Here is a 130,792-nt window from a genome sequence, read left to right as displayed (position 1 = left end):
ACCCTAACACAAATATAAGGGCACAGAGATCTCACCTCTTCCTATTATTAAGATTTCAGGACATAGACCTCTCGCCTTCCTCAAAGACAGATGCTGTACGTTAAGACATAGGGGAGAATTTATCATGATGGCAATATTTAAAGTCAGTTTTGTAGTAGCATACATTGGCGTACTTTGCACCAAATTTATCAAATGTTGCACGTTCTTTGTTAAATTTGGTTCATCTTTAAATCTAACACTTTTGTATAGAAATGTTTCTCCAGATTTCCTACGTGAGCCTTGTACTACAGTGAGGTTGCGACTTTGTTTTGCGCCTTTTTTAAAAAGTCGCAATGATAAATCTGAAGTGAAATTCATTAACATGGCTAACCACAGCTACTTTACCACCCACATTTCAAAACTAGAGTGAATGGTGTAAAAATGTAAAGTAGCTAAATTTTTGTGCAAGTGACATCACACAGTCGCAAAGCCCCTATTTCGAAGCCGGGTGTGATAAATTTCTCCCATGGAGTTCTCACTTCCTAATTCACAGACTTTAGCACATAAAAATCATCTGATAATACACAGACATTAGGATACAGAGCTCTCGCCTCCTCCTAATATCTGTTGCCCCATCTAATACACAGACATCGGAGCATAGAGCTATCATCTACTTTTCATACAGAGATTTCAGGGCATAGAGCCATCAAATACGCCTAATATACAGATTTCAGGGCATAGAGCTATCATATACGCCTAATATACAGACATCAGGGCATAGAGCCATCATATACGCCTAATATACAGACATCAGGGCATAGAGCCATCATATACACCTAATATACAGACATCAGGGCATAGAGCTATCATATACACCTAATATACAGATTTCAGGGCATAGAGCTATCATATACACCTAATATACAGACATCAGGGCATAGAGCTATCATATACACCTAATATACAGACATCAGGGCATAGAGCTATCATATACACCTAATATACAGACATCAGGGCATAGAGCTATCATATACGCCTAATATACAGACATCAGGGCATAGAGCTATCATATACACCTAATATACAGACATCAGGGCATAGAGCTATCATATACACCTAATATACAGACATCAGGGCATAGAGCTATCATATACACCTAATATACAGACATCAGGGCATAGAGCTATCATATACACCTAATATACAGACATCAGGGCATAGAGCTATCATATACACCTAATATACAGACATCAGGGCATAGAGCTATCATATACACCTAATATACAGACATCAGGGCATAGAGCTTTTAATTTGCTATTCTAGAGACCTCAAGGCACAGTGCTATAGCTATGCCATAATATGCAACACTCACGCCCTCATTCACAGAGCTCTCACCACCTCCCAATAAAACATTTTATAAAGTGGAGCCATCACTTTCTGGACCTTCCAGTCCTCTAAGAAATGTGCCTCCAGTACATACATCTCATTACTATAGTGCAGCATTCTCCAGCACCTGCTTACGCCAGTCCCTATGTAAAATCCATAAATCAGGCAGCTGTATCACTACTGGGACTATGTATATAGCAGAAAGAGTGTGGTACCTTGTTGTGCAGAAAAAGCAATGTGATTTAAAATAATCTTAGAATGTATTTGTAAGCTTTTCGGAGCACAGAGGCTCCTTTATCAGACATTCACTGGTAAACCAGCCCGAGGAAGGGACCTGAGTGCTCTGAAGGCTTACAAGTGTCATTTTTCTGGTTAGCCAATAAATATCTTCCCATAAGGCCATGTCCACATACGTGTTACATGTGCATTTGGTCACAGATTTCAACTTCTGCATTGCAAAGGGTGAAAGTTGCAGCAGTTCTGCAACAGAATGAGCCTGCAGTGGACCTAAACAGTTACAGCATGCTCTGATTTTCATGCAGACTTTCTTTTACGTGGAGATGAGGTTTTAAAAACCATAAAATGCAGGTGCGCTAGTCATAATAGTAGCAGCCATGCAGACTGCTTGTCACACCCACAAGCAGTCTAGAAGATGGCCTGTGCGACCGTCCTTGTATACTGAGTGTCTTGTCAACAATTCTGGATACACTAGATACATATGGGGGTGTAGTGATAGGAATCTTGTAATGGCCGACATCAATATAACTGGAGTAATTCACACGTAATTTTGGGTTTCCCATATTACATTATTTCGAGTTTGGTCGAGTGCAGTTCATATTGAAGGGCCTCGTTCCCCATCAGAAGAGGAAATAGTATATATTTTGGGAAATTGTCCAAATGAGAAAGCAATGAGGCATGGGACCCTATAAGATTATGTTCACACACTGGAGAATAGTCTTAAAGGGAACCTGTCATCAACTTTGCGCTGCCCATACTATCGGCAGTATAAACTAGAGACGGGTGAGTTGATTTCAGCTCTCTGCCATTTAAAAGTTAAAAGTAAGTGGTTGCCAAGAACCAACATCACAATCATTGCAGACTGGGCCTGGAAAAGAGTCCCGGCCACCTGAGAAGAGTCCTGGTTATTCATGAATTCCTGCTCTCCTGCCCACCTGCTGATGACTGACAGTCTTCTACCTAGTTTTCTCGCTTTCTCTCTAGGAAAGAACTGCCAATCATCAGCAGGTGGGGGAGAGAGCAGGAGATTATAATAACTAGGACTCTTCTCAGGTAGATGTGACTCTCTTCAAGGCCTCGGCTGCAATGATTATGATGCTGGTTCTCGGCAACCACTTACTTTTAGCTCATGATTGACACACCGCTGACATCAGCATTTCTGTCACTACTTTATACTGCCCTTAATGAGGTCAGCATAAAGTTGATGACAGGTTCCCTTTAAATCCACACTAAATGTACAGAATAATGGAAGTGATTGGGGTGTTTCTAAGCCCCATTCACATCCCGCAGAATGCCTCGTCAGTGATCCGTGTACATTGCAGCAGATTTTACCCACTGTATTATAATGGGTCAGGTCTGAGGAAACCCTACATGTGGATCTGTTAATTTTTCAGGGTTCTGCTAATAGATTCTTCGCACAGCATATTCCAATACAGATCCTCTGGGTTTATTGATAAGCAGGTTTTGCTGTGATTTTTCTGAAACCATGCACTTTTGCTGAAAATTGGCAAAAGCTCAGCATGACTTCTGAGTAAGGGTACTTTCACGCTAGGGTTTTTCTTTCCCGACATAGAGTTCCGTCCTAGGAGCTCTATACCGGAAAAGAACTGATCAGGCATACACTCACCTAAAGAATTATTAGGAACACCTGTTCTATTTCTCATTAATGCAATTATCTAGTCAACCAATCACATGGCAGTTGCTTCAATGGATTTAGGGGGGTGGTCCTGGTCAAGACAATCTCCTGAACTCCAAACTGAATGTCAGAATGGGAAAGAAAGGTGATTCAAGCAATTTTGAGCGTGGAATGGTTGCTGGTGCCAGACAGGCCGGTCTGAGTATTTCACAATCTGCTCAGTTACTGGGATTTTCACGCACAACCATTTCTAGGGTTTACAAAGAATGGTGTGAAAAGGGAAAAACATCCAGTATGCGGCAGTCCTGTGGGCAAAAATGCCTTGTGGATGCTAGAGGTCAGAGGAGAATGGGCCGACTGATTCAAGCTGATAGAAGAGCAACGTTGACTGAAATAACCACTCGTTACAACCGAGGTAGGCAGCAAAGCATTTGTGAAGCCACAACACGCACAACCTTGAGGCGGATGGGCTACAACAGCAGAAGACCCCACCGGGTACCACTCATGTCCACTACAAATAGGAAAAAGAGGCTACAATTTGCACAAGCTCACCAAAATTGGACTGTTGAAGACTGGAAAAATGTTGCCTGGTCTGATGAGTCTCGATTTCTGTTGAGACATTCAAATGGTAAAGTCCGAATTTGGCGTAAACAGAATGAGAACATGTACCCATCCTCTGATGGCTACTTCCAGCAGGATAATGCACCATGTCACAAAGCTCAAATCATTTCAAATTGGTTTCTTGAACATGACAATGAGTTCACTGTACTAAAATGGCCCCCACAGTCACCAGATCTCAACCCAATAGAGCATCTTTGGGATGTGGTGGAACGGGAGCTTCGTGCCCTGGATGTGCATCCCTCAAATCTCCATCAACTGCAAGATGCTATCCTATCAATATGGGCCAACATTTCTAAAGAATGCTAGTAGCACCTTGTGGAATCAATGCCACGTAGAATTAAGGCAGTTCTGAAGGCAAAAGGGGGTCCAACACCATATTAGTATGGTTTTCCTAATAATTCTTTAGGTCACTGTATATCCCCATGCATTCTGAATGGAGAGTAATCCGTTCAGGATGCATCAGGATGTCTTCAGTTCAGTCATTTTGACTGATCAGGCAAAAGATAAAACCGTAGCATGCTACGGTTTTATCTCTGGCGAAAAAAACTGAAGAGCTGCCTGAATGAATTTTTCCCCATAGCAATGTATTAATACCAGAATGCCAGATCCGTCCTTCTGGCCTGCGCATGCGCAGACCAGTAAAAATGTGAAAAAAAATACAAGACGGATCCGTCTGTCCGCATGACAAGCGGAGAGACGGATCCGTTCTTGCAATGCATTTGTGAGACAGATCCGCATCCAGATACGTCTCACAAAGGCCTCATGCACACGACCGTTGTGTGCATCCGCGGCCGTTGTTCCGCTTTCCGTTTTTTTTCGCGGACCCATTGACTTTCAATGGGTCAGTGGAAAAATCGGAAAATGCACCGTTTGGCTTCCGCGTCCGTGATCCGTTTTTCCAGTTCGTGAAAAAAATATGACCTGTCCTATTTTTTTGACGGACAACGGTTCACGGACCCATTCAAGTCAATGGGTCCGTGAAAAATCACGGATGCACACAAGATAGTCATCCGCGTCCGTGATCCGTGTCCGTTTTTCCTTTCATTTTCAATGCAAACTTGACTTAGTTTTTTTTTTTCACTTTTCATGTCCGTGGATCCTCCAAAAATCAAGGAAGACCCACGGAAGAAAAAACGGTCACGGAACAACGGAAATCCGTTTTGCGGACCGCAAAAAAAAACGGTCGTGTGCATGAGGCCTAATGCTTTCAGTCACATCCAAATCAGCGGATCCAGTGGGCAGTTCCGACAATGGAACTGCCCGCCGGATCACACCGCCGCAAGTGTGAAAGTAGCCTAGGGCCTCTTGCACACAACTGTATGGCTTTTTCTGTATTTTTTTCACGGATTTGTTGTTTATTTTTTTGTTTCAGTAGTGTTTCCGTTTCTCCGTTCAGTTTTTCCGTTTGGTTTCCGTTTGTGATCCGTTTTTTGCGGATCGCAAAAACGTAAACGGAAGCGTACAATAATGTTTAAACAATAAGTACATAAAAAAATTGGGCTGGGCATCAAATTTTCAATAGATGGTTCCGCAAAAACGGAACAGATACGGAAGACATACAGATGCATTAAGTATGCATTCCGATTTTTTTTGCGGAACCATTGACTTGAATGGAGCACAGAACATGATTTGCGGGCAATAATAGGACCTGTTCTATCTTTGAACACAACGGAAATACGGAAACCTTCCGTTGTTTTTGCAGACCCACTGAAGTAAATGGTTCTGCATATGGACCGCAAACGGAACCCGCAAAAACGGAATGGAAAAAACAACATTTGTGTGCAAGAGGCTTAAGCCTTTAGAGTAATCCTCCAGCCACCAGACACATATAAACAGGTATGTGACCAGATGGATGGCAGCCGACAGTCTAAAGTTTATGGGGCACTCTAGACCTTACCTCGACAGAGGATGCTGGGGCAAAGAAGGATGGGGTACTTTGAATTTTAATGCCTGATCCTTTTGTTCTACAAGCTTTTACCTCCCTCCCCACTGAAAGCACAGACACGTGGGGTCGGGAGAGATAGCTGTTGGTCAAACAAGTGTTCGGCGTCAACTGTTGAAGGTATATGGGCTCCATGTGTTTTGGGTGCAGTACCAACATTTAGCCTCCAGATGTCACTAGTAATACAAATATTAAAAGCATGATCACCAGCAAGAATGTTCCACATGCGGCAGTGGAAACAGTAACAGCTGCATGCTATTAAATAACAATTTTTTGGACCTTTGATGTAAATAATGTTGACCAAGTCTAGGACCTGGGCAAACTACGGCCCGCGGGCCGTATACGGCCCGGCGGACCTTTTAATCCGGCCCCCGGCATTTTTGTTGCCGCCGCCGCCGCCGGCCCTGTAACAGCACGGAGTCACTGTCCGGAGTGAGGAGGGGGCGGGGCCCGCGGCCGCTCTGCACTCCGCTCTGCTGCCTGGCCTGCCTGTCTCTTTAACAGAGCAGACCAGTGGCTGCTGGAGCGTGATGCAGCTGCCGCACAGGCAGAAAGAGGAAGGAGGCGGAGCCCCAGCCAGCAGCCACAGCCAAAGCCAAGCAACTAACAGAACTTACAGGTATTTGGTGGGGGTGGGGGGGGGCTCATATAGGACAGGGGGACAGTGTGTGCTTTCCTGCCTGCTACTACATCACCCCCCCCCCCCCAGGGATTGTGGGGGTCATTAAGGGTTGGACTTGCTGCTGATGTTGAGTGTGCCAGTGTGTGTGTGTCCGTCCCTGTGTGTGTGTGTCTGTCCCTTTGTGTGTGTGTGTGTGTGTGTGTCCGTCCCTGTGTGTGTGTCTGTCCCTTTGTGTGTGTGTGTCTATCCCTGTGTGTGTGTGTTTGTCCCTTTGTGTGTGTGTGTGTGTGTCCATCCCTGTGTGTGTGTGTGTGTGTGTCCCTTTGTGTGTGTGTCCCCGTCCCTGTGTGTGTCCGTCCGTGTGTGTCTGTCCCTTTGTGTGTGTCCGTCCCTTTGTGTGTGTGTGAGTGTGTCTGTCCCTTTGTGTGTGTCCCCGTCCCTGTGTGTATGTCTCTCCCTGTGTGTATCACCTTGCCCACAGTGTTCCTATGTCTTGACGCAGCTGCTTCAGAACGTTCTGTGCGGGGAAGAAGATGGAAGAGGAGGCAGCGCCAGCATGGAGTCTGTGCGATAGACACAGGGAGGCACACTAAGGACGAAGGTAACACTTCCACATGATCTACACTAGTGTTATCTGTGGTTTTACATAGGACTGCAGGTAACACTACTACATTATTTAGCACTAGTGTTATCTGTGGTTTTACATAGGACTGCAGGTAACACTACCACAAGGTTAGCTCACACAGGGCGCCTGAACACCTAAGGCCGGCCCTGGCTGCGCACCCCAGCGCCAAGGGATGACGTCACTGATGTAATATGCCTCTTATATGTGGAGAGCGGTGATGTCACAGATGTAATATATTACTTATAAGTGATATATTACATCAGTGACATCACCACTCTCCACACATAAGTAATATATTACATCAGTGACATCACTGCTGTCCACATATACCGGTAAGTAATACATTACATCAGTGACATCACCGCTCATCACATATATGTGGAGAGCGGTGATGTCACTGATGTAATATATCGCCTATATGTGGACAGCGGTGATGTCACTGATGTAATATAACATTATATGTGGAGAGCGGTGATGTCACTGATGTAAAATATCACTTATATGTGGAGAGCGGTGATGTCACTGATGTAATATAACATTCTATGTGGAGAGTGTTCATGTCACTGATGCAATACAGCGCTCCAGATGGCGACCAAAATGGTCGCCAATGCGCCTTAAAATTTGCAGATGGCGACAAGACTTGTCATAGGCTACAGGCCTGAGGTCTATTTGGTAGTGAAATCCCAGCGCAGGCAGGCATGATGATGTCATCACGCCCGCCTGTGCCAGGACGCGGTGATTTTATGCAGTATTGAGTTTAGCCTTTTGGCCCGGCCCTCCAAAATATTTTCAGTTTCTCATGTGGCCCCATCGAAAAAATAATTGCCCACCCCTGCTCTAGAGCATATGAACATGTAAGGTATGAAGAGGTCACAAAACATACTGTGAGCCAATTACTAGCAACCAGGTAGCAGCTTTTACTGACTGTAGATAGTTCCCCACATCAGGGGATTACATCAGTTCTTTGCTATTATTAATTTTACCTGGGTACGCACAATGGAAGCTGATACTCTGAGCAGATGCCAAAGCCAAAGGAATAGAAGCCACAGAAAACTGTAGCAAACCAGTGATTAACTGGTACAGATATTGTGGGCTACTTTGCATTAGCCAAACTGACGCTACTTAGGCTGGGTTCACACGGGCGTCACGTTTTGGCTCCGGATGCGTTCCGGGTGCATTGCGGCAAACCCGCGCGAGTAGGTACCCAATTGCAGTCAGTTTTGACTGCGATTGCGTTCTGTTGTTCAGTTTTTATCGCGAGGGTGCAATGCGTTTTGGGTTCGGTGTTGTTTAGATGTAATTATTTTCCCTTATAACATGGTTATAAGGGAAAATAATAGCATTCTTAATACAGAGTGCTTAGTAGAAGGTTAAATTGAGGGTTTAAAAAAAATATTATTTTACTCACCTCCTCCAATTGATCGCATAGCTGCCGGTCTCCTGCTCTTTCTTCAGGACCTGTCAAAGGACCTGTGGTGAAGTCATTGAGCTCATCACATGGTCCAATCACATGGTCCATCACCACGGTGATGGACCATGTGATGTGACGTCACCACAGGTCCTTTAGCCGGCAGCTTATGATTAAAGAAGTAAGAAGAGATCGGCAACTATGCGATCAAGAGGAGAAGGTGAGTTAATTTTTTATTTATTTTTTAACCCTCAATTGACCTTCTACTAAGCATTCTGTATTAAGAATGCTATTATTTTCCCTTATAACCATGTTATGAGGGAAAATACAGTGAATAGACTTTCATCTTAGCAACCATGCGTGAAAATCGCACCGCATCTGCACTTGCTTGCGATTTTCACGCAGCCCCATTCACTTCTATGTGGCCTGCGTTGCGTGAAAAACACACAATATAGAGCATGCTGCGATTTTCACGCAACGCACAAGTGATGCGTGAAAATCACCGCTCATCTGCACAGCCCCATAGAAGTGAATGGGTCCGGATTCAGTGCGGGTGCAATGCGTTCACCTCACGCATTGCACCCGCGCGGAAATCTCGCCCGTGTGAACCCAGCCTTACTGTTACTGCAAGCCATAAAACTATTACATCTCATGGCTCCTATCTCCCAGCAACAAATGTAGAGAGGATACAACTAGACAAAATAGAAAGTGTGCCAAATTTATGATAGTGGCAAGAGCTGCTAAACATGTTGCTTTTCTCTTCCTTATGGCTGTTGCACTGTGTGTGAGCGTGATCCTCCGTTCTGGACTTGCAGGAGTGCACAGCATTATCATGATTTTTAATGCTGTGTTCCTCTGCTTGACCTTACCTCTACAGGATCATAGTGAAATAAAGCTATGATCCTGTAGAAGTAAGGTAATGCAGGGGCACACAGCATTAATAATCATTATAATGCCATGCACCCCTGCAAGTCCAGAACTGAGGATCTCACACACACACGAAGTATGATTCTGGCAATGGACTTGCTCGTGTGCAACAGCCCTTAGGCCACCTGTCAGCTGACATACATTAACATTTTGTGCCAAAATAATCGAGCACGCCATTAATAAATCTGGCACATTTTTACAACTCCTCTTAGCTTCTTTCCTAAACCGATTAGTGAGGCATAAAATGTGTCTAAAAGACATAAGTTTAGTGCACTGCATATACGCCACTATAGTGTAATTTAAGCCAGAATTTGGCCATACCTTGCTTAGTAAATGTTCTTATTGCAGACCATAGACCATTGTATCTATAGAGAAGCGGCTTAGGTCATGTTGGAAATTGGAATTAAACAATAAGTAAGGGTAGTATACCTGCCATAAAGCATCCATTCTTGGCCTGTGTGTAGAGTCAGGGGGCTTGAGTGTGGAAAAGAAATCCTAGCTTGCTTTCCGGAATTGAAGAAACATGATTCTGCTAGACCCATGTATAGGATACATGGGTGTGACATTACAGAGCTTAAAGTGGCTACAGAACCCCCATGCAATGTTTTGGGGTACCCTCCACCTCTCTTATTTTCATCCACCCATTCACACTGGACAACCCTAACCAAAGGTTTACTGCACAACCTTTGTGCAATGAAGGGTTTGTGACACAAAACGGGGTGAGAAAGGGAGGACACTGGAAGACATCACTCCTCACAGTCAAGGAGGGTCACTGCACATCAAGAGTCAATGAGGCGAATGAGAGGATGTAGTTTGCATGATACCCATCGGCGCAGAGGGCAGAAGTATTGATAATGAAACTGCTGGAATTCAGGGGTCAACCTGATGTCCCTCAAAAATGCCAACTCCAGGTCAGACTCTGCCAATATAACCAGCAACAACAGTAATGCAAAGAGCAGGCACAGAGTGACTGCAAGCAACCGCAGAACACTTTGTAGAAACTTATTTGCCTGCTCAGGTTCAGGTTCCCTCTGACATGCTCTCTCTGGCCCAGGCAAAGCTGGTGGAGGTATTTCCAGGTCAGGAATGCTGGGAACATCCATGTCACTCTCCTCATCTTGGGTTGTACAGGTTGTCCCATTCACCTGCTGCCCAATGAATAAATCAAGGTTAGATTCACACACAGGAGTGGGGAGGATGCTGGAACAAGGAGTGTAAGCCTCATCACTGATCACGGTCTCCCGGGAGGTGCACGGAGATAAAGCATCAAGGCTGTCAGAGGAACACATGGGAGTAGAGTGGGTGCTGTCTCGTAGAGACTCCAGACCTGTGGGAACAGCAACAGTTAAAGGGATTCTGTCACCTGGATTTTGCCTATAGAGCTGCCGACATGTGCTGCTAGATCGCCGCTAGCACATCCGCAATATACATTCCCCATAGCTCTGAGTGCTTTTATTTAGGCAAAAAAAACACGATTTTATATATGTAAATGAGGCAAGTAAGGAGTCCAAGGGGCTGTTACTAACGTTTCTGGAGCCCAGCCACGCCCACTGTGAAGAAGCCCAGCACCGCCCTGCATCTTCCGAATCTCCTCCTTGCTCCCCAAGGTCACCAAGTTAGAGCGCCGTAATCTCGCACATGCGCGAGTACGTGGCATGTGAGTGCCGGCATAGTGTTCCTTCCCTGTGCTGGCATCAGCCTCAGGGAACGAACTGCGCGTGTGCTAGCTGTGAGATTACGGCGCTCTAACTTTGTGACGCCCGGGAGCAAGGAGGAGATTCGGAGGATGCGGGCGGTGCTGGGCACCAGAAGCATTAGTAACAGCTCCTTGGGCGCATTACTTGCCTCATTTACATATATCTAAAAAAAGAAATTTGCCTAAATAAAAGCACTCACAGCTATGGGGAATGTATATTGCGGACGTGCTAGCGGCGATCTAGCAGCACATGTCCGCAGCTCTATAGGCATAATCCAGGTGACAGAATCCCTCTAAGAAACCAGATAGAAAACAGTAAATAACATAATGCAGACGTACAAGAGACTGCACATGAGCATGCGGAGAAAGACTCGGGATCAATACGATATTTACCTGTAATGCCTATTTCTCTCCCAGTCGCAGCAGGTATACTTGGTGCAGGGGCCCCTCTTGTTTTTCCAATTTCTGCATATGTTGTAAGTGGTGTAATAGACACAGGCATTGCCCCAGTAAGAGCTGGGAAGAGGGGCAATGCCCCCAATGCTCTGCCCAAAAGCCGAGGCCCCAGATTAAGCACCCGAATCTTCACATCGCGGTAACAGTGATTGATCATGCGCAGGTGAACGCTCACTTTGGTTTTGATACGGATAAGACACTTCACCATGATGAATGGAGGATAGTTCTGATATCTGGTTTCACTTCCTTCCTTCCACTTCTATCTGTAGCTACACTTCTCGCCCTAAATCCCTACACTGACTGTTCCCTACTTGCCTGCCCCCTCTGTCTACAGACACTTTCTATAGCCTTCTACTTCTCTCCTGGCTGCTAACTCTCCTCATCTCCAGTCCGTGTCTCTCCACCTCCTCTCCCTCTATGCTCTGACATACAAGGTGAAGCATCTAGCTCCCAGACGCTATTTTGGGAATCGGTATATTTACTACTGAGCAGAATCAGGAGAACCCTTCCCCAGCTGTCATTTCCCACTCCCACATGGAAAATGACAGCTCCTTACAGACACTGCCCCACTTCCCAGACAAATGTCCTCATCCACACACTTGGGGGAGATTTATCATGAGGAACATTTTTAAGTCCTGAGTCTGCATCACCATAATCTGCACCACATTTATCACAAGTCGTGCCTCATTAGGTGTAAAATAACTCCAATTTTTGTATGCCACCCCACACTGAACTTTGTGGCTTTTTTTTTTTTTTTTTTTTTTATTTAAGACACAGTTAGTAAATGTGGCATGCAACTAAAAAACATACCCACACCCATTTGATCAAAACTGTCAAGAGCAGCATAAAAACTCCAAAAACTAACAAATTTGTATGCAAAAAATGTTCAGTTTTCATGTGGCTACTCTGCACTTTTCAAACTCTTGTTTGAACTTTGTGAACCTAAAACTCCTATATTAAATCTATAATACCTACCTCCAAATTCACATGGCATAATACTGTCATGAACGATGTAAGCACAATGCCCTTAGAAACTGATGCCCAGTTAGGCCTTATGCACTCGGCCATTTCGTGCATTGGGAGCGCAATGGAAGTGAATAAGGCCTCTTTCACACGAGCGTGACGGATTAGGTCCGGATGCGTTCAGTGAAACTCGCACCATTTTGCAAGCAAGTTCAGTCAGTTTTGTCTGCGGTTGCGTTCAGTTGTTCAGCTTTTTCCGCGCGGGTGCAATGCGTTTTGATGAGTTTTTCATGCGCGTGATAAAAAACTGAAGGTTTACAAACAACATCTCTTAGCAACCATCAGTGAAAAACGCATCGCACCTGCACTCACATCTATGGGGCCAGGGCTGCGTGAAAAACGCAGAATACAGAACATGCTGCGATTTTAACGCAACGCAGAACTGATGCGTGAAAAACCCCTCAACCCCTTTAATGATTAACCTTAAAGTGAAATAAATCGAACATTATGGGTAGATTTGTACATGATACACATACAAAGCAATACCTACCCTCCATGATGGATATGTGAACAGCGCGCCTTCGTGTCCGAGGAACACTGCTTAACCTCAGTCCATGGCTAATTGAGGGACAACTACGACTGGGCACCATCCCCGATCTGTACACAAGATGAAATATATCAAAAGGGTTTGTATATTTTTTAACCAGCAAGACTCATGTAACAGCCCGAGGCTATACTTGAGGCAATATGCATCAAAGTCTCCTGTTACAAAAAGTTATAACATTATCAGTTCCACAAAATCACTAAAAGAGTTCAAGAGGGGCCTGGATGTACACTGCTCAAAAAAATAAAGGGAACACAAAAATAACACATCCTAGATCTGAGTTAATTAAATATTCTTCTGAAATACTTTGTTCTTTACATAGTTGAATGTGCTGACAACAAAATCACACAAAAATAAAAAAATGGAAATCAAATTTTTCAACCCATGGCGGTCTGGATTTGGAGTCACACTCAAAATTAAAGTGGAAAAACACACTACAGGCTGATCCAACTTTGATGTAATGTCCTTAAAACAAGTCAAAATGAGGCTTAGTAGTGTGTGTGGCCTCCACGTGCCTGTATGACCTCCCTACAACACCTGTGCATGCTCCTGATGAGGTGGCGGACAATCTCCTGAGGGATCTCCTCCCAGACCTGGACTAAAGCATCTGCCAACTCCTGGACAGTCTGTGGTGCAACGTGACGTTGGTGGATAGAGCGAGACATGATGTCCCACATGTGCTCAATAGGATTCAGGTCTGGGGAACGGGCGGGCCAGTCCATAGCATCAATGCCTTCGTCTTGCAGGAACTGCTGACACACTCCAGCCACATGAGGTCTAGCATTGTCTTGCATTAGGAGGAACCCAGGGCCAACCGCACCAGCATATGGTCTCACAAGGGGTCTGAGGATCTCATCTCGGTACCTAATGGCAGTCAGGCTACCTCTGGAGAGCACATGGAGGGCTGTGCGGCCCTCCAAAGAAATGCCACCCCACACCATTACTGACCCAATGCCAAACCGGTTATGCTGGAGGATGTTGCAGGCAGCAGAACGTTCTGCACGGCATCTCCAGACTGTCACGTCTGTCACATGTGCTCAGTGTGAACCTGCTTTCATCTGTGAAGAGCACAGGGCGCCAGTGGCGAATTTGCCAATCTTGGTGTTCTCTGGCAAATGCCAAACATCCTGCACGGTGTTGGGCTGTAAGCACAACCCCCTCCTGTGGACATCGGGCCCTCATATCACCCTCATGGAGTCTGTTTCTGACCGTTTGAGCAGACACATGCACATTTGTGGCCTGCTGGAGGTCATTTTGCAGGGCTCTGGCAGTGCTCCTCCTGTTCCTCTTTGCACAAAGGTGGAGGTAGCGGTCCTGCTGTTGGGTTGTTGCCCTCCTACGGCCTCCTCCACGTCTCCTTATGTACTGGCCTGTCTCCTGGTAGCGCCTCCAAGCTCTGGACACTACACTGACAACCACAGCAAACCTTCTTGCCACAGCTCGCATTGATGTGCCATCCTGGATAAGCTGCACTACCTGAGCCACTTGTGTGGGTTGTAGACTCCGTCTCATGCTACTACTAGAGTGAAAGCACCGCCAGCATTCAAAAGTGACCAAAACATCAGCCAGGAAGCATAGGAACTGAGAAGTGGTCTGTGCTCACCACCTTCAGAACCACTCCTTTATTGGGGGTGTCTTGCTAATTGCCTATAATTTCCACCTGTTGTCTATCCCATTTGCACAACAGCATGTGAAATTGATTGTCACTCAGTGTTGCTTCCTAAGTGGACAGTTTGATTTCACAGAAGTGTGATTGACTTGGAGTTACATTGTGTTGTTTAAGTGTTCCCTTTATTTTTTTGAGCAGTGTATTTCTGTATTACAGGCTATAGCTACTAGAGATGGGTCATTGATCCAGGGAGTTAGGCTACATGCACACGACCGTGCTGTTTTTTGCGGTCCGCAAAAAACGGAAGCAGCCTGTGTTGCCTTCCGCAATTTGCGCAGAGAAGAATAGGACATGTTATTTTTTTAGCGGGGCCGCGGAACGGAGCCATGAATGCGAACAGCACACGGACTGCTGTCCGCATCTTTTGCGGCCCCATTGAAGTGAATCGGTCCGCATCCGAGCCACCAAAACGGCAGCTCGGATGTGGATCCAAACAACGGCCGTGTGCATGAGGCCTTATTCTGATTGGAGTCGGGAAGGAATTTTTTCCCCTTTAGTGGGGAAAATAGGCATCTACCACAGAGGGTTTTTTTTTTGCCTTTCTCTGGATCAATTTGCAGGATAACAGTCCGAACTGGATGGACAGATGTCTTTTTTCAGCCTTATAAACTATGTTACTATGTAAATGTCCCTGGGTCTCTAGTGCAAAAAATGTTAAAGTTAAGGTCAGACAAATCCACTTTTCTCAATGTGGTAAGGCTACAGTAAGTAGTGTATGGTATGTACATGCTAGGACACAGATCTGCCCTTCGCATGCTGTTGTCTAGGATGTCAATCAAGAAGGGGAGGGGAAGTTTTACAGTAGTTAGAAAGAAGTCCTAGGGGTTTAGTAAATAGTACCTGTGAATTTCAGGAGGCTCCCTCTTGATTTTGGCACTTGATTCCATTACTTCTTTAGCAACTCGACCACTAGGGTGACATTTTCAGAAAAGTATGACCAGGATGGGGTAATCAGGAGTCGAGAATAAAGAACACCATGAAGGAAAGATAAAGTGTGATGAAGTTAGCAGCGGAGAACATGCTATGAATATGAAGCTAACCTGTCGGAAGGATTCCATTAGAGCTTATGTGACCTCATACCACCGATATGTTCAATGTCACCCTTCCATTTTCAGAAGGATCCACAAACTATAATATTGCTATGGGGAATGCCAGAAAGCACTGGGCATCTTCACAGAGAAGAAACATACGTAGGGCATGCTGGGTTTAGGCTCTCCCCAACTATAAATTGCATCAGTAATGCTTGTTACTAGGAGAATAAGGAGTGATGATTTCCCACCAAAATAGCCAGGGGCAGATTGGTAACTTAAAGTGGCCCTGGAAGAAAAAAAAAACTAAAAGTGGCCCCATGTTGTAGGCAGGTCCAAATAGACAGAAGGAGGAGAGACCTGCAATACTGGAGTGCAGCACAGAATACTCCACGCACAGAACCAAATACCACGGTGCAGCATAAAATACTGCCGCCCGAACCACAGTATACAACTGTATCAACATCATGAAGACGGTAATGCAGTTGAGTTCAGGAGGACACTCGTGGCCACTGACCATCAGATCATTATGTACCTGGCCTGTGGTCATTAAGAGTGCTTTAGTGGCCCCCTGGGCATCGGCCCACAGGGAAATTTTCCTGTAGGTTCTATGGCCAATCCGCCCCTGAGAATAGCCCTTATGGGTATGGACAGCTTTCGAAAAATCACAAAGTACTTTCCACTTTCTAATCACCTGTATCGAAAGCGGCTCCCCTTAAAGAACAAGTTACTGCTAGAAACCGTGCGGACCTGGTTGGAGTTTTCAAGTCTGCAGAAAGAAGAAAAGAAATGGTTAGAAAGAATATATGAAAAGAAGGGGATCTATAGGATGGTTAGCAGAATGCATGGATTACAGGATACTGACTTGTAGAAAGATTGGTTCTCCACTCCACATTTCCACAGGTGTTTGCAGGCCTCTGGAGTGGGTGCCAAGAACGTCAACACCAAGCGCTTTTCCTATAGGGACAGACATTACAATGTACATTTTAAGCTAAATTTCATAGATCCGAAGAGAACAAATGAAGTGCTGTCAAATCGTCACTCCTGACAAGGGAAGGGCCTAAAATTTGACAGCCTTGCTATCTAATGGTTGCCCATGTACATTATATATATCCTGACTGACTGGTATATATAGGGCTTATATGACTGATGAATACACACACTCAGAAGTTGGTGCCTTGCAGCGCTGGGGTCCTAGCTTCAAATCTGACCAAATACAACATCTGCATGGAGTTTGTATGTTCTCCCCATGTTTGTGTGGGTTTCCTTTGCTTTCTCCGGTTTCCTCCCACACTCCAAAGACATACTGGTAGGGAGTCTAGACTGTGAGCCCCATTGGGGACAATGAGATGCGAATGTCTGTAAAGTGCTGCGGAATATGTCAGCGCTATATTACTGTGTAAAATAAATAGAAACAGGCAGGATAACGCCATCACAGGGAGATTTGGCTGTGCAATCAGAAATGCTGAAAAGACAAGGTGCAGTTCTTCGCATAATCATTATATTAGGTTAGAACATGTCCATATAGATATGTATTATGGTTCTACGCAATACCAGTGTGAAATGGTGTGTATACCTTTCATTCTGTATGTATACACATCAGTCATTCAGTAAAGGTATATATAGCGTCAGCTCACAGCCCCTAAGTTGTGTCAACCAGGCATAATAAAGATTCCAGTCAGTTAGTGTATATATGTATATGTACATGTAGATTTTGACATCATTAGTCACCCATTATATATACCAGTCCATATGTATATACCAGTCTGTCAGGGTATATATTGGCATTTTACCTCCTTCTCTCTCACATATAAATGAAAAGTTTTTCCTTCAAATTTCATTTTTGTGGCATCACTCCTGAAACAAAACAAACAAAAAGAAATAAAAATCACAAAGACTTCCACAAGGAAAAACACAACGAGACATATGGCAAAAACAAGTGCAAAGAAGCTAGCATGACAATATGGACACAAGGCATGGGGGACTTCATAGAGGAGGATGGTTGGTTTATGATGTGAGATCCCATGGAAGCTGCACAAGCAGGTCACTTGTGATTGTGGTGGTAGGAAGTGTTGTCTTATATCTGAACCACATTAAAAAACACCTGCAAGACCACTCATGTAGCTCAATGCATTGTACTATTCAACCATCCTTTTCTTATAACGCTATGTTGTGCCGCACCTCTGCCACTCCTAGTAAAAGTTTATGAATAATTTGACAACTGGGTGTTACTAGTTGGGGGTGTGCCCCTACACAGCCTCACACTGTCCATCAGTACTGACAGTAACACCCAGGAGACAAGAGGAATGGTAACACCCAATTGTCAATTTATTCATACATTTCCAGGAGGAACAAAAGGAGAACTGCATAAGGGCTTGTTCACATGACCGTTGCCCCTCCGTGCCTGTGCTGTGTACCACAAATTGAGGTCCGTAATGCACGGACAAGGTCCATGGGGCTGCCGCATGCGGATCGCGACCCTGTTCACTTGAATGGGGTCTGCGATCCGCCAGTTCCGCAAAAAGATAGAGCAAGTTCTATCTTTTTGAGGTGCGGAGACACAGAACGGAATCCATGGAAGCACTCCGTAGTGCTTCCGTAGTGTTCCATTCCGTACCATATCTCCGCGGACCCATTCAAGTGGGTACACATCCTTGATGTGGAATGCACACCGCCGGTGCCCAGTATATTGCGGACCCGCCGTATGCAGTCAGCAACGGTGATGTGAACAAGCCCTAACACAGAGGGCTCTGCCATTTGCGCAAACAGTTTTTATGACAGCATAAGGGATATTTTTATACTGAGGGAGAAATTCCATAGCTTCTATAGTTTCTATAGTGTTTTTTCTCATTTTACATAGTGTAAAAGTTAAAAATTTTATGCTAAAGCAACATAATATTGCAAAAAAAATTAAAGATTTTTTATTTTATTTATTTTCCCTATCCCATGTTAATAAATTCTATAAGACACCTGTGGGGCTCAAACCATCAGTACACCTCTAGCTGAATTCCTTGGGGGGTTGTGGTTTCCAAAATGGGGTCATTTCTTGGTGGTTTCAAATGTACTGGTATCTCAGCAGTGTTGCAAATGTGACATGGAGGTCAATCCATTCCAGCAAAATCAGCCTTTCAAAAGCCAAATGGCACTCCTTCCCTTCTGAGACCTGCAATTTGCCCATATAGCAATTAGCAATTTATGTAACGTTTCCTATAAATACTATGAAACATCTGTGGGGTCAAAATGTTCCAGATAACCTTAGATTAATTTCTTGAGGGGTGGGGTTTTCAAAACCAGAGATGCTTCTTATGTTTTGGCACCTCAAGGCTCCTGCAAACCGTAAATGGTGTGTGTAAAAAAATGGAGACCCCCAAAAGCCACAAGGTGCTTCTTCATTTCTGAAGCTGTTATTTGAATAAAAGTAGCACTCTCTGGCCACAAATCACTTATCTCCAAAATAAAATGCAGGCTAAAAATATGGAGGGAATTTATATTGAGGGTAATATTTGAAGTCAGGTTTGCTACCTTGAATATTATTTATTAGGCTATAATTGGGCTACAACCCAAATTTTGGTCTTGTTTTAAATCTGATAATCTAAGCTTTGAAACAAGATCAAGAGGCACTAGCCCTGATACACCACAAGTTATAGCCCTTAGAAATAGGTCCCAGTGACAACTGCATATACCAGCAGACTCACATCTGTTGCTGCTACCCAGTCTGAAATATTAAGGGTTAAAGTATCCCCCCCTTTCAGTCAGCTATGAGATCAGCCAACATAGAGGAGAAGAGGGGCAGTGGAGGATATGCTGACAGGCTACACAGATCCTTCTCTCTCCCTTTGTAACTGTATATGTCCCCATGGGGAGGGTAATAAAAACTTCTGTGCATGTTACCCCACCAATCAGACAGTATACTTGCTCTCTGATTGTCAAATATGGGTGTCTTTTTTCCAGAAAAAGAGTGTTAAGATGAGCGCTTTCTCATCCTCTGTGCCTAATTAGGCTGCCCAGACGTTTATCAGTGTCCGGATCATAGTGTCAAATAAGTCACCCCAAACACAAACAAACATCAATAACATTCCCATTTCACACTGTCCCTATCCTGTCAATATCTGTTGTGTAAAATATGCTTCTCTAGTGATGCCTGTTACATACTGCAGTATCTAATTTGTTGTTTTCAATTAGTTTTACACAAAAACCAGTATGAAAACCAGGACGAACTGGGCTCCTGCACAGCGTTGCACGGTTCAGGGGTAGCACTGAAATAGTTGTAGGATATTTTTTATCTCCCTCCCCCCAACTACAACTTGTTCTGCAAAATTAAAAATTATCCCATGACTAATGTAAAATTAAATTAAAATCAGACATCATATAGTACATGACAACCTCTTTCTAACAAAGCTAGAACCAGCCCTGTACCTCACATGGATCCAGAGATCTCCCCATTCATTGCTCTGCTAGATTTATATCAAGCTGACAGCTCAGGGGGAGTGTCTTCTCTGCTGCCACTCAGGGGGCGTGTCCATGCTCTCCCTATAAACAGCTCAGGAGGCAGTTGAAGGATGAAACTGAGCATGTGCGGCCTTCTCAGTGAGCAGGTCAAAGAAATAAGAAAAAAAAAAACAGCCGGGGGCGCGATATACAGATACATGAAAAGCATTCAGATCCAGGTGCTGGCTTGAAAAATGAAGAATATTTTTTGTGGGACAAGCTCTTTAAGGCTAAATTTAGTTACGCCACTAAGGGTTTATATTTACTTCAGACATAAATTCAAAATGTACAATAAAAAGTAAAATTTTGTGAGGGGAGGGGTGTTCTAGTATTGATGTGACTATTGGGGGGTTAAAGAGGTTAAACTGCAATCATGCCTGTCATGGCTAAGTGTTTAAGATACTGAGCACTGCAGTTTCCATAGAGGTACTGCAGGCTAAGGCAGGCCATGCATAAGAAAACTCAGCCAAGCTCTCTTATACAGGCAGCAGGAGGAGCTGAGCAGGCTGATCAGACTAACTCCCTGGATCAACAACCCCTCTCTAGTAGCTATATCCTGTAATATTATTACACTCCAGAAATACATCCAGGCAGGGGCGGACTGGGAACTTAAAGTGGCCCTGGAAAAATACTAAAAGTGGCCCCGTTTTGTAGTCGGGTCCAAAATGATGGAATGCAGGGCCAGCAATACCATATTGCGGCACATTATACCACCCCAACAGAGCCAAATACCACAAAATACATCCCAAAAAACTTCCACTGGCCCGCTGTGAGGAAGTGAGAAAACTTCAACTGGGCTTCGGGCCACCGGGAAATTTCCCTATAAGGTCTATGACCAATCCGCCCCTGCATCCAGGCCCCTCTTGAATTCCTTTATTGTACTCACCATCACCACCTCCTCAGGCAGAGAGTTCCATAGTCTCACTGCTCTTACCGGAAAGAATCCTCTTCTATGTTTGTCTACAAACCTTTTTTTCTTTAGATCAGTGGTGGCGAACCTATGGCATGGGTGCCAGAGGCGGCACTCAGAGCTATCTCTGTGGGTACCTGCACCCTGGAAAAAGTCTATGACGTGCCAATATGCCTTAGACTTTACATTCATCAGTGCAGGGCGCACTATGAACAGCACAGGCGGCGCACTGAATGTAGGCAGACTATTAAAGCTAAATGATAAAGTACATGGAAGATATAATGTATTGGTATTCAAGTTAAATTGCTGTGTTGGCACTTTGCGATAAATATGTGGGTTTTGGGTTGCAGTTTGGGCACTCGGCCTGTAAAAGGTTCATCATCACTGCTCTAGACATAGAGGATGTCCCCCCGTCACAGTCCTGGGGATAAATAGATGATGGGAGAGATCTCTGTACTGACCCCTGATATATTTATACATAGTTATTAGATCTCCCCTCAGTCGTCTTTTTTCTAAACTAAATAACCCTAATTTTGATAATTTTTCTGGGTACTTTAATCCACACAGCACCCATGCGCAATCTGAATAGTGATTTGAAAAGTGGTAGAACTATCATTATATCAACTATCTCTCATCACGGGCATCTATGCTCCTTTTCATGCAACCCATAATCTTATTGGCCTTGGCAGCAGCTGCCTGACACTGGTTTCTACAGTTAAGTTCACTAAAATTTCTATGTCCTTTGTCATGTCAGTGTTACCCAGTGTTTTACACTTTAAAGGGAGTCTGTCAGCACATTTACCCCTTTTTAACAGTTCCATAGCGCTGTAGCCGCAACACAGATGATTAAAACGGTACCTTTATATGCTTTTGTGGACTTGTAAAACTGCCAAAAACGAACTTTGATGCATATGTAAATGAGGGCTCGCAAGTGCCCAGGGGGCGGCGTCCACCGCGTTGGTGCCCAGGCAGCTCTGCCTCTTCGGCTCTTATCCCCGCCCAGCCTCTTCCTCTGCCTGCCCAACTGTTTTCTCTCCCCCTCAGCGAGATCCCGTGCCTGCGCGCTGACTTCCTTGGCCGGGGCATGCGCACTGCGGTCCGTGGTGAATGGTCCGTGGTATCTCGGCCTGGCATCCTGCTGAGAGCAGGAGCGCACGGCGTCATTGGTCATAAATCTATACGAGTGTATTACGAGTGTATTACTGTAGTGCAGCGGCGGCATGAAGCGCATGGCGTCATAGCAACCAATGACACCATGCGGTCCTGCTGTCAGCAGGAATCCAGGCCGGGATACCACGGACCGTTCAAGGCCGTGGAACACGGCCGTGTGCATTCGACCTTACTCACATACAGACATTTTCTCCCAGTCCAAGCATTCTCATTTTATGAAGTAATCTTTTATGCAGAACAGTATCAAATGTTTTGGATAAATCAAGATATATGACATCCAAAGACCCACCCAGTCCAGAACGTACCTCCTTATAGAACTGATTATGACAGTGAGGTCAGCATAAAGTTGATGAAAGGTTCCCTTTAAATCCCTTTGTATAAGGGCTGTTTCACACCAGCGGATGCCGTGAATGACAGCCAAGACCCGCTGCAGAGTCGTGGACAGCAGAAGCATGGAGCATTAACATGACTGATAATGCTCCGTGCCTCGCTGTGACCTTTTTACTACAAAATCACTGTGAGATAAAGTTGTCACCGTGATTTTGTAGTAAAAAGATCACAGAGAGGCACGGAGCATTATCAGTCATGTTAATGCTCCGTGCTTCTGCAGCGGGTCTTGGCTGTCATTCACGCAGCGGATGTCACACACGGCATCCGCTCGTGTGAAACAGCCCTAAGGGGGTGTATTCTATCTGGACAAGGTGATTTATCTATTTTAAAGGGGTTGTGCATTGATTAGGTCATCAATATCAGATCGGCGAGGATCTGACTCCGTTCACCCCCGCCGATCAGCTGTTTGAAGGGGTAGAAGGACTCGTGCGAATGCTACTTCCTCTCGGAAATTACCTCTGCATCATCTCCTTAACAGAGGCAGCGCAATGTAATTACATTAATTGTAGCAAACCAGAAAGGCTGCTTAGGAATTGGGACTTCTATCATGGATGATGATGTACGATTGAACAGATACATTCAAATGACATTATAACCTAGGATAGGAAAACAACTCCATTTATCCTTAAGCACAAGAAACGTAAAAAATCATATTAATATTACATGTACTTAGGTGCAGGGCTGTGGAGTTGCAGTCGGAGTCAGTAGAAGTGTTCCGACTCCAGCTATTATTAAGATGGTATAATGAATTTATTAACTTTCATAGGAATAAAGAAATGTTAATCATAAATATATTTTACGTTTTATCAATCTAAGGTGCTTATTTATAAAGAATCAGAAGCAGGGTGTTCTATTGGTGATAGAAAAACAGTTCTCACCTCTCCTGTGTTCTCTCCTTCCCTTATATTATAAACAGTGATAAGCAGGGTGTTCTAGTGGTGATAGATAATCAGTTCTCACCTCTCCTGTGTTTTCGCCTTCCCTTATACTATAAACAGTGATAAGCAGGATTTTCTAGTAGTGATAGATAATCAGTTTTTACCTCCCCTGTGTTTTCTCCTTCCATTATACTATAAACAGTGAGATGCAGGGTGTTCTAGTGGTGATAGATAATCAGTTCTCACCTCTCCTGTGTTCTCTCCTTCCCTTATCCTTATACTATAAACAGTGATAAGAAGGGTGTTCTATTGGTGATAGATAATCAGTTCTCACCTCTCCTGTATTCTCTCCTGTCCTCATACTATAGTGATAAGCAGGGTGTTCTAGTGGCGATATACACTGCTCAAAAAAATAAAGGGAACACAAAAATAACACATCCTAGATCTGAATTAATTAAATATTCTTCTGAAATACTTTGTTCTTTACATAGTTGAATGTGCTGACAACAAAATCACACAAAAAAAAATATGGAAATCAAATTTTTCAACCCATGGAGGTCTGGATTTGGAGTCACACTCAAAATTAAAGTAGAAAAACACACTACAGGCTGATCCAACTTTTATGTAATGTCCTTAAAACAAGTCAAAATGAGGCTCAGTAGTGTGTGTGGCCTCCACGTGCCTGTATGACCTCCCTACAACGCCTGTGCATGCTCCTGGTGAGGTGGCGGACGGTCTCCTGAGGGATCTCCTCCCAGACCTGGACTAAAGCATCTGCCAACTCCTGGACAGTCTGTGGTGCAACGTGACGTTGGTGGATAGAGCGAGACATGATGTCCCAGATGTGCTCAATTGGATTCAGGTCTGGGGAACGTGCGGGCCAGTCCATAGCATCAATGCCTTCGTCTTGCAGGAACTGCTGACACACTCCAGCCACATGAGGTCTAGCATTGTCTTGCATTAGGAGGAACCCAGGGCCAACCGCACCAGCATATGGTCTAACAAGGGGTCTGAGGATCTCATCTCGGTACCTAATGGCAGTCAGGCTACCTCTGGCGAGCACATGGAGGGCTGTGCGGCCCTCCAAAGAAATGCCACCCCACACCATTACTGACCCAATGCCAAACCGGTCATGCTGGAGGATGCTGCAGGCAGCAGAACGTTCTCCACGGCGTCTCCAGACTCTGTCACGTCTGTCACATGTGCTCAGTGTGAACCTGCTTTCATCTGTGAAGAGCACAGGGCGCCAGTGGCGAATTTGCCAATCTTGGTGTTCTCTGGCAAATGTCAAACGTCCTGCACGGTGTTGGGCTGTAAGCACAACCCCCACCTGTGGACGTCGGGCCCTCATATCACCCTCATGGAGTCTGTTTCTGACCGTTTGAGCAGACACATGCACATTTGTGGCCTGCTGGAGGTCATTTTGCAGGGCTCTGGCAGTGTTGCTCCTGTTCCTCCTTGCACAAAGGCGGAGGTAGCGGTCCTGCTGCTGGGTTGTTGCCCTCCTACGGCCTCTTCCATGTCTCCTGATGTACTGGCCTGTCTCCTGGTAGCGCTGGAGACAGGCCAGTACATCAGGAGACATGCTCTGGACACTACGCTGATAGACACAGCAAACCTTCTTGCCACAGCTCTCATTGATGTGCCATCCTGGATAAGCTGCACTACCTGAGCCACTTGTGTGGGTTGTAGACTCTGTCTCATGCTACCACTAGAGTGAAAGCACCGCCAGCATTCAAAAGTGACCAAAACATCAGCCAGGAAGCATAGGAACTGAGAAATGATCTGTGGTCACCACCTGCAGAACCACTCCTTTATTGGGGGTGTCTTGCTAATTGCCTATAATTTCCACCTGTCGTCTATCCCATTTGCACAACAGCATGTGAAATTGATTGTCACTCAGTGTTGCTTCCTAAGTGGACAGTTTGATTTCACAGAAGTGTGATTGACTTGGAGTTACATTGTGTTGTTTAAGTGTTCCCTTTATTTTTTTGAGCAGTGTATAATCAGTTATCATCTCTCCAGTGTATTTTACCAAGTATCTTCATGCTGCTCCAATGCCCTTAGTTGCAATCTAAGAAGCTGTGCTGCACATGCTCAGTAGTAAGTTCCTCCTCTAAAGACCAGAGGGGCAAGTTCACTATTGGGCATGCCTGCAGTCATCTCATAACTGCTAGACTGAACAGGAAGACAGCTCTAGAAGACAGCTGAGTGGAGGCCCTGGCGCACATGGAGCTCTGGGTTCTTTCAAGAGCTGATCAGCAGGGTTGCCGGGAGTCATACCCCTGTTGATCTCATATTGACGACCTATCCTGAGTATAGGCCATCAATATGAAAATCTGAATATAGCAGCTATTCCAATTAGACTTGCAGATGATTCTCTGCATTTCTAGGACATACACACATAGCTGCATTACATTATCTGGCTGTCTGACACTGTCCTATCTTTTGTTACGACATTACTACACTGACATGTAAAGACAGCAGACAACTGCCTCTCAGTTAAAATGTTGGTGACATTTTTTTTTTTACTTTTTTACATTTACTTATTTTGCTGCATATTTTAGGAAAGCAAAATGTATATTTGAGCAGTTTTACCATCCATCAAAATTATTAGTGCAGAAAGCTATTACTCTGTTACCCGAAAATTGGCAGATGTTGCCCATCTGGTTACTGCTTTGCCACCAACTCAAGTTACTGTAGAGAAGTTATTCTCTGCTCTCTAAATAATTAGATCGAATTTGAGAGTATCTATGAAGAAGGACCTGACTGAGACAGTACTTTTACTGAGGACAAATTCATAGATTTCTTAAAATTATCAAATGCGTAACAGTGTTTTCCAGTTATTAGAGGGAACGTGTCATCAGAAAATGGCCTATTGTTAAAAACTTTGGTGACTTACCGGCAGGGGCGTACATAGAGGCCATTGGGCCCTATAGCAAGAATCTGAATTGGGCCCCCCTAACTCCGCCCGCTACCCACCCCTGGCCCATCCCACCACCTGCCTTGTCTCCTTACCTGCCCCCCTCCCTATTATGCACCCCAAAATGCCCGGGCACTGCATACAGGTAATACTTACTCCCCGACACCCTCGTCGCTCCTGATGCCCCCACGGCTGCCGCTGAATCCCCCTGTCATGCGGATCCAGCGATGGGGTGGGAAGGGGGCAGTTTGTAATTTCCCCCAAATAGTAATTTCCACCACACTTCCCCCATATAGTAATTTCCCCCACACTGCCTCAACACAGTAGTTTTCCCCAAATAGTAATCTCCACCACACTTCCCCATCTAGTAATTTCTCCCACACTTCCCCCATATAGTAATTTCTCCCACACTGCCCCATAAAGTAATTTTCCCCCACATAGCCATTATAGCTCCTTGCCCTAGCGATTAGCACCTGCCCATTCTTTGATCTAGTAGTAGGCACCTGCCATATTAGTCCTTGCCCTTGCAGTGGGCACCTGCCCAGTGGCTCCTTGCCCTTGCAGTGGGCAACTGCCCCATCCTTGTCCTTGCAGTGGGCACTTGCCCCATACTTGCTCTTGCTGTGGGCACCTGCCCCATCCTTGCCCTTGCTGTGGGCACCTGCCCCATCCTTGCCCTTGCTGTGGGCACCTGCCCCATTCTTGCCCTTGCTGTGGGCACCTGCCCCATCCGATGCTGTTGTCTGGAAGTAGGAGGAGCCATTGTGCTGCATCCCGGCACAGGGGGTGGGTTAGGAGGGAGACATGGGGGCGGGGCTTCCATGCGCTCCGGGCCCCCCTGTGCCGCGTGCCCCATAGCAACGGCGTGGTCTGCCTATATTAGCGGTACGCCACTGCTTACTGGTATATCTTTTTAATTTTCCATGTCACTATATTTAGAAAAAAATCAATACATTCCTGCAATTTTCACAGTGGCTACACGGTATAATAATAGGTCATGATTGCCCGTTCTGTACAAGTTTTCAATAGCTATCTTCTTATTATCACATGCAGATTTACAATGACAGATATTACCTCACAGGATCCACCATACACAGTAGGTGATATCACAGCCACTCGACCTCTGCACAGGTCACAGAGCATGCCTAGAAAACTCTCCCATAGTAGTCTATGAGGTCCCCTCCAGGCCATTGTGTCTATGACCCATGGGGCTGCTCTGAAGACAGGAAAGTCCTACTATATTTTAGGCCTACTGGCCAGGGTGCAAACTGCAAGATTTTAGTTTTTTTTTTAAAATATAGTGACATGGAAACATTTCTTTAAAAATCACCAAAATTCTTTAAAAATGTGTTTAACATAAAAATATGAATTTAACAACAGGTCATTTTCTGATGCCACATTCCCTTTAAAAGCATAGTGTATTTCTCATAAAGTTCCGATAAATAAAAGTTCGATCTAAGTAGCTGGATTTACTACTGTGAACTTGTTATTACTAATTATAAAAATGAATTATTTACTGAACAATAAAATAACAAAACACTAATATCAAATGGGTTCAATATAACGTACAAAGAACCATAGAACCATATACCATAGCAGGGCCCTTGCTATTATAAAATACATTGTATCCTAAAAATGATATAAAATAGACACAAATTTTATAGTAACTCTTGTCATAATAAATATACCAAGAGGTTGATCCAATGTTGGTAGTAGATCAATAATTAGTTCTTGGTGAATCCAAATGTGTGTTCCTATTTAGTGTACAATCGTGGCCAAAAGTTTTGAGAATGACACAAATATTAGTTTTCACAAAGTTTGCTGCTAAACTGCTTTTAGATCTTTGTTTCAGTTGTTTCTGTGATGTAGTGAAATAGAATTACACGCACTTCATACAATTCAAAGGCTTTTATCGACAATTACATGACATTTATGCAAAGAGTCAGTATTTGCAGTGTTGGCCCTTCTTTTTCAGGACCTCTGCAATTCCACTGGGCATGCTCTCAATCAACTTCTGGGCCAATTCCTGACTGATAGCAACCCACTCTTTCATAATCACTTCTTGGAGTTTGTCAGAATTAGTGGGTTTTTGTTTGTCCACCTGCCTCTTGAAGATTGACCACAAGTTCTCAATGGGATTAAGATCTGGGGAGTTTCCAGGCCATGGACCCAAAATGTCAACGTTTTGGTCCCCGAGCCACTTAGTTATCACTTTTGCCTTATGGCACGGTGCTCCATTGTGCTGGAAAATGCATTGTTCTTCACCAAACTGTTGTTGGATTGTTGGAAGAAGTTGCTGTTGGAGGGTGTTTTGGTACCATTCTTTATTCATGGCTGTGTTTTTGGGCAAAATTGTGAGTGAGCCCACTCCCTTGGATGAGAAGCAACCCCACACATGAATGGTATCAGGATGCTTTACTGTTGGCATGACACAGGACTGATGGTAGCGCTCACTTTTTCTTCTCCGGACAAGCCTTTTTCCAGATGCCCCAAAGAATCGGAAAGAGGCTTCATCGGAGAATATGACTTTGCCCCAGTCCTCAGCAGTCAATTCACCATACTTTCTGCAGAAGATCAATCTGTCCCTGATGTTTTTTTTGGAGAGAAGTGGCTTCTTTGCTGCCTTCTTGACACCAGGCCATCTTACAAAAGTCTTCGCCTCACTGTGCGTGCAGATGCGCTCACACCTGCCTGCTGCCATTCCTGAGCAAGCTCTGCACTGGTGGCACTCCGATCCCGCAGCTGAATCCTCTTTAGGAGACGATCCTGGCGCTTGCTGGACTTTCTTGGACGCCCTGAAGCCTTCTTAACAAGAATTGAACCTCTTTCCTTGAAGTTCTTGATGATCCTATAAATTGTTGATTGAGGTGCAATCTTAGTAGCCACAATATCCTTGCCTGTGAAGCCATTTTTATGCAACGCAATGATGGCTGCACGCGTTTCTATGCAGGTCACCATGGTTAACAATGGAAGAACAATGATTTCAAGCATCACCATCCTTTTAACATGTCAAGTCTGCCATTTTAACCCAATCAGCCTGACATAATGATCTCCAGCCTTGTGCTCGTCAACATTCTCACCTGAGTTAACAAGACGATTACTGAAATGATCTCAGCAGGTCCTTTAATGACAGCAATGAAATGCAGTGGAAAGTTTTTTTTGGGATTAAGTTAATTTTCATGGCAAAGAAGGACTATGCAATTCATCTGATCACTCTTCATAACATTCTGGAGTATATGCAAATTGCTATTATAAAAACTTAAGCAGCAACTTTCCCAATTTCCAATATTTATGCAATTCTCAAAACTTTTGGCCACGACTGTAGATCAGTTACTGTTGAACTCATACGATATTGAATCATAAAATAAACTCAAATGTATGTCAATTAAAATAAATCGCTCTGCAGAGTGTTTTACAACCTCCCTCTGTAGTCCAGGCTGTAAAAACAATAGATTGAGAGCAGATTCAGATGCGAAATGCAGGTAAGGTAATCCATGGGGCCGGAGTGGAGTGTCTTTCTCTTACCGACGCACTCACGTAGTCTAGCCGCTTGATGTAAAGATAGACTGTTCGTTCTCAGCGTGTTCCACATAGTATAAGCGCTTTGATCAGCGTGGTTGACTTGTAAATACCGTGCACAGGTAGCAGACCCTCACTGATTGCATCAAACTGGTATTAGGGGATGGCGGTTAGATAGTGGTTATTTCGTGGCTACTATGCCAGACGCGTTTCGAAGTTAACAAACTTCTTCCTCAGGACCTCTATGAGTGCGTTGGTGAGAGAGAGAGAGAGAGAGAGACACACACTACACTACACTCCGGCCCCACTGATTACTGCATCATTATACCTTACCTGCATTTCGCACCTCACCTTCTCTAAATCTATTGTTTTTATAGCCTGGACCACAGGGGTAGGTGGTAAGACACTCTGCAGAGCGATTTATTTGAACTGACATATATTTGAGTTTATTTTATGATTGAATATCCTATGAGCTCACCAGTAACTGATTTTATATCATTTTTAGGATAAAACGTATTTTATAATAGCAAGGGCCCTGCTTTGGTATATGGTTCTTTGTACATTATATTGAACCGATTTGATAGCCATTCGGCAGATGCTTTCGCGATCTGCCGAACATGCGAACATATGGCGATGTCCGCACGTGCCATACTCTTTTGCATTGCGCCAAACTTTGACCCATGACACATCCATCAGGTGGGACAGGACAGCCAATTGAGACGTTTCAGCACATGGACACACCCCCAACCCTATAACAGAACCCGATCTGGCAGCCATTTTACATTATGTGTTTTGCCAGTGTAGGGAGAGGTTGCATTTTGGAGCAGAGACAGGCTGTTAGAAACTTAGGGACACCAAACACTAGCTAATAGGGCCACAAAAGTCCTTTTGTGCTACCGATAGGTGTGATACACAGAGTGGTGTGATATAATATACTTTCTGACATAGAAAGTATATTATAGTGCATTTGTATGCTTCCAGAAAATACTGATTAAGGGCTGCAATCTATCAGCTTCCACAAAATAGTGATTGAGGTTTTCCATATACCTGTGTCCACAAAATTACTGCTTGAGGGTGATATACCAGCTTCAACTAACAACTGATTGAGTCCAGCCATATACCAGCCTCCACAAAATAGTGATAGAGGTTTTCCATATACCTGCGTCCACAAAATACAGATTGCGGGTTTTGGTATACCTGCTTCAACTAACACCTGATTGAGGCCTGCCATATATCAGCTTCCACAAATACTGCTCTTCTCTAGGGACTTTGGCACGGGGTCATTTTGAAAATGACAGGGAGAGGAAGAGGCAGGCCATTCCGCAGGGGTAGTAGGGTCGGGCAGGTGCACCAGGCCGGGGACTAAGTGGGAAGTTGGAGAAGGTGCGTGTGATTATGTCAAAGGGCGCACCAGAGTTCGTTGAGTGGCTCACTCAGCCTTCCGCTTCTGCACCCTCCTCATCCTCTGTATCTGCACCCTCCTCACTCTCTGGTGTGTGCACCCCCAAAGACACCACCAGCACCATCACCACCATAGCCCCTCCACTCGAGTCAGAGGAATTATTTTCCCATCCATTCCCAGACCTTACCGATGCTCAGCCATTCTTGGCATCGGATGAGGAAGAGGAGGTAGCAACGGCCGCCACCCAGCGGTCTGTGACTGTGACGAGGGGACATCCTCTTCGTCTGGAGGAAAGAAGGTTTGTACACAAACATAGAAGAGGATTCTTTACGGTAAGAGCAGTGAGACTATGGAACTCTCTGCCCGAGGAGGTGGTGATGGTGAGTACAATAAAGGAATTCAAGAGGGGCCTGGATGTATTTCTGGAGCGTAATAATATTACAGGCTATAGCTACTAGAGAGGGGTCGTTGATCCAGGGAGTTAGTCTGATTGCCTGATTGGAGTTGGGAAGGAATTTTTCATTCCCCAAAAGTGGGGAAAATTGGCTTCTACCTCACAGGGTTCTTTTTGCCTTCCTCTGGATCAACTTTTAGGATAACAGGCCGAACTGGATGGACAAATGTCTTTTTTTTGGCCTTATGAACTATGTTACTATGTTACTATGTTAAAGAGGGTGGTCCCCACTGTTGCTGCCTACTCCGAGATCTCTAATGTCAGTGGTGGTGAAGGTGACGATGATGACGTGTCGATGGATGTCACGTGGGTGCCCTGAAGAGGAGGGGAGTTCAGAGGGAGAGACGGAGCAGCAGATAGGGAGGAGAAGCAGGCAGAAATCGCAGTGCACAGGAGGCAAAAAGCAGACTGCAAATGTATCTGGAGCGAGCTATCCACCATGCACGGTCACATCTTGCGCTCCCAGGACGCCGGCACATGGCTCCGCATTGTGGGCTTTTTTTAACGTGTCAGCTGCTGACAATAGTGTTTCCATCTGCAGTCTGTGCTGTAAACGCATCAGTCGCGGTAAGCCCAACACTCACCTAGGGACGACCACCTTAAAAAGGCACCTGGCCTCCCATCAACGAGCCCAGTGGGAGCAATGCAGTCAGAACCCACAAAGCCACACTCCTGGCGCTCCACGTCCTGCCTCTTCTACTTCTCCTCTCTCCTCCCATTTGTCATCCACTCCACCTTCCACCGTGCCATCATCGCGTTCATCTGGCAGAAGGCAGGCTTCCGTGGCCCAAATGCTCGAACGTAAAAAGTTGATGACAAAGGATAACCCTCTTGCCCAAGGGCTGACTGCTGGCTTGTCGGAACTGCTAGCCCGCCAACTACTGCCATATAAACTGGTGGACTCGGAGGCCTTTAGAAAATTTGTGGCCAATCGGACACTGCAATGGAAAGTCCCCGGAAGGAAATATTTCTCCCAGAATGGCATTCCAGAGCTATATGGCCACGTTCAGCGGCAAGTGAATGTATCTCTGGCACACAGTGTCGGTGCCAAGATACATCTGACCACAGACACGTTGTCTAGCAAACACGGGCAGGGAAGGTACATAACTTTTACTGCCTACTGGGTGAACCTACTGACGGCCGTCAAGCATGTTACCCGTGGCACCCGTGTGGATTTAGTGTTACCGCCACAGATTGCATGCAGGCCGGACTCTTCTTCTCCTCCTCCTACTCCATCCTCCGTCTCCTCCTCGGCTGACTCCTCCTTTTCCACTGCTACCGCCTCTTCCGCTGCACCCCCCAAGCTCCCCAGAACCTATTCGACATGCCAGATGAGACATTGCCATGCTGTGCTGCGGCTGTTGTGCCTGGAAGCCAAGAGCCACACCGCTCCTGCACTCCTTTCAGCTCTGCAGTCACAGGCCAATCAGTGGCTAACCCCGCTCAATTTGACAGTTGGTAAAGTGGTGTGCGACAACGGTGCCAATCTGCTGAGCGCGCTGAAACAGGGCAAAATGACACACGTGCCGTGCATGGCACACGTCCTGAACTTAGTCGTGCAGCGATTCGTTGCCAAATACACCGGGGTCCGTCTTGCGGCAGGCCAGAAAAATCTCTGGCCATTTTAGAAGATCTTACACGGCCATGGCTCGCCTTGCTGACGTTTAGCGGTGACACCACCTGCCCGTCAGACGTCTGATTTGTGACTGCCCGACGTGCTGGAACTCCACCTTGTATATGCTTGTATAGGCTGCTCCAGCAGAAACGTGCCGTTAACGACTACCTGTACGAACTCTGCGGCAGGACAGGTTCTGGGGAGCTTGGTTTCTTTTCACCGCGCCAGTGGCTGCTCATGCGTGACGCATGCAGACTTCTGATGCCATTTGATGAGATCACCAAACTGGTCAGTCGCAGCCAGGGCGCCATCAGTGATATCATACCTTACGCCTTCTTTCTGGAGCGTGCATTGCGTCGTGTCATTGATCAAGCCGTCAAGGAGCAGGAAGATGAGGAAATCGCAATGCTGAATGAATTCCCAGGGCGGGCTACTTTATCTGAGACAAGTCAGCAGGAGTCTGAAGAGGAGTCAGAGAAGGATGGTGGCTGGGGGGAGGAGGAGCAGCAAGAAGGGCAGGCTTTAAACTTTTCGGGGATCCCTGGTGTTGTCCGTGACTGGGGGGAGGAGACCGAGGACGACATTCTCCTGGGTGATGAGCAGGAGCCAGGGCGCTCCACCGCTTCCAGTTTAGTGCAAATGGGGGCCTTCATGCTCCAGTGTTTGAAGAGGGATCCCCTGTATAAAAAACATACAGGTCAAGGACCTGTACTGGGTGGCAACGTACTTAGACCCCTGGTACAAACACAAAATGGCAGACATGCTACCAGCATCACACAGGGATGTCAGAATGCAGCATTTCCAGGCCTTGCTGCGAGAGATGCTGCATTCTGCTGTTGCGGGCAATGGCAGAGGAATTTCCACGCACAGCGAAACAGATGCGGGTCCCAATCCTACCGCGCCTGCAAGAAGAGAGCAGTTTGAAGATGTGTTGGTCACTTCGGATATGAGATCATTCTTGCAGCCAACCCATCGACAGCCGCCCTCCGGATCCAGCCTCAGGGAACGCCTAGACCGACAGGCATCCGACTACATCGAAGAAGCAAGGAACCCCTTGACTACTGGGTGTGCAGGCTTGACCTGTGGCCAGAGCTTGCACAATTTGCCATGGAACTCTTGGCTTGACCCTCGTCGAGTGTCTAAAAGGACGTTCAGCGCAGCAGGGGGGATCGTGACCGATAAGCGCAATCACCTAGCTCACAACAGTGTGGACTACCTCACATTTAAAAAAATGAATGAGGCATGGATCTCAGAGGAATTCAACACCTGTGATGACCACATGTAATTGAATCTTCTCATGCCAGCCCACACATATCCGCCACCATCAAGAACAAAGAATGGTCCTTGCCTTAAGTATATACAGCAAAGGGCTTTTATGTCAGGTGAATGCCTAATTTTTGGGGCCTGTACTGGCCGACAGTTACATATTTATCCTGTGACCGCCTAATGTACCTCCAGCCACAGAATCCAAAGTTCTTTGCTGTCAGGTGAATGCCTATTGCCTAATGTTTGGGGCCTGTATTGGCCGACAGTTAAATATTTTATCTCTAGCCACATAATCACACCCTTGTCTCACTCCTCTGCCTCTCATTATGGTGGTGTATAAACTGCATTCACCATAAGGACCTTTTAATGTCACAGGGTCATGTAACTGTGCCCCCCACCCCGTACTGTGCCCTTTTATACCCTGCATTGTGCTCTCTTACCACACCCTGTACTGTGCCCCTCACCCCATACTGTGCCCCATTATACCCTGCATTGTGCCCTCTTACCACACCCTGTGCAGTGCCCCTAGTCATTCCCTGTACTGTGCCCTCTTATACCCTTTTATCCGCTCGCGGTATGGCGGTGTTATCCAGTCACTGTACAGAGGTGTTATTTGGTCAATGTATGACGGTGGTATCCAATAACTGGATGGCCATAAATGTATCCCTTTCCCTGCCCACGCCATCCTCTTTTAGACCTGCCATGAGTGGGAAAAATATGCAGATTGCGGTGCTAAGGACCTTTGCGCCACAATCTGTGTCAGAAATACGCCTAACGTATTTCTATATAATAAATGATCACCTAATTGTATTATCATTCGGGGGTAGGGCTAATATCTTTATATTATATAGATTCTAGTGTATTATACTGTGCCCTGGATTTCCCAGTAGAAAATGATCCTTGGGAAACACAGTCCTCATCCCTGACCACAAGGACCAGTTAGCGCTCTGTCAGTACATGGCAGCCTCCCCTCTCCGCCACGCTGCTTCGCTGTGTACTGGTGCTTATTCTGACACTAGGGCTGGGTTCACATCCTAATTTTGCCATCCATTTAATGCATACCAAAAAGCTATGCGTTAACAGATGCCTCAGACTGATGCCGTACAGTGGCGTCTGTTCACCATACAGTTCCATGGTAGAAAAAAAAATTACGTTAACGTATGAATTTTTTTAATGGACTCTGCAGGATAAAAAAAAACGTGGAGTGCTGCACATTTGTATACATCAAACCAATAGAAAATAACAATTTTCTAGGCTCCAGCAGGGCACATTTTTGAGAGTTTCCCTTTAAGATTCATAAAAATGGCCCCTGATTAAAATACATATTTTTTGTGGGAATTTTTGCCAATGATCCCCCTCTGGTATATCACTGTCCATGTTGTGGGACTATTTGTGTAAGTGTTTGCTAGCTGCAAATATGACCTGAAGGTTTTTCAGGTTCGCCTGCCATTAAAGTAAATGGGGCCCGCCGCAAACGCAAAATTTTGATCGCGAACTCGCATTTGCGAATCGTCCCGGCCGATGTTCGTCCATCACTAATTGTGACTCTGATCATTTTATCCAGATTTGGGTGTGCCTACTATATTAAATGTTTCCTAGTGCATCTGTTAGACTGGGACAAGTCTAATAATAGTGCACCTCAATTCCATATCAGAAACAAACGGTGAGCCACTGGCTCTTTTTTTCCTTTGTTATTACTAATTATTGCCCATTTATGAAGGAGCCCGAGTCGGTGTGATAAACTACAGAAGTCAGGTCAGGACTTTTGGCTGACTCCACAGCCCTGCTTTAGGGGTGCATGTACAGTAAATGAGATGAGAACAGGTCCTTACATTGTATTAAGATACAGAAAAATACATCAATGTTCTGAGAACAGACTCAGCTTTAGGGCTCATGCACACGACAGTATGGCTTTTTCAGTGTTTTGCGGTCCGTTTTTTACAGATCCGTTGTTCCGTTTTTTGTTTCCGTTTCCTTTCCGTTTTTCCGTATGCCATATACAGTATACAGTAATTACATAGAAAAAATTGGGCTGGGCATAACATTTTCAATAGATGGTTCAGCAAAAACGGAACGGATACGGAAGACATACGGATGCATTTCCGTATGTGTTCAGTTTTTTTTGCGGACCCATTGACTTGAATGGAGCCAAGCACCGTGATTTGCGGACAAGAATAGGACATGTTCTATCTTTTCACGGTACGGAAATACGGAAATACTGAAATGGAATGCACACGGAGACACTTGAGTATTTTTGCTGAACCATTGAAATGAATGGTTCAGTATATGTTCCGCATACTGAACTCAAAAAATGGCCAGTATACTGAACGCAAAATACTGTTGTGTGCATGAGCCCTTACTTGGGTTGCAAAACAGTACAACGAGTACGAGACTATACAAAATAGTAGAGAACACAGACACAGATGATTACAATACACAGAACAGCCTACAAGACGAGACTCAAACTGTGTGCCTTTGGGATAATGTCCTCCATCCCTGCTCTGAGCCATCACAAACTGATGCTTCACTATTAAGAGGCACATCTGACCTAATTAGAAGATGTGTTGGCTAATGTACTGAGAAATAACACTGCTGAACTGCAAGCATCACAAAGATCCTACTAAAAGGTCTTGATCAATAACAAACCATTGAGAAATAACTGCCAGCTTTTGGTAAGTTGGGAATCAGCATCAGGCAATCCATTTACGCTAAAGAGGTTCTCTGGGAATGAAAAAAATAAAAATACTTAAATATTACTTTATTATAAGTAAATTCCCAAATCCATTTAATTAGTTATAGTGGCTTGCTTTGCCTGGGGAGCAATCATCAGGGAAAATAAAATGGCCGTCTTCCTATTAGTCCACACAAAGCCTGTCCTAATCACAATGAAGGACAAGTTACTTCACAACACTGAGGTAAAGAGCTGCCTCATCCTCCTCTCTGCTCTGCTTATCATGGATTATAACCCTGAATACAGATTATAAGATCTTCAGCTGAATCTCTGTAGGAATGGAGTTCATGAAGAGACATGTAGTACAGAGAGGAAGTTGGGGATGTGACTAATGAGAAGCAGCACCTGTATGCAGTCTCCATTACCACAGCCTATCCTGTCCGTCCTCTTTGTACTTCATGTCTCCTCATGGACTCCATTCCCGCAGAGATTCAGCTAAAGATCTTATCAGCTGTATTCAGGATCATAATCCCTGACAAGCAGAGCAGAGAGGAGGATGAGGCAGCTCTTTACCTCAGTGTTGTGAAGTAACTTCTTCTCCTCCTGTGTGATTAGGACAGGTTTTGTGTGGACTAATAGGACAGCGGCCATTTTATTTCTCCTAGTGATTGCTTCCCAGACAAAACGAGCTATTATAACTGATGAAAGGTATTTGGAAATATATTTATAATACAGTAATATTTAAGTATTTTAATTTTCTTAATTCCCCGAGAACCATTTTAGGTGCGATATCGTTCCTATTAGAAGCGCATGTAACATCGCTATTAGGGGGCGGCAGGCTTAGCTAAAGAAAATCCCCTGCAGCATCATCACTTCAAATGCTGTTATTCTGTGAATGGAAAGAAAGAGGAGGCTGCTGTCATCTGCTGAAGGTATTCTGTTGATGTGGAGGGGAGAAAATTGTTAAGTAACAGGGTTTATCACTATATTGCTCTATATATCCCAATTTATTATCTCCCTACATATTTCTAGATAGACTAGAACACTTATTTGGTGCCATTTTAATAGGCACTCTCTTGAATCACCCAAATGTCACCTGGTGATTATTGTATGTCTGCAGCCTCAGAGATGCTGTGTTTCCAAAGCTAGATGATATTATAGCCACAGGATACAGTATAGGGAGAAGTCTTGAAAGTAAGGAAGGCTGCAATTTATACACATGTATAAAAAATATGAAGCAAATATGAAGGACACAGTGATGTGTAATTATCCACTGCAGCCAATATACCTATTTCCTATCATCAAATACATACAGTACAGACCAAATGTTTGGACACACCTTCTCATTCAAAGAGTTTTCTTTATTTTCATGACTATGAAAATTGTAGATTCACACTGAAGGCATCAAAACTATGAATTAACACATGTGGAATTATATACATAACAAACAAGTGTGAAACAACTGAAAATATGTAATATTCTAGGTTCTTCAAAGTAGCCACCTTTTGCTTTGATTACTGCTTTGCACACTCTTGGCATTCTCTTAATGAGCTTCAAGAGGTAGTCCCCTGAAATGGTCTTCCAACAGTCTTGAAGGAGTTCCCAGAGATGCTTAGCACTTGTTGGCCCTTTTGCCTTCACTCTGCGGTCCAGCTCACCCCAAACCATCTCGATTGGGTTCAGGTCCGGTGACTGTGGAGGCCAGGTCATCTGGCGCAGCACCCCATCACTCTCCTTCATGGTCAAATAGCCCTTACTTTCAAAGTTTTCACAATTTTTCGGCTGACTGACTGACCTTAATTTCTTAAAGTAATGATGGCCACTTGTTTTTCTTTACTTAGCTGCTTTTTTCTTGCCATAATACAAATTCCAACAGTCTATTCAGTAGGACTATCAGCTGTGTATCCACCTGACTTCTCCTCAATGCCACTGATGGTCCCAACCCCATTTATAAGGCAAGAAATCCCACTTATTAAACCTGACAGGGCACACCTGTGAAGTGAAAACCATTTTAGGGGACTACCTCTTGAAGCTCAGCAAGATAATGCCAAGAGTGTGCAAAGCAGTAATCAAAGCAAAAGGTGGCTACTTTGAAGAACCTAGAATATGACATATTTTCAGTTGTTTCACACTTGTTTGTTATGTATATAATTCCATATGTGTTAATTCATAGTTTTGATGCCTTCAGTGTGAATCTACAATTTTCATAGTCATGAAAATAAAGAAAACTCTTTGAATAAGAAGATGTGTCCAAACTTTTGGTCTTTACTGTAGGTGGTCAAAAAGGACATCTCACTTTGGTCTCCACAGCATCCTATTTGATGGCCGTCATCTGACAGCCTTGTGCTCCAGCATATTCACTGCCATACCGCGCAATGAAATTGTCTCGTATGAATGAAACAGTGCATTTTACTCTTTTCAGTATAGTGCTCTATGTGGATAACTCACCCTCCAGTGTCAGAAGAAACAGGGAGCAAGAAATAACACAGGTGGAGACAGTGCTCTTCTTAACTCACCATTTTATAAAGTGAACCCTCTTATTTCCCTGCAACACGATAAAGCCGAAAGGAGTAAATGCCAAAAATGCAGAGTTCCCAGAGACATCCTGAAAGAAAGGGAGACAGAGAATAGAAAGGACAGGGAAAGAAAAGGAGGAGGCCAGAGAGAGGAAGGCGAGGGCTGCACGGTGACAATAAGTGGGGTATGAGGTACCTTACACGGATGAGGATCCACTCCGTACGTCTCCAGAGTCTGAGCTTTCCTCAGAAAACTTAGCTCTGCTTGTGCAGGCGACAGGCCACTACAAGGGAAATCAAGAGCACCTATGAAAGGGTGTGTGCTGAAGAACGTCTTTACGTACACAAATAAACTGGCATTTTATGTGTTAAAAGAGAATCCCCCCATCAGAGGCATAGCTCGAAGCTCTTGGGACCTAAGGCAAAATCTATAACAGGACTCCTCATCTATTATATAGCATTACTACTGGCATCTTCGTATGGGGCAGAGGAGCCCCGAGAACGAAGACCGGCCGGGAGGCAACTGCTTCTTCAGGACCCTCTATAGATACGTCCCGGCTCCCCGTCAACACTTTTAAGAATGTATTAATCATATGAAGGAATTCTTTTAATACAAGATCTCCTCTGAGCCTTCTATAATTTGTCATAAAAAAGTCAAAGCCAACAACAGTGCTCCTATCTGTGTTTCCTGTTAATTTAGGGTACTTATCAGTAAATTATCTGGATTCCAGTTCACAACCCACATCACTGTCCACATCAAACAGCAAATCTTAATTGGATGTCAGTGATGTGAGATCATAGGAAACACAGGGGAACATGAGGTCTCACACGTGCTTTTTTTTAGAAGAATCCCGCAAAAATAAGCGACAGGTGTCATCAGGGGCGGATTGGCCATACACCTTACAGGGAAATTTCCCAGGGGGCTGGCCAGTGGTAGGTTTTGGGGATGCATTTTGTGCTGCTGGGAGTAATTTGTGATGGACTGTGTTATTTGGCTCTGTTGGGGTGGTATAATGTGGCAAAATATGATATTGCTGGCTTTGCCTTCCATTAATTTGGACCAAACTACAAAACGGGGCCACTTTTCATATTTATTCCGGGGCCACTTTAAGTTCCCAGTCCGCCCCTGGGTGTCATGCTAATGGGACGTGTGGTCAGCTGTAATTTGCAGAGGATCAAGCAAGAAGTGTTCAAATCCCCTGCTGTGCTACCACAGGGAAAATGAAGCAAAATTCCTTTGTGGACTGTCCACAGGACATCGACACAATTCTAACATTTTTGGCTCTATACACCACTACAATGTATTTGAAATGAAACAAACAATATGTGCTTTAACTGCAGACTGTCAGCTTTAATTTTAGGGTATTTACATCCAAATCAGATGAACGGTGCAGAAATTACAACAGTTTGCATATGTGCCTCCCACTTGTTAAGGGACCAAAAGTAATGGGACATAATAATAATCATAAATCAAACTTTGACTTTTTAATACTTGGTTGCAAATCCTTTGCAGTTAATTACAGCCTGAAGTCTGGAATGCATAGACATCACCAGACGCTGAGTTTTATCCCTGGTGATGCTCTGCCAGGCCTCTACTGCAACTGTCTTCAGTTCCTGCTTGTTTTTGGGGCATTTTCCCTTCAGTTTTGTCTTCAGCAAGTGAAATGCATGCTGAATCAGATTCAGGTCAGGTGATTGACTTGGCCATTGCATAACATTCCACTTCTTTCCCTTAAAAAACTCTTTGGTTGCTTTTGCAGTATGCTTTGGGTCATTGTCCATCTGCACTGTGAAGCGCCGTCCAATGAGTACTGAAGCATTTGGCTGAATATGAGCAGATAATATTGCCCAAAACACCAGTTCCATTGGCAGCCATACATGCCCACGCCATGACACTACCACCACCATGCTTCACTGATGAGGTGGTATGCTTAGGATCATGAGCAGTTCCTTTCCTTCTCCATACTCTTCTCTTTCCATCACTCTGGTACAAGTTGATCTTGGTCTCATCTGTCCATAGGATGTTGTTCCAGAACTGTGAAGGCTTTTTTAGATGTCGTTTGGCAAACTCTAATCTGGCCTTCCTGTTTTTGAGGCTCACCAATGGTTTACATCTTGTTGTGAACCCTCTGTATTCACTCCGGTGAAGTCTTCTCTTGATTATTGACTTTGACACACATACACCTACCTCCTGGAGAGTGTTCTTGATATGGACAACTGTTGTAAAGGGTGTTTTCTTCACCAGGGAAATAATTCTTCGGTTATCCACCACAGTTGTTTTCCGTGGTCCTCCGGGTATTTTGGTGTTGCTGAGCTCACCGGTGCGTTCCTTCTTTTTAAGAATATTCCAAACAGTTGTTTTGGCCACACCTAATGTTTTTGCTATCTCTCTGATGGGTTTGTTGTGTTTTTTCAGCCTACTGATGGTTTGCTTTACTGATAGTGACAGCTCTTTGGATCTCATCTTGAGAGCTGACAGCAACAGATTCCAAATGCAAATAGCACACTTGAAATGAACTCTGGACCTTTTATCTGCTCATTGTAATTGGGATAATGAGGGAATAACACACACCTGACCATGGAACAGCCGAGAAGCCGATTGTCCCATTAGTTTTGATCCCTTAACAAGCGGGAGGCACATATGCAAACTGATGTAATTCCTACACCGTTCACCTGATTTGGATGTAAATACCCTCAAATTAAAGCTGACAGTCTGCAGTCAAAGCACATCTTGTTTGTTTCATTTCAAATTCATTGTGGTGGTGTATAGAGCCAAAAAATTTAGAATTGTGTTGATGTCCCAATATTTATGGACCTGACTGTACATCCCATGGCATCCAAAGTGAGAAAGAGAGAGCTGCTGTTTGTGGTCGCTGTCTGCTCCGGCTAATACATGATGTCCAATACTAAGTCAGGATTTCCTGAAAGGGTATAAAATGTTTTCATCTAAACCAGACAAACCCTGTTTGAGACTTAGGCCGCTTTTAGATGAGCGAGTGTCACGCTCCGGACTCAAAGTGCAGCACCCGTCCTGAACTTTGGGTATTATGTCAGTGTTATCCAATACATTCCAGACCTCTAAGGCCCAGGTCCTGCTGAATGAAGATAGTGCGTAATGGTGTGTAAAGGAAGCACGGAACGGAACCCTACGGAAGCACTACGGAGTGCTTCCGTGGGGTTTCGTCCCATACTTCCGTTCCGCAAAAAGATAGAACATGTCCTATCTTTTTGCGGAACGGCCGGATCGCGGACCCATTAAAGTGAATGTGTCCGTGATCCGCTGCGGCTGCCCCACGGACTGTGCTCGTGCATTACGGCCTGCCACGGGGCGCACATGTTCGTGTGCAAGAGGCCTAAGGGTTACATAGCATCATAAATCGATATAATGCTATGCGACCCTGGCAGTGCTGAAAGTTTAGGACGGGTGCTGTGCTGCGAGTCCGGAGTGTGACACTCGCTCTTCTGAAAGCGGCCAAAACGTCACAATGCTAACACTCAATGTAAGTTTTTTTTGGAGCCAAAACATTTATTAGGTTTAACAAAAATTATTATTATTACTTTTCCATCTATTCATAATCCGCTCACTAAACTGCACGACAGTCTCCTCACCTGAGCTCATTCCGGTGAATCTCAGCAATCCGTCTTTCCAGCTTTTCTGAGTGTTTAGGGAGGAACTGGAACTTGGAACTATAACCCTCTGGATGTTTCCCAGGGTCATAATCCCCAATTTCAGCTGTTAGAGGGACATAGCATTAATGACAGCAAAACTATTTCTAGAGACAACAATCTAAAATGGGGATCATCAACCTTTGGCACTCCAGCTGCTATAAGGCCCCTTTCACACGGGCGAGTATTCCGCGCGGATGCGATGCGTTAGTTGAACGCATTGCACCCGAACTGAATCCTGACCCATTCATTTCTATGGGGCTGTTCACATGAGCTGTGATTTTCACGCATCACTTGAGCGTTGTGTGAAAATCGTAGCATGCTCTATATTCTGCGTTTTTCACGCAACGCAAACCCCATAGAAGTGAATGGGGTTGCGTGAAAATCGCAAGCATCCGCAAGCAAGTGCGGATGCGGTGCGATTTTCACGCACGGTTGCTAGGAGACGATCGGGATGGAGACCCGATCATTATTATTTTCCCTTATAACATGGTTATAAGGGAAAATAATAGCATTCTGAATACAGAATGCATAGTAAAAAAGCGTTTTTTTGATCTTTTACCATGATGATGGATCATGTGATGACCGGAGTGACGTCACCACAGGTCCTTGACCTGTAATGAATGCTCACCACAGGTCCTGTTCAGTAAAGGAGACAGAAGGAGATGCCGGGCATCACGATCAAGCGGACTAAGGTGAGTTAAATTATTTTTTATTTTATTTTTAACCCCTCCAGTGATTTTTACTAAGCATTCCTTATTCAGAATGCTATTATTTTCCCTTATAACTATGTTATAAGGGGAAATAATACAATCTACAGAACACCTAACCCAAGCCCGAACTTCTGTGAAGAAGTTCGGGTTTGGGTACCAAACATGCGCGATTCTTCTCACGCGAGTGCAAAAAACATTACAATGTTTTGCACTCGCGCTGAAAAATCGCGGGTGTTCCCGTAACGCACCCGCACATTTTCCCGCAACGCCCATGTGAAAGAGGCCTAAAACGACAACTCCCAGCATGCACAATTACTCGGCATCTAAAACTGATGGTTCACAGCTCAAAATGCTACCGAAACAGAAGGTCAGGTCAGGGAATTTAACAGAGTAAGGCTCCATTCACACGTCCGCAATGTGTTTTGCGGATACACGGAGTCACGGATCTGCAAAACACGGAAAGCGGCAATGTGCGTTCCGCATTTTGCGGACCGCACATTGCCGACATAATAGAATATGCCTGTTCTTGTCCGCAATTGCGGACAAGAATAGGACATGTTCTATTTTTTTGCGGAAACGGAAGCACGGATGCGGAAGTGCGGATCCGCAAATGTGGATGCGGACAGCACATTCCGTCCCCATAGAGAATGAATGGGTCCGCACCCTTTCCGCAAAATTGCAGAAAGGATGCGGACACATTTTGCGGACGTGTGAATGGAGCCTTAGGCCTCTTTCACACGACAGTATGTCTTTTTCAGTGTTTTGCGGTCCGTTTTAAACGGATCCGTTGTTCCGTTTTTTGTTTCCGTTGTGTTTCCGTTCCGTTTTTCCGTATGGCAAATACAGTATACAGTAATTTCATAGAAAAAATTGGGCTGGGCATAACATTTTCAATAGATGGATCTGCAAAAAACGGAACGGATACGGAAGACATACGGATGCACTTCCGTATGCATTCCGTTTTTTTGCGGACCCATAGACTTTAATGGAGCCACGGAACGTGATTTGCGGCCAAATATAGGACATGTTCTATGTTAAAACGGAACGGAAAAACGGAAATACGGAAACGGAATGCATACGGAGTACATTCCGTTTTTTTTGCGGAACCATTGAAATCAATGGTTCCGTATACGGACCGTATACGGACCACAAAAAACGGCCCGCAAAACGGAAAAAAAAAAACGGCCATGTGAAAGAGGCCTATAAGTAAGGCTCTGTTCACACTTGCTTTAGTTCCCTTCCGCCAGGCTTCCGTTGTCTCTGATGGTCAGATTGTGTATTTATGATGCTCGCGTAGTGTATACACCAGGAAAAGCTCCTGATGTACATGCTATGCGTGTCGATGGGGTTCCATTAACCCCAAAGAGGCCAAAAAAGTGTTAATTAGGCCACCGTCTTTGCACAGCAAAAATGTACTTTGCTTAAAAAAAATCATGATAGAAACTATTATAAATCGATGGATCAAAAAATAGCACCTGTCAAATATAACTGATCATACTGGATCTATCATATGTAAAAATAGAAATCATGGAGCTGGTGCGAACAGAGCCATACAGACACATGGGGTATTATCAGAAGCAGCAGGAATAACTCAACATCAAGAGGACATACCCTGTAATATGTAGGCTGCCAGCAAAGCAGCGTCAGAGGTCTTACAAAGCAGTCGGCCATGGTATAAATCCCTCTTTACTTGTAAGAAGACCAGATACCTGTAAAGATCAGTCACTTACATCAACATGGAAAACATACCAAATCATACGCAGATTTTTAACTAAGCATTGGCACACTGCAGTTTGCAGCTCTTGTTTGGAGACACTTGAAATAGGTTAACCAGGCTCCTGATATTGATGACCTATCCTCAGGTCGTTGGGGGTCCGACACCCCACATCTCCACCGATCAGCTGACCCCTGCAGCCTCTGGTGCACGGAATAGGAAGCACAGCTCCGTTCACAGTGTAGTGGCCGTGCAGGGTATCCGTGCTCAGATCCCATTGAAGTGAATGTAACCCAGCACAAACACTACACTGTGAGCGGAGCTGTGCTTCCTGCTCCATTCACAGCACCTGCTCCAGCACCAGAGGCTGCAGCGATCAGCTGATCAAGGGGGTGCGAGGTGTCAGACCTTCACCAATCAGATATATATGACCTATCCTGAGGATCTGTCATCAATATCAGGAGCCTGGAAACCCCCTTTAAACCCTTAAAGCCTGCATACTGTAGCAAGCCATGTTATAAATCTGGTAAACAGGAAGCATTGTAATATTCTTTATATTCTCCAGCACTGCCCTTTAGCTGTTATTAGGGTATATTCAGACGACATAGTTGGGTGCAATTAAAACCGCAACAAAAAAATCACAACCAAAAATGCAGATGGTTTTGCCTTTGTCTTGCTGATGCAGTTGCGTTTCTTTTTACAAGAGAAACACGTTTATTTAACATGTTTCACCTGTAAAAATTGTAATTGCACATTATTTCAGTCTGCAAGTCATGGACGTCCGTATGCTGTCAGTGCATGCACTACTGCTGTGGTTTGCTGACGACCCTGCAGGATTATTACTGGCACATTCCCACTTGTAAAGGGCATAATTCCAACAATGACATTACATTAGAGGTTTGTTAGTTAGACACATCCCTAATATAACCAGGTATGTGGCTCCAAACTGGACATTCATTTTTAATTTAGAACTTCAGTCCGACTGAACAATCTTCTGGCACTTGCCCGGAGTCAGGAGTAACATTTGTAGAACAATTCCACCCGGCCGTGTGGTTTACATGCAGTGAACACCTTTTTAGAGATTATATCACTTTCATGTGTTTGGCAGACTGTAGAAACATCCCAGAGGGTAAGGAGACACCATCGTAACGAGGAAAGGATTTGTTGGTTAGTGAGATACAAGATGGAAAGATTAAGACACAAGTGAATTGATACATGGCAGAGGCTCAAGTCTAAGGAAGTCGCAGATGCAGAGCAGGATTCCGTATGACAGCTCCCTATGAGAGAGGTACAATTCAGCACATTACAGCAGCGTTATCCCACCGACGAAACACTCCTGGAATAACTCGTGGACCCAGAATAGTACCACAGGCTGGCGCTGGTGCAGAAATGCATGATTGTTTTTTTCTCTTGGCTTGTGCACACCATAGCTGATCATTTCAGCATGTACAGTTTAAATGCTATGTACACCTTTGGGGACAATTTTTTTTTTTATGATTGCATTTTTTCTCATTTGGGGCAAAAAATTTTTTTTTTAATTGGTCTTTATTAAAAATAGTGAGCTGTTCTGTTACTAAGGGTTAACTGTTTTTCCAGCTGTGTGCATCCTACTTTCACTTTGTGCCCCTATCTCTAAATTACTACGAGGTCATAAACACTTATTTTTCACGTTCGGGTGTAGGAGGGAAACACCACACCGAACATAGGAGGGAAAGGGGTGAGGGAATAAGGCCTGGAAACTAGGGAAAGGAGATGAACACCTCCTAGCAAAACCCTAATTAAAGTCCTAACTAACTACCAGTATAGTAAGGTTACGGCCACAGGGTGAGAGAGGCGCTCATAGGGAAAATAAGTCAAGATACAGCAGCTTCCTTCAAAAACAGGTGGATAAAATAAACTCACCTGTTTTTGGTTGCACCGAAATCAGGTGCAACCGTATTGAAGGTAGGCTGTGAGATTTGTAGGTAACAGGTTGGTGCTGCCAGATGCGTCAGGAAACCCTTGGAGCGAAGGCCAGGTCGCCACTCGGGTAAAAATTTGAAAACGTATCTCAGCTTGTCACGGTGGAGTGATCCAGCTAATAGACGATCGTAAGGCTCATTACCACAACCCGATGCAGGATACAACAAAGTTTATTACGAGACAACGCATTTCGGGGTCTCGACGACCCCTTTATCAAGTCTGTGTCACCCTAGTTTAAGTGCAGCTGGGTGTATACTGCCTATTTCCTTCTACAAATGGCGCGTGTCGGTGCCTTGTTTCAATTGTAGATAGAGTTTGTGTACCAGTTTGTTGGAGCGTTCGCACTACAGTCTTGCACGTGGCACATGTGGAAGGGACGCGCAGGTATAACTACCAGTATAGACAGACCCCAGAGGTAGGTGAGTTCATATACCAGACTACCTAGTGTCCTAACTCACCATATAGGACCCTGGTACTAATGTCAGGACTGAGACAACCTGTTCCTCCAAAAGGAAGGACGAACAGGAGTCTCCCTCAGGCCTTAATACAAATGACAGGGAAATGCAACACACAAAATAACCCAAACAAAATACAAAAGGGAAAGAAAACACTTAACTTCAAGTGGCTATGGCAGCACCAGGAACTCAGCCGAGATCCACATACCACCTATCCACAACTCAAACTGAAGCTATAAACCGCATAGCATAGTGGGAGAAACAACAATAAATAGAGAAGGTTAAATGACCCTAATAGCCACACCTGGGGAAAGAAGGTGTGGCAAGCACCAGAAACAACACAGACATCATTTGATCCAAACGGAAAACATGTCAGATCAAACCGCGGGAACGCCCGTGACAATACCCCCCCCTTCTACGGGTGACCTCCGGGCACCCAGGACCAACCTTATCCGGATGAGACCTGTGAAAGGCTTTCACCAAATTATTGGCATTCACGTTAGATGCCGGTACCCACATCCTTTCCTCTGGTCCATAATCCTTCCGGTGAACAAGATACTGACGAGATCTATGGAGAACTCGAGAGTCAATAATCTTGGCGATCTGGATTACTAAACTGCCGTCCACCATGACAGGAGCGGGAGGCAAGGGGGATGACTCCAAAGATTCAACATATCTCTTCAACAAAGATTTGTGAAACACATTATGAATTTTCAGATCCTGAGGAAGTTCAAGACGAAAAGCTACAGGATTAATAATGGCAGTGATCTTATATGGACCAATATACCTTGGACCCGACTTCCAAGAAGGAACCTTTAACTTAATATTTCTTGTGGACAGCCACACAAAATCACCCACACTTAGGTCCGGACCATTCATACGTTTCCTGTCAGCCACACGTTTATACTTATTTAGAATTTTCTGCCGTATAGAAGACAATGATGACGAAAAACGTTCCTCCTCAGGAATACCGGAAGTATCTGAACCAGAGAATGTGCCAAATTGCGGGTGAAACCCATATGCCCCAATAAATGGCGATTTACCAGTGGACTCCTGTCTACGATTGTTTATGGCAAACTCTGCCAAAGACAAAAAACGAGGACCATTCCTCCTGGTTCTCAGAGACAAAACATCTTAAGTAAGTCTCCAGACTCTGATTAGTGCACTCCGTCTGTCCATTCGTCTGAGGATGAAAAGCAGAAGAAAAAGACAATTGTACCCCCAGCCGAGTACAGAACGCCTTCCAGAATCTGGCCAGGCTATGAGCTGTGCGCTGCGATTGGCCAGCGCTGCAGCAAGGGACACGCCTCATACAAAAAAATCAGTCCAGTACAACAGACGGAGCTGCAGACACCGGAGCCTATACCGGGCGAACGGAGCGGCGCCCAGACATACTAGTAAGTGCACGGGGACCCCTGGGTGCTGCTCTGCCCACAGATATAGTTCGTTTTTAGTTTGTACACTAGTGAAAAGTCCTCTTTAAGTCCAACTTGGAGAACACCTTGGTATCAACAATCTGGTTAAACAAATCAGGAATCAAAGGAAGGGGGTAAGGATCACGGACAGTAATCCGATTGAGCTCATGGAAATCCAGACATGGCCTAAGAGTTCCGTCTTTTTTTTGAACAAATAAAAACCCTGCTGCCACTGGAGATTTGGAAGGTCTTACCCAAACTCTCAGTAATATACTCTCTCATAGCCGTTCTTTTGGGTCCAGAAAGGTTATACATACTAGATTTGGGCAACTTAGCTCAGGGAATAAGATTTATAGAACAATCATATTCCCGGTGCGGAGGTAAATCCTGTGCAGATGAGCAAATCCTTGTGCGTTGCGTGAAAATCGCAGCATGTTCTATATTCTGCGTTTTTCACGCAACGCAGGCGCCATAGAGATGAATGGGGGTGCGTGAAAATCGCAAGCATCCATATGCAAGTGCGGATGCGGTGCGATTTTCACGCTTGGTTGCTAGGAGATGATGTTAGTAAATAGGGATGAGCAACCCCGGACCCCATTAAAGTCAATTCATTGTATTATTTTCCCTTCTAACATGGTTATAAGGGAAATTAATAGCATTCTTAATACAGAATGCTAACTACAATGTCCATTGAGGGGTTAAAAAATAAAAATAAACTCACCTCATCCACTTGATCTTGCCACCAGTATCGTCTTCTTTCTTCTTCCTGCAGGACCTGCAAAAGGACCTGCGCTGACGTCATCGCGCTCACCACGTGGTGAGCGCGATTACGTCATCGAAGGTCCTTTTGCAGGTCCTGCAGGAAGAAGAAAGAAGACGATGCCGGCTGCGCGATCAAGTGGATGAGGTGAGTTTAATCTAATTTTTTTTTAACCCCTCAATGGACATTGTAGTTAGCATTCTGTATTAGGAATGCTATTATTTTCCCTTATAACCATGTTAGAAGGGAAAATAATAAAATCAACAGAACACCTAACCCAAACCTCTCGGTACCACATTCAGTTTTTTATCACGCGCGTGCAAAACGCATTGCACTCGTGCGGAAAAAAATGAACAATTGAATGCAATCGCAGACAAAACTGACTGAAATTGCGTGCCTACTCGCGCGGGTTTGCCGCAATGCACTCGCAACGCATCTGGACAAAATCCGTGACGCCCGTGTGAAAGAGGCCTTAGGGTACTTTCACACTAGTGTTGTTCTTTTCTGGTATTGAAATCCGGTAAAGGGTCTCAATACCGGAAAAATACGCTTATGTTTTGTCCCAAGACATTCTGAATGGAAAGCAATCCGTTCAGTATGCATCAGGATGTCTTCTGTTCCGTCCCTTCTACGGCATTTGACCGGATAAAATACCGCACCTAGCTACATTGAAATGTATTAATGCCGGATCCGGTACCAAGTGTTCCGGAAATTGCGCATCACCAGATCCGGTTTTCCGGTCTGTGCATGCGCAGTTCGTTGTAGCTTTGCCAAAATTTTATACCGGATCCGTTATTCCGGATGATACCGGAAAGACGGATCCGGTATTTCAATGAATAAGTCTACCGGGTCCGGAAAACAAATATATCCGTTTGCATACGGATTTCCGTTGCCGGAACTGCCTGCCGGATTCTAACAATGCTAGTGTGAAAGTAGCCTAAATCAGTTTATGGTTTTGGGAAGCTAATATGTATGATAACTAGAAGGAATCAGACTGATGAGGGGAGGCAGAAAATTATTAGGGATAGGAATTTGAGATATCATTGACGTTACTTCTGTCCTGAGGGCTTGGGTTATAAAAAAATTTAATGTATTTATTTTTAACTACATTAAAAACACTTTTCCAGTAGCTAGAACAAAGCTTTAAAGAGTACCTGAGTTTTCAAAAAAGTCTGCATAACAGCTGTGCTTCATTGTATAATCATAATTGTTAAGTAATATGTCTTTTTAGGGCTTCCCTAATGTCTTCCTCAGCCATATTATTCCATTTCACTTGCACAGCTAGATACATTTCTCTCACAAGCTGTGGGTGTCAACCTTCTATGGAATCTGCCAGTTCTGTACTGTAGTGACATCACTTCCCACTATGTTTGTTTTCTTCTAGGCAGTTCAGAAAGCTGATAAGCAGGGAGAGATCAGACAGACACACAGACACTTCTCTTCACTCTGCTCTTCAAAAGCTGTGTATAGGCAGTGTCTCTATCAGGCTCGGGGCTCAGCTACCTTGTACACGCCACCATTTCCTCTCAGCCGTCTTCTGAGTCTCTGTTACCAGGGATGGATCTTGCCTGACATCAGGCAGTGGGTTGCAAATTAGGTGGAAGTGAGACCTAGTGGCCATGACTTTACAGCTTTTTTTTCAGGAGGTGGATGCAGGCAGATTTTTTAAATGAAGTGATTTAGAAATTTGCTATTTACACCATTCTCTATTAAATTAAATTAAATTATGTGAAAATTGAGTGACTCTTTAACGTGTAGACATTTTCAATAATATACTAGGATGAAGGACTGTGAGAAGGTTTTCTAATATAATAGATCAGACGTTGTTGCTCTGTTTCTTCACAGGAGCCCACTCCCACTGCTATACATGTATACAGCGTTCATTCAGAAACAACAGCTTTGGACGGCAGGAAAGAACCAGAGTCATACATCCAGGAAGGTCACAGCCTGGAAAGTCTAAAAAATCTGCACTATTATCTGACTGGATAATGAAAGTAATCATGTCACTCACCTGGTAATTTCTTCCTTCAGAGCTGCTGGATCTGGAGGATAGAACTTCACCCGAAAGCAGAGGATTAAGGGAGAGCGAGCTGGAGATGGTCATGAAATGAACATAAGGAGGTTAGTAATACAACCTGACTATCGCGTCCAACAATTATATTTTCCATCTGCTGCAGATCTATACAAATACACATTCAAGCTAAAACAGCAACAGAAGAGCAGCCATATGCGACGGGTTCTCAATGTGAACAAGACTCCACATATCTCTTCATTCATCCCCAATGCTCTAGCATCCAGTTCTAGCTTCATATATTACAGTCAGGTCCATAAATATTGGGACATCGACACAATTCTAAAATTTTTGGCTCTATACACCACCACAATGGATTTGAAATGAAACGAGCAAGATGTGCTTTAACTGCAGACTGACAGCTTTAAGGGTATTTACATCCAAATCAGGTGAACGGTGTAGGAATTACAACAGTTTGCATATGTGCCTCCCACTTGTTAAGGAACCAAAAGTAACGGGACAGAATAATGCTTCTGCAGTATGTTTTGGGTCATTGTCCATCTGCACTGTGAAGCGCCATCCAATGAGTTCTGAAGCATTTGGCTGAATATGAGCAGATAATATTGCCCGAAACACTTCAGAATTCATCCTGCTGCTTTTGTCAGCAGTCACATCATCAATACATACAAGAGAACCAGTTCCATTGGGAGCCATACATGCCCACGCCATGACACTACCACCACCATGCTTCACTGATGAGGTGGTATGCTTAGGATCATGAGCAGTTCCTTTCCTTCTCCATACTCTTCTCTTCCCATCACTCTAGTACAAGTTGATCTTGGTCTCATCTGTCCATAGGATGTTGTTCCCGAACTGTGAAGGCTTTTTTAGATGTCGTTTGGCAAACTCTAATCTGGTCTTCCTGTTTTTGAGGCTCACCAATGGTTTACATCTTGTGGTAAACCCTCTGTATTCACTCTGGTGAAGTCTTCTCTTGATTGTTGACTTTGACACACATACACCTACCTCCTAGAGCAGGCATCTCAAACTCCGGCCCTCCAGTTGTTGCAAAACTACAACTCCCAGCATGCCCGGACAGCCTACAGGTATCAGCCTACAGCAGGGCATTGTGGGAGTTGTAGTTTTACAACAGCTGGAGAGCCGGAGTTTGAGATGTCTGTCCTAGAGAGTGTTCTTGATCTGGCCAACTGTTGTGAAGGGTGTTTTCTTCACCAGGTAAATAATTCTTCGGTCATCCACCACAGTGGTTTTCCGTGGTCTTCCGGGTCTTTTGGTGTTGCTGAGCTCACCGATGCGTTCCTTCTTTTTAAGAATGTTCCAAACAGTTGTTTTGGCCACGTCTAATGTTTTTGATATCTCTTTGATAGGTTTGTTTTGTTTTTTCAGCCTAATGATGGCTTGCCTCACTGATAGTGACAGCTCTTTGGATCTCATCTTGAGAGTTGACAGCAACAGATTCCAAATGCAAATAGCACACTTGAAATGAACTCTGGACCTTTTATCTGCTCATTGTAATTGGGATAATGAGGGAATAACACACACCTGGCCATGGAACAGCTGAGAAGCCAATTGTCCCATTACTTTTGGTTCCTTAACAAGTGGGAGGCACATATGCAAACTGTTGTAATTCCTACACTGTTCACCTGATTTGGATGTAAATACCCTCAAATTAAAGCTGACAGTCTGCAGTTAAAGCACATCTTGTTCATATAATTTCAAATCCATTGTGGTGGTGTATAGAGCCAAAAATGTTACAATTGTGTCGATGTCCCAATATTTATGGACCTGACTGTACATCTACAGTAAAACCAGCTGTCTACCTAACTAATAGGTCGGTTCCCTTCATGCCACCAAAACAGCCCTAGAGCAGGGACTCCACAAACATCTAAAGGGGTCCTTTGTTATTTGTCACTGAAATGATAGCAACAGATCCAACAGTAAGTTGTGAGGTGGGGTCTCTATGGATCTGACTCATCAGATGCTCAATTGGAATTCTGATCTGGGGAATTTGGAGGCCAAATCAGTTTTGCAGTGTGACATGATACATTATCCTGCTGAAAGAGGTCACTGCCATTAGTGAATACCATTTCCATGAAGAGCTGTTTAGGTAGGTGGTACGTGTCAACGTGACATCCACATGAATCCCAGGAGCCAACGTTTTTTACAGCAGAACATTGTCTCGAGCGTCTCCACCGGCCTCCCTTCTTCCAATAGTGCATCCTAGTCTCATCTCTTCCCCAGGTAAGTAACGCACAAGCACACAGACATCCCGATGAGGTAAAAGTAAATATGATTCATCAGACCAGACGGCATTGTGATGCTCACCTGCCCATTGTAGGTGCTTGGGGCTATGGACAGAGTCCAGCATGGACACTCTGACCTGCAGCTCCTCAGCCCCATATGCATCAAGCTGAGATGCATTCTGTATTGACACCTTTCTATCATACCCAATGGTAAATTTTGGCAGCAATTTGTGCTCTATAAGAGCTGTTCTGTGGCACCAGATGGGAAAACCTGTGCTTCCCACCTTACATGAAACATTTTTGATAGGTACTAACTACTGCATACCAGGAATACGTAAAGGACCTGCAATTTTACTGATGCTCAGACTCGGTCATCTAGCCATCACAATTTGGTCTTTCAAGGGGTTTATCGGTCTATTTATATTGATGGCCTATCCTCAGGATAGGCCATCAATATGTGATTGTCAGGGGTCAGACACCACACCCCTATCAATCAGCTCTTCTGCAGTAGCTCTAGCATGGAAGAAGATGCCAGAACTACACAGCTCCATCCATTGTTGTAGTGGTCGGAGTTGGTAAGTGGAAGTGGAGCATTGCTGCAGTAACCAGCTCTGTACTCTGGACAAAGCTGTAGCTCCAGAGCTGGATCTACTACAGAACAGCTGATGCCCATTTTTCCTGCTTCTAACATGAATTTAAAGCTCACGTCATAATTCAGAGATAATTAAGGGCTGTCAGAGAGCTCAGTGTAAGGCCTTATGCACACGACCGTATTTTCAGTACGCATCCGATCATCATTTTTTGTGGATCAAATACGGAACCATTCATTCCTATGGGGTCGGAAGAAAATGCTGACAGCACACGGATGTGGCCGTGCAGCAAGTTATAGAACATGTTCTATTCTTGTCTGTTTTGTGACCAATGGGCCCAGGAAAAAATATGGGATACACATGGACCCCAGAACAGACAGGGTTGTGGGCAGGAGACCTAAACGAGCTCTCCTGCTCGGACCTCCCATCCCATGTAGCTGCCCTCCTCTGGGGTCCTGGACTTCACAGCACCAATATTTGGGCAAACAACAAGGTCTGCATGGAGTTTGTATGTTCTCCCCATATTTGTCTGTGCTTCCCCCACACTCCAAAGAACTTAGATTGTGATCATGTAGAATATGTCAGCGAGTATAATACAAGGGAGTATAATAAATAAAATATAGTAAGACAGCAATGAATGCTTTCTACAATGTACCAGGCACATACACACACAAATTGACCATCAAGTGCATTCTACGTTACCTCTCATTTGTTTGGCAATCCCTTTAGTAAACTCCAGCCAATGCTAAAATAAGAGAAAAAAGAATAGAGTCAAATCTAGACCACAGCTTTCATATTCCACCACAACATCCAGAATTACTGATAGGTGGCGCAAAATTTGTGCAAGTTCATTGAAGTCATCCCACTTCTTTCGCCTGGAGCCGCATTGTGATAGAAGTTAAGTTATGTGATAAAAGCTGTGTGACATCTATATGCAGGAATGGACTGGGACAATAAAGTGGCCCTGGACTTCAGCCAGACCGGCCCACTTTATTTTTCCACAGATCCCCCCCATAACAGTCATCCACAGATCCCCCCATAATAGTGTCATCCACAGATCCCCCCATAACAGTGTCATCCACAGATCCCCTCCATAACAGTGTCATCCACAGATCCCCCTCCATAATGGTGCCATCCACAGATCCCCCCCATAAGTCTCATCCACAGACCCCCCCCCCATAAGTGTCATCCACATGACAGACCCCCCCCCATAACAGTGCCTGCCATCCACGGATCCCCCTCCCTATAACAGTGCCGTCATCCATAGATCCCCCTCCCCGCCACTCACAGTAGTATACATTAATAAATCGGTATCCTGGCTGCAGGCTGCAGACAGTAACTTTAATTTTAACACAGCGCTCATCTCTTTACTACCTTACATTCAGCTCCCGCCTCCAGCCTCCAGTAACAAGTGCGGGCGGCAGCGCTCACTCACTGACGTCACGCGCCTGCGCCGCCTAGTGGGAGGAGCAGGCGTGTGACGTCAGTGAGTGAGCGCCGCCCCCACACTGCCTGCTGTTACTGGAGCTTTACCCCCCTGATGGCGGCCCTGGCCGGCCCATAATTCGATCGGCCCACCGGGATTCTCCCGGTACTCCCGATGGCCAGTCCATCGCTGTCTATATGACGGCCTTTGTCCCCATACATATCTGCAGTGCCTGAGATGCTCCTGCAATAATTCAGTGACTGCTGCAGCGCAGAAACATGGTGCAGTCCAGTGTGAGCTCGTAAGGCAGCAGATCTGGATGGACAAGACTCATCATCAAGTCTTCAAACATAACTCTGGACAACAAATGAAAATTCAAATTTCCTCAAGTTAGGGTCAAATTTCCTTGGGTCCCAAAATGACTAGGATGAAGGCAAATCAACACGTAGAAAGGCTAGGTAAAGGAAATAGGTAAAGACTTCCAAAAAGGTACTCAACCCCTTTACGACTGCCATACGGCTATATACAGTGGATATAAAAAGTCTACACACCCCTGTTAAAATGTCAGGTTTCTGTGATGTAAAAAAATGAGACAAAGATAAATAATTTCAGAACTTTTTTCCACCTTTGATGTGACCTATAAACTGTACAACTCAATTGAAAAACAAACTGAAATTTTTAGGGTAGAGGGAAGAAAAAATATAAAAATAAAATAATATGGTTGCATAAGTGTGCACACCCTTAAACTAATACTTTGTTGAAGCATCTTTTGATTTTATTACAGCACTCAGTCTTTTTGGGTATGAGTCTATCAGCATGGCACATTTTGACTTGCCAAGATTTGCCCACTCTTCTTTGCAAAAACACTCCAAATCTGTCAGATTGCGAGGACTGTGCACAGCCCTCTTCAGATCACCCCACAGATTTTCAATCGGATTCAGGTCTGTGCTCTGGCTGGGCCTCTCCAAAACTTTAATCTTCTTCTGGTGAAGCCATTCCTTTGTTGATTTGGATGTATACTTTGGGTCATTGTCATGCTGAAAGATAAAGTTCCTCTTCATGTTCAGCTTTCTAGCAGAAGCCTGAAGGTTTTGTGCCAATATTGACTGGTATTTGGAACTGTTCATAATTCCCTCTAGCTTAACTAAGGCCCCAGTTCCAGCTGAAGAAAAACAGCCCCTTGGGATGATGCTGCCACTACCATGCTTCACTGTGGGGATGGGGTTCTTTTGGTGATGTGCAGTGTTGTTTTTGCGCCAAACATATCTTTTGGAATTATGGCCAAAAAGTTCAACCCTGGTTTCATCAGACCATAACACCTTTTCTTACATGCTTTTGGAAGTCTTCAGATGTGTTTTTGCTAAATGTAGCCTGGCTTGGATGTTTTTCTTCGTAAGAAAAGGCTTTCGTCTTGCCAGTCTACCCCATAGCCCAAACATATGAAGAATACGGGAGATTGTTGTCACATGTACCACACAGCCAGTACTTGCCAGATATTTCTGCAGCTCCTTTAATGTTGCTGTAGGCCTCTTGGTAGCCTCCCAGACCAGTTTTCTTCTCGTCTTTTCAACAATTTTGGAGGGACGTCCAGTTCTTGGTAATGTCACTGTAGTGCCACATTTTCTCCACTTGAGGATGACTGTCTTCACTGTGTTCCATGGTATATCTAATGCCTTGGAAATTATTTTGTACCCTTCTCCTGACTGATACCTTTTAACAATGAGATCCCTCTGATATTTTGGAAGCTCTCTGTGGACCATGGCTTTTGCTGTGGGATGCGACTAAGAACATTTCAGGAAAGATCAACTAGAGCAGCTGAACTTTATTTGGGGTTAATCAGAGGCACTTTAAATGATGGCAGGTGTATGCTGACTCCTTATTAACATGATTTTGAATGTGATTGCTTAATTCTGAACACAGCTACATCCCCAGTTATAAGAGGGTGTGCACACTTATGCAACCACATTATTTTAATTTATTTGTTTTGTTTTCTTCCCTCCACCTAAAAGATTTCAGTTTGTTTTCAATTGAGTTGTACAGTTTATAGGTCACATTAAAGGTGGAAGAAGTTCTGAAATGATTTATCTGTCTAATTTTTTTACAGCACAGAAACCTGACATTTTAACAGGGGTGTGTAGACTTTTTATATCCACTGTATATAGCCGTATGGCAGTCGTGAAGGTGCATATAGCACGTATATATAAACATCATGGCAGCTTTTTAATCCAAGCGCTGCAAAACGCTTGGTTTAAAGCTTCTGCCCCTGCACTGCCGCTGTCAGGGACAGTTCAGAGTCCGGTAATGCCGGCAAGGAACCATTTAGAGTGGTCCCTTGCCGGGGATCGCTCCGATTGGTTAGTCTGTGGAGACTAACCAATCAGATCGCGGCAGTGTAAAAATGCCGGTTTCAGGCTCTGATCTGCACTCTGCAGATCAGAGCCTGAAATCAGGCATTAGCTGATCAGTGCCCCCAATATGTGCCCATCAATTAGCCCTCTTCCCGATCTGTGCCCTTATAAGCACGCCCTAATGCCTCCTGCCTCCCCCATCTGCCCTATCAGTGCCTGCAACCTATCTGCTTTCCTCCTTCGAACTCTCCAGCCTTGCTCTGCACCTGCCTGTCCCTAGCTACAAGTTCGTTTTGCTGTTAACCCTTGATGTGTTATAGGAAAAATTATATTAAAATTAAAAATCTGCACAAAAACTGAAAATTGTAAATTTCACCTCCATTTTCCTTTAATTCTTGTGGAACACAAAGTATTAACATAGTTTGTAAAACCAGTTTTGAGCTGTGTATTTTCTAAAATGGGGTCATTTATGGGTGGTTTCTATTATGTAAGGACCTCAAAGTGACTTCGGAACTGAATTGGTCCTTGAAAAAGTCGGTTTTGAAAATTTTATAGAAAAAAATAAAAATAAGTAATTTTCAAAATGATGCCAACATCACTATCTGCCTTTAATGCGTAGAAATTCAAATTTAGAAAATTACATTTTTTTCCAAATTTTCTGTAAATTTTGGATTTTTTATAATATAAAGGTAAAAGTTATCGACTGAAATTTACCCCTAACATCAAGTATGAGATGTCATAAGAAAATCTCAGAATAGCCTGGATAAATAAAAGCATTCCAAAGTTATTAGCACATAAAGTGACACATGTCAGATTTGCTAAATTAAAGGGGTTCTGCGCTTTCATTTAAGGCTGGGTTCACACGAGCGTGTCCGGATTAGTTCCGGATGCGTGCCAGTGTGTTGCGGCAAACCCGCGCGAGTAGGTACGCAATTGCAGTCAGTTTTGACTGCGATTGCGTTCCGTTGTTCAGTTTTTATCGTGCGTGTGCAATGTGTTTTGCACGCGCGTGATAAAAAACCGACTGTGGTACCCAGACCCGAACTTCTTCACAGAAGTTCAGGTTTGGGTTCGGTGTTGTGTAGATGTTATTATTTTCCCTTATAACATGGTTATAAGGGAAAATAATAGCATTCTGAAAACAGAATGCATAGTAAGTGATCAGTTGAGGGTTAAAAAAAATAAAAAAAATTAACTCACCTTCTCCGTTTGTTCGCTTAAGTCCCGGTCTCTTCTTTACTTCTCAAAAGATGAACTATGGGCTAAAGGACCTTTGATGACGTAAGATCACATGCTCCAATCACATGGTCCATCACCGCGGTGATGGACCATGTGATTGGAGCATGTGATCTTACGTCATCAAAGGTCCTTTAGCCCATAGTTCATCTTTTTAAAGAACTAAAGACCGGGAGAACTACGCGAACAAGAGGACAAGGTGAGTTAATTTTTTTTATTTTTTAACCCTCAATTGACCTTCTACTAAGCATTCTGTATTCAGAATGCTATTATTTTCCCTTATAACCATGTTATAAGGGAAAATAATACAGTGTATAGACAGTCACCTAGCAACCGTGCGTGAAAATCGCACCGCATCCGCACTTGCTTGCGGATGCATGCGATTTTCACGCAACCCCATTCACTTCTATGGGGCCTGCGTTGCGTGAAAAACGCAGAATATAGAGCATGCTGCGATTTTCACGCAACGCATAAGTGATGCGTGAAAATCATCGCTCATCTGAACAGCCCCATTGAAATGAATGGGTCCAGATTCAGTGCGGGTGCAATGCGTTCACCTACCGCATTGCACCCGCGCGGAAATCTCGCCCGTGTGAACGCAGCCTAACTGATGATCTATCCTCTGGATAGATCATCAGCTTCTGATCGGCGGGGGTCCGACACCCGGGACCCCCGCCGATCAGCTGTTTAAGAAGGCAGCGGCGCTCCAGCAGCGCCACGGCCTTCTCACTGTTTACCGCCGGCCCACTGACGTCACGACTAGTATCAACTAGCATGGGCGCGGCTAAGCTTCATTCAAGTGAGCAGAGCTTAGCCCCGCCCACGCTAGTTGATACTAGTCGTGACGTCAGTGGGCCGGCGGTAAACAATGAGAAGGCCGCGGCGCTGCTGGAGCGCCGCTGCCTTCTCAAACAGCTGATCGGCAGGGGTCCCGGGTGTCGGACCCCCGCCTATCAAAAGCTGATTATCTATCCAGAGGATAGATCATCAGTTAAATGAAAGTGCAGAACCCCTTTAAGCCTGGTCACAAAGGTGAAAAATGGCTTGGCCTTGAAAGGGTTAACATTAATGTACGGTATATACTGCACTATATACACAGACATCCTGATTAGGGATGAGCGAATCGACTTCGGATGAAACATCCAAAGTCGATTCGCATAATACTTTGTTTGAATATTGTACGGAGCAAGCACTCCGTACAGTATAGGCCTCCTGCACACGACCGTATGGCTTTTTCAGTGTTTTGCAATCCGCTTTAAATGGATCCGTTGTTCCGTTTTTTTTTTTCCGTTCTGTTTTTTTCTGTATGGCATATACAGTAATTACATAGAAAAAAATTTGGCTGGGCATAAAATTTTCAATAGATGGTTCCGCAAAAACGGAACGGATACGGAAGACATACGGATGCATTTCTGTATGTGTTCCATTTTTGCGGACCCATTGACTTGAATGGAGCCACGGAACGTCATTTGCGGGCAATAATAGGACATGTTCTATCTTTTAGGGTCCATTCACACGTCCACAATTTTGTTCCGCATTCCAGACGCATTCATTTCTATGGGGCAGCACGATGTGCTGCCCGGATCCGAAATTGCGGATCCGCACTTCCGGGTCCGCAATTCCTATCCCGAAAAAAATAGAACATGTCCTATTCTTGTCCGCAATTGCGGACAAGAAAAGGCATTTTCTATGAGAATGCCGGCAATGTGTGGTCCGCAAAATGCGGAACGCACATCGCTGATGTCCGTGTTTTGCGGATCCACGTATCCGCAAAACACACACGGACGTGTGAATGGACCCTCAACGGAACGGAAAAACGGAAACGGAATGCATACGGAGGACATTCAGTTTTTTTTGCGGAACCATTGAAATGAATAGTTCCGTATACGGACCGTATACGGAACGCATAAAACGGTCCGTAAAGGCCTCATGCACACGACCGTGCTGTTTCCGCGAATCCGCCAAAAAACAGAAGCCGCCCGTGTTGCCTTCCGCAATTTGCGGAACGGGCGTCGGCAATATAAATGCCTATACTTGTCCGCAAAGCGCGGACAAGAATAGGACATGTTATATTTTTTTTAGCGGGGCCGCGGAATGGAGCCACGGATGTGGACAGCACACGGAGTGCTGTCCGCATCTTTTGCGGCCCCATTGAAGTGAATGGGTCCGCATCCGAGCCGCGGCTCAGATGCGGACACAAACAACGGTCATGTGCATGAGGCCTAAACGGAAAAAAAATTGAATGTATTGGCTCCTATGAGCCAAAGTTATTACCTCGCATAATAACTTCATAAATTAATTTCTACTGTAAAAAAAACATTTCCCGAACTCGGGTTCGGTTTCATACGAAGTCGGTTCGCTCATCCTAATAAATAAGACTGTGAAAGAATGACCACTAAAACTATAGTGACACCTAGTGGCCAAACATGACTGTGTCTGACTGTGACCACATTTTTATCCTTTCTTGTCCCATTAAGACAACTTATCCCCTATCCACAGTCTGATCGTGGGGGACCAGCCACCGGGGCCCCGCCAAACATGAGAATGTTGGATATCCTGTAGATAGGGGATAAGTTGTCTAATGGGACAACCCTTTTAAGTCAATGTGAAGACATTGAAGATTTAGCAAAGCTGGTGTAAAGAAAAACTGGCTTAGTTGCCCATAGCAACCAATCAGATCCCATCTTTCATTTTCCAAAGGAGCTCTGAAAAATGAAAGGTGGACTCTGATTGGTTGCTATGGGCAACTAAGCCAGTTTTCCTTTACACCAGTTTTGATAAATCTCCCCCAATTTTATTATGCTACCTTTATAAGCTGACGATATACAAGCATTCTGTTTAATGGTCTGAAATCAGGAATAGCTACAAAGAAGAACTTTTCTGCATCACATTTGTATCCCAGATGTATCTAGTCCATATCGTAGAGATACACAGACATTCACACAATCCCTGTAATATTTCTGGAGACATTTTCAGTTAACCAGTCCCTCCTCGGTAGAAAGGTTCCTTGACAATAAGATGATCACAAAGTGTCCCCCTGCTGGGGGGATTAGCTATAATCTGTGAGGAAACCTGACAGCGAGTACTCACTCCTGCACACGACCGTTGTTGTGTTCCGATCCGCAAAATGGGGTTCCGTTGTTCCGTGATCCGTTTCCGTTTTTGTTTCCGTGTGTCTTCCTTTATTTTTGGAGGACCACCAGACATAAAGGAATGTAAAAAAAAAGTCTAAGACAGGTTTGCCATGCAAATCATAGGAATAAAACGGACGCGGACGCACGGACGTGGATGACATTCTTGTGTGCCTCCGCGTTTTTTAGCGGTCCCATTGACTTGAATGGGTCCGCGAACCGTTTTCGGTGGAAATAATAGGACAGGTTATATTTTTTTGACGGACTGGAACCACGGATCACGGACGCGGATGGCAAACGGTGCACTATCCGCATTTTCAACGGCTCCATAGAAATGAATGGGTCCGCACCTGAAACGCTAAAATCGGCGGAACGGACGCGGAAGCAAACAATGGTCCTGCATGCAGAACTTTTGTCTCTGCTCCAAAATAATCTTCTGAGCGGTCACCTAACGGACCCCATTATAGTCTATGGGGTCCGTAGGCTCCGTTCGGCTCAGTTATGTGCCGAATCCGTCCTTTCCATTCTCCTGCTCCTATAACGGAGCAGGAGAACAGAAAGGCTGAACGCTGATGTGAACTCAGCCTAAGGCCTCATGCACATGACCGTGCCGTTTTTTGCTGTCCGCAAACCGCGGATCCGCAAAAAACGGAAGCCCCCCGTGTGCCTTCCACAATTTGCGGAATGGAACGGGCGGCCCATTGTAGAAATGCTTATTCTTGTCCGCAAAGCGCACAAGAATAGGACATGTTATATTTTTTTTGTGGGGCCACGGAACGGAGCAACGGATGTGGACTGCACACGGAGTGCTGTCCGCATCTTTTGCGGCCCCATTGAAGTGAATGGGTCCGCATCCGGGCCGCAAAAACTACGGCTCAGAAGCGGACCAGAAAAACGGTCGTGTGCATGAGGCCTAAGGGCCTCTTGCACACGACCATATAACTTTTTCAATATTTTGCGGTCCGTAAAAAACGGATCCGCAAAAAATACGGATGACGTTCGTGTGCATTCCGTTTTTTGCTGAACGGAAGAGCTGGCCCCTGATAGAACAGTACTATCCTTGTCCGTTATGCGGACAATAATAGGACATGTTCTCTCTTTGAACGGAATGGAAAAACGGAAATACGGGAACGGAAGTCATACAGAGTACATTCCGTTTTTTTTTGTGGATCCATTGAAATTAATGGTCCGTATACGGTCCGTATACGGAACGCAAGAAACGGAAAAAAAAAAAACGTTTGTGAGCAAGAGGCCAGCAGTGCTGACACGAAGAAAATAAAGCGTTACCGGTTGTCCACATCAACGAGCTCTCTGTGTCATACAGCAGCAGTCCCCAAGCACCAGGCGGTAGATCTTCTGGTAGTGGTCCGTGGGGAGCAACGAAGTTGAACGGCGGAGACGGGAACTATTGGATCCTGTGCCCCACCGTTTAGCCTCATAGGATGAAGGCCGGTGGGCCTCAGGCCTATGTGGCAGTGCTAAGGTGTAGGCTGGTCATGATGACATCATCACGACGTCCTGCGCCAGGTCACAGTGGGCGTGACAAACTCATCACTCCACCAGAGACCCGGCTCAGGAGGTCACATTGATGTCCGCAGGGAGCCTGGTGGGGAAGCAGGTAGAGGCCTGCATCGCAGACCGCCAGAGGGTGGTGAGTATTTTGTTTTTTCAGGTTCTTTTGAGTCAACACTAATGGGGTCACTAAGAAGGAGGAGTTAATGCATTATTTACTGAGGGGCACTATATGTAAAGAGGCGCTACTGGGGGAGGGGGTCATATTTAAAAAAAAAACACTACATGTGAAGACAGCACTACTGGGGTACTTTATATGTAAAGAGGCCGTTAATGAGAGGCATTATATTTATTTATTTTCCACACTTATATAGTGCTGACATGTTCTGTAGCGCTAAACAGATATTATCATCACACTCCAATGGAGCTCACAATCTTTCCCTATCAGTATGTCTCAGAGGACCACCACGCAAGCACAGGGAGAACATACAAACTCCATGCAGATGTTGTCCTTGGTTGGATTTGAACCTAGGACCCCAGCGCTGCAAGGCACCAGTGCTGCCCCTGTTATATGTGAAGAGGGCACTACTGGGGGTATTATATGTGAAGAGGGCACTACTGGGGGTATTATATGTGAAGAGGGCACTACTAGTTGGGGCATTATATCTACTGGGGCGTAAACGAGGATGATTACTAAATAGGGACATAAAAGGAGGCATTAATACTAAACTGGTGTCTTCAATTATACAGAAAGAAGCTGTGGTCAGGAGACATCACCAGAGTGATCTGTGCAGGACTGAGAAAAAGGAAAGACTCCAGCCAGAGGAGACATCACCTGTAAGTCTCTGAGTGGGGGCCTAAACTGTGTGTTTTGCTATGTGCATAACTCCACTCCATCCCCACCGCCACTCGCCCTCACTGGTCCACGGGAAAATTATTTTGTGTGAAACTGGTCCCTGCTACAAAAATGGTTGGGACTAATGTTATACAGGACACGTCCTCCATAGCAAAAGATACGTCTTGACAAGAGAATCTTTAACAGGACCTCCCTCTAATTCCCTAATAGGGTATATGAAATCTGTTCTCTAAACTAGATAACCCCTTTAATAATAGTATTCATCTAGTACACTGTGGGTTAACAAATAATACCCTTGATGGTCTAGGATGGTTCAGTTATAACAATCTGGTGGTCTTGGGATTTAGGCAGGAAGAAATAATAAAGCTGCGGTTCTTTTTATTGGTTGATTTGAAATCTCTGGTGGCCAGGGTGGTTTATGGGTTAAAAATACCAATATCATTGGTAGTCTGGGGTTAAAGGGGTTTTCCAGCATCTCCTCAGTTTTTAGTTAACCCCTTTATTGTGTTAAACATTAAAGAATGGAAGAATCATACTTACCTGGTCCCCGATGCTAAGGTCCTACGCCCTGGCTGCGTTCGGCGATCTTCTGGACCCAGGCTTGTTTACTTACAGACAGGGTCACAGGCACTGCTCCTGCAGCCAATGAATGGTCTCAGCAGTGATAAGTCCCCAAATGGCACATAGCCAATCAAAAGTTGCAGCGGCGCATGTGACCTTGTGGAAGTACACAAGCCTAAGGTTGGAAGATCACAAATGCAACCAGGCAGCAGGACCGGAGCGGGACCAGGTGAGTATGATTCTTTCATTACGTCAAACACCATAGACGGACCAACTAAAAAGCAAGAAAACAAATTTTCATGGTGGACTTTTAAAAATATTTCGTTTTCTCGGCACTGCAACAAAAAGTGACCAGACTGGGTCTCTGTGCTCTGTGTCAGCGCAGGCCACTAGCCCCTGACTGCATTTACAGGGGAAGATAGCAGTAGCTTCCTGCACTGGAGCATGTGTAAAGGCTGGGCTACATGACAACTTTATTGGATCTAATGATAGGTAATGGTGCCGCTGTACAACGTGCTGCCACTGTGAGGCGACACTCGCAAAAAATATATTTTCTGATGTCTGTGTTCATTTTAACTGTTTGTGCCACTTTTTTTTTATTAATGAATTCATTTCTCCAGGTCAGATTGACGTGACTGATTAGCAGTGTTGTACAGTAGCAGCAAAGTGTTTGAGTTTTTAGTAATGCTCATTCACGTGGCAGAAAAAAATCCACAGCAGAAACTGACCTGTGGTGCGGAATGTAAATCTGTAGCATGTCAATTTATACCATGGATTTCTTCACAGATCTCACTCTTTCCAAGGCCTCTTTCCTCACTTCAATGGGTCCGCAAATCTGGAGATGCGGAATGGTGCCGAACGGAAGCACAGAACGGAACCACTACGGAGTGCTTCCGTGGGGTTTCATCCGTACTTCCATTCCGCAAAAAGATAGAACATGTCCTATCTTTTTGCGGAACGGACAGATTGCGGACCCATTCAAGTGAATGGGTCCGCGATCCGCTGCAGCTGCCCCACGGACTGTGCTTGTTAATTGCAGCCCGCATTTTGCAGGCCGCAGCACGACCACGGGCGCACACGCCCCGGGGGAAAGAGGCCCAATGCAAAGAATGTCCGTTCGTTTTATTTGCGGATAGGATGCGGACCTATTCATTTCAATGGGTCCGCAAAAAATGCGGACAGCACCCTGTGTGCTGTCCGCATCAATGTGTCCGTTCCGTAGCCCCAGAAAAAAAATAGAACATGTCCTATTCTTGTCCGTTTTAGGCATTGTTACAATGGATCCGCAAAAAAAAAAATGGATGGCATACGGAACTCATCCGTTTTATTTTTTTTGCGGATCCGCAATTTGCTGACCGCAAAACACGTATGGTCGTGTGCATGTAGCCTTAGGCCCCTTTCACACGGACGAGTATTACGCGCGGATGCGATGAGTGAGTTGAACGCATTGCACCCGCACTGAATCCCGACCCATTCATTTCTATGGGGCTGTTCACACGAGCGGTGATTTTCCCGCATCACTTGTGCGTTGCGTGAAAATCTCAGCATGCTCTATTTTGTGCGTTTTTCACGTAACGCAGGCCCCATAGAAATGAATGGGGTTGCGTGAAAATCGCAAGCATCCGCAAGCAAGTGCGGATGCGGTGCCATTTTCACGCACGGTTGCTAGGAGACGATCGGGATGGAGACCCGATCATTATTATTTTCCCTTATAACATGGTTATAAGGGAAAATAATAGCATTCTGAATACAGAATGCATAGTACAATAGGGCTGGAGGGGTTAAAAAATAAATAAATAATAATTTAACTCACCTTAATCCACTTGATCGCACAGCCGGCATCTTTTCTGTCTTCTTTCTTTGCTGTGTGCAGGAACAGGACCTGTGGTGACGTCACTCCGGTCATCACATGATCCATCACATGATCTTTTACCATGGTGATGGATCATGTGATGGACCATGTGATAACCGGAGTGATGTCACCACAGGTCCTGTTCCTGCACACAGCAAAGAAAGAAGACAGAATCGATGCCGGCTGCGCGATCAAGTGGATTAAGGTGAGTTAAATTTTTTTTTTTTTAACCCCTCCAGCGCTATTTTACTATGCATTCTGTATTCAGAATGCTATTATTTTCCCTTATAACCATGTTATAAGGGAAAATAATACAATCTACAGAACACCTAACCCAAACATCCGCGATTTTTCTCACGCGCGTGCAAAACGCATTACAATGTTTTGCACTCGCGCGGAAAAATCGCGCAACGTACCCGCACCTTTTCCCGCAACGCCCGTCTGAAAGAGGCCTTAATGTTTTTTTTTGCTGCAGATAACAAGCAGAAACACAGCAAATTTTCTCCTGCAGAGAATCTGCAGCTAATCAGTCACGTGTGAACTCAGACTTAAGGCCTCATGCACACGACCGTACCGTTTTTTGCGGTCCGCAAATTCCAGATCCGCAAAACACGGAAGCCGCCCTTGTGCCTTCCGCAATTTATGGAACGGAACAGGCGGCCCATTGTAGAAATGTCTATTCTTGTCTGCAAAACGGACAAGAAAAGGACATGTTATATTTTTTTTTGCGGGGCTACGTAACGGAGCAACGGATGCGAACAGCACACAGAGTGCTGTCCGCATCTTTTGCGGCCCCATTGAAGTGAATAGGTCTGCACCCGAGCCGCAAAAACTGTGGCTCGGATGCGGACCAGAACAACGGTCGTGTGTATGAGGCCTAAGCCTCATGCAGACGTCCGTGGAACACGGTCCGTGAGATACCGGACTGGCATTGCAGAAGCGCACGGCGTCATAGCAACCAATGACGCTGTGCGCTCTTGCAATGCCAGTCCGGTATCTCACGGACCGTGTTCCACGGACGTCTGCATGAGGCTTTAAAGGGGTATTCCATTTGTTAAAAGTTATCCCCTGCCCCCCAGGATAGGAGATAAATATCAGGTCGGTGGGGGTCCTACTGCTGAAATCCCCACGGATCATGAGAACGGGTACCCCAAAATGAACGGAGTGGCAGGTCGGCCATGCGCACTGATAGTTCCGGAAATAGCTGAGCACTGTACTCGGCTATCTCCGGAACTCCCATAGGGATGAATGGAGCAGAAGTGCACATGCCCAACCTGCTGCTCCGTTCATTTAGGGGGGCTCTGAGGGGTACAGTGCACTCGTTCTCGTGATCTAATATTTATTCCCTATCCTGTGGTTAATGGATAACTGTAATACCCCTATTAAAGCAGCTTTCCCTTGCACTAGTCACTACCTCTCTCCCGCACTCTGGGGCAGGTATGTCATCAGACATGTTAGCAGTAAGGCTGAGTTCACACGGGCGTCACGTTTTGGCTCAGGATGCGTTAAGGGTGTATTGCGGCAAACCCGCGCGAGTAGGTACCCAATTGCAGTCAGTTTTGACTGCGATTGCGTTCCGTTGTTCAGTTTTTATCGCGCGAGTGCAATGCGTTTTGCACGCGCGTGATAAAAAACTGACTGTGGTACCCAGACCCGAACTTCTTCACTGAAGTTCAGGTTTGGGTTCAAGGTTGTGTAGATGTAATTATTTTCCCTTATAACATGTTATAAGGGAAAATAATAGCATTCTTTAATACAGGATGCTTAGTAGAAGGTCAATTGAGGGTTAAAAAATTTAAAAAAATTAACTCACCTTCTCCTCTTGATCGCGTAGTTGCCGATCTCCTTACTTCTTTAATCATGAGCTTCCGGCTAAAGGACCTGTGGTGACGTCAAATCACATGGTCCAATCACATGGTCCATGCAACTACACGATCAAGTGGACTCTGTGAGTTATTTATTTATTTATTTTTAACCCCTCCATCACTATTGTACTATGCATTCTGTATTCAGAATGCTATTATTTTCCCTTATAACCATGTTATAAGGGAAAATAATACAGATCGGGTCCCCAGCCCGATCGTCACCTAGCAACCATGCGTGAAAATCGCACCGCATCCGCACTTGCTTGTGGATGCTTGCGATTTTCACGCGGCCCCATTCACTTCTATAGGGCACGCGTTGCGTGAAAAACACAGAATATAGAGCATGCTGCGATTTTCACGCAACGCACAAGTGATGCGTGAAAATCACCGCTCGTGTGCACAGCCCCATAGAAATTAATGGGTCAGGATTCAGTGCGGGTGCAATGCGTTCAACCCGCGTGGAATACTCGCCCGTGTGAAAGGGGCCTAAGAGGATGTGATAACTGATGTGGGTGACATCACACTTTACATTCCACTTAATTTTTTTTTCCGGCTGCATTTTAGTACAGTGGAAAAACTGTAGCGAGCAGCTGTGACATGTATGTGAATTTCAGCCACTTTTGTGCTTAGAGGACCCACAGGCGGAGGTCTTGCTGTGGCACAGGTTACTCCTTACTTCTTCTTGATAACAGAACTATAGCTGCAATAACACCCGCTGGGGGAATACCTGCTTTAGGCCTCATGCACACGCCCGTTGCCCGGCCGTGGCCGTATTGCGGCCCGCAAACAGCGAGTCCACAATATGCGGGCACCGGCTGCGTGCTCCCCGGCCGTGTGCTTCCGTGGTGTTTCTGTCCGTGCCTCTGCACCTCCAAAAAATAGAAGATGTTCTATTTTTTTGCGGTGCAGATGGATCACGGACCCATTCAAATTGCAGTCCCCAATGCACGGAACGGCCACACAACGGCCGTGTGCATGACGCCTTAACCATGTTCCACAGGTTGAGCGGGGCTATTCTTAGAATAATTGCAGATTTCTAGTTAGTGAGTGGGAGGTTCGCTAGAAATACTCAATACCTTGTACACGGCAACAATTGCATTCACTGTGACAAAAACATGGATGGATTACTTAATTCTTTTATTTTTAATCAAGGCGTCGATAGGTGGTTGTAGGGTCTACTATTATATGTTGTGACCTACATGACCATACAAAGTAAAATCTATGAATGACCTGCATAGCATGTTACCACCTACAACAAAAGTCTGACCTGTACTCAACTTATCAAACTCAATGGGAATACCCAATCCACAAATATACGGCTTTGGTATATAAGGAAGATGTACACAGTTGAGTCACATTATTATGACCACCTGCTAACATCCAGGTAGAGGGGCTTAAAATAACTCTGTAAGGTCTTAGTAGGTTGTCAGACAAGTGCTGTCTGACTGCAGTGCATCCCACTTGAAGGGGTCCGCAATCCGGAGCTGTGGTGCAGAACGGAGGCACGGATCCCCCTGGAAGCACTATGGAGTGCTTCTGTGGTGTTTCTGTCCGTGCCTCCGCACCGCAAAAAAATAGAACAGGTTGCGGACGGATCACTGACCCATTTAAGTTGAATGGGTCTCAATCCGTCCCAGTCGCCGCACGGATGTTGCCCGTGCATTGGAGACTGCAAATTGCGGTCCCTAATGCACGGAATGGCTGCACAACGGCCCTGTGCATGAGGCCTAAAGCAAGTACAATGATCAAGATGGTCCCACAGATGCTCAACTGGGTTCAAGTCTGGAGAATAAGGGGGCCAGGGTAGTACTTGGAAGTCTTGGTCATGCTCTTCCAACCAATGTTGGACATTTCTAATCGTGTAACATGCTGTAATGCTGGAAGATCTGCCCCAGGGAAGACAATCAGCAAGTGTGCATGATGTGCAAGGATGGATTCAAACCCAAATTGGTTGAGAGAGCGTTCCACATGGATGATTGGGCACAGAGAATGCCATGAAAACTAGGGATGAGCGAATCGACTTCGGATAAAACATCCGAAGTCGATTCGCATAAAACTTTGTTTCAATACTGTACGGAGTGAGCGCTAAAGTTATTTATTTCTACTGTAAAAAAGCTTGGAACCGAACCCGATTCCGGGAAATGTTTTTTTTTTTACAGTAGAAATCTATTTATGAAGTTATTACATGAGACTTCGCTAAGTAATAACTTTGGCTCATCGGAGCCAATACATTCTAATACTGTACAGAGAGCTCGCTCCGTACAGTATTGAAACAAAGTTTTATGCGAATCGACTTCGAATGTTTTATCCGAAGTCGATTCGCTCATCCCTAATGAAAACATTCCCCAGACCATAACGCTGCCCCCACCAGCTTGTGTTCTTCCAGTAATGGTTGCAGGGTGTTTGTTCTCTGTTTCTCGCTTGACACACCAACGTCCATCCATTTGATGAAGCAGAAAACGTGACCTAACGGAGAAGCCAACCCTTTGCTAATCAACAAAGGTCTATTTCCAATACTGCCACAAAAATGGAAGCCTTTTCTGCCAATACAACTACATTAATAGAAGTGAATTGACCATCCTTCTGCTTCGGAGCTCCATACACAGTAGGGTCCTCTGAACTGTCTTTTTATACACACGTCTGGTAGCCCCCTGGTTCATTTTGGCAGTGAGCTGCTCTACTGCAGCGTGTCAGTCCACCCTCATGCACATTCGCAGCTGACGTTCACCTCTCACATGAATGGTGTGTGGTGCCCTAGTTTTCCCGTCACTTATTCACAATGCTGCCATTTGTCCATTCACGATACACTTTCACCACAGCAGAGAACAGTTCACAAACTGCGCAGGTTCGAAAATACTGCCCCCTTGCCTGAAAGCCAATAATCATTAAATTTTTGCCGCTTTTACCCATGATGGTAAAGAGGGATATGTGTGCAGATAGCATTATATACACCTTATATACCCACCAAGCCAGCTCACCACACCTTATATACCCACCAAGCCAGCTCACCACCCCTTATATACCCACCAAGCCAGCTCACCACCCCTTATATAGCCACCAAGCCAGCTCACCACCCCTTATATAGCCACCAAGCCAGCTCACCACACCTTATATACCCACCAATCCAGCTCACCACCCCTTATATAGCCACCAAGTCAGCTCACCACACCTTATATACCCACCAAGCCAGCTCATCACACCTTATATACCCACCAAGCCAGCTCACCACCCCTTATATAGCCACCAAGCCAGCTCACCACCCCTTATATAGCCACCAAGCCAGCTCACCACACCTTATATACCCACCAAGCCAGCTCACCACACCTTATATAGCCACCAAGCCATCTCACCACACCTTATATATCCACCAAGTCATCTCTGCACACCTTATATACCCACCAGCCAGCTCACTACACCTTATATAGCCACCAAGCCAGCTCACCACACCTTATATAGCCACCAAGCCAGCTCATCACACCTTATATACCCACCAAGCCAGCTCATCACACCTTATATACCCACCAGCCAGCTCATCAAACCTTATATACCCACCAAGCCAGCTCACCACCCCTTATATAGCCACCAAGCCAGCTCACCACCCCTTATATAGCCACCAAGCCAGCTCACCACACCTTATATACCCACCAAGCCAGCTCACCACCCCTTATATAGCCACCAAGCCAGCTCACCACACCTTATATACCCACCAAGCCAGCTCATCACACCTTATATACCCACCAAGCCAGCTCACCACCCCTTATATAGCCACCAAGCCAGCTCACCACCCCTTATATAGCCACCAAGCCAGCTCACCACACCTTATATACCCACCAAGCCAGCTCACCACACCTTATATAGCCACCAAGCCATCTCACCACACCTTATATAGCCACCAAGCCATCTGACCACACCTTATATATCCACCAAGTCATCTCTGCACACCTTATATACCCACCAGCCAGCTCACTACACCTTATATAGCCACCAAGCCAGCTCACCACACCTTATATAGCCACCAAGCCAGCTCATCACACCTTATATACCCACCAAGCCAGCTCATCACACCTTATATACCCAGCAGCCAGCTCACCACACCTTATATACCCACCATTCAGCTCACCACACCTTATATAGCCACCAAGTCAGCTCATCACACCTTATATACCCACCAAGCCATCTCACCACACCTTATATACCCACCAGCCAGCTCACCACATGGGACTTCAGGAACTACACACTGCTGACGTCATAATGATGTGACTTAACCGTGCAGCAGAACTGCAGAGGCTTTGGTGGCAGATGACCAAAGTAATTAATGGAATATGTGGATTTTAGTGCAAAGGAAGATTAGCACGATTGTGATTATTTTGTTTGGAGAAAAGGCGGCTTATAGGGTGGCCTAATTACCTTGTAGAATTAGATCAAAGGTCAACAGCGAGACCTCTTTAATGATCCTTTAATACCCTGGTCTGTAACTACAACAGGGCGGCACTCACTATTTGTGGAAAGAAGGTTTTGCAATCAGTACATGATGATGTGCTGGTTTGTCCTCCTTGAAAAAACAAGGCCTCATGCACACGACTGTATTTTTTTGCAGTCCGCAAAACGGGGTTCCGTTTTCCCGTGATCCGTGACCGTTTTTTCGTCCGTGGGTCTTCCTTGATTTTTGGAGGATCCACGGACATGAAAAAAAAGTCGTTTTGGTGTCCGCCTGGCCGTGCGGAGCCAAACGGATCCGTCCTGAATTACAATGCAAGTCAATGGGGACGGATCCGTTTGACGTTGACACAATATGGTGCCATTTCAAACGGATCCGTCCCCATTGACTTTCAATGTAAAGTCTGGAGTCCCTTTTATACCATCGGATCAGAGTTTTCTCCAATCCGATGGTATATTTTAACTTGAAGCGTCCCCATCACCATGGGAACGCCTCTATGTTAGAATATACTGTCGGATATGAGTTAGATCGTGAAACCTCATTTCCGACAGTATATTCTAACACAGAGGCGTTCCCATGGTGATGGGGACGCTTCTAGTTAGAATATACTACAAACTGTGTACATGACTGCCCCCTGCTGCCTAGCAGCATCCGATCTCTTACAGGGGGCCGTGATCAGCACAATTAACCCCTCAGGTGCCGCACCTGAAGGGGTTAATTGTACTATCATATCCCCCTGTAAGAGATCAGGGCTGCCAGGCAGCAGGGGGCAAACCCCCCCCCCCCCCCCCAGTTTGAATATCATTGGTGGCCAGTGCGGCCCCCCCCCCTTCCTCCCTCTATTGTAATAATTCGTTGGTGGCACAGTGTGCCCCCCCCCCGCCCCCCCCCCTTCCTCCCTCTATTGTAATAATTCGTTGGTGGCACAGTGTGCACCCCCCCCCTTCCTCCCTCTATTGTAATAAATCGTTGGTGGCACAGTGTGCGCCCCCCATTGGCCCCCCCTCCCTCTATAGCATTAACAACATTGGTGGCAAGTGTGCGGCCTCCCATCTACCCCCCCCCCCCCGATCATTGGTGGCAGCGGGTTACTAGCAATAGTACAATAGTAAAAGATTCATACTTACCTGGGAGCTGCGATGTCTGTGTCCGGCCGGGAGCTCCTCCTACTGGTAAGTGACAGTTCATTTAGCAATGCGCCGCACAGACCTGTCACTTAACAGTAGGTGGAGCTCCCGGCCGGACACGAACATCGGAGCAGCCGGTAAGTATGAATCTTCTACTATTGTACTATTGCTAAGTAACCATGGCAACCAGGACTGTAGTAGCGTCCTGGTTGCCATGTAGCCCCAGCGATTAAACTGGGACTCCGATCGGAACTCCGCTGCCACCAATGATGGGGGGGGGGGGGGAGATGGGAGGCCACACACTGGCCACCAATGTTGTTAATGCTATAGAGGGAGGGTGGCCGATGGGGGGCGCACACTGTGCCACCAACGAATTATTACAATAGAGGGAGGGAGGAGGGGGGGGGGGGCGCACACTGTGCCACCAACGAATTATTACAATAGAGGGAGGGAGGGGGGGGGGGGCGCACACTGTGCCACCAACGAATTATTACAATAGAGGGGGGGGGGGGCCGCACTGGCCACCAACCTATTATTACAATAGAGGGGGGGGGGGGGGCCGCACTGGCCACCAATGATATTCAAACTGGGGGGGGGGGGGGAGGGTCTGCCCCCTGCTGCCTGGCAGCCCTGATCTCTTACAGGGGGCCGTGATCAGCACAATTAACCCCTTCAGGTGCCGCACCTGAAGGGGTTAATTGTGCTGATCACGGCCCCCTGTAAGAGATCGGGTGCTGCCAGGCAGCAGGGGGCAGTCTTGTACACAGTTTGGAGTGTATTCTAACTAGAAGCGTCCCCATCACCATGGGAACGCTTCTGTGTTAGAATATACTGTCGGTTCTGAGTTTTCACGAAGTGAAAACTCAGCTTTGAAAAAGCTTTTATGCAGACGGATCTTCGGATCCGTCTGTATAAAAACTAACCTACGGCCACGGATCACGGACACGGATGCCAATCTTGTGTGCATCCGTGTTCTTTCACGGACCCATTGACTTGAATGGGTCCGTGAACCGTTGGCCGTGAAAAAAATAGGACAGGTCATATTTTTTTCACGGCCAGGAAACACGGATCACGGATGCGGCTACAAAACGGTGCATTTTCCGATTTTTCCACGGACCCATTGAAAGTCAATGGGTCCGCGAAAAAAAACGGAAAACGGCACAACGGCCACGGGTGCACACAACGGTCGTGTGCATGAGGCCTAATTGTGCTGAATTGCTGGGTAAGTAGAAATGTATTCTCGTGTCCACTTTTGGAGTCTGGAGGGAAATTTTCCACCCAAAATAGCACCAAGAGCCATTTTCCTTGCATCACACTTGCTTTTCTCTGGACGAATAGCGTTTGCTAGGCCCAAGCACCAGGGTCATGTGTCCGGGACCTTTTTGGCCAGTGCTCGGGGTGTCTTGGGCCGACAGTGGGTACTTTCAACCATTCATGTTTTCTTAGGAGACAGATACAACTGAAATCTAGCTACTTCCCAGTGTCTAAGTATCTGACAACAGAGCCGAGGTCAGTTACCACAGTGTGACATGAGTCTTTATTGACACTGCAAAATATTAGGATAGACTAGGAAGACCTTTCTTAGGCCTCATGCACATGGCCGTTGCCGTATTGCGGTTCGCAAACAGCGGGTCCGCAATATGCGGGCACCGGCCGTGTGCTCCCCGTATCACGGATGTGGACTCATTCACTTGAGGGGGTCCGCAATTCGGTGCTGCGGTGCGGAACGAAGGCACGGAACCACACGGAAGCAATACGGCGTGCTTCCGTGGTGTTTCTGTACATGCCTCCGCACCGCAAAAACATGGTGAGCGCGATTACGTCATCAAAGGTCTTTTGGCAGGTTCTGAAAGAAGAAGAACGAAGACGATGCCGGCTGCGCGAACAACAGGATGAGGTGAGTTAATCTTTATTTATTTTTTAACCCCTCATGCCACATTTTACTTAGCATTCTGTATTAAGAATGCTATTATTTTCCCTTATAACCATGTTATAAGGGAAAATAATACAGTAAATTGACTTTTATCAATTTACTTACATCATCTCCTAGCAACCATGCGTGAAAATCGCACCACATCCGCACTTGCTTGCGGATGCTTGCGATTTTCACGCAGACTCATTCACTCCTATGGGGCCTGCATTGCGTGAAAAACGCAGAATATAGAACATGCTGCGATTTTCACGCAACGCACAAGTGATGCGATAAAATCACTGCTCATCTGAACAGCCCCATTGAAGTGAAAGGGTCCGGATTCAGTGCGGGTGCAATGCGTTCACCTCACGCATTGCACCCACACAGAATTCTCGCCCGTGTAAAAGGGGCCTAAGTATGGTACTTTTATAACATGTAATGCAACAACACAGGTTCCTTCTCTTACCCTCTGCTTGTCGGGATCTACATATCGGATTCCAAAGTAATCTTTCTCCAGCAGATTCAAGTGGTGGCAGAGGAGGTCAAACAGCTGCTGGCCCTTTGCATCTCTCTGCGAGAAAAAAGAACAATGGTATTTAACTAGGAAAATGACATCCTTAAGGCCTCATGCACACGGCCGTTCCGTGCATTGGGGACCGCAATTTGCAACATCCGTGCGGCGGCCGGGTTGGATCGAGACCTCTTGAATAGGTGTGGGCGTGATCCGTCCGCACCGCAAAAAAATAGAACATGGTCTATTTTTTTGCGGTGCGGAGGCACGGACAGAAACACCATGGAAGCACTCTGTAGTGCCTCCGTTCCACACCGCAGCATGCACACGACATGCACAAAATGAATAAACTGTGCTGCCGTTTTTTCACTGATTCTTTTCTGAGAAATGGACTTTAAAAACTGACCCATTCAATTATATAGGGGCAGTCGGTCAGTTAAAAACGGACAAGATAGAACATGTTCTATTTTTTGACATCCGTTATTTACTAGCTGTAAAAAAAAAAACTGCCGTGTGAATAACCCCATAGAGTAGACTACCATTGGTCTTAAAACAGAGGTGTTATGGTCGTTAATTAAACCTCCATCACATGTCTGTTTTTCACTATCGTGCACATGTAGCGTAACACAGGGTTCTGGTCCTAGCGGTCAGACCTCTAAGGAAACCACATTTATCACCCATCCTGTGTACAAAAGATAAATGTTGTTTGTGGGCCAACCCCTATAAGAGCCTAATCCTAAGGCCTCATGCACACAAATGTATTTTGTTTCCGTGCACGTTCCGTTTTTTTTTGCGGATTGGATGAGGACCCATTCATTTCAATGGGTCTGCAAAAAATGCGGACAGCACACCGTGTGCTGTCTGCATAAGTATGTCTGTTCCGTAGCCCCGCAAAAAAAAATAGAACATGTCCTATTCTTGTCCGTTTTGCGGACAAGGATAGGCATTGTTACAATGGATCCACCCAAAAAAATGGATGACATACGGATGTCATCCGTTTTTTGGGGCGGATCCACAATTTGCGGACCGCAAAACACATACGGTCGTGTGCATGTAGCCTAAACTGCCAGCAATTAGCTGGAGCAGAAAGGGGCTACAAAGACTCAGTGTGAACTGCGCAATGCTTCTTTTTCCTAGTGGTGCTGCTGCAGGGGAAGTGAACACTTGCTGCAGGGTTCCCCCACAGATTACAGCTGATTGCTGGGGATGCCATCAGCAGGATAACCTGCTATGCTACCCTCCAATATGTTCAGGGGGTGATTCAGACAGTGCAGCCATATAAAATTGTTGTCAACAGAATTCTGACGCCATTTACGTTTCAAGGAATTATTTATTGAAGGATTGATATAAAAAGTCATATCAGTATAGAATAAAAGATGTAAAGTAAAACACAAATAGGTGACAACATTATTGGGTGATATTCCTAAAGTCTAACAAATAACCCTAGGACTACCTTACACCTATTGTCCTACACCTCCTAAATCCTAAAACTTAAAGGGCTTCTGTCAGCCCACTAAACCGTTTTTTTTTTTTTGCTTAATAATAACCCCTACACAGCGATTTATCCATACATAAATCAAATAAGAATTTTGGTTCAGTAGAATTTGCTAAAACCCTATTTTTATAATATGTAAATTACCTTGCTACCAGCAAGTAGGGCGGCTACTTGCTGGTAGCAGCCGCATCCTCCGATGGCCCTGCCTGTTTTCATTCAATATCTGGCGCCTGCGCCACGGCCGTACCTATCTTCAATCGGCGCAGGCGCACTGAGAGGCGGCCACTCACTTGGCCGCTTCATCCTCAATGCGCCTGCGCCGGGTGTAGATGTGACGTCATCGGCGCAGGCGCATTGAGGATGAAGCGGCCAAGTGAGTGGCCGCCTCTCAGTGCGCCTGCGCCGATTGAAGATAGGTACGGCCGTGGCGCAGGCGCCAGATATTGAATGAAAACAGGCAGGGCCAGCGGAGAAAGATCCCGTCCGCTGGCCCTGTCAATCAACAAGCAGAGGGGGCGTCATTACCATCGGAGGATGCGGCTGCTACCAGCAAGTAGCCGCCCTACTTGCTGGTAGCAAGGTAATTTACATATTATAAAAATAGGGTTTTAGCAAATTCTACTGAACCAAAATTCTTATTTGACTTATGTATGGATAAATCGCAGTGTAGGGATTATTATTAAGCAAAAAAAAAAAAACGGTTTAGTGGGCTGACAGAAGCCCTTTAACCTTTAATGGTATAACTTAGAATATCTAACTTATAATATCTGACTATAGAATGTTTAAAATTGTCAGTAGTCTCAACCACTCATATATTGTATACGTTTGCTAGTGCTAGCCTCCTACCTAGGGTGGCCTATCTAGGGTGCAACATTGTTGCTTAAATGGCTGCGCGCTGCCAGTATGGATGCAAGCACAATGTTACAATCATTCCTATGTATGTTGGCTGAATAGCTGAATTAAAACTTGAGATTCACGCTGCCCCCCGTGTACCGGCGTCTTCAGGGGTTAGGGCAGAGTGTGAGCGTGTCTAAACTCGGCTGGATTATATCACTTGTGTTTGTGATGTCATTAATTAGAGGCCGGCCTGTGGGAGGACTTTCATCCGCATACCGGATGTTGATAGGCTGCCTCCCAGCTAGTGTTTCCGCCCACATTCGCTTTGCTTTCCGATTGGTGCGCGCCGCGTTTTGTCATCACAAAAACATGACGGGGGGCAGCGTAATCTCAAGTTGTAGAGCTATTCAGTAGAGCTATTCAGCCAACATACATATTCTAAGTTATACCATTAAAGGTTAAGTTTTAGGATTTAGGAGGTGTAGGACAATAGGTGTAAGGTAGTCCCAGGGACATTTGTTATGGATTATTGAATAAAACACAACATCCGAACACAATAAGGGAAGATACAGCTTTTGATATTCCTAATGTAGTACATATGTCAGTCAAACAGCAATATAAAAAAGGCCATTGTGTCACATAACCAAAGATATAGACAGTCTAATCCATTAGAGCTTCTGATGAATACCTCTCTCTAATATATACACCCGTTTATAAAGTAATGATGCAATAGCGAAAGTCTGTGGAGTATGGGGAGGACAGCCAGGGCTCCCAGAACTTTTCAAAAGCAGTAAATGCTTCCATACGGATAGCCGTGAGCCGCTCGTATAAGAGGATCCTATTAATCCCGTCTAGAACTGCCTGATAGCTAAGTGAGGAAGATCCCCATTTGAAAGCAATGTGGATTCTAGCTGCCATGAGTATAAATTGTCATAATTTAAATCTGGCATATGTTAGCCAAGAGGGTCTTTTCCCCAGAAGACGTAAAGGGAGTAATGTAGGGTAAGGGTCCATTCACACGTCCGTTGTTTCTTTCCTGATCTGTCCGTTTTTTTTCAGGACCCATTGAAAATGAATGGGTCCAGATCTGGTCCAGATCTGTTCCGCAAAAAACGGAACAGATCAGGAAAGAAACAACGGACGTGTGAATGGACCCTAAGTACAACCCAACACGGATGATAATAGGTTGCTTATTTGGCTCCAAAACCTCCTCACTGTCGGGCAGGTCCACCAGATGTGGAGCATTGTGCCCTCCTCATCACATCCCCGAAAGCATCTGGAAGATACCTCAGGGTAAATTCTGATGCCATTTACATCTGCCTGCTAATATAATTTTGCTGGCAACTGTAATAAGCTAGCGAAGCAAGGGTCACAAAAATTTACCCCTAGTTACCATGCTCTACTGCCTAAAAATCCTCCTTCGTAAAGCATGAAATACAGAATTTTCTATACATGGTTTACAGGACTTTTAAAAAGGGTCTTTACTTTAGATTTGTGAAGCACGACCACCGCAGCTGGATTGCAGGGTGGTCGTAACCTTTGGAAATAATCAGTGGTATAATGTGATGGAAAAATGAATCAAGACAGCAAAGAAGACAATATGGACGATCACAATCCATTAGTATTGGCATGGGTTGTCCTGCCATATATATTGATGACCTATTCTTAGGATAAGGGTTCATGCCCACGAACGTAAGGGCTCCGAGCGCGTTCTGTGGACCAAAAATTGCGGTCCGCAATGCACGGGCACCGACCGTGGGGAAGCCGCATGAGGATCGGGGACCCATTCACTTGAAAGGGGTCCGCGATCTGCATCCTATGGTCCGCACCGCAAAAAAGCAGTGCATGCACTACTTTTTTTGCGGTGTGGAGGCACTTACAGTAAACCCATGGAAGCACTCCGTAGTGCTTCCGTGGGCTTCCGATCCATGCCTCTGTTCCGCATCACCCGGATTGCGGACCCATTGAAGTGAATAGGTCCGTGATGCGGGATGCACACGGCCGGTGCCCGTGTATTGTGGACCCGCTGTATGCCGGCCGTGTGCATGAGCCCTAAGTCATCAATATCAGATCACTGGGGGTCTGACTTAGACACCCCCGCAGATCAGCTGTTTGAAGAGAAGACTGTGTTCCATGCGAGTGCTGCCTTCCCTTCATTGTTTACCTGCTCACCGCCACAACTGCAGCAGTGAGCAGGTGTAATTACAACGACGCCGTCCCATTCACTTCAGGTCATCAATGTAAATAAAGCGGACAACCCCTTTCTCTACATGATAGCTGCCATTTGCTGAAGTGAGACAACCCCTTTAAGAAGGAATTAGTTTGTCTATTTCCACATATTCATGATATAATACTGCTGTATATCCTTATAGATCAGGATACATGGTCACCCCCTCACACACATTTATCAGCTGATTTTTTTTACACTCTTTTTTTATATATATTTTTTTCTCGGGAATTAATAAATCCAGTCTAACATCTCAGGCAAAGCTCTACCATGACTAATACTAAGTACTCTGCTGCTATAACACATCTTTTAAAGCTCTTGAGGATTACGCAAGTAATAAAAAATAATGCAAGAAAAAATATATGAGTCAGGGCACAAGCTTCTCATCCCGAGAGAGGCACCATTACTGGAGATCACTCACATGCAGGGAGCTCCTCATTTACTGCTTATTATGGGTAAGCTGTGAGCTACTATTTATTTTGTTGCCTTTCATATATACTCAGGAACCACAGCTAATGAATTACTATGAGAAATACAGAAATACTAAGTCACGCAAATCGAAGACATGTCGCTAAGATCTGCAGAAGATCACATTTTCACGCACCTAGCTCCAATCTGTGGCATGTGGGAGGGGCATAAATGCCAGGTGTAAAGCAAAGCCTCAAACCTCAAAAATCAGATTAAATCGTGTGGGATGATTGTGCGATCAAGAAGTGAGTATCCAGTACTCAAGTATTAAACCCATTATTTCTTTATTCCAGCATCATTAAATCAACTCTAGTGGCATACTGAAAGGACAACTGTCAACGTGTTTCGATCATACAAACGATCTTAAAAGTGTACCGTATGTTTTCATAAAAAAAATCTATTTTAGCATATGTTACTGCTACTGCGGCATTGTGCATAACGCAATCTTTAGTTTCTTCATATACCATTGTTTTCCTTGAGTTTTTCCCTTAGTTACAGCTGTTTTAACCGCTGCAATATGAGGATCATCTCAAGATGGTTCCTCTGCCAGTTCTCTGAGGCCAAAACTGCCTTCACTTACTTCACATACACACTTGCTGTAGCCAGGAGCTTCCTGCCAGCAGCCAATCAGATTGAATTACCGACAGACACGCCTCCTCACCGTGAAGCCTAATGCAGGCATGCAATGCCCCTCTGTCTTCTGTTTATACTAAAGGGAAGACAGACAAGCCACAGCAATGGTCTTTTAGGAGACCAGTGGAAAGGAACAGGGGACAATATTGAAAGCTGTTATTATAAGGTAATTTCAGATCTTTTGACAATTATTGACAGACTAACTCAGGTATACATGCCTAGCTCTAATAAACTAGCAAATAAAAAAAATGACAGTTACACTTTAATTATGATGGTCATGATTAAGATCATGCCAGACGTTCATCATGCAACCTCTCTCAGAAGCCATTATGGTACACAGCAAGATGGCAGTGGAGGCTGAAACGATGTAAGTCCCACTTTTGTCTCAGATGCAATGATTGCCAGAGACTGGTCTGGAGACCACGTGGCCAATGATTTAATCTGTCACCAGCATTTCACTTTTTTAAACCTTCCCACAGCTCCCTAGCATGCCTACAGTTAATAAAAACGTTACCTCTGGCATCAATCCTGGACTTATAGAATCCTCAAAAACGATCTTTATAAGATATGCAAATGAGGGCTCGCAAGTGCCCAGGGCGGCGTTACTCTCTTAGGTGCCCTGCTTGCTCAGCCTTTTCATTGTGTCCCCCCGCCCCTTCCTACCCTCTGCCCGCCCATCCTTTCCCTCTGACCGCCTTTGTACTAACTTGTTATTCTGCCGATATCCCGCGCCTGCGCACTCATTCCTTTGGCCGGCGCATGCGCACTGCGATGCCCATTCCTTGTACCGCATCACAGTAACTATTGCGCATGCGCCGGCTAACGACGCGAAAACACAACAAAGGAGGCGGTTCATCGGCGTCGTTAGCCGGCGCATGCGCAATAGTTACTGTGATGCCGTACAAGGAATGGGCATCGCAGTGCGCATGCGCCGGCCAAAGGAATGAGTGCGCAGGCGCGGGATATCGGCAGAATAACAAGTTAGTACAAAGGCGGTCAGAGGGTAGGAATGGGCGGGGGGACGCAATGAAAAGGCTGAGCAAGCAGGGCACGTAAGAGAGTAACGCCGCCCCTGGGCACTTGCGAGCCCTCATTTGCATATCTTATAAAGATCGTTTTTGAGGGTTCTATGGGCCAGATATATCATTAGGCTAAGTCACTTTTGTGGAGTCAAAAAGTCGCAAAAAAATGCGCAAATCAAGATTTTGCGACTTTTTTGCGACTTTTTGAAGGCAAGCGCTAAGCACTCCAGTTTTGAGAAAATGGGCGTTTTGGCTTAAGCAAATGATTGGCAAGTCAAATTTACTATAGCGACTTTTTAAAAAAGTCGCAAAAAAGTCGCAAAAAAGTCCCAATTTCACTCCAGCGAGGACCATGCTTATCTTATGAGACTTTTTAATAGAACATGCGACTTTTTCATAAAAACGTGCGACTTTTTCATTAAGATGTGCGACTTTTGTAAAGCTGCTTACTGACGGATAAACTGCTACCGTCAAACCACATTTATTATAGTCTTAAAGGGCCGATCATAAATCTGACTTGGCTAAAACTGACTTTAGCCATATGTGAAAGTGGAGTGAGCTGTCAGAGTAATGATACATCTGGCCCTATAAGTCCAGGATTGATGCCAGAGGTAACGTTTTTATTAACTGTAAGCATGCAAGGGAGCTGTGGGAAGGGTTAAAAAAGTGAAATGCTGGTGACAGACTCCCTTTAAAGAGGCATTTACAAGGAAACATCATACTGGTCTTACTCCTGGAATTATGGTATGGGGTGGCATAATACATGGTGGCCAGACCTCTCTAAGTCTTCATTTCAGGTACACTAAAAGCTCGGAATTACATTGATTTGGTTGTGGAACTGTTGCTATGGCCATTTCTCCAGTGTCCCAAGAGCCATTTTTAAACAGGACCACTGTTGCGATGTATGTGCTATGCTTTCATTGTTTGCACATGTCCAACCTCGGCCTGTTTTCCAGATTTGAACCTGTGGTCTGCCTGCCTCGATCTTTAGGGCTCATGCACACAACCGTATGGCTTTTTCAGTGTTTTGCGGGCCATTTTTAATGGATCCGTTTTTCAGTTTTTTGTTTCAGTAGTGTTTCCGGTTCCGTTCCGTTTTTCCGTATGGCATATACAGTATACAGTAATTACATAGAAAAAATTGGGCTGGGCATAAAAATTCCAATAGATGGTTCCGCAAAAATGGAACGGATATGGAAAACATACGCAGTACATTCCGTATGTGTTCTGTTTTTTTTGCTGACCCATTGACTTGAATGAAGCCACGGAACATGATTTGCGGGCAATAATATGACATGTTCTATCTTTGAACGCAATGGAAATACGGAAACGGAATGCACACGGAGACACTTCTGTGTTTTTTTGCTGACCCATTGAAATGAATGGTTCAGTATAAGTAACGCATACTGAACTCAAAAAATGGCCAGTATACTGAACGCAAAAAACGTTCGTATGCATGAGCCCTTAGACTTTTTTCTGGCTGTCTGCCCTAAACCTAGCTTGTCCACTGACTACAGTTTGCCTGATCTCTCAGTGCTACGGTGTCTCTTGAGGGTCAGCTGCCACTCAATGGAGACTATTTTAAAATGTAGTGGTCTGGTGGTTCCTCTACAGTAGAGACCAGCTCCCTGTATAGGGGTGAAAGGGTGAAGACCGGGGGCCACTTGAATAACTACCTTAGGAGTAAACCTAAGCCAAATCTGCTCAGTGGCACAGTGGGTCCACATCCACTCCTCTAACACTTCTTATCATAACAGCAGTAACTGACGGACTTCAACTTAGGGCTCATGCACACAAACGTATTTTCTTTCCGTGTCCGTTCTGCTTTTTTTGCGGACTCTATGCGGAACCATTCATTTCAATGGGTCAGCAAAAAAAACGGAAGTTACTCCGTGTGCATTTCATTTCCGTATGTCCATATTTCCGTTCCGCAAAAAAATAGAACATGTCCTATTATTGTCCGTATTACGGACAAGGATAGTACTGTTCTATTAGGGGCCAGCTGTTCCGTTTTTGCAAAATATGGAATGCACACGGACGTCATCCGTATTTTTGCAGATCTGTTTTTTGCGGACCGCAAAATACATACAGTCGTGTGCATGAGGCCTTAATGTATATGGACAGTTTTAAAGATGCTGTCCAGTGCTGCAGTAACCAGCTACACAGTGGACACTGAAGCTACTTTGGAACAGTGGTCATGGGTGTGATGTGTCGGACCCCCACCAATCAGATATTGAATGCCTATCAGTACAAAAATCCTGGAAAAACCCTCTAAGCTGGATTCACATACAGCGATCTTTCTCTGTGCTTTCCTCCACCCAAGGGCTTGTTCACACGAACGTGTGCTGCCCATTGCCGTATTGCGGACCGCATTTGCGGATACGGGATACACGGGCACCATTCTGTGGCCATTCCGCATCACGGATGCAGACCCATTCAGTTCAATGGGTCCGCAAATCCGGAGATGCGAAATGGAAGCACTGAACGGAATACTACGGAAGCACTACGGAGTGCTTTCTGGGGTTCCGTGCTTCCGCACCGCAAAAAGATAGAACTTGCTCTATCTTTTTGCGGAACGGAAGGATCGTGGACCCATTCAAGTGAATGGATCTGCGATCCCCATGCGCCTGCCCCACGGACAGTGCCCGTGCATTGCGGACCGCAATTTGCGGTCCACAGCACAGGCACGGGGTTCACACGTTCGTGTGAACGAGCCCTAAATTACAGAAAAACCTATACACACAGTATTTTGTTTTTGTTTTGTTTTTTCTCAAAATGCACTACGCTCTAGCTATTTTTTTTTCTGGCATGTTTTCTCTATTGGACTTTGAAAATGCATAAAAAAAAACTTAGTTTTAGATGTTACACAAAATGTTCCGTATGGCCCGTTTTTTGCGGATCCGTTTTTTTTTGCGGATCCATTGTAATAATGGCTATCCTTGTTCGCAAACTAGAAAAAAATAGGACATGCACTATTTTTTTTGCAGAGCAACGGAACGGACATACTGATGCGGACAGCACACAGTGTGCTGTCCGCGTTTTTTGCGGACCCATTGAAATGAATCCGTCCGCATCCTATCCGCAAAAAAAACGGAACGGACATGGAAACAAACAACGTTGGTGTGCATGTAGCCTTACTGTGTACAGTCTATAAAGCAATGATCATTCACAGCTGATTACACAACTTATGCTGGTAAGTCAATTTTTAGAAATAAAATCTGATTGGGAAAAACAGGGGAAAATGATTTCTGGCTAGGCCTTGCTTGCCTCTCTCTCCCTATCAATTTCAGGCATGGGGCTCGCAGGCCCTGGGTTAAATTGAGCGGCTCTGATCTTATTGTGTGCTTGAGTGGGCTATAATCTCTTAGCAGGGAAATGGGAGATTGGAGTGAGCTGATGTGCGGCCTGTGGCTCTGCATTATTCACCTCACCTACTGCATGCACTATCAGGGGCTACCGATCCAATAGGCGTCACATACACAACCGCTACGTTGGGGTATCGTGCTGCCGCTGCCAGATGTGCAATGTTAGTTAACTAGAAATTCACAATCTCCTGGCATGTTGCTGTTTTTCCCTCGGTAATTTTAGAATATGCTGACTTTTTTCTTTCCCTTTTTAATACCAGGGTGACATTTTGGAGTATTTTGCTAACTGGTCATCTTCTTTCAGAGGAGGATCACCTGCTGGAAGATCGCTTTTCAATGGAATACTCGGAGGTTATGTCATGGTTATAAAATTATTTTAACCACTTCAGTAACAGGGTATTTTCCCTGTTAATGACCAGATATTTGACAAATTGCGACAGTCCCTGCCAGAATGTATGTTGTGGTCAAGATACATGGGGCTTTCTTTTTGTACCAACTTTATGCAGGGCTTTTTTGGTGGCATAAAGATTAAAGGAGCTTTCCATGATTTAAAAAAAAAAGTTAATTTGAGGAAATGCAAGAAAAAATATTACTCAACTGATAGATCCTGCTCTGCTCCAGTGCCACCGCATCGGAGGTCCTTGCCGGTCACCCAAAAGACCAGTGGAGCCAATCACTGACCTCACACATTGCTAACATCACCATTAGGCCTTCTACACACGAATATGTGCGCCCCGCGGTCGTGCTGCGGCCCGTGGTCGTCCGTGGGGCAGCCGCAGCGGATCGTGGACCCATTCACTTTAATGGGTCCGCGATCCGGCCGTTTCGTAAAAAGATAGGACACGTTCGTGTGCAGGAGGCCTTAAGGACAGTGATTGGCAGCCATGAGCTATATCATCATGGCAGGAACATCAACAAAGACCAGTGAGGAGCGGCATGGGATTTATCAGGTGAGTCATTTTATTTCTTTAATTTTATTGCACCGCATATCAAAAATGTCATTTATACTGTTTAACTTTTTATTAGTACAAAAGTGCACTTCGCTTTAGCCATTTTGATATATGGACAACACATTTTTATTTGTTTACTGGGTTTTTTATGTAATTATTTTAACAGTTTTATGCATTGTAATTTTTTTTTTACACGTGATCATACGAGACCTTTTGGGGACGCTGAAAAGGGGTTTTTCACAATATTTGAACCGATGATCTATCCTCTGGATAGGTCATCAGTATTTGATTGGTGGGGGTCTGACACGCGGGACCCCTGCAGGTTAGCTGTTTGAAAGGGCACTGGTGCTCCTGTGAGTGTTGCTGCCTTCTCTTTGCTCACCATGCACAGCGCCATACATTTGTATAGCGGCTGTGCTTGGTATTGTAGCTTTGCACCATTCACTTCAATGGGGCTGAGCTGCTGCTAAGCCACGTGACCGATAAACATGAGGTCACTGGCCTAGGCTAAGCTGAGAGAAGGCCGCGGCACTACTGTGAGCGCTGGTGCCGTCTCAGACAGCTGATCGGAGGGGGTCCCGGGTGTCAGACCTCCACTGATCAGACTGATGACCTATCCAGGATTTCTTGTACTGAACTCAAAGCATCATCATGGGAATTCAGTACAAGAGATCCGCCATCAGATATGAACTGACTGCATCAAAAAACACTATGATACAGTTCAGTAAAAACGCGGCTCATTTTTCCCGGGCCAATCACTTTCACTCGTTTTGTGCTCCAAAATATGTTTCTATGCCCACTGAAATGCCTGGGAGACCAATGCTTTAAAGACATTCTGTGGTCTACAAAAAAAAGTAAAAAAGAAATAAAAAGTACACAATGGGGACACTTATTATACTGAAATACACCTATATTAGGCATTTTTTAGGCGCAGATGCAGGCACAACAGTTAGTTGCGCTGCTATCTGAAACTTCGCCCCGCTCACGCCTGGTCTACAATTGTGGGTGTGGCGGGGAAGGGGACGAGCCAGCCGGCATTTTCTTTGCCTGTTTTAGGTGTAAAAAATGGTCTAATTGTAGGACAGCTCGGAAGCTGTTTTACATTTAGAACTGGCGCTGGGTCCACCAAAAATATGGAGAGGCCTGCGTCTCTTCATAACTTCGGCGGATCCTCCGCCAGCTATTGGGGCTTTATTAAGATCGGCGTCTAAAAAGCTGGTCTTAATAAATGTGCCCCAATATTTTTTTTACCCCAAACTCGTATTGGATCCATAAAGATAGGGTAGAAATATGCATAATATAGCATGCAATGGGACATGTCACTCTTTTCACAGAATCTTTGAGGGAAAAAACACCGTTTTATGGGTCAGTGAAACACAGATTTCATACAGGAGCACATGTCATGCCACGTAAATAATACAGGGATTTACCCTACACACGTGGAAATCCACACAGCACCATCATCTCATATATATATAATAATGGTGAATTTCTGTGAATAATATGCGCCTGTGCTAGAATTATGAGACATATTATGTGCAATATAATGTTCGCTAATACTTGTAATGAGATGATAGTGATCGGAGCGGCTCTCAACCTCTGCAGCAGAATGACAGCTATATCTTAATTTTGTGAGCAAATTTACCCTTTAAAACAGCATTTGCTTTAGCAGATACCCCCAGAGACGTTACACAAAAAGAAAGAGTGATGAAAGAACACAGATTTCTCATCAAGCCATTTAATTTCTTTATTCCCTGAGCTCTGGTTTACTAGAGTCTCTCTCTGCCTGTTCCAGCTATAGATCCCCCTCCTTCCCTCCACAGCTCTTAATAGAATTCACCCTAATTCCTGTGATAACGCACAAGCACATGTCAGCCTTATTATCACCCCATACCTTCTCCAGCCGCAACTTCTCACCCGCCACCCCCGTCTTCAGAAGGGAAAATTCTATGGTCCTCTAAGACAACGACATTCATAAAGAACAACTGCACTGGTACAGATCCCTTTAATAAAGCATCTTGCAGGAATCTTAAGGGTTGTGTTGGCGCGGATTTTGGTTCAGATTCTGTACCAAAAAAGTGCCAAAAACACATGCAATTCCTATTGCATTTTTTTCCCGCTTGCAGTTTTAAAAACCACACCACAAAAAAGGTCCGTTATAGATGGGGATTCCGCACGGAATCTGCATCCAGAGTTCCCATTGAAAATGGGCAAGATAAAAAAAGCACATCAAAACCACATAAAAAAGTGTAAAAAATCAAAGTGCCACATTTTCCCTTGTACTCCTAGTCTCAGACAGTGGGGTGACCAGCTTTTTTCTTCCCCCATTGTCTTTCCAACACGTGGCAGTGGCTCTAGGGTTCTGTTCACAGGGCCCATACTTCTAGTTCTCGTACTTCCAGGTACCAACCATGTTACCAACATCTTCTGATGATATCACCATGCACACTATTCAAATGGGATGGGATCCAAGCGAAAAGACACTGCCTGGTGATTGAGGTGCATACCTTTCCTGGCTCAGTTAGTGAATTCCTATTGAGTCCCCTCTCCTCATGCTTCGTTTTATCCCTGATTTTGTTGTATGGTGTTTATTGTCCTTCTTTTGATTTGCGTCTATGTTTGTGGCTCGCCCTCATCCACCTGACCCTTCGTTCTCACCTTGGCTATATACAACTGTGGCCTTGGAACTCCCCTACAGATTCCTGTATAGAAGCTAAAGGGTGAATACCAGGTCCCTTAGTTTCCACACTTTGAGTTAGCCAGCAGCCAAATGTAGCTTAAAGTCCACTTCCTCCATCACCCAATACGTGACACGTAACACCACGGAGAAAAACTGTACCAACTAAAAAGCTTCATGACCTGGAAAACAGATTGACATTTCCTCTCTGACTCCTTTCAACCACCCAGCAGATGCAAGAGCATTTCTGACATTTGCTTCCCAATGCACAGTATTCTGCAAGCCACACATAAAGTGCATGTTATAACATGGTAAGTGAGCTGCACCAAATATTCCACGTTCCAATTTTAATACAATATTCACCATATAGTATATAGAGAAGAGGATATCCTGCTCCTCTATCTTTATTAGTCAAATGCACAGAAGCAGCAGCATGAAGACCATTGTACAGCAGTACTGAACAGTACATCTGTGAATCCAGGACGGGAGTGAGATAGTAAACTCACTACAGCTAGCAGAAGGACTCTGTGTCTGTGCCTCTTTCTGCAGCTACTCCATCCTTCACCTTCTCCGTAGACCTCTATAGGCTGAAGTTGTACTCTGATTTCTCAGTCAACTGCTAATCCATGTTCAGTGAATTAAGCGTACGCAATCAGTTCAGGTAGTGGGGGAGCAGGAGAGGAGTCAGATAAGTGAAGAAAGAGGCGTTTTCTGTAATAAGATGAATTACAAAGTTTCTTATCTTTACCGGTACTATTCATTTATGAAAAAAATATTATGCAAGAGAACCACCTCGCTAGCGCCACCTTTTGGAAGTGGCTCCCTATGAGTTAAAGTCTGACCTTTTAACAAGCCTTGGAACGTGACAAGGGAAAATAGTCAAGTCAAATATCGAAACAACATCTATTCTTTACATGGGGTCACCAAATAAAAGACAATAGCATTTTATTGCAAAACGGCTCATCTAGAATCTAAACAATTAATTATAAATTAATTGCCGCTTCTGTTAAATGAGGAATTCATTTACTTTAGCACAGGTAACTTGTAGCTCACAAGTGTATGATGTCTTACCATTCCCAGGTGTACAGTTCTTTAGCTTTACTACATGGACTTGTTATGATCAGATGTCCCAAAAACAAGTACATTAGATCCTCCAGGGCTGTAAGTTGCATTATTAGATACGGTAATTTGACCCACTTCACCAAGACTATAAATATGCATTAGGTCTCATTAATATTCACTATTACATGGTGAGGGGATCTGTGCACACTGGCTCAAACAGGAGGACAGGCAGGGATCCCCTCACAATGCTCCTATGGGTTGACTTATACAGACTGATGCCATTGGTGACAAAGGATAAAGAGGGGAGAAAGAAAAAGGAAGTGGCTTTAGACCTAAGTAATAATGGAAAACCTTTAAAAACATAAATTATTATGGACCCAAAGACAATACTTCCAGGGGAGAGTACCTCCAAATGTCATGAATCCTGTCACCTATAAAATGGGACACACTAGGAGGTACAGTATAGTCACATACAATTATCTTGGTGCCATAACTTTTTTTGTTATAGATCCCAAACGCGGCCATGTTCTCATCTTCTTCATGTTATGACTTGACCTATCTCTCAATTATACAGGACCTCAAATCACTATAATAAACCAAGGGGGGGGGTCTCCAACACACATGTAATTCCAGCAGTTTTACAGGTTCTGAGGAAAGGTCATCAAAAACCGATCAGTGGGGTCCGCCCCATCGCACCCCCAACCCTCTGTAGCCTCTTTATAGTATACAAAGCACAACGTCATATATTATATAATGCCTGACCTTGATATTGCATCTCCATACCATTTATGTAAATGGTACTGAGCTGCACCAAGGGAATGGACATTACAGACCATGAATTGGTCTGCAATGCTCAACAAATGCTGCACCCCATTCCAACAGGAGATCGGCAGGGGTCCCAGGAGTCAGACCCCTAGTGATCAATCCTGAGGTTAGGTCATTAGGTGAAAATCATCTAGGCAATCACTGCTATATCTATTCACAACCTACAGTAAGTGACAATTTGTGATTGCAGAAAGAGTTAATAAATCACAAGCTCCTTATATCCTTCAATATAAATAATAGTGTACCAATCAATATACGGTAGCTGTAGTACTGCAATGGAAACCACACGTTACAGCTGAAGAGGATTTATTGGGCTCTGGTCACAACTGAACTGTGGTACTGCAATTCTATTTTGTACACTATAAAAAGAGGCTGAAAAAGAAAAAAAAAACCACTGATATCAGACTGCATTTACATTCTGCAGTTGAGCTGCATTGTGCCTGGTAAGCTGTGAGGAGGCCACGGCGCTCACCAGAGTCAGACCTTCATCGATCTCATACTGATGACCTATGCTGAGGATGGGGCCATCAACATGAAAAAATAAAAACTTTCAAATAATTCTACTGACAAAATGAAGAAAAGAACTGCACAATTTTAGATTCACAAGCGGCTGTAGGTCCTGATATTGCGAGCAAAACCAGCTAATCATACAGCAATGTTCCAAAATTTGGCAAAAAGCATTAAAGTAAGAGTGATGGTGTTCCTACAGCAAAATGCTGTCCATATACCTCTGCCCAGGAATGATATACCCCCTACCTCAGGAAGCTGAAGGATATACACATGTAATGAACTGTGGAACAGTCAGAACTCTGTAGATATTTTCGAAGCTGAGCCAAATTGTGTTAGAAAACCTCTCATTGTGCCCATTATAATGTTAGACTAGATAGAATACAGGGCATTCATCAGTCACAAAGCGTCATTCAGTCACTGGAGACGCCACTGGGAGAAAAGGGTTTTGTGCGGCAGACAAAGTGATCATACTCAAGAACAGCCAATAGGGAGATTGGAGGAATTCTGATAGCATTATAGACATGGCCAGAGATATGAAACTCAAGTCGTTTTTTAAAGAAAATCAAGTAATAAATAGGCTAAAAGACAAATAAGATCCTTCATTTCTGGGCGAAGACTGGGAGGGTCTCATATCTGCTGACCAAATCTGAAAGGGAGACGAGATCCCTCAGACACTAAAACACACACACAATTAGGGAATTACACCTAGGGGGTAAAAATAATACAATGAAAAATAATAGCATCGAAAAAAAAGCCTATATACAGGTGGTAATTATGGTTAAAGTCATATTTGCCAACCCTCTGAGCAGGGCTGTGGTGTTGGCCAAAGTTCTTCTGAGGCCTCATGCACACGACCGTTGTTGTGGTCCGCATCCGAGCCGCATTTTTTGGATATAACTGGAGAATACTGTTATACACTTAGTAATTGTAAGAAATCTCAGAAAAAGTTAGAAAAGCTATAAATGTGTGTCCTGGAAATGCAGAGAATCATGTGCAAGTCTAAATGGGAAGAACAGAAACGTAAAAAGTGGAGGCGCTATATTCAGTGCTGCCATAGAGGAGTTGTCTGGGAAGAACTTCTCACAGGTGCCTGCAGCCTCCGCTATGGAAAGCTTCCTACCTCCCTTGCTATACACAGCTCCGGTCCTGGCCGCTGGCTCCCATGTGTCCATCTTCAGGTCCGTGGCTTGTTTACTTCCTCTCCGACAAGATCATCTGCTCCGCTGCAGCCTATGACTGGTGTCCACAGGAGACACATCACCGCTGGAGCCAGCAGATAATCGCGTGCTGGGGACAGATTAAACAAGCAGACCAGAAGATGGACACACGGGAGCCGGCATGTGGGACCAGAGCATCAGGAAGCAGGTAAGTTTGATTCATTCTATAACAGAGTCAGGCTGCGGGCTCCAGGACAGCCCCTTTAATGCTGTCTTCCTGTTCTGTCTAGCAGCCCTGAGATGACTACAGGCATGCCAAGAGGCTTTAGAGGAGGAACTTACTATTGAGCATGTGCAGCACAGTTTCATAGGCCATTGGAGCAGCATGAAATAGTATAAGAGACAGGGGAGGTGAGAATTGACAGGAGAGAACACAGGAGAAGTGAGAAATGATTATCTATCACCACTAGAGCACCCTGCTTATCATTGTTTATAGTAAAAGGACAGAAGAGGGGAGAACTGATTATCTATCACCACTAGAACACCATGCTCATCACTGTTTATAGTAAGAGGACAAAAGAGGGGAGAACTGATTATCTATCACCACTAGAGCACCCTGCTTATCACGGTTTATACTATAAGGACAGGAGAGGGGGGAACTGATTATCTATCACCACTAGAACACCCTGCTTATCACTGATTATAGTATAAGGACAGGTGAGTACAGGAGAGGTGAGAACTCATTATCTATCACCACCAGAACACCCTGCTTATCACTGTTTATAGTATAAGGACATGAGAGAACACAGGAGGTAACTGATTATTACCACTAGAACACCCTGCTTATCACTGTTTATAGTATAAGGGAAGGAGAGATCACAGGAGAGATGAGAACTGATTATGTATCACCACTAGAACATCCTGCCTATCACTGTTTATAGTATAAGATACAGGAGGGAACACAGGAGAGATGAGAACTGATTATCTATCACCACTAGAGCACCCTGCTTATCACTGATCATAGTATAAGGGACAGAAGAGCACAGGAGAGGTGACAACTGATTATCTATCACCACTAGAACACCCTGCTTATCACTGTTTATAATATAAGAGGAGGAGAGAACATGGGAGAGATAAGAAATGATTATCTATTGCCACTATAATAGCCTGCTTATCACTGATTTTGATAAATAAGGGCTTTAGATTGATAGAACATAAAATATATTTATGATTAGGATTTCTAAACTTATATGAAAGTTAGTGAATTAATTGCACAATATAAATAACGTAATATTTTTAAGCTGAATTTGGAGTCAGTACGACTCCTACTCTACCTAAAACTAATTTTGACTCCAACTTCACAGCGCTGCCTCTGAGAGGTCTTTCTCCAAAATTAGTTTATCTCCCATATTGCCGGCATGGCAGATACAACTCCAGAGCATTCACTGACCATTCCCACTGGACAAAAACACTTTCCTAATATCTGCTTATAGATAGATCAGTACCAAGAGGTGGCGGTCAGGCTCCGGCATGTGGGGAGCTCATTCCTAGCCAAATTCCAAATGCAAATAGCACACTTGAAATGAACTCTGGACCTTTTATCTGCTCATTGTAATTGGGATAATGAGGGAATAACACACACCTGGCCATGGAACAGCTGAGAAGCCAATTGTCCCATTACTTTTGGTTCCTTAACAAGTGGGAGGTACATATGCAAACTGTTGTAATTTCTGCACCGTTCATCTGATTTGGATGTAAATACCCTCAAATTAAAGCTGACAGTCTGCAGTTAAAGCACATTTTGTTTGTTTCATTTCAAATCCATTGTGGTGGCGTATAGAGCCAAAAATGTTACAATTTTGTCGGTGTCCCAATATTTATGGACCTGACTGTATTTCTAAAATCATTTTTTAAACGAAATAAAACCACACAGCCCTATAGGACAGGTATTCTGCGGACATGCTAGCGGTGATCTAGCCGTGCATGTCCGCATCTCTATAACCTAAAACGAGGTGACAGAATCCTTTTAAAGTTTCCCCCGAATCCTGTCCTAGGCCTCTCAACTAAGTTAAGCCAGTACTCTCTACTCTGCACTGATAAGGGGCAATCACCCCGAAACAGCTGTCTGCAGATGAGATGCTGGCTTATTTATTATCCAAGTCATGTCTCAAGCTCTGTTTAAAAAGTTAAACATTGACTTATAGGATAGCTGCCTTACATCTGGTGACCTTAGAAGCAGAGCTTGATAAGAGTTCAGTTGCATACCCTCTTCCCTGTCATGGATAGTTACAATGGGAACCTCCATGTCTTTGTAACTACATACAATAACATCACTATAGACGTCCTGTCATCGCTGATCTATACGTGGCCGCATACTGCCAAGTCATAATTATGGTGTCTATGAGGATATTCTAAATCTGATGGTAATGAGACCCAGCTGACTGGAAAATGGACCTCACAACCATCATCCGTCACTAGACGTAATTGTCACAATCATAACAAAGGGCGCAGATTTGATTTCTTTTGTGAGTCAATAATAAATGTAATTAAATGGTATTCCAACAATAGTGTTTTATGACATGCTGATAGAAGATGCCATAAAACACTGATGGGCCGTCTGCTGGGACCCTCCTGGGCTACTGGTGGACACCAGGCCATGCATGCTCAGTCGCTCTCTACTGAAATGAATGCAGGGTTTTGGACTGTTCATCTCTGCGACTACTTACCGCAGGACTGTAAGACTATGCTGTCCTTTGTAAGAGCAGCATCGTATACGGACAGGATCGCTCTTCTTCAACATGTGTCTGATGGATTCGTGAGGGGAATGCTCTAATCATTGATTGACAGCTGGCTGCTGTATATCTGCATACATAACAACCCATCGATCACCGATGAGAGGGGCGGAGGAGGTGAGGAAGGCACTCCCATCATGAAGTCATCAGACTGAGTCCCGCTTCCCTTGCATCCACCGTAGCTACACCCCTGATCCTGGACAACTCTTGGGTTTTCTGTTGGCTATGAAAGTTTCTCTGCTCCGGAAAACTGCGAAGGAACGCAGGACTAAAATAACACTTCAGAATCAGAGGAGGTTCCAGCAGCCGGACCTCTACCAGTCATAAAATAATGGTATATTCTAGCAATATGGCATGACTTTACTACATATGTATCTGGCGGTGCAACACAACTGGGCGCCCGAGTCTTACTGGATGGTACTGGGTGCAATCAGTATCATTCACTTGGCGTTATGCGACTGTATGCAAGAACAGGTATAACACACAAATGTCCTGCAATAAAAGCTGTAAGGGCTCATCCAGACGACCGTATCTAATTTTGCGTTCTGCAAACTGCGGATCTGTAAAAAACACGGATACGGGCAACATGCGGAACGGCCAGCCCTATGATAAAAATGCAGACAGTACACGGTGTGCTGTCCACATCTTTGCAGCCCCATTGAAGTGAATGGGTTCCACAAATTTGGGTGCGGACACAAATATACGGTCATCTGAATGAGCCCTAAATGACATAAATGACAGTCACATAAAGGCATAAAAATATAGCAGCAATATCGAAAATATAGTGTCTGTAATTCACATTATGATGGGTATTCCCAGTGCTGAGCATCAGTTACCGGTGAAAATCTCTACCTGTCACTACCACTAGGGGGATCCACTCAGCCTGAGGCTCCTACTGATGGGGAGTACATCTACTAGAATACTGCCCCCTGCAGTCAGGGATGGAGAGTACCTCTACTAGAATACTGCACCCTGCAGTCAGGGATGGAGAGTACATCTACTAGAATACTGCCCCCTGCAGTCAGGGATGGAGAGTACCTCTACTAGAATACTGCCCCCTGCAGTCAGGGATGGAGAGTACCTCTACAAGAATACTGCCCCCTGCAGTCAGGGATGGGGAGTACATCTACTAGAATACTGCCCCTGCATTCAGGGATGGAGAGTACATCTGTTAGAATACTGCCCCCTGCAGTCAGAGACGGAGAGTACATATACTAGAATACTGCCCCCTGCAGTCAGAGACGGAGAGTACCTCTACTAGAATACTGCCCCCTGCAGTCAGGGATGGAGAGTACATCTGTTAGAATACTGCCCACTGCAGTCAGGGATGAAGAGTACCTCTACTAGAATACTGCCCCCTGCAGTCAGGGATGGAGAGTACCTCTACTAGAATACTGCCCCCTGCAGTCAGGGATGGAGAGTACCTCTACAAGAATACTGCCCCCTGCAGTCAGGGATGGGGAGTACATCTACTAGAATACTGCCCCTGCATTCAGGGATGGAGAGTACATCTGTTAGAATACTGCCCCCTGCAGTCAGAGACGGAGAGTACTACATATACTAGAATACTGCCCCCTGCAGTCAGGGATGGAGAGTACCTCTACTAGAATACTGCCCCTGCATTCAGGGATGGAGAGTACATCTGTTAGAATACTGCCCCCTGCAGTCAGAGACGGAGAGTACTACATATACTAGAATACTGCCCCCTGCAGTCAGGGATGGAGAGTACCTCTACTAGAATACTGCCCCCTGCAGTCAGGGATGGAGAGTACATCTGTTAGAATACTGCCCCCTGCAGTCAGGGATGAAGAGTACCTCTGTTAGAATACTGCCCCCTGCAGTCAGGGATGGAGAGTACCTCTACTAGAATACTGCCCCCTGCAGTCAGGGATGGAGAGTACATCTGCTAGAATACTGCCCCCTGCAGTCAGGGATGGAGAGTACATCTGTTAGAATACTGCCCCCTGCAGTCAGGGATGGAGAGTACCTCTGTTAGAATACTGCCCCCCGCAGTCAGGGATGGAGAGTACATCTGTTAGAATACTGCCCCCCGCAGTCAGGGATGGAGAGTACATCTGTTAGAATACTGCCCCCCGCAGTCAGGGATGGAGAGTACATCTACTAGAATACTGCCCCCCGCAGTCAGGGATGGAGAGTACATGTACTAGAATACTGCCCCCCGCAGTCAGGGATGGAGAGTACATCTGTTATAATACTGCCCCCTGCAGTCAGGGATGGAGAGTACATGTACTAGAATACTGCCCCTGCAGTCAGGGATGGAGAGTACATCTACTAGAATACTGCCCCCTGCAGTCAGGGATGGAGAGTACATCTGTTAGAATACTGCCCCCCGCAGTCAGTGATGGAAAGTACATCTGCTAGAATACTGCCCCCTGCAGTCAGTGATGGAGAGTACATCTGCTAGAATACTGCCCCTGCAGTCAGGGATGGAGAGTACATCTGTTAGAATACTGCCCCCTGCAGTGAGGGATGGAGAGTACATCTGTTAGAATACTGCCCCCCGCAGTCAGGGATGGAGAGTACATCTGTTAGAATACTGCCCCCTGCAGTCAGGGATGGAGAGTACATGTACTAGAATACTGCCCCTGCAGTCAGGGATGGAGAGTACATCTACTAGAATACTGCCCCCTGCAGTGAGGGATGGAGAGTACATCTGTTAGAATACTGCCCCCCGCAGTCAGGGATGGAGAGTACATCTGTTAGAATACTGCCCCCTGCAGTCAGGGATGGAGAGTACATGTACTAGAATACTGCCCCTGCAGTCAGGGATGGAGAGTACATCTACTAGAATACTGCCCCCTGCAGTCAGGGATGGAGAGTACATCTGTTAGAATACTGCCCCCCGCAGTCAGTGATGGAGAGTACATCTGCTAGAATACTGCCCCCTGCAGTCAGTGATGGAGAGTACATCTGTTAGAATACTGCCCCCTGCAGTCAGGGATGGAGAGTACATCTGTTAGAATACTGCCCCCCGCAGTCAGGGATGGAGAGAACATCTGTTAGAATACTGCCCCCTGCAGTCAGGGATGGAGAGTACCTCTACTAGAATACTGCCCGCCACAGTCAGGGATGGAGAGTACATCTGTTAGAATACTGCCCCCTGCAGTCAGGGATGGAGAGTACATCTGTTAGAATACTGCCCCCCGCAGTCAGGGATGGAGAGAACATCTGTTAGAATACTGCCCCCTGCAGTCAGTGATGGAGAGTACCTCTACTAGAATACTGCCCCCCGCAGTCAGGGATGGAGAGAACATCTGTTAGAATACTGCCCCCCGCAGTCAGTGATGGAGAGTACATCTACTAGAATATTGCCCCCTGCAGTCAGGGATGGAGAGTACATGTACTAGAATACTGCCCCTGCAGTCAGGGATGGAGAGTACATCTGTTAGAATATTGCCCCCCGCAGTCAGGGATGGAGAGTACATCTGCTAGAATGCTGCCCCCTGCAGTCAGGCATGGAGAGTACATCTGCTAGAATACTGCCCCCTGCAGTCAGGGATGGAGAGTACATCTGCTAGAATGCTGCCCCCTGCAGTCAGGGATGGAGAGTACATCTGTTAGAATACTGAATACTGCCCCCCGCAGTCAGGGACCCCCGAGAACAAGGTGCACAGACCACCCATGAATGAGAATTGGAAGGGACCCGGAGCCCCACACTGTGTACCCGCTGCACAGAATAAGTGCACAGACAGCATGGCACGGTGCATTGTGTGCCAGTCTCCCGCACACACCAGTGGAGCCCGCAGCAGCACCAGTCTGTACCACACAAGGTGGCTGGACCAGGGATGCAATACATGGCGTGTCACACCTGCAGCACGAGGTGACCCGCACAGACACGGAATAGGCCCACCAGTGCCCTGCCTGTCCTTCGTGTCCCCCTCGCCACCATCCAGTCCCCCAGCTCCCTCCTGTCACCTGCACGTTACACGTATACTCCGAGTCGTCCAGCAGCCTCACGGTGCACACACACGGGAGATCCAGACTGCGGTTGCTTCCGCTCATTAGGCGACTTAACATCATCCCGAAACCGGGCAGACAACGGGTACACACCCGCTCCGGGTCACAGTGCGCCCGCCGGGCTGTGCTGCAGACACAGCCCGCCTCTACAATCTAGCTGACCAATCAAAAAAGCTTAAAATGTGATTGATGGCTAAAGAGCCAATAGGAGAACAGAATGGGGAGAGAACGAAGCCCTCTCCGCTAATTGGTGAAAAAGGCGGGAAGGGGGCGTGGTTTTGCATCCCCATCATCGCTTCAATAATTGTTGGTACCCAAAGAGCACAGTGACACTGAGCTATGAGTGCGGCCAGTCACAGGGCTGTGTGCACGGGGTCCAGCCTGGAAACGCTCGGCAGACATACAGGGCACATTATCATACACTTTAATATATAATTACCCTGTACCTATCCAGCAAATGTCACTATGAAAGGACATATCTGTGTCCCAGACTCCCCCCTCCCCCAGGGGGCACTGCCTGGGGAAAATGTTACATGGGGCCCAACTCCTCACTGAGGGATAGAGTGAGGGATCTGACATAATGCTGCTCCCTGTAGTCAGGGATGGAGTATACGACATAATGCTGCCCCCTGTAGTCAGAGATGGAGTATATGACATAATGCTGCCCCCTGTAGTCAGGGATGGAGTATATGACATAATGCTGCCCCCTGTAGTCAGAGATGGAGTATATGACATAATGCTGCCCCCTGTAATCAGAGATGGAGTATATGACATAATGCTGCCCCCTGTAGTCAGGGATGGAGTATATGACATAATCCTGCTCCATGTAGTCAGAGATGGAGTATATGACATAATGCTGCCCCCTGTAGTCAGGAATGGAGTATATGACATAATGCTGCCCCCTGTAGTCAGGGATGGAGTATATGACATAATCCTGCTCCATGTAGTCAGAGATGGAGTATATGACATAATGCTGCCCCCTGTAGTCAGGAATGGAGTATATGACATAATGCTGCCCCCTGTAGTCAGGGATGGAGTATATGATATAATGCTGCCCCCTGTAGTCAGGGATGGAGTATATGATATAATGCTGCCCCCTGTAGTCAGGGATGGAGTATACGACATAATGCTGCCCCCTGTAGTCAGGGATGGAGTATATGACATAATGCTGCTCCCTGTAGTCAGAGATGGAGTATATGACATAATGCTGCCCCCTGTAGTCAGGGATGGAGTATATGACATAATGCTGCCCCCTGTAGTCAGGGTTGGAGTATATGACATAATGCTGCCCCCTGTAGTCAGGGTTGGAGTATATGACATAATGCTGCCCCCTGTAGTCAGGGATGGAGTATACGACATAATGCTGCCCCCTGTAGTCAGGGATGGAGTATATGACATATTGCTGCCCCCTGTAGTCAGGGATGGAGTATATGACATAATGCTGCCCCCTGTAGTCAGAGATGGAGTATACGACATAATGCTGCCCCCTGTAGTCAGGGATGGAGTATACGACATAATGCTGCCCCCTGTAGTCAGGGATGGAGTATATGACATAATGCTGCCCCCTGTAGTCAGGGATGGAGTATATGACATAATGCTGCCCCCTGTAGTCAGGGATGGAGTATACGACATAATGCTGCCCCCTGTAGACAGAGATGGAGTATACAACATATTTGTGCCCCCTGTAGTCAGGGATGGAGTATACGACATAATGCTGCCCCCTGTAATCAGAGATGGAGTATATGACATAATGCTGCCCCCTGTAATCAGAGATGGAGTATATGACATAATGCTGCCCCCTGTAGTCAGGGATGGAGTATACGACATAATGCTGCCCCCTGTAGTCAGGAATGGAGTATACGACATAATGCTGCCCCCTGTAGTCAGGGATGGAGTATATGACATAATGCTGCCCCCTGTAGTCAGGGATGGAGTATACGACATAATGCTGCCCCCTGTAATCAGAGATGGAGTATATGACATAATGCTGCCCCCTGTAGTCAGGGATGGAGTATACGACATAATGCTGCCCCCTGTAGTCAGGGATGGAGTATACGACATAATGCTGCCCCCTGTAGTCAGGGATGGAGTATATGACATAATGCTGCCCCCTGTAGTCAGGGATGGAGTATATGACATAATGCTGCCCCCTGTAGTCAGGGATGGAGTATACGACATAATGCTGCTCCCTGTAGTCAGGGATGGAGTATACGACATAATGCTGCCCCCTGTAGTCAGGGATGGAGTATACGACATAATGCTGCCCCCTGTAGTCAGGGATGGAGTATACGACATAATGCTGCCCCCTGTAGTCAGGGATGGAGTATATGACATAATGCTGCCCCCTGTAGTCAGGGATGGAGTATAAGACATAATGCTGCCCCCTGTAGTCAGGGATGGAGTATAAGACATAATGCTGCCCCCTGTAGTCAGGGATGGAGTATATGGCATAATGCTGCTCCCTGTAGTCAGGGATGGAGTATATGACATAATTCTGCTCCCTGTAGTCAGGGTTGGAGTATACGACATAATGTTGCCCCCTGTAGTCAGGGATGGAGTATATGACATAATGCTGCTCCCTGTAGTCAGGGTTGGAGTATACGACATAATGCTGCCCCCTGTAGTCAGGGATGGAGTATATGACATAATGCTGCCCCCTGTAGTCAGGGATAGAGTATACGACATAATAATGCCCCCTGTAGTCAGGGATGGAGTATACGGCATAATGCTGCCCCCTGTAGTCAGGGATGGAGTATATGACATAATGCTGCTCCCTGTAGTCAGGGATAGAGTATACGACATAATAATGCCCCCTGTAGTCAGGGATGGAGTATACGGCATAATGCTGCCCCCTGTAGTCAGGGATGGAGTATATGACATAATGCTGCTCCCTGTAGTCAGGGATGGAGTATATGACATAATGCTGCTCCCTGTAGTCAGGGATGGAGTATATGACATAATGCTGCCCCCTGTAATCAGAGATGGAGTATATGACATAATGCTGCTCCCTGTAGTCAGGGATGGAGTATATGACATAATGCTGCCCCCTGTAGTCAGGGATGGAGTATACGACATAATCCTGCTCCATGTAGTCAGAGATGGAGTATATGACATAATGCTGCCCCCTGTAGTCAGGAATGGAGTATATGACATAATGCTGCCCCCTGTAGTCAGGGATGGAGTATACGACATAATGCTGCCCCCTGTAGTCAGGGATGGAGTATACGACATAATGCTGCCCCCTGTAGTCAGGGATGGAGTATATGACATAATGCTGCCCCCTGTAGTCAGGGATGGAGTATACGGCATAATGCTGCCCCCTGTAGTCAGGGATGGAGTATATGACATAATGCTGCCCCCTGTAGTCAGGGATGGAGTATATGACATAATGCTGCCCCCTGTAGTCAGGGATGGAGTATATGACATAATGCTGCCCCCTGTAGTCAGAGATGGAGTATATGACATAATGCTGCCCCCTGTAGTCAGGGATGGAGTATATGACATAATGCTGCCCCCTGTAGTCAGGGATGGGTGCTGCTGGAGGTAAAGTTCTCACCTCACCCATTGAAGGGTGAATTATGTAATGGTCAGACTTTGCGGTGTATTGCAGGATCGGTCACACAATGGATACCACTGGCGCCCATCGGCCTGTATTGGGGTCTGTCAGCTTCTGCGGTGGTTTCGGATATTCTGACAGAAGATTAGTGCTGCACACAGGCCTCACCATGTCGCACTGTGCTTACTGTATGCTGGTATGATGTCTTACACCTTGGTTTCCAAGACAAGAATAACGCTACATGTAGTGAAATGTGCTGGACTCGCCCCAGAGCCTCCGACAACGGTGTGAACTGTGCCGTACACTCTCCTCTGACAACAATCTGAAATCATTGCAGTCTATGGGAGAAGTGAACAGACAGTCAATTGCCTAGGGCAGAGGTGGGCAAACATTTTCACTCGTGGACCATAATGGGTTCATATATTGGACCCGGGACAGGACCAAGAGTCTGTGTGAATTAATATAAATTCAATTTAAATTTCGTAACAGTAAAGATTTAGTTTAATTCAAGGTAGAAAAGCATAAAAAGTTATTGTACAAAACTTTTATGCAATGTATTTCCTTCATAACATGGTATGTATAACTCATCTTCAATTTTAGTGGGAACAGTGTTGTTGGTCTCCCTTTTTTGCTAAGGCATCAAAGTCTCCATAGTGCCCCCCCCCCCCCCATATTGTGCCAGTATATAGGGCCCTTAGAGTGCTTTCCCTCTTCTCCATAGTACCAATCCCTATTGTGCCAGTATATAAGACCCCAATAGTGCTTCCCCTCTTCCCCATAGTGGCCCCCAAAGTACTTCCCCCTCTTCTCCATAGTGCCCCCCATATTGTGCCAGTATATAGGGCCCCCATAGTGCTTCCCCTCTTCTCCATAGTGGCCCCCATAGTGCTTCCCCTCTTCTCCATAGTGCCCCCCATATTGTGCCAGTTTATAGGGCCCCCATAGTGCTTCCCCTCTTCTCCATAGTGCCCCCCATAGTGGTTCCCCTCTTCTCCATGGTACCAATCTTTATTGTGCCAGTATATAGGGCCCCCATAGTGCTTCCCCTCTTCTCCATAGTGGCCCCCATAGTGCTTCCCCTCTTCTCCATAGTGCCCCCCACATTGTGCCAGTATATAGGGCCCCCATAGTGCTTCCCCTCTTCTCCATAGTAGCCCCCATAGTGCTTCCCCCTCTTCTCCATAGTACCCCCCCATATTGTGCCAGTATATAGGGCCCCCATAGTTCTTCCCCTCTTCTCCATAGTAGCCCCCATAGTGCTTCCCCTCTTCTCCATAGTGCCCCCACATATTGTGCCAGTATATAGGGCCCCCATAGTGCTTCCCCTCTTCTCCATAGTGGCCCCCATAGTGCTTCCCCTCTTCTCCATAGTGCCCCCACATATTGTGCCAGTATATAGGGCCCCCATAGTGCTTCCCCTCTTCTCCATAGTAGCCCCATAGTGCTTCCCCCTCTTCTCCATAGTGCCCCCCCCCCATATTGTGCCAGTATATAGGGCCCCCATAGTGCTTCTCCTCTTCTCCATAGTACCAATCCATATTGTACCAGTATATAGGGCCCCCACCCCCCTTCTTCCCACAGTATACTATAAATAATAAAAACATATACTTACCTTATGCTGCTGTCAATGATGCGATGCAGGCCTCTTCCAGCCTGTGTCCCGCTCTGTACGACTCAGGCGGCGAGATGACGTCATCGCGCCGCCTGCACCGGCCTCTGATAGGCTACAAACACTAGGCCTGTAGCCTAACAGAGGGACGGGCAAGAAAGACACCTCTCCCCTGCTCCTCCGCACCATTCATCTGTACCGCTGTCCTGAGGACGGTGATACAGATGAATATGGAGATGTGCGCTTCTACAATGGAAGCGCTCACCTCCACTCCTGCTGCCTCCGGACAGAAAGGACCCCCCTTCGGCGCTGGGACCTGCTGACGACGCCCTCCTTCTTCTGTCCTCCTCGCCCGGCTGTAGAAACGGCCCTGGGAGGAAGCATGGAATCCGGAAGCCGCAATCCTCAATCGCCGCCTGAACTCCACCCCGGCTCCATGACTTCCCATCGCAGTCGCATGAGCAGCTCTGCGGGCCGGATAAAAAGGTGTGCCGTGGGGAACTTAAAATAAGTGTAAAGAAAAAGTGAAAAACATTTATTTTTAAATTAGTAAAAAATAAAATAAATAAATAAAAAATTATCATGAATGTAAATAATCATGAGTGATAATACAGTCATGGGAGTTAGAATATGGCAATCTGAATAAAAAAAAAAAATTAAACATTTTTTTTTTTTAAGTATTAATACACAAGGAAAACTATAATCGCTGTAATTTTACTAACCTGGAGAATGAGGATAACATTTCGGGGGTCATTTATCGAACTGGTGTAAAGTAGAACTGGCTTCGTTGCTCGAAGCAACCAATCAGATTCCTCCTTTCATTTTCCAAAGTACCTGTCCAAAATGAAAGGTCGAATCTGATTGGTTGCTATGGGCAACTAGGCCAGGTCTACCTTACACCAGTTTGATAAATTACCCCCTTCATTTTTACCGCGTAGGAAACACCATAGAAACAAAATCAATAAAACCATGGCAGAATTTTTTTTTTTTTTTTTAATTCCACCTCATTTGGAAGTTTATTCCAGCTTTGGGATGGGTTCTCGGTGGCTGGTCACAAGGGGGGCAGGGACAGTTTATCTTTGTTTGGTGGGGATGTTTTTAGAGTATGGGTTTTAGAGAGGTTATATATACTCCTCAACATTGAGATTGCGACACCAAGAAGGACAAGCCATAAGTTGATGCAAATCGAGTAAATAGAAGGTGTGGCTAAGTTCTGGCAATACAAGAAGGTAAAGGAAACCAATTCAGCTCACCGCTCCGTGTCTCAGCATCCAGACCCCAGGCATGGCTGCAGTTGCAAGATAGAAAAAAGTCCAACCCAGTGACTTATTTTCTATGTCACTAAGTTCTGCAGATGATCACATTTTCAGGCACCTAGCTCCAATCTGTGACATGTGGGAGGGGCATAAAAGCTAGATTGAAAGTAAAGATTTTTAGCTACATGAAATCTCAATAATCAGATAAACTCTGAGATGCCTCCTTTCCGTCAGTTATCACCACTTGTCACAAACTGAGAGGGACAGAATCCTTGAACTGACCTTGGTTTATCACTCCAGCAGATCGCTATCTGCCTAGATGTTAGCACTGTTCAACATTGCATGTCCCGGTGGTTGGGAGAACAACAACGAACTGGAATGCAAGAGGTGCAATGAGAAGAACCTCTGCAAGAACAGATCAACTGATTAGAAGAATGGCATGTAGTGATCCATTCTGTCCTGCAAGTGAAATTGGACATCATATGCCAAGCCTAGGGCGGCAAACAGTGTCTACACAAACCATCAGATGGTGTTTGCGTGGCATTGGGCTATGAGCCTGACATCGAGCTGTATGTGTTCTATTGACTTCACACCACCTTTCTGAAAGGCTATTATAGTGCACAGCAAGACAGCAATAAAGAGTGAAATAAAGGTCTATCCTCTTCAGCGATGAGTCCCGCCTTTGTCTCAGAGGCAATGATAGCCTCTGAGACAGAGATAATTCTGGACACTAAGAAGGGTCCCTCACAAGACAATGTCATATCAGTCCTGCTCCCGGCTTTATGGTGTGGGGTGGGATAATATACCATCGCTGGACTCTCTAGTCTTTCAGGTACACTAAAAGCTCGGCATTACATTGATTTGGTTGTGGAACCAGTGGTACAGCCATTTCTTTAAAGTGTTCCAGGAGCCATTTTTAAGCAGGACAACGATAGGCCACATGTGGCTTGTGTTATTGTGAGCAGCCTATGTGACCTAAACGTGCCACCATGGCCTGCAATGACTCTGGACTTGTCTCCCATCAAGCACATTAGGGACGTCATTGGTCGGCAATTGCAAAAGATGCTGCCAGCAGCAGATCTTGATTTGCATGCCAAGTGCATTCAGCATGGCAGAACATTCCTCGGACAACCATCAATAACCTCACTGATAGATTTGTTATCTACGGCGTATTTAAGTCAGCAGAGTGATCAAGCTACCAAGACTCCGCCTGGGTGTTCCAGCCCAGTGCTTGAGGGCCACCTTATGGAACATAAATTGTCCTCCCTTTTGTACCCTCCTTGTACCTTTACCCTCACTTGTTGTATGTGTGGTGTGGGTTTATGTTCTGGGTGTGTGTAGTGTTTTGTTGGTTGTTACATGTCTGGGCTTTTGTTGGTGTTGGTCCCTGCATGTATGCTATACGTCACCGGGTATGTTGATACCTCCGTGAGGGGGCTGGTTTCCCGGAGGGGTCTGTATGCAGTGCTGCCTGGGGCTGCCGTGCTCCTTGCGGCATGGGGTCCAGGCAGTATCAGGAGTGCTGGATACCTGTGTGTGTGTGTTGTCTGTATGATGTCCTATTTGGTGTGTGGGCACCTGTACTTATGCACGGGTTTCAGTCGTGGTGGCAGCGGCAGGTAAGTGAGTTTTCCGGTGTTCTTACCTGCCGATCCAGTTGCTGCATATGGTCCTTTCCCTTCCACCTGTTACTAGGCAGCTGGAGACTCCGGTTCGTCTGAGTCCCTGAGGAACCGGGTGTGTCTCCTATTCCTAACCCCTATGCCAGGGACCGTCAGGGTCAGCAGGATCCAGGTTCCAGGGCATGAGCCCTCCCACCTTCAGGGTTTGCTCATGCGGTCAGGAGATCAGGGTCAGGATTAGGGCGGCTGTAGGTTGTGGCCTGCTCCCTTCATTGTTGTCTGGCCTAGTAACAGTTCCCATTATATGGTGGGGGGTTCCCCCACTTCCCACCGTGACACCATCACGAATGTTCAGGACAGGTATAGCCAGAAGACTGCATCATTAAGTGGACACCTACAGTCACAGGTGCCAGAGTAAAGCCATAGGGAAGGGAATCCAGAGAGAGAGAGAGAGACAGCGTCAGCTAGCAAATTTCTGAGTGTCATCTTTGCCGCATTGCGAGCTACTATACCCCATCATTTGGCACAAAAGAATTGCACTTCATATGAACTTGCTGATGGATGTGCTGCTGTTTTTGCACTCAGTAAAGAAAGATGTTATTTGTTCAACCATTTCTGCCTGGTTCCTTTCATCATCACTTTATTCACTGCACCAATTCCCAGGGGCGACAGCCTGGGGTAGGACACAAACACATCTCATCGGGACCACTACCACTCCTATCCTCTGCACCAGCTCCTCAGGGGCTCTCTGCACTTCCTCACTAATAATGTCTTAAAAAACACTATATGAAACAAAGTTCACTCAGACAGCTAGATTTTTACTATATAGTAAAATTTTTCTACTTTTGTGCTTTGATGGGATCTGTCAGACTTAACATAGTAACATAGTATATAAGGCCGAAAAAAGACATTTGTCCATCCAGTTCGGCCTGTCATCCTGCAAGTTGATCCAGAGGAAGGCAAAAAACCCCTGTGAGGTACAAGCCAATTTTCCCCACTTAAGGGGGGGAAAATTCCTTCCCGACTCCAATCAGGCAATCAGAATAACTCACTGGATCAACGACCCCTCTTTAGTAGCTATAGCCTGTAATATTATTATTACACTCCAGAAATACATCCAGGCCCCTCTTGAATTCCTTTATTGTACTCACCATCACCACCTCCTCAGGCAGAGAGCTCCATAGTCTCACTGCTCTTACCGTAAAGAATCCTCTTCTATGTTTGTGAACAAACGTTCTTTCCTCCAGACGCAGAGGATGTCCCCTCGTCACAGTCCTAGGTATAAATAGATGATGGGAGAGATCTCTGTACTGACCCCTGATATATTTATACATAGTAATTAGATCTCCCCTCAGTCGTCTTTTTTCTAAATTGAATAACCCTAATGTTGATAATCTTTCATGGTACTGTAGTTGCCCCTTTCCAGTTATTACTTTAGTTGCACTCCTCTGAATCCTCTCCAGCTCTGCTATGTCTGCCTTGTTCACAGGAGCCCAGAACTGTACACAGTACTCCATGTGTGGTCTGACTAGTGATTTGTAAAGTGGTAGGACTATGTTCTCATCACGGGCATGTATGCCCCTTTTGATACAACCATTATCTTATTGACCTTGGCAGCAGCTGCCTGACACTGGTTTCTACAGCTTAGTTTGCTGTTTATTAAAATTCCTAGATCTTTTTCCATGTCAGTGTTACCCAGTGTTTTACCATTTTGTATGTACGGGTGACTTGCATTATTCCTTCCCATGTGCATAACCTTACATTTGTCAGTGTTAAACCTCATCTGCCACTTATCTGCCCAAGCCTCCAATCTATCCAGATCCCTCTGTAGTAGTATACTGTCCTCTTCAGTGTTAATTACTTTGCACAGTTTAGTGTCATCTGCAAAAATTTATATTTTACTGTGCAAGCCTTCTACAAGATCATTAATGAATATATTGAAGAGAATAGGGCCCAGTACTGACCCCTGAGGTACCCCACTAGTGACAGTGACCCAATCTGAGTATGTACCACTAATAACCACCCTCGGTTTTCTATCATTGAGCCAGTTACTTACCCACAGACTTGTTTCAGAAAATTATCTTTAGGTCCATACACAATTAACCCCTATACACAGGAGGTGCCACCCTCTTCCACCCAGCTGTCTGTCTGAGACAGCAAACATTATGTGTTCGGTCAGGCAATATTGGGCCAGACGGCAGAGCATCACCTCACTGTTCAACAGGGGACACGACACACTCTCTACTGATGGGTGCTAGCTGGGAGAACAGGGAGAGTACTTTTTTGAAAAAACTTCATTTTCATAGCTCACGGTAGCCCCGACCCCTATAGTTACACCACTGGCTGTCTCCATAAAACCCACAGCCTTCATTCCAGAGGGCCGTGAGATACAGTGCCTTGCAAAAGTATTCACCCCCTTGACTTTTTTTGTGTTTTGTTACGCTACAGCCTTAAGTTCAATGTTTTGTTAATCTGAATTTAATGTGATGAATCAGAACACAATAGTCTAAGTTGGTGAAGTGAAATAAGAAAAATATATAAATAAAACTATTGTTTAGAAATAGAAAACCGAAAATTGGCATGTGCGTATCTATTCACCCCCTTTGTTAGGAAGCCCATAAAAAGCTCTGGTGCAACCAATTACCTTTAGAAGTCACATAATTAGTGAAATTATGTCACCTGTGTGCAATCTAAGTGTCACATGATCTGTCAGTACATATACACACATTTTTTGAAAGGCCCCAGAAGCTGCAACACTTAAGCAAGAGGCATCACTAACCAAACACTGCCATGAAGACCAAGGAACTCTCCAAACAAGTAAGGGACAATGTTGTTGAGAAGTACAAGTAAGGGTTAGGTTATACAAAAATATCCAAATCTTTGATGATCTCCAGGAGCACCATCAAATCTATCATAACCAAATGAAATGAAAGAACATGGCACAACAGCAAACCTGCCAAAAGACGGACGCCCACCAAAACTCACGGACCGGGCAAGGAGGACATTATTCAGAGAGGCAGCACAGAGACCTAAGGTAACCCTGGAGGAGCTGCAGAGTTCCACAGCAGAGACTGGAGTATCTGTACATAGGACGACAATAAGCCGTACGCTCCATAGAGTTGGGCTTTATGGCAGAGTGGCCAGAAGAAAGCCATTACTTTCAGCAAAAAACAAATAGGCACGTTGTGAGTTTGCGAAAAGGCATGTGGGAGACTCCCAAAATGAATGGAGGAAGGTGCTCTGGTCTGATGAGACTAAAATTGAACTTTTCGTCCATCAAAGAAAACGCTATGTCTGGCGCAAACCCAAAGAACACCATCCCCACAGTGAAACATGGTGGTGGCAGCATCATGCTATAGGGATGTTTTTCAGCAGCCGGGACTGGGAAACTGGTCAGAGTTGGGGGAAAGATGTATGGTGCTAAATACAGGGATATTCTTCAGCAAAACCTGTACCACTCTGTGCGTGATTTGAGGCTAGGACGGAGGTTCACCTTCCAGCGAGACAATGACCCCAAAAACACTGCTAAAGCAACACTTGAGGGGTCTAAGGGGAAACATGTAAATGTTTTGGAATGACCTAGTCAAAGCCCAGATCTCGATCCAATAGAAAATCTGTGGTCAGACTTAAAGATTGCTGTTCACAAGTGCAAACCATCCAACTTGAAAGAGCTGGAGCAGTTTTGCAAGGAGGAATGGGCAAAAATCCCAGTGGTAAGATGTGGCAAGCTTATAGAGACTGTGATAGCCACAAAAGGTGTCTCTACAAAGTATTGACTTTAGGGGGGTGAATAGTTAGTTATGCACATTGACGTTTTCTGTTATTTTTTACTATTTGTTTTTTGCTTCACAATAAAAACAAACAAACATCTTCAAAGTTGTGGGCATGTTCTGTAAATTAAATTATGCAAATCCTCAAACAATCCACGTTAATTCCAGGTTGTGAGGCACCAAAACACGAAAAAAGTCAAGGGGGGGTGAGTTCTTTTGCAAGGCACTGTAGGTGGTCATTTGAGGTCCAGATTGTTTTGCCCAGGGCATCCATTAATCCTCATCCTTTTATATATACACTGCTCAAAAAAAATAAAGGGAACACTTAAACAACACAATGTAACTCCAAGTCAATCACACTTTTGTGAAATCAAACTGTCCATTAGGAAGCAACACTGAGTGACAATCAATTTCACATGCTGTTGTGCAAATGGGATAGACAACAGGTGGAAATTATAGGCAATTAGCAAGACACCCCCAATAAAGGAGTGGTTCTGCAGGTGGTGATCACAGACCACTTCTCAGTTCCTATGCTTCCTGGCTGATGTTTTGGTCACTTTTGAATGCTGGCGGTGCTTTCACTCTAGTGGTAGCATGAGACGGAGTCTACAACCCACACAAGTAGCTCAGGTAGTGCAGCTTATCCAGGATGGCACATCAATGCGAGCTGTGGCAAGAAGGTTTGCTGTGTCTGTCAGCGTAGTGTCCAGAGCATGGAGGCGCTACCAGGAGACAGGCCAGTACATCAGGAGACGTGGAGGAGGCCGTAGGAGGGCAACAACCCAGCAGCAGGACCGCTACCTTCGCCTTTGTGCAAGGAGGAACAGGAGGAGCACCGCCAGAGCCCTGCAAGATGACCTCCAGCAGGCCACAAATGTGCATGTGTCTGCTCAAACGGTCAGAAACAGACTCCATGAGGGTGATATGAGGGCCCGACGTCCACAGGTGGGGGTTGTGCTTACAGCCCAACACCATGCAGGACATTTGGCATTTGCCAGAGAACACCAAGATTGTCAAATTTGCCACTGGCGCCCTGTGCTCTTCACAGATGAAAGCAGGTTCACACTGAGCACATGTGACAGACGTGACAGAGTCTGGAGATGCCGTGGAGAACGTTCTGCTGCCTGCAACATCCTCCAGCATGACCGGTTTGGCATTGGGTCAGTAATGGTGTGGGGTGGCATTTCTTTGGAGGGCCGCACAGCCCTCCATGTGCTCGCCAGAGGTAGCCTGACTGCCATTAGGTACCGAGATGAGATCCTCAGACCCCTTGTGGGACCATATGCTGGTGTGGTTGGCCCTGGGTTCCTCCTAATGCAAGACAATGCTAGACCTCATGTGGCTGGAGTGTGTCAGCAGTTCCTGCAAGACGAAGGCATTGATGCTATGGACTGGCCCGCCCATTCCCCAGACCTGAATCCAATTGAGCACATCTGGGACATCATGTCTCGCTCTATCCACCAACGTCACGTTGCACCACAGACTGTCCAGGAGTTGGCAGATGCTTTAGTCCAGGTCTGGGAGGAGATCCCTCAAGAGACCGTCCGCCACCTCATCAGGAGCATGCACAGGCGTTGTAGGGAGGTCATACAGGCATGTGGAGGCCACACACACTACTGAGCCTCCTTTTGACTTGTTTTAAGGACATTACATCAAAGTTGGATCTGCCTGTAGTGTGTTTTTCCACTTTAATTTTGAGTGTGACTCCAAATCCAGACCTCCATGGGTTGAAAAATTTGATTTCCATTTTTTTTATTTTTGTGTGATTTTGTTGTCAGCACATTCAACTATGTAAAGAACAAAGTATTTCAGAATAATATTTAATTAATTCATATCTAGGATGTGTTATTTTTGTGTTCCCTTTATTTTTTTGAGCAGTGTATAATACATCACATTTGATGACTATATGCATTCTATATTTCTATGGTGTAATAAGTGTGTTCTAGCTCACAGTAAGCTGATCATACAAAAATGACTAGTGCTACATGTGCACCACTGATCTCTTTATGTAGAAACAATCTATCACAGATCACTACTGCCGAGAAGACTTCAACCCTTCCTGTGAAAGAAGCTGGCCTCCTCTGGCATAGAATTTGACACGAGAAGAAGAGGGCAAGGGTAAAGTATACAGCACCTGCTGATTGTGGGCGCCAGCTAAAATTATATATGTGACATTGTGGCTTGCTTTATGGGGGCACTATTTGGCTCATGTTTGGGGCTCAGATCTGAACTTGATGAGGACACTGACAGGCCTTCTTCATAGGCACTGTCTGACACTTCTTGAGGCTGGCAATATTAGGAAGGACACTTCCACCAGCTGGATGTAAGCATACACATGATTCTAGCAGTTTAAGTGCTCATGCATGGAAATTTTGCCAGAGCTGAGCAAGTTAGAACGTACACAGCAGACAGCTCCCAGTAAAACACAGGGGAAACAGTGGAGCTGACTGGTGCTCCACTCTTTCAGTAGCTCCCATTGCAGCTCATTGGAGCTACGGAACAGCGTAGCTATGCTGTCTCCCTAACTGCACATATGTAGAATGTAAACCGTACTGTTGGGGATGTAAAGTGCCCTGTACATTATGAGATGCTGCACTATACAGTCATGAGAAAAACAAAGTACACTTTCTTTGAATACTATTGTTTTATGAATCAGGACACCCTTACTGCTTCCATAGGAATTAAGAGGTACCATATTTTTCGCCCTATAAGATGCACTTTTTTTTTGGGGGGGGGGGGATGTCAGTTTGTCTTATGGGGCAAATACTAATGAGGGCTTCCATTATGTAAGAGCTCATTAGCACATGAGGACCAGGAAGCAGTGAATGCAGCGCTCCCTGGGCTCTGTACTCACCGCTTCCAGGTCTTCTTTGGCCGCTTGCTATTATGTGTCCTGCACACAGCGTGAGGACATTGGCGCTCTGTGACCTCACGCTGTGCAGCGTCAAGTCACAACGCTGCATTAAGACCAGGAAGTGTGCTGGATGTTACCAGCGGAGGCATCGTCTGGAGCAGGAGAGGTAAGTTGGTTTATTTTTTTTTCTCTGATCTGAGGTTTGATTAATATGGGGGTCTTATTAACATGGAGATCTGATCTGAAGTCTGATTGGGGGACATATTTACATGGAGGTTTGATCTGAAGTCTGTTTCACATGGGGGCTTATTAACATGGAGGTCTGATCTGAGGTCTGATTCAGGGTCTTATATAAATCGGGCATCTGATCTTAGGTCTGATTGGGGGTCTGATCTGAGGTCTGAAAAGGGACCTTATTAACATTGGGGGTCTAATCTGAGGTCTGATTGGGGGTCTGTTCTGAGGTCTGATTAACATTGGGGGTCTGATTGGTGGTCTGAACCGAGCTCTGATGAAAAATAGGTGGTAGGTGCGTTTTATGGGAAGGTGCGTCTTATAGGGCGAAAAATGCAGTATCAGCCAGGTGCTACTAATCAAATGCCCTTGATTCATTGATCATCAGCAGCTGTGACCACCTCTACAGGGAGTGCAGAATTATTAGGCAAATGAGTATTTTGACCACATCATCCTCTTTATGCATGTTGTCTTACTCCAAGCTGTATAGGCTCGAAAGCCTACTACCAATTAAGCATATTAGGTGATGTGCATCTCTGTAATGAGAAGGGGTGTGGTCTAATGACATCAACACACTATATTAGGTGTGCATAATTATTAGGCAACTTCCTTTCCTTTGGCAAAATGGGTCAAAAGAAGGACTTGACAGGCTCAGAAAAGTCAAAAATAGTGAGATATCTTGCAGAGGGATGCAGCACTCTTAAAATTGCAAAGCTTCTGAAGCGTGATCATCGAACAATCAAGCGTTTCATTCAAAATAGTCAACAGGGTCGCAAGAAGCGTGTGGAAAAACCAAGGCGCAAAATAACTGCCCATGAACTGAGAAAAGTCAAGCGTGCAGCTGCCAAGATGCCACTTGCCACCAGTTTGGCCATATTTCAGAGCTGCAACATCACTGGAGTGCCCAAAAGCACAAGGTGTGCAATACTCAGAGACATGGCCAAGGTAAGAAAGGCTGAAAGACGACCACCACTGAACAAGACACACAAGCTGAAACGTCAAGACTGGGCCAAGAAATATCTCAAGACTGATTTTTCTAAGGTTTTATGGACTGATGAAATGAGAGTGAGTCTTGATGGGCCAGATGGATGGGCCCGTGGCTGGATTGGTAAAGGGCAGAGAGCTCCAGTCCGACTCAGACGCCAGCAAGGTGGAGGTGGAGTACTGGTTTGGGCTGGTATCATCAAAGATGAGCTTGTGGGGCCTTTTCGGGTTGAGGATGGAGTCAAGCTCAACTCCCAGTCCTACTGCCAGTTTCTGGAAGACACCTTCTTCAAGCAGTGGTACAGGAAGAAGTCTGCATCCTTCAAGAAAAACATGATTTTCATGCAGGACAATGCTCCATCACACGCGTCCAAGTACTCCACAGCGTGGCTGGCAAGAAAGGGTATAAACGAAGAAAATCTAATGACATGGCCTCCTTGTTCACCTGATCTGAACCCCATTGAGAACCTGTGGTCCATCATCAAATGTGAGATTTACAAGGAGGGAAAACAGTACACCTCTCTGAACAGTGTCTGGGAGGCTGTGGTTGCTGCTGCACGCAATGTTGATGGTGAACAGATCAAAACACTGACAGAATCCATGGATGGCAGGCTTTTGAGTGTCCTTGCAAAGAAAGGTGGCTATATTGGTCACTGATTTGTTTTTGTTTTGTTTTTGAATGTCAGAAATGTATATTTGTGAATGTTGAGATGTTATATTGGTTTCACTGGTAAAAATAAATAATTGAAATGGGTATATATTTGTTTTTTGTTAAGTTGCCTAATAATTATGCACAGTAATAGTCACCTGCACACACAGATATCCCCCTAAAATAGCTAAAACTAAAAACAAACTAAAAACTACTTCCAAAAATATTCAGCTTTGATATTGAGTTTTTTTGGGTTCATTGAAAACATGGTTGTTGTTCAATAATAAAATTAATCCTCAAAAATACAACTTGCCTAATAATTCTGCACGCAGTGTATAAAAGCAGACGTTTTGGCAGTTTCTTAGTCTAGAGAAATTCAGGCGTGTGTTAATGCAATGCCAAGAAGGAAAGACATGAGCAATGATCTTAGAGAATCATTTGTTGCTGCCGATCAATCTGGGAAGGGTTAAAAGGTCATTTGCAAACTATTTCAATTCCATCATTCTACAGTAAGCAAGATTATTCACAAGTGGAAAACATTCAGTCTTCCCATGAGTGAACGTCTTATGGTCTGACCCCAAAGTCATGCTCAGGAAAACAGCGAAAAAAACTAAAACCAAGAGCTATATTTTGACTACCTAATTTTTGATGAATAATGAAATGGTCGAATCTGCTGTCTTGTTGTTCATCTGAGGATGCATTTACCTAATTTAAAGGCCTGAAGCAGCAGTAACACTGGCAGCAGAGTAGGGTAGCCTGAAGCAGGGGTAACCACCTTGCACTTCCTAGGTCCCGCACCCTTGAGCATCAGTGGACCTGTGAGAAGCCAAGTCTAGAGGAACAGACCAGCCATGCCGCTAGTAGAGAAATGCAAGTAGAGGAATGTGAGATGAGTGGTGTGCCAAGAGAAGAGATACTATGATGGGTCTAGATGTCTGTGCTGAGTGTGCATCTTTGCGCCAACAGGCGACTTTCTGTGGCCTGGATCAGACAGAGGGAAAGCGCCATGAACAGAGTTGCTGTGGCCTGTAAACAAGCGGCATCAGCCCTCTTCATTCCTGCCACTGAGAGGGAGGCTTAACCACTTAAGGACCACAGGTTTATACCCCTCTAGTGACCAGGCCCTTTTTTACAAATCGGCACTCCACAACTTTAGCGGTTTATTGCTCGGTCATGCAACTTACCACCCAAATGAATTTTACCCTTCTTTTCTTCTCACTAATAGAGCTTTCATTTGGTGGTATTTCATTGCTGCTGACATTTTTACTTTTTTTGTTATTAATCGAAATTTACCGATTTTTTTTTTGCAAAAAAATGACATTTTTCACTTTCAGTTGTAAAATTTAGCAAAAAAAACGACATCCATATATAAATTTTTCTCTAAATTTATTGTTCTACATGTCTTTGATAAAAAAAAAATGTTTGGGTAAAAAAAAATGGTTTGGGTAAAAGCTATAGCGTTTACAAACTATGGTACAAAAATGTGAATTTCCGCTTTTTGAAGCAGCTCTGACTTTCTGAGCACCTGTCATGTTTCCTGAGGTTCTACAATGGCCAGACAGTACAAACACCCCACAAATGACCCCATTTCGGAAAGTAGACACCCTAAGGTATTCGCTGATGGGCATAGTGAGTTCATAGAACTTTTTATTTTTTGTCACAAGTTAGCGGAAAATGATGATTTTATATATTTTTTTCCTTACAAAGTCTCATATTCCACTAACTTGTGACAAAAAATAAAAACTTCCATGAACTCACTATGCCCATCACGAAATACCTTGGGGTGTCTTCTTTCTAAAATGGGGTCACTTGTGGGGTAGTTATACTGCCCTGGCATTCTAGGGGCCCTTATGTGTGGTAAGTAGTTTGAAATCAAAATCTGTAAAAAATGGCCGGTGAAATCCTAAAGGTGCTCTTTGGAATGTGGGCCCCTTTGCCCACCTAGGCTGCAAAAAAGTGTCACACATCTGTTATCGCTGTACTCAGGAGAAGTTGGGCAATGTGTTTTGGGGTGTCTTTTTACATATACCCATGCTGGGTGAGAGAAATATCTCGGCAAAAGACAACTTTTCCCATTTTTTTTATACAAAGTTGGCATTTGTCACGGAACCATGAACCAGACGTACAACAAGAGATAAGTGGAAATAAGAAGGCTTTATTGAAAATAAAGCTGTAAAGCAAAAGTCCAAACGGATGGTGAAACCGAGCAGAGTCTTTGCGAAGCCAGAGGTCAGGAACCAGAAGGGTAGTCAGACGAAGCCAGGATCAGGAACCAGCAGGGTAGTCAGACGAAGCCAGGATCAGGAACCAGCAGGGTAGTCAGACGAAGCCAGGATCAGGAACCAGCAGGGTAGTCAGACGAAGCCAGGATCAGGAACCAGAAGCAGCAGCAGTCTTAGAAGCATGTGAACACAAGAGGACCAAGCAAGGAACTGAAGCCACAGACCTCCTATATATATGAGCTAGGCATCCAGCTCCTCCCAGGGGAAGGAGGAGCCGCAGGGTGGAAGGCTACAAGACACCCAGAAACCAAGATGGCCGCCAGCACATGTCAAATGAAGGAGAGCAGCAAGCAGGTAAGACCATGACAGTACCTCCCCCTCAAGGGCCCCTCCTCCGCGGAGCACAAAACGGTTTCTGAGGGAAGCGTGCGTGGAAGGCTCGGAGCAAGGCAGGAGCATGGACATCTGCGGAGGGAACCCAGGAACGCTCCTCTGGACCATAACCACGCCAATGGACCAAAAACTGCAACCGACCGCGGACCAGGCGTGAGTCCAGGATATTGCTCACCTCATATTCCTCACGATTGCCCACTTGGACCGGACGAGGCCGAGGAACCGAGGAAGTGAAACGATTACACACCAGTGGCTTCAACAGGGAGACATGAAACACGTTGGAGATCCGCATGCCAGGAGGAAGCGCAAGGGCATAGGCTACCGGGTTTACCCTGCGAAGCACTCGGAAGGGACCAACAAAGCGAGGCGCCAGCTTGGGAGTGGGCACTCGAAGGTTGAGGTTGCGGGTGGACAACCATACACGGTCTCCGACCTGGTAGGAAGGAGCAGGCGCTCGTCTGCGATCAGCCTGGAGTCTCTGGCGCTGCGCAGAGACCTCAAGGGACTTCTGGATCTGTACCCAAGAAGCACGTAGGACGGAAAGGTGATCCTCCACAGCCGGAATATCCTGGGGAGAGAATACCTCCGGTAACACGGCAGGTTGGAACCCATAATTGGCCATGAAGGGAGACGTCCCAGAGGAAGAGTTCACCGCCGTGTTCCTGGCAAACTCAGCCCAAGGCAGGAGGTCAACCCAATTGTCTTGGTGATCGGAGACATAGCAACGAAGGAATTGCTCCAAGGCCTGATTGGATCGTTCTGCGGCCCCATTGGACTGAGGGTGGTAGGCCGAGGAGAAGGAGAGATGAATCCCCAACTGGGAGCAAAAGGCGCGCCAGAACCTGGACACAAACTGACTCCCCCGATCCGACACAATCTCCTTAGGCAAACCGTGCAACCGGAAGACCTCCCTGGCAAAAATCGTGGCCAACTCTTGTGCAGAGGGTAACTTCTTGAGAGGAACACAGTGGCACATTTTGGAAAACCGATCCACAATCATGAGAATGACCGTATGGCCTCGGGATGCAGGGAGGTCCACAATGAAATCCATCCCCAGGTGTGACCATGGGCGCTCCCCGGTGGCTATGGGTTGCAGAAGGCCCAACGGAAGGTGCCGAGGGGACTTACTCTGGGCACAAACGGAGCATGCCGCTACATATGCGGCGATGTCGGAACGTAGGGAAGGCCACCAGAACAGACGTGAAACAGCCCAGGACAGCTGATTCTTTCCAGGATGCCCCGCGGTCTTGGAGTTATGGTAGGTTCGCAACAACCGAGTGCGCAACTCCTCAGGCACAAAACATCTGCCGTTGGGTCTCCCAGAGGGAGCACCAGATTGAGCCGCCAAAATCTGCTCACCCAGGGGAGAGGTCAGGCTGGTGCGAATGGCGGCCAGGATCTGATTCGGAGGTATGACCGAAGTCGGAATCGACTCCTCCCTGGACAGCTCGGAGTACTGCCGTGATAAGGCATCCGCCCTGATGTTCTTGGAACCGGGTAGGTAGGAGACCACGTAATTAAAACGAGACAAGAACAGAGCCCATCTGGCCTGACGTGGTGTCAATCTCTTGGCCTCAGAAAGGTAGGTCAGATTCTTGTGGTCCGTCAGGATGAGAACCGGAACCACCGAACCCTCGAGCAAGTGCCTCCATTCTTTAAGGGCCTGCACGATGGCCAATAACTCCCTGTCACCAATCTGATAGTTGCACTCCGCGGAAGACAGTTTCCGGGAGTAAAACCCACAAGGAAGCAGAGGACCCTCTGGTGTTCTACGCTGAGACAGAAGGGCGCCTACTCCCGTCTCAGACGCGTCCACCTCGAGGACAAAGGGCAACCCAGGGTTGGGATGCGACAGAATCGGAGCCGACACAAAGGCGGACTTTAGGGCCTCAAAAGCTCGGATGGCCTCGAGCGGCCAGACCTGGGAATTACTGCCCTTCCTGGTCAGATCCGTGAGAGGCTTGGCCAGCATGGAAAAGTCCCTGATGAACTTCCGATAATAATTGGCGAAGCCCAAAAAGCGCTGCAGGGAACGAAGACCACTGGGCTGGGGCCACTGTAAGACAGCCGAAACCTACTCAGGATCCATGGAGAACCCCTCAGCGGAAATGATGTAACCTAAGAAGGTTACCTGGGATCGGTGAAATTCGCATTTCTCAAGCTTACCGAACAGCTTGTTCTCTCGTAACCGTTGCAACACTCGTCTGACATCCAGAATGTGGGCCTCCATGGATTCAGAATATACCAAGATGTCATCCAAATAGACTACCACACACTGCTGCAACAGGTCACGGAAAACATCGTTGATGAATTCCTGAAAGACTGCGGGCGCATTGCACAACCCAAAGGGCATAACCAAGGATTCGTAATGACCGGTCCTGGTGTTAAACGCGGTCTTCCACTCATCGCCCGCCTTGATCCTTACCAGGTTATATGCCGCCCTCAGGTCGAGTTTGGTAAAGACCGTGGCCCCTTTAAGGCGATCGAACAGCTCGGAAATCAAGGGTATCGGGTAAGCGTTCTTGATCGTGATGCGATTGAGACCCCTGTAATCGATGCAAGGCCTCAACTCACCGCCCTTCTTTTTCACAAAGAAAAATCCAGCCCCTGCCGGGGACGAAGATTTGCGAATGTGGCCGCGTGAAAGCGCCTCCCTCACGTACTCCTCCATGGCCTCATTCTCCGCTACCGACAGTGGATAGACTTTGCCACGAGGAGGAACGGCACCAGATTGTAACTCTATGGCACAATCGTATGGGCGGTGCGGAGGTAGGGCAACCGCGCGCACCTTATCGAATACATCCCGGTACTCCTCGTATTCAGGAGGCAACAGAGAGTCCAAGGAAGTACACAGCAACTTGACAGACCCATGGATGCAACTAGCCCCACACTGCGGTGACCACGAGAGGATCTCGACCGATCTCCAATCGAAAGTCGGATTATGCTTCTGGAGCCAGGGGTACCCCAAGACCACCGAGTAGTGTGGAGACGAAATAACCTGGAGGCAGACCGACTCTCTGTGAACGGCACCAATGGCTATCCCCACTGGAAGGGTCTCATGAGTCACGTGTGGCGGCAGAAGGGGTCTGCCGTCTATCGCCTCAAGAGCCAGTGGGGAACCTCGAGCCTGCAGAGGAATGGAATTGGCGGCAGCGAACACACTATCAATGAACAAACCACCAGCACCAGAGTCCACCAACGCCTGGGTCGTCACCGAGCCCCCGACCCAGGAGAGGACAACAGTGATCAGTGGTTTGTCAACACGGGAAACCGGGGATGAGGAGACTCCACCCAAGATCTGCCCCCGACAGGATCTCAGGGTACGAGCGTTTCCCGGACGGTTCGGACATGCCAACCGAAAATGCCCACCGAGACCACAGTACATGCATCGGCCCTCGCGTCTCCGGAGTGCCCTCTCCCCCTCGGACAGGCGAGCAAACCCCAGCTGCATGGGTTCACCCCCAGACAAGTCATCCCCAGGAGGCGTGGGAGGAGAGGGAGGCACGGGTGGGACAGCAAACGTAGGCACCAATCTGTTAGAAGACCTCCGCAGGTTCTCCTTAAAGGAAGGTCTCTCCCTGAGTCTGGTGTCAATCAAAATCAGGAAAGAAATAAGAGACTCGAGCTCAACTGGTAGGTCCTTAGCTGCAACCTCATCCTTCAAGGCATCCGAGAGACCATGAGAGAAAGCAGCAACCAGAGCCTCATTATTCCAGCCCACCTCTGCTGCCAGGGTACGAAACTCAATGGCGTATTCAGCTACGGATCGTGAACCCTGTCTGATGGACATAAGGAGCTTCGCAGCAGAGGCAGCACGAGCCGGCACATCGAATACCTTCCGAAGAGAAGCAACAAAACCGGAAAACTTGGCAACCACCGGATTGTTGTTCTCCCATAAAGGGCTGGCCCAGGCCAAGGCCTTGTCCGAGAGCAGCGAGATCAAGAAGCCCACCTTTGATCTCTCAGTAGGAAAGGCATGTGGCAGCAACTCGAAATAAATGCCCACCTGGTTAAGGAAACCTCGGCACTGAGTTGGCTCTCCCCCAAAGCGCTGTGGAAGAGGGGCAGAACCGGTCATACCCCGAAACACCGCAGGCGCAACAACAGGTGTCGGGGTAGACTCTGGCGCAACAACCGGAGCGGCAGTAGGAGCGAGCCCAGGAGCGACAACCGACCCATCGGCAACGGGAGCGAAATGCAGGGTTTGCAACGCCACAGCGAACCGACCCAACAGGTGATCCTGCTGATCAAGTCTGGCAACCAGCGTGGGTAGCGAGGATGGCCCTGTACCGTCAGAATTCATGGCTTGGTCCTAATGTCACGGAACCATGAACCAGACGTACAACAAGAGATAAGTGGAAATAAGAAGGCTTTATTGAAAATAAAGCTGTAAAGCAAAAGTCCAAACGGATGGTGAAACCGAGCAGAGTCTTTGCGAAGCCAGAGGTCAGGAACCAGAAGGGTAGTCAGACGAAGCCAGGATCAGGAACCAGCAGGGTAGTCAGACGAAGCCAGGATCAGGAACCAGCAGGGTAGTCAGACGAAGCCAGGATCAGGAACCAGCAGGGTAGTCAGACGAAGCCAGGATCAGGAACCAGAAGCAGCAGCAGTCTTAGAAGCATGTGAACACAAGAGGACCAAGCAAGGAACTGAAGCCACAGACCTCCTATATATATGAGCTAGGCATCCAGCTCCTCCCAGGGGAAGGAGGAGCCGCAGGGTGGAAGGCTACAAGACACCCAGAAACCAAGATGGCCGCCAGCACATGTCAAATGAAGGAGAGCAGCAAGCAGGTAAGACCATGACAGCATTTGACCAAGATATAAATTTTTTGTCACAAGTTAGCAGAAAATGATGATTTTTATTATTTATTTTTTTTCTTACAAAGTCTCATATTCCACTAACTTGTGACAAAAAATAAAAACTTCCATGAACTCACTATGCCCATCATAGTTATACTGCCCTGGCATTTTAGGGGCCCGAATGCGTGAGAAGTAGTTTGAAATCAAAATCTGTAAAAAATGGCCGGTGTAATCCAAAAGGTGCTCTTTGGAATGTGGGCCCCTTTGCCCACCTAGGCTGCAAAAAAGTGTCACACATGTGGTATCGCCGTACTCAGGAGACAACTTTTCCCATTTTTTTATACAAAGTTGGCATTTGACCGAGATATTTCTCTCACCCAGCATGGGTATATGTAAAATGACACCCCAAAACACATTCCCCAACTTCTCCTGAGTACGGCGATACCAGATGTGTGACACTTTTTTGCAGCCTAGATGCGCAAAGGGGCCCACATTCCTTTTAGGAGGGCATTTTTAGACATTTGGATCCCAGACTTCTTCTCACGCTTTAGGGCCCCTAAAATGCCAGGGCAGTATAAATACCCCAAATGTGACCCCATTTTGGAAAGAAGACACCCCAAGGTATTCAATGAGGGGCATGGCGAGTTCATAGAATTTTTTTTTTTTTGCCACAAGTTAGCGGAAATTGATTTTTTTTGTTTTTTCTCACAAAGTCTCCCTTTCCGCTAACTTGGGACAAAAATTTCAATCTTTCATGGACTCAATATGCCCCTCAGCGAATACCTTGGGGTGTCTTCTTTCTGAAATGGGGTCACATGTGGGGTATTTATACTGCCCTGGCATTTTAGGGGCCCTAAAGCGTGAGAAGAAGTCTGGAATATAAATGTCTAAAAAGTTTTACGCATTTGGATTCCGTGAGGGGTATGGTGAGTTCATGTGAGATTTTATTTTTTGACACAAGTTAGTGGAATATGAGACTTTGTAAAAAAAATAATAAATAAATAAAATTTCCGCTAACTTGGGCCAAAAAAATGTCTGAATGGAGCCTTACAGGGGGGTGATCAATGACAGGGGGGTGATCAGGGAGTCTATATGGGGTGATCACCCCCCTGTCATTGATCACCCCCCTGTAAGGCTCCATTCAGATGTCCGTATGTGTTTTGCGGATCCGATCCATGTATCAGTGGATCCGTAAAAATCATACGGACGTCTGAATGGATCCTTACAGGGGGGTGATCAATGACAGGGGGGTGATCAGGGAGTCTATATGGGGTGATCACCCCTGTCATTGATCACCCCCCTTTATGGCTCCATTCAGACGTCCGTATGTGTTTTGCGGATCCGATCCATGTATCAGTGGATCCGTAAAAATCATACGGACGTCTGAATGGAGCCTTACAGGGGGGTGATCAATGACAGGGGGGTGATCAGGGAGTCTATATGGGGTGATCACCCCCGTCATTGATCACCCCCCTGTAAGGCTCCATTCAGACGTCCGGATGTGTTTTGCGGATCCGATCCATGTATCAGTGGATCCGTAAAAATCATACGGACGTCTGAATGGAGCCTTACAAGGGGGTGATCAATGACAGGGGGGTGATCAATGACAGGGGGGTGATCAGGGAGTCTATATGGGGTGATCACCCCCGTCATTGATCACCCCCCTGTAAGGCTCCATTCAGACGTCCGTATGTGTTTTGCGGATCCGATCCATATATCAGTGGATCCGTAAAAATTATACGGACGTCTGAATGGAGCCTTACAAGGGGGTGATCAATGACAGGGGGGTGATCAATGACAGGGGGGTGATCAGGGAGTCTATATGGGGTGATCAGGGGTGATCAAGGGGTTAATAAGTGACAGGGGGGGGTGTAGTGTAGTGGTGCTTGGTGCTACATATTACTGAGCTACCTGTGTCTTCTGGTGGTCGATCCAAACAAAAGGGACCACCAGAGGACCAGGTAGCAGGTATATTAGACGCTGTTATCAAAACAGCGTCTAATATACCTGTTAGGGGTTAAAAAAATCGCATCTCCAGCCTGCCAGCGAATGATCGCCGCTGGCAGGCTGGAGATCCACTCGCTTACCTTCCGATCCTGTGAACGCGCGCGCCTGTGTGCGCGCGTTCACAGGAAATCTCGGCTCACGCGAGATGACGCCAATCGGCGTTAGTGTAGCCTGGGAGAGCCGCCGCAATGACGCCTTTCGGCGTTAGGTGTGCGGCAAGAGGTTAAAGGGAGTGTGTTTTCATATGTACAGCGCTATGGAATAAATGGCGCTTTAATAATAAATAATAATGATAATACCTAACCTGATGCCTCTAAGTAAACCTGTGCCCTCAAAGAGAGACTAACTACACTGTACAAAAATATAAACGCAACACGTTCGGTTTTGCTCCCATTTTGCATGAGCTGAACTCAAAGATCTGAAACATTTTCTACATACACATAAGACCCATTACTCTCAAATATTGTTCACAAATCAGTCTAAATCTGTGTTAGTGAGCACTTCTCCTTTGCCGAGATAATCCATCCCACCTCACAGGTGTGGCATATCAAGGTGCTGATTAGACAGCATGAATATTGCACAGGTGTGCCTTAGACTGCCCACAATAAAAGTGCACTCTGAAATGTGCAGTTTGATCACACAGCACAATGCCACAGATGTCGCAACGTTTGAGGGAGCGTGCAATTAGCATGCTGACTGCAGGAATGTCTACCAGAGCTGTTGCCCGTGCAATGAATGTTCATTTCTCTACCATAAGCCGTCTCCAAAGGCGTTTCAGAGAATTTGGCACTACATCCAACCGGCCTCCCAACCGCAGACCACGTGTAACCACACCAGCCCAGGACCTGCATATCCAGCATGTTCACCTCCATGATCGTCTGAGACCAGCCACCCAGACAGCTGCAGCAACAATCGGTTTGCATAACCAAAGAACTTCTGCACAAACTGTCAGAAACCGTCTCAGGGAAGCTCATCTTCATGCTCGTCGTCCTCATCGGGGTCTGGACCTGTCTGCAGTTCGACTTGAGTGGGCAAATGCTCACATTCAATGGCGTCTGGCATGTTAGAGAGGCGTTCTGTTCACGGATGAGTCCCGGTTTTCACTGTTCAGGGCAGATGGCAGATAGCGTGTGTGGCGTCGTGTGGGTGAGCGGTTTGCTGACGTCAACGTTGTGGATCGAGTGGCCCATGGCGGCGGTGGGGTTATAGTATGGGCAGACGTATGTTATGGACAACGAACACAGGTGCATTTTATTGAGATACCGCGACGAGATCCTGAGGCCCATTGTTGTGCCATTCATCCACGACCATCACCTCATGTTGCAGCATGATAATGCACGGCCCCTTTTTGCAAGGATCTGTACACAATTCCTGGAAGCTGAAAACATCCCAGTTCTTGCATGGCCAGCATACTCACCGGACATGTCACCCATTGAGCATGATTGGGATGCTCTGGATCGGCGTATACGACAGCGTGTTCCAGGTTCTGCCAATATTCTGCAACTTCGCACAACTATTGAAGAGGAGTGGACCAACATTCCACAGGCCACAATCAACAACCTGATCAACTGTATGCGACGGAGATGTGTTGCACTGCATGAGACAAATGATGGCCACACCAGATACTGACTGGTTTTCTGACCCCCCTTCCCCCAAGTAAGGCAAAACTGTGCACACTTCAGAGTGGCCTTTTATTGTGGGCAGTCTAAGGCACATCTGTGCAATATTCATGCTGTCTAATCAGCACCTTGATATGCCACACCTGTGAGGTGGGATGGATTATCATGGCAAAGGAGATGTGCTCAATAACACAGATTTAGACAGATTTGTGAACAATATTTGAGAGTAATGGGTCTTTTGTGTATGTAGAAAATGTTTCAGATCTTTGAGTTCAGCTCATGCAAAATGGAAGCAAAACCGAAAGTGTTACGTTTATATTTTTGAGTGAACCAATAAAAAAAAAATATACTTACCATTCCGAACCCCCTCCTCTCCAGGGCCGCTGCTCCCCACTGCTGCAGCCATGATGTCATGTTTTTGGCTGCATCTGTGACATGCCCGTATACTTCATGTGACAATTGTAGCCAGTCACAAGCCTCATCCTTATACTGCATGAAACCTTGCAATTGCAATATGGGCACATCAACCATGCAAACCAAGCAAATGGTCAGAGATAAGGGCGCCCCCTGTTGGTCACAAATGGTTGGTTAAAATTAAAAAAATACAATTAAAAACATGAACATGAACATATAAGAGAAAAAAATGGAGAACCTATTGTTACAATTTTCTTTAGTGTGAATTAGCAAAAAAAAATGTAACCAAAAAAACAAAACCATACTATAAAAAACATGAAAAAAAAAAGAGCCCGACATGTGTCAAGATAAAAACAATACAAATACAATTTTGGCGGTCCAAAAGGAATAAACCTTCTGCTCGTTAGTGAGCGTCAATGGCATTTACATAAGGCAATTATCTTTAGCATGGGACAAACGATCTGTAAAACATTCATC

At 45.6% G+C, this 130,792-nt stretch overlaps 1 protein-coding gene across 2 annotated transcripts; it reads right to left on the bottom strand.

Moving 5' to 3' along the window:
• Positions 1–9,291: 9,291 nt before the first annotated feature.
• Positions 9,292–102,384, bottom strand: FRMD5 (FERM domain containing 5). Of its 2 annotated transcripts, XM_040414369.1 has the most exons (14): positions 102,283–102,384; positions 78,282–78,386; positions 56,254–56,296; positions 52,698–52,776; positions 45,992–46,089; positions 43,611–43,734; positions 40,198–40,285; positions 40,002–40,090; positions 17,593–17,656; positions 16,665–16,756; positions 16,494–16,568; positions 15,612–15,680; positions 13,049–13,155; positions 9,292–10,710 (listed from the first exon to the last, which is right to left on the bottom strand). In XM_040414369.1, the coding sequence occupies exons 1-14, from the start codon at positions 102,382–102,384 to the stop codon at positions 10,163–10,165; spliced, it is 1,683 nt and encodes a 560-aa protein (XP_040270303.1). In that variant the 3' UTR covers positions 9,292–10,162. The 2 variants fall into 2 exon arrangements, with proteins under 2 accessions (XP_040270303.1, XP_040270304.1); XM_040414370.1 differs by lacking the exon at positions 78,282–78,386.
• Between the last annotated feature and the right edge of the window lie 28,408 nt (positions 102,385–130,792).

Source organism: Bufo bufo, chromosome 1 (genome assembly GCF_905171765.1).
Source record: "Bufo bufo chromosome 1, aBufBuf1.1, whole genome shotgun sequence".
NCBI classification, from domain to species: domain Eukaryota; kingdom Metazoa; phylum Chordata; class Amphibia; order Anura; family Bufonidae; genus Bufo; species Bufo bufo.
This window is presented reverse-complemented; position numbering and strand designations above follow the sequence as displayed.

What these genes read in the sequence shown, in the direction of transcription:
- FRMD5 (XM_040414369.1), bottom strand. Translation starts at nt 102,384, where the DNA reads ATGTTAAGTCGCCTAATGAGCGGAAGCAACCGCAGTCTGGATCTCCCG. An exon ending in TAGATCCCGACAAGCAGAGG is followed by an intron (nt 56,297 to 78,281) that starts GTAAGAGAAGGA and finishes CTCTTATTTTAG; the next exon opens with CATTGGCTGGAGTTTACTAA. An exon ending in GGGAGCCGCTTTCGATACAG is followed by an intron (nt 15,681 to 16,493) that starts GTGATTAGAAAG and finishes ATGTCACCCTAG; the next exon opens with TGGTCGAGTTGCTAAAGAAG.